The sequence below is a fragment of the Arachis ipaensis genome, chromosome B2, assembly GCF_059453495.1.
Source record: "Arachis ipaensis isolate K30076 ecotype BB chromosome B2, ASM5945349v1, whole genome shotgun sequence".
Lineage (NCBI taxonomy): Eukaryota > Viridiplantae > Streptophyta > Magnoliopsida > Fabales > Fabaceae > Arachis > Arachis ipaensis.
This window is the reverse complement of record NC_142437.1, coordinates 112,970,238-113,114,416: the sequence shown is the minus strand read 5'-3', so window position 1 is coordinate 113,114,416 and position 144,179 is coordinate 112,970,238. Positions and strand designations below refer to the sequence as shown.

General features: G+C 31.9%; 7 protein-coding genes and 1 pseudogene across 14 annotated transcripts; 5 read left to right on the top strand and 3 right to left on the bottom strand.

Annotated features, from left to right (window-relative positions):
• Positions 1 to 28,373: 28,373 nt before the first annotated feature.
• On the bottom strand, positions 28,374 to 28,986 carry LOC148575259 (protein FAR-RED IMPAIRED RESPONSE 1-like). Its single transcript, XM_088506145.1, has 2 exons — positions 28,541 to 28,986; positions 28,374 to 28,377 (listed from the first exon to the last, which is right to left on the bottom strand). The coding sequence occupies exons 1-2, from the start codon at positions 28,984 to 28,986 to the stop codon at positions 28,374 to 28,376; spliced, it is 450 nt and encodes a 149-aa protein (XP_088362271.1).
• A 3,602-nt stretch (positions 28,987 to 32,588) lies between these two features.
• Positions 32,589 to 34,982, top strand: LOC107625849 (DNA N(6)-methyladenine demethylase ALKBH1D). The gene is made up of 4 exons (XM_016328578.3): positions 32,589 to 32,756; positions 32,863 to 33,156; positions 33,745 to 34,089; positions 34,585 to 34,982. The coding sequence occupies exons 1-4, from the start codon at positions 32,736 to 32,738 to the stop codon at positions 34,858 to 34,860; spliced, it is 936 nt and encodes a 311-aa protein (XP_016184064.1). The 5' UTR covers positions 32,589 to 32,735; the 3' UTR covers positions 34,861 to 34,982.
• A 7,199-nt stretch (positions 34,983 to 42,181) lies between these two features.
• LOC110269301 (uncharacterized) lies at positions 42,182 to 44,982 on the top strand (annotated as a pseudogene).
• A 12,272-nt stretch (positions 44,983 to 57,254) lies between these two features.
• Positions 57,255 to 64,048, top strand: LOC107625848 (alanine--glyoxylate aminotransferase 2 homolog 3, mitochondrial). Its single transcript, XM_088503828.1, has 9 exons — positions 57,255 to 57,777; positions 58,089 to 58,319; positions 59,875 to 60,045; positions 60,996 to 61,139; positions 61,614 to 61,793; positions 61,901 to 62,126; positions 62,233 to 62,346; positions 62,542 to 62,628; positions 63,686 to 64,048. Exons 1-9 carry the CDS (start codon positions 57,538 to 57,540, stop codon positions 63,727 to 63,729), a joined length of 1,437 nt encoding a protein of 478 aa, XP_088359954.1. The 5' UTR covers positions 57,255 to 57,537; the 3' UTR covers positions 63,730 to 64,048.
• Positions 64,049 to 77,634: 13,586 nt separating this feature from the next.
• LOC107625846 (ferritin-1, chloroplastic-like) lies at positions 77,635 to 85,524 on the bottom strand. Of its 8 annotated transcripts, none has more exons than XM_088503832.1 (9): positions 85,385 to 85,524; positions 80,761 to 80,875; positions 80,322 to 80,492; positions 80,079 to 80,195; positions 79,909 to 79,994; positions 79,417 to 79,500; positions 79,268 to 79,334; positions 78,872 to 78,959; positions 77,635 to 77,871 (listed from the first exon to the last, which is right to left on the bottom strand). In XM_088503832.1, exons 6-9 carry the CDS (start codon positions 79,497 to 79,499, stop codon positions 77,801 to 77,803), a joined length of 309 nt encoding a protein of 102 aa, XP_088359958.1. In that variant the 5' UTR covers position 79,500; positions 79,909 to 79,994; positions 80,079 to 80,195; positions 80,322 to 80,492; positions 80,761 to 80,875; positions 85,385 to 85,524; the 3' UTR covers positions 77,635 to 77,800. The 8 variants fall into 8 exon arrangements, with proteins under 8 accessions (XP_088359958.1, XP_088359963.1, XP_088359962.1 ...); XM_088503837.1 differs by having other exon boundaries at positions 79,268 to 79,328; XM_088503836.1 differs by having other exon boundaries at positions 80,087 to 80,195.
• Positions 85,525 to 111,012: 25,488 nt separating this feature from the next.
• LOC107625845 (regulatory-associated protein of TOR 1) lies at positions 111,013 to 123,293 on the top strand. The gene is made up of 23 exons (XM_088503827.1): positions 111,013 to 111,818; positions 113,384 to 113,486; positions 114,239 to 114,321; positions 114,410 to 114,568; positions 116,197 to 116,313; positions 116,426 to 116,583; positions 116,808 to 116,962; positions 117,086 to 117,230; positions 117,332 to 117,410; positions 117,567 to 117,668; positions 117,816 to 117,899; positions 118,027 to 118,137; positions 118,565 to 118,918; positions 119,019 to 119,205; positions 119,356 to 119,946; positions 120,116 to 120,445; positions 120,545 to 120,659; positions 120,993 to 121,117; positions 121,202 to 121,347; positions 121,497 to 121,598; positions 122,038 to 122,123; positions 122,402 to 122,486; positions 122,628 to 123,293. The coding sequence occupies exons 1-23, from the start codon at positions 111,453 to 111,455 to the stop codon at positions 122,961 to 122,963; spliced, it is 4,119 nt and encodes a 1,372-aa protein (XP_088359953.1). The 5' UTR covers positions 111,013 to 111,452; the 3' UTR covers positions 122,964 to 123,293.
• Positions 123,294 to 124,491: 1,198 nt separating this feature from the next.
• LOC107625844 (protein LURP-one-related 15) lies at positions 124,492 to 126,376 on the bottom strand. Its single transcript, XM_016328574.3, has 3 exons — positions 125,986 to 126,376; positions 125,136 to 125,363; positions 124,492 to 124,891 (listed from the first exon to the last, which is right to left on the bottom strand). The coding sequence occupies exons 1-3, from the start codon at positions 126,229 to 126,231 to the stop codon at positions 124,745 to 124,747; spliced, it is 621 nt and encodes a 206-aa protein (XP_016184060.1). The 5' UTR covers positions 126,232 to 126,376; the 3' UTR covers positions 124,492 to 124,744.
• Positions 126,377 to 136,170: 9,794 nt separating this feature from the next.
• On the top strand, positions 136,171 to 139,570 carry LOC107627745 (D-glycerate 3-kinase, chloroplastic-like). The gene is made up of 10 exons (XM_088506144.1): positions 136,171 to 136,224; positions 136,332 to 136,403; positions 136,547 to 136,679; positions 136,964 to 137,349; positions 137,484 to 137,563; positions 137,681 to 137,732; positions 137,834 to 137,947; positions 138,252 to 138,326; positions 139,120 to 139,170; positions 139,433 to 139,570. Exons 1-10 carry the CDS (start codon positions 136,171 to 136,173, stop codon positions 139,568 to 139,570), a joined length of 1,155 nt encoding a protein of 384 aa, XP_088362270.1.
• The last annotated feature ends 4,609 nt before the right edge of the window (positions 139,571 to 144,179 follow it).

Genomic DNA, 144,179 nt, shown 5'->3' with positions numbered 1-144,179 from the left:
TCTGCACCCATATTGGAAAATGGAGTTACCTTATGCATCGCATCCAAATCCAATGTATAATAGTGGCTGGATACATCTGATAACTTAGGAATTGGTTGCGAAGCAGGCAAAAGGTATCGAAGTGATCCACCAACCAGAGTCTCTGGTACGAACTCATCCTCGTCATCATCCTCCAGGGAACCACTTTCGTTGTTATCGGCAACATATTCTTCATTGGACTCCTGATTGTTCACGTCCATCCGCAGAAAGCTCCATCACTTGTTCAGCCATGATTCTCCCATTGGACATCAAACATGAGGTGCATATGCTCATCATCATCAAGCCAGAATAGACGAAATCGAAATACACCATTTTCTATCGGTGCTAGCATGTTGTACCCAACTCTTTCAATCTCTTTTCTCTCATTAGCTCCGAGGTGTGTCAATGTCAGACTCTTTATCTCAGACAAAGAATCTGCTCTCTAAGTGCGAAACAGAATAAGATTCTCACACTGAAATATAATCCCAGTGTCACTGTTTTGCATGTGATAGTTGGGATACATCGTTACAGCAAAAAAAATACTATTACTAGACATTTCTACTAAATTTATTAAAGAAACGGAGGAGAAGAAGGATTGAGATATTTGTGGAGAATACAAATGGTTTATAGATCCTTTTATAGCTGATTGAAATTAGTCGTATCATAACTCGTTTACAGTGACAACGTTTTAATTTAGCATATATCTGGTTTACAGTATAAACAAGATATGCTTATCTTGTTTACACTATAAACGAAATATGTAGAGGTGGCTCTTTTCCATGGATCACGTATACAAATGTAATATATATACAAACGTATTTTATCTCGTTTATAGTATAAACAAAATATGTACATGCTTATCTCATTTACACGGTAAATGAGATAAAACATATAATACAAATCGATAAAAACATCTACATAATTTATATCGATAAATAAAACATTTATTTTATTTATTTAAAAAATCCTAAAATAAACGGACTGGCACGCAAAATAAATGGGTTGACCCATTTTGCTTGTTTAGATCTTTTTATTCTTTTTTTCTATTTTTTAAATACTTTTAACATTTTTAGCAATCCAATTTAAATATCTGAAATTTTAATCAAAATATCTCAAATTTTAACATAGTAGTCTATCAGAAAGGTAAAAAGTTTGACCCAAAATTAATATTTTAGTTTAAAATTTAATTTTTTTTATATTTTCTTTAATTAAAAATTATCTATTTAAAAAAAATCGAGTTAGTCTGTTTAGCCTGCAGATTTTTTTTTAAATGAGTCGGATTTTCATTTCAAAACCCCATATATATATATATATATATATATGGCCCACCAATTTAAGTATGTGAGCTTAAACAAATCAGGCCAACCTATTTGACATCCTTAATTAAAAGATGCAAAATATATATGAAAAAACAAACCAAAAGAAATTAATAAACATAAGTTAATATATATGTGAGATATATAAATTTTTACATATCTTCGCTAAATTATATAAATTTTATAATAAATATTTCATAATACAGTATTAGAGTTATGATAAAAAAAAATGGGATTAAGTACGATTTTAGTATTTAAAGTAGGGGTTGAAAATTTTTTTTATTTTCAATTTTTTTTTTTACAAAATTATCCTTAAGGTTTAATTTAGTTTTAAAATCATCTTTTGAACCAAAATATCCTTTCTCTTCTTTCTCAAAATCAACCAAAAATAAAAGTAAAATCAGAAACAAAAACAGATGCAGAACCAGAAGCAGAAATAGATGCAACAACAATAAAACAATATAATAAATATTAAAAAAAACAACCAAAAACAGAAGAACAACAACAACAATGGATAATAAAATAAGAAGAATAACAACAATAAAAAGACAGAAGCAGAAGCAACCAGAAGCATTAACAAATCCACAAATAAAAAAAATTCAATATAATTAACAGAAAAAATAGAAGAATTGAAACCCTAGAAAACACATCGGCAAGGAGGACGAGGAGCAGCGAGGACCGGCAAGGAGCAGCGATGACCGGCAACCGAACGAGGAGGAGGAGCAAAAACGGTGAGCGACGTGCGACGTCCACCCTCGCGGAGCTGCTGGCGTCGACATCGAGCGAGGAAGAGAAGCGGCGAGGACCGAACAACGAACAACAGCAGCAGTGGCAAGGAACAGCGACGGCGGATTCCCTTCCCCTTCTCTTCCCCACCTTTCCTTCCCTTTCTTCTTCTCTGAAAAACCTTAGCGTGATTCTCTTCTCCTTTTTCATTTAACCGTTTTTTTGTTTTTATATTTTTTTAATTAAAAGTAATTTGGTAAATAGGATGATTTTAAAATTAAGTTAAACTTTAAGGACGATTTTGTAAGTAAAAAAAGGTTGAGAACGAAAAAAATTTTCAGCCTCTACTTTAAAATCCAAAATCGTACTTAACCCTAAAAAAATGGTATCAATTTTTATCCTCTTAAAAAAGATTATTATAAAATAAATGAAAAACTTATATAAAATTTACAACTTAAATTATTTAAAAAAATAATTTCATAATAAGATAAGAAGCGATAAACGTAAAAATATGAAGCGTTTCCTTTCATTCTTGATATGGAGGGCACTGCTTTGTGATCATAATTGAGTCTAAGTGGGACTTTGAATTAGATTTGGCTTTGTTAACATGCAGCGAGGTATATATAGAGTTCTCTTCCTTTCCATGCATGAACCCATCAAAGAAATACTTGTATCCATCTCGACGTATAAACATTACAACCAAAAACACTTTTAGTAAAAAAAAAAATAGTAATAATAATAAATTGATCATTATATATTTTACTTGATTTTTTTACAATTATTATATATTTATCGTTATTATTATATGTTATAATAACAATTATATACTTTTTTGTAGATATTAAAAAAGTTTTTATTAAAAAATATATAATTATTACTAAAACTTTTTAGCGATAAAATATAAGACAATTAATATCTAATTACTAATAAATATATTAACAACTATTTTTATTGTCACTAAAACTAAAAAAAATAATAACCATTAAAAATAATTTTTCTAGCAATAAAACCACACCCCCATTAAGTATTTTTTTTCTTTAAATACATTTATTTGAATCTTGTATTCACAATAACGTGAGTTATAATTCATATATTAGAAAAATAATTAGAAATATTAATTTATTTTTTAATTATATTCTTAATTTTTAAATAAAAACTTTAAATTTTTATACATTTAAGTATTAAAAAATAATTTAGACCTTTCAATCATATTCAAGTGGATATAATTTTAGGTAAATTAATTACCAAATAATATTTTTTTATTTATATTTTTGAAATTTTTGTATTGTGACAACTGTAACCAATAGAGAAAAAGACAAATAGGTTCTTGATTTTTTGATCTACAGACATTCAAGTCTTCGATGATTTGAAAATATATTTAAGTCCCTGATCTTTTCAAAACCTAGACATATTAATCTCTCATGTTCACTTGGGTCTGTCAGACTCAACGAAAAAATCAAACATGGCTCCTGTTGTACTGACCTGATTGATACGAATGCGCACGTGAGAGAGTTTTTAAAATTGAACAAATTAGACTTAAAGATCGATATGTCCAAATTTTGAAGAAGTCATCAGGAACTTAAATGTATTTTTTTAATTCCTAGGGACTTAAATATTTGCAGGCGGAAAAATCAGGATCGATTTGTTCTTTTTTTTTTAATTTCAAAAAGGGATATAATTGATCATTTATACACGTGTAATCAGACAAAACGAACATTAACATATTAACATCAACAGTGCGAAATTTGGAACTCAATCTCGTGACCTATCTTTTATTTCCTTTTTCATTCATTCGTTATATTATTTTATTATTCCTTCCCCTAAACATCAAGTTCGCATTGTAATTTTGTACGTAATTTGAAGGCAACGCACTATTTCTGTCCCATTTCCTCAAATACAAGTTTTTGTCTTTGTCTTTTCTGTTTTTCTATTTCAGCCTTCCATTCTATTATTATATATGTAAGTTACTCTTTTTTTTTCTACATTGATTTAATTTTTAATTTATTCTATATAGAAATAATTAAAGAAATGTTTTAATAACAGGATTGGAAAGCAAAATAAATGAATTATAAATTCTAATTAGTATATTAAACTTAAGATTGAATAGACCTAACTCAATTCTAAAAATTAATACAGAGTCAGAAATGCCTTACATAATTATAAAATATCTAAAAAATTTATTCTTAAACGATATAAAATTTGTTTTACACTACCTTTACTACACGCAGAAATAATCATATGAAATATAAGCATTTATAGATAAGTAATCCAATATTATTAAATTAAACAGACTTTATTATTATATTAGAATTGAGACTAAATAAATTTAATTCAAATTCAAAAACTAGTTCATAAAATAAAAATATCTCGTAATAAGCCAAAGATGATACTTAAATCTAACATAAATCTTCTCCATCTAATAGACTAGTCTTTTAGATTAAATTCTTTTTTTAAATTTTAACACATACATCATATGATTCTTTGTTGAATGACACCCAAAAGGGATGACTTAGGGCAACGTGAAGGCATTTAGAACTTTGTCTAGGGTTCAATTCAAACAATTTGCAAACAATATTGGTCTAGAAGAAAATCAATGATTTAATAGTTAAAATCGTCCCTGAAAGATAATTCGATCTTCATTTTGGTCTTAGAAAGACATAATTAATCGAAATTGTCCCCAAAAGATACATGACTTGATCACGTTAGTCCTTCCGTCAGTTGGGATGATAACGTGTCACGTTAAGTACCACATGGCATGATGACGTGGTGGGTTAATGCCACGTATCACAAGATGATTGGTTGACATGTCAGATTAGTGAAATGTATTCCAGCAAAATGTAATAATGTAATAAGAGAAAGGATACAATGTGGAGATTGGGGGTATCTTTCAGGAACGATTTTGACGTGTAATAATGTCACTGATCTGACACGTCAATCAATTATCTTGTGACACGTGGCATTAACTCACCACGTCATCATGCCACATGGCATTTAACGTGACAGGTCATCATCCAACTAACGGAAGAACTAACGTGACCAAGTCGTGTATCTTTCGGGGACAATTTCGATTAATTTTATCTTTCGAAGACCAAAATGAAAATCAGAGTATCTTTTAGGGACGATTTTCACTATTAACTCAAAATCAATATATAAATCTTGTTTGTTTGTCTAAATTATAGGTATATGAATATTAATTGTGATCATGTTTCTAACATCCTTTCTTTGTTTTAGTTCAATAAGAATTCAAATTCTAAATCTTTTAGGTCATATAAATTCGGATCAAAATTATTTAAAAAAATAATAAAATGATAAAATAAAAGATTAATCATATAAATTAAGATAATAGAATTTATATTTAATGACGTATTTAGAAATTTTAAATTATAATGAGGACAAATATATAATATATAGAAAAGGTAAACCACTAATTTCGTACACAAATGATCAAAATGTGAATAAAAATAACCTCTACTTTTATTGACAACAAAAATATTTTTAAAATATTTTAAAATACGATAAAAATATACAACGTTAAATATATACTCTTAAAAAATGTTTTAAATATTGGATTTTAATGCAATTTTTTATAAATATCATTAGAAAAATAAAACTATTTTATCTTTATAATTTGACAATTTTACAATAAATAGATTCCTTTTATACAAAAATTAACCTTTCATATATTTATTATTAATATTGGTATATATATAGATAGGTACTAACGATATTTTAATTCACTTTTTTATTATAAATTAATTATATATAATAATATTAACAATGAGATTAACTAAGATAGTAAACAAATAATATTTTAACTAGGAGGTTTTCTATTTGAATCTTTAAAATAGCGAAATACGTATTTTTATCAATTATATATGATGAAGAATATTTTAGAAAAAAAATTATGCACCAAACTCTTCATATTCCATTATATATTTTACAAATTGCCTAATAATTATTCAATTGTTTCATAAAAGAAAAAGCAAAATTGATTTTTAATAATAATAATTCAATTTTGATGTAATTTTAACATAAAATAATTTTTTATGTATATTTAATTACATAATATTATTTCAGTAAAAATAACTATATTTTAAATAAATAAATAAATAAAAGTACTAAATGCTTTATTATTTTAACTTACTTTTAAACAATTTTTAATCTAGTTTATACTCGAGAATTAATTATCAAAATATAAATGTAGTGCAGAATTCTTCAATCCACTATTAAATATTAATGTTTAGTAAAAAAGAATTCAAGAATATAAATTTTAACTAAATAAATTTTTTAATTAAATAGTATTATAATATTCTATTTTTATTAAATTAGTTTAATATATATTGTACTTTGAGATAAGATTAATGAAACAAATTATTATTGTATGAGATTAAATTATAAGATAATTTTAAATTTTATATGGGGATAAATATAATTTTATAATGGAGACATAAATAAATATACAAGAACTAAAAGGAAAAAAAAAATATAAAAACCTTTTTAAAAATTTTACAAAACTATAGAAACGAACTAATATAATAAACCTAAAACTTAATGTTGATGGTTTTTATTTTGCTCATACTCTCCAGGAGGCAAATATTGTAGCTGACTCTTTTGCAAAGAAAGGACAAGATTTATCTCTAGAGCTGCATATCTTCAACGATCCTCCTCCTGAGATCCTTCAAGCTCTCTATTTTAATAGTTATAGGTGTTTTAAACTCAGATGCTCATGTTAATTTTTGCTGTTTGCTATGTTGGGGTCCCCGACCCCCTTTTCCTCACCCAAAAGAAAAAAAAAATCTATTGATAATGTTAGAAACAAGAGATTGAGAGAGTAATCTGAAAAATGTATTATTGAGTTTATTCTAATTGTCTATTTAAGTTGTGTGGAATGATATAATATAAAAAGATATTTATAAATATTAAGAGAATTATAATAATAAAGACGTAATCTCTTATAATAAATATTCAGATATACTAAATAATACTAATTGATCCTAATTATATTCTACAGATAAATTGAATGTCTCTCATCACTCGGTGCAATAATGACAAACTAAATCACTTTAGTCAATTTGGTGATGATTTTCACTTTAACATATAATCATCACTTTTAAGTTAAGTATTTATATATCAAAACCTTGATTGAGAACATCCAAGAAACTTTTACTTTTTCCCTACATTACTCGAAGTTGCAAACTAAAATCAAGGCTACTTATAAAATTGCATGAATGCTTATAGTGAATGAAGATTGAAGCATATGCATAATGCATAATGACCATTATGCTTGTAGGTATCTAGCTAGCACCTGAAAATCCGGTTTCTAAGATAGAGTCAGCCCTACAAAACGAAATATCTGATTATCATTACATTATTATTGTCATTATTACTAGCTAGGGTTTCAAAATCCTAATCCTAATCCTTATGGATACTTGTCAGATAAATACACCTTATTATCATTGTTACCTGTTATCATCAATATGATGACGTTTAATTATCCTGACACAATCTCAAAGTTAATTAATATAATTAAGGAGCGAAGATTTTAGCACTTCAAAAGACTATCAATTTTTTAAAATCCTTATTTTTTGAAAGGTTTAGAATTCAAAGTTGGGTTTAAACTTTGAAGTTTAAAATTTAATATTTAAGATTTAGAATTTATGTATCTATTTGAAATTTAAGATTTAACATTTAAAATTAAAAATTAATTTAAAAAATTAACTGATGTTGACCGAATAAGAATATCTTACTAATTAAATTTATAACATATTTATTTTTAATTGATGTAAAATTTTTAGTACATCCAATTATATTAAATATTTAACATAAAAACGTTAAACATATATGACTGATACTAGGGGTGGCAAACGAGCATAAATTCATCCGGTGATTCGCATAACCCGTTAAAAAAGGCGGGTTAGACTGAAAATCTGAGATCGCCATACTTAAAAAGTTCGCCTAATTCGCATTGCTTAAACCGTGGATTTTGATGGGACGGGACGGGCTTTTCCAACGGGTCTAGTGCTTTTTCTGGCCAAGAACGTTTTTGCAAAAAATTTTGTTTATAATTATATTTATTACATTTTTATAATTATAAAGAATTTAATGTTTGTGAATTTAGAAATTATAATTTTTTTATATCTTTAGAAATTATAAATTTATCAAAATGATTGTGAAATTATATACAATATTTAACATTTAATGATTAAAAAAAAAGATTTAGCGGGTCAAGCCTGCCAGTCCATTAACCCACCGTTAGGTGAGGCGGAAGAAGATTTTAGGATTGTCTTCTTAGACGGAGCGAAACGGGTCAGTTCGCCAAAAAACTGACTTTTAGCAGAACAGGACAGACTTCCCCATTTACCATCCCTAACGCAATTGATATCCTATATGGTTGACCAAACTAACAATTACAAACAAATTCTAATACCATGCCCTACAATTGATGTGACAGGTGGTGGCGGTTTTAAAGTATTGCGGCAGTTTCGTACCGCCATTAAATGAGTTAGTGGTGCTTGATAGAAAATTGTACTTTAAAGTGTTGGAAAATGGTTTTACATCAATTTCTAGCCACCGCCGGTATCAAGCACACTATTTTCTTTAATTAGATGGGTTTTTTAAAAAAGAAAAATTGCGTTTGGTTTCAAATTGTCCTAAGTTTTTATCTGAGCTTTTAATAAAAACCGTCACAATTTTCTATATGAGATCAAAATGAATTTGATAAAAAAAACTACAATGGTTTATACCCCTTTTTATTATAAACTATTTTCTTTACCTCATTGATCAAATTTAAGATATTTGCATAAAAGAAACTCGGCCATATAATGGACAATCCTAAGCCTGGATTAGTATATATATGTAAGTGAGGATCAAATGGCAGGTGTAAATATAAGTAAAACTTTATTAGAATATTTTTTTTTCATAAAATCCACCATTGGATTAGAAGCAGATTAATTATAGAATATGCCACAAAGTTTCATTTTAATCTATAAAATAATTTGAGATACTTTTATATAATAGTTTAAAATGAACATGATTATGTGGCTGTTTGATTAATGCCTTATATTATTAATATTCAATTTTTATAAAATTTAGTACAAATAATTTTCATTATAAACACATATAATTCAACAGTTAGATTGATAGAAATTAATTTTTATAAAGGGATATAAAAATGATACCGATATTATTAATTTCTAATCATATAGGTATATGTGTATAATATTTTAATATTTATAAATTGTAATTATTGGAAATTAGGTGTTGGGGGGAGGTGTATGTGGGGTCTAAATGTGGCAATGATAGCTGGTGTTGTGTGTTTATAAGTCACCAGAATCCAAAAAGGACATGATATATGAGAGTTGGGAGTGACATTAGGGTTCACGGGCTATATGTTTTCTTTCTACTTTCAAACAGAAACAAAGTGCCTGCAAACACTTATTTAGGGGGTCATTGCAAGTAACAAAATCTTGATGGCATCAAAATTCTATGAGCACCATATCATACAAATCGGATTTGTCTCTTTTCCTCACATGTTGGATCTAGCCACCAATACTCTACATATAGAAACAACCAAACTTATGCTTCACCACAGAAACAATAATATATATATAATATCATATATTTGTACACATTGTATCACATCAAAACCATTTTTTATTTTTAATAAAATTAAAAAAAAAATACTTCTTTGGCATGTTTATACGAAGGAGTATGTTTTGGCATTGTTCAACTCTGTCCCACCTTAGCTTATTTAATAAAAAATACTATTCTTAAATCAAAATTAAAATTAATTATTAAAATCAGATAGTAATATATTTGTGTATAATATATATGTGATTTAATTTATTTTTAATATATATGTATATTATAACATGTATTTTATACTGATAACTAATTTTAATGGCTAATTCTAATATACACATAACATAAATATAGACTCTAACCTATTTTGCGACATGCGAAATACCTGTCTTGCTCCTACCTTTTCCTATAATTTCCTATAATATTATGCAGAAGATTAGTATAATTTATTTATGAGTCCCGCTAGGGAATCAATAGGGTATTTGTACAATGTGTACAATGAGTTGTTTATTTAGTCTAATATGAGTTAAAAATAAAAGTTACCCACGAAATAATAAATTTAAAAACTCTTATACAGTTATTTCACATCAAATTTCAAATTTTAAATTCTCCAATTTCAAATTTCAAATTTTCAAAAAATCCAATTAGTTATTAAAAAAAAAAACTAACTATCTGAAATCCTCCAATACTCTCTTCTTTTTCAACCGGTAGCCTACCCACCTTCATCAATAATCATTCCATTTCACCGTCGCTACTTGGGTTGCCACACGCCACTCACCCTTAATAAAAATAACCATCCACTTAAGGATAAAAATAATCATCCGCATACCTAATGAATTGAACATCTAACATATTTTAATTATATATAACTAAACTCAATCCAATCAAAATAATCATCTACATAAAAATAAAATAACCATCCACATACCTACTAAAATGACCATCCTAAATTGACCATTAAAATAAAAGAAGAAGATGAATAAACAGAAGAAACTATTATTGTGGTGAAACATAATTTTGAAGGACTAGTCATGACAAAAGCAGCACTGTTGTGAAGCATAGGGCTCAAATCATGAAGAAACTAACCATGCTTGGATCCGAAGAAGAAGAAGAGCATAGTGGTATCATCGGTGAGAAGAAACTTGAAGGAATGGGAGAAAGCGAAGGCGCATCGGAGGAGGTGAGGACGGTGTCGAGAAGAAGGCATACACCGGCTGCGACGGAGGCGCTGGACGTCCGGGTTGCTGCGGTGTCATTAGTTCGACCCACACAATATACGCGTCCTCCCTTGGTGGTGGCCTGTGTGGCAACGGCGCTAGTCGGAACAGTGTTGGCGCGATTTTTGATGGTGGCTGATGACCGTGACGTTAGTGTACCGGCGAGACTCGATGAAAAAGGCATAAAACGCTGACAAACCGTATTGAGAGAGAGAGGGATGAGAGAGGGAGGTAGTTTATTTGTTTCCAAAACCGACGGTAATCCTAATATTTGATTTAAATTTCAAATTGAAAACTATTCAAAATTAATTAATTGCCTATAATTTAATTTTAATTTCAAATTAACTTCATTATACACATTGTATAAAACATACATTATCTTCTCGTACTTTTCTTTTATTTATATTATACTTAACATTATTATTAATGGTTATATGGACCACACATTACAGCATATAATGAGTGTGATAATATATATCCCCCACAAAATAGGAGCCTCATTGAGGAACGTAAAAAAAGATAGCAACCCTTGAAGGCTATTATACTCCAACATTGCTTCCAGAATGAAGGGACTTGTGTGACTTTAGTGGGTAAAATAAAACTATTGGTGAACTTCTCAAAATAAATTGAATAAATAAATAAAAAGCCTTTGATTTTGTTTGTTTTCCTAATAAAATCCAAGAAAAGGTGACTAAGCTGATTGTAATGGCTTTGTAAAATGAATGATGCGGTTCTTGACCAAAGAATCATGTAAATCGGGTTCATTTCCCCATGAAAATTGGAGATGACTCTTTAACCGAGGCTTCACATATCATTACATTTTGTGGTCCCTCTCATGCTATATGCTTGTTAGATTAGCATTATTTAAATATAATTAGAATGAAACGTTTAAGAGTTCAATTGGATAATTAATTTTATCATTAATATTATCAATTTTAAAATTATATTATATTTTAAATTTTAAATTCAAAATTTTAAACTATAAATTTTAAATCCTCTAAAAAAATAAACACAAAAGAATCCTCCAAAAAATAAAATTAAAAAATAAATTTACAACAAAAATTTGTTAATCTTGATTAATTAAAAATTAATTATCTGTGTTTATTATATATTTAAATAATTATTTATATTTGATTAAATCAAGTAGTTATTTTTTATTATTTAACACTTATAAATAGAATGTATCTTGTATTATATGATGCACATAATTAAATGTATAGACTTTTTCTTAGTTTTTTTTTTTTTAAATACTACTCTATAACAAACTCTTATGAAGGCAATATAATAAAATTATTTTAACATCTAAATAAACATAAGAGTTTAAGAGAAATTTTTAAATCAAAATCATAAAAGTTTTAGAATTCGAGTGTTAAAAAAAGATCATGTCAGATCTTAAAAGTGCTGAAGTAAATAGTATATGAACTATGAGATTTATTTGTATGTTTTTTTTTTTTTAAAATCTATTAATAGCATAACTCAAACAAAGTTTAATTTTTTTTTATAAGAAAGTAATATTATTCTCTGATTATATTATGCCAAGTTTGGCAAGAAGTACACAATGGATTATTAGTTACATGTTTTTTTTGGAATTTGTTGTGAATTGCATAATTTGGTGGATATCATTTTCAATTGTCATATGATGTTACATTAACATTTTTTTACAACCCTACCACATGTTTATATATTTCAGATTGGAATTCTTCACAACTCACAATTGTTGGAATTATATGTTTGCCCTTACGTGGGTACAAATAAATTTTGTTAATAACTCAATTTGGGTACCTATGATCAATTTTTGTCGCCTAGATTTATGTTCCTATCTATTATTATTTCCTACAATTTTTGTTAGGGCAAAAAGTTAATAGTACATATCTTGGTTTGGGTGAAACTGGATTAATTAATTTGATTCATGCCCAATCTGTTTTTACTTCAATTAATTCATGAACATCTTCTATTGTAAAGTTCGGTATAAGTAATAAAATTTAAAATATAATTTGCATGACAGTGTTTTAGTAATATGTAATTGTCTTCAAATAACATTTAATTATTCTGACATAATTTATCAATCAGGCATTTTATTCTTCTGAAATTTGTCTTTCATAATGATTCTATTAGAAATTTTACTTTTACCATCATGTCACTGCTTTTAGTTTTTAAAATATAATATCAATTTATTCTCCATTCAATCAATGAGGTTGGTTGTATATGCGAAAGCAACATTTGACTAAACTTATAGTGATCGATCTGAATCACTTATAATTTAATGTTTTGAACTTATTCCATGTTTGCATAACCAAGATAGTTTAATTAGGTGAACATTATTGAAATCATAAGGCTTAATGAAAGCATTAGTCATCATTTGGATTGCTAGCTTAAGCATTATATCTTGTGTTTGATCTTTAGAGGTGACGTATATATATAGATGATTTCATGGTTAGCCTTATATTCACCAAAAAGTAAACTTGGACTAGATTAGAATTAGGCGTTGACTATAGTAGACAGATATATATTCGAGAATTTATGTCTGATTATCCAAGAATTAGATAAACATTAAATGGTAACCACTTGACATGGATTAAATTAAATCTTTCATCTATCTCACTTCTGTATTATCAAGGAAGAAGATGATGATAATTTTAAGATAAAAAAGGTCATGTTACTCCACATGGAAAGGGATAATATTCTCATACAATTATTAATAATTAAGGATTATAGTTAGGAGTAGCAACACTATTCGAATTTGTGGGTATTCATTTCGTTCTTATCCGTTCAGGACAAGTAATTACGTGTTTTGGTGCAGAGCAGAATTTTGAGCGGGATGGGACGGGATCTGATTTAGGTAATAAAATAATTAGTAAAATAATTAATAATATTGTATTATATTTAAATTTTTATTTTAATTTTATTTGTTGGATTTTAATAATTATAAGGATGGATAGAAGTGGGACGGATTAGAATTCAACTTTTTATTACTACTCATTGATACGAGTAGGGCAGATTCTATGCGAATTATTAATTGATGGAGGTCGGGTAGGACAAACACCCGTCCCATTGCCACTCCTAATTATAGTAGGTTTGATAAAAAAATGATATTTAAATTATTCTTTATACTTTTTTATATATCTTTTTTATAATATAAAAGGATTTTTTTATTTTTTTATGTTTTGTTTTTTCACTTTTCATCAATTACTTTTAATAATATTAGAACTAGAAAATATACAAAAAATATATATACATATAAATAAATAAAGAGTATATTATTATTATTATTATTATTATTTATCTTGGTCAGAGATCTATCATTTCAACTCTTGCAAAGTCTTCATATTCAAGGATATCTTCATTGGTTTCTACGATAACTTATTAAACCTGCTGTAGTTTTTTTTTTTTTTTTTTTTTTGGTCTACACCACACTCACCACACTTACGCACACTAAAAGAATTTTATATATTCCACTCCTGGAATTTGAATCCTAATGCAGGTTGATCAAAGGCTTATGATTTTTTTTTTCTGGTCATGAAGGCTTACAAATCTTTTATCTGTATTTAGTCTCAGTTGCAACTTGCTGTAGTTTTTCTTTGTGGTATCGAACCTGCTGTAGTTGTTATTCAGTTTTTTTTCCTTTTTTTTGTCAGAGTTTTTATCTTTATGAAATAGTAGTACCTTTATTTTCCATTTGGTTTTAGGCTAGCTTCCAAATTATTCGGCCCATTTCTATGTGGCATAAATCTTTCAAGACCGGGCCTAACAATGGCCTATATAACAACCTTACCCATACCGACCCGACCAAAAAAAATAAGATACCAAGCTTATATAGTTTTATTGTCATACTTGACAAAAAATACTCAACTTTTAAAATAGGTTAAATTATACAACTAGTCTCTATATTTTCACTGGAATTACAAATTGGTCCTTCCATTTTAAAAGTTTGTAATTGAGTCCCTAAACAAAATTAAATTTTTTAATTAGTTCCTCAATAACGTTTACCGTAAAAAAAAAAATCCACATTTACCATAATATCCTCTTCTTCTTTTCCACTTTTTTTCCTTCACCTCTCTTCAGAATTTCTGTTCTTTTTTAACAATAACAATACGGCTTCAACAACCACAATTCCAGAATCGTTGAATCATGAATCATGTCTAAACTCAATTCAATTCAACCCAATTATATTTAAATTAGCAATAATCAAGGACTTCACCTCATCACAAACAAAATCTTTCTCTCTTGTATTATTATTCAAATTTGTTATTTGATAAAATATATATCATATAATTTATCATTTTCTCTTCAATAATAACCATTTCAGAGTTAACAGTGAGATCAATCGAGGATGGTAGTATCAGAGGCATTCATGAAGATCCAGGTTCCACAGCAGAAGTTTACGATGGAGTTAGGTTTCCAGCAGTGGTGGCTCCTCCTGCAACAATGATAGTGTTACTTACGGAGTCTATCAAGAATAATAGAGAGTACCTGGATTCTCTAATTTGGGAAAGAGGTCGTGGTGTTCAAGGGATTCCCGATCCAAAACCCCTCTGACTTCAACAACGTCGTAGAAGCCTTCAGTTTTGAGGAGTTTTCCTACCACGGTGGCGTCGCTCCCCGCAGTAACGTTATTTGCCGTGTGTTCACCGCCAATGAGTCTCCACTGAAGCCGTTTCCGAAGTAGCCTTCACAGGAGCAGGTTATGGCGTTGGCCTTAGAGTCTTCGGCATCGGTCCAAGGAAGGTAAGAAGGGAGAATTGGCCATGGCTTTGAAGAGTGATGGCGCGATTGTTGTTGCTGCTGCGATCTTAAGAGAGGAACTTGATTGTGAAGGTTGGCATTGGAGCGTGAAGAATTGGAAGAGTATGTGAGGAAGTAGAGAAAGAGAGAAATGGAGTTGAGGATGAAGAAGAAGAGGAGAGTGTTGAGAAGCAACGTGTTCCTTCAATTCATGATGCTATTTCCTCTTTTTCCTCTGTTTTGAAAAGTGGAGAAATGATAGTGAGAGGACTGGAGGAGGGGGTGGGAGTGGGTTAGGAATTTTTTGGTCATTTTTAAATAGTTAAATTATAGTGTTGGTCCCTATATTTTTACTAAAATTACAAATTAGTCCTTACTGTTAAACACGTGCAACTCACATGTTTAAAATAGCGAATATGCTGAGGAATATTCTGTTAAATCAAACGTTGTTTGAACGGCAGGGACTAAATTACAAAATTTAATTTTGTTTAGGGTTCCAATTACAAACTTTTAAATTGTAGAAACCAATTTGCAATTTCAGTAAAAATGTAAAGACTAACTGTGTAATTTAACCTTTAAAATATGTTTGGTGTGTATTTTTTATTTTTTATTTTATTTTTTTGTTTTTTAAATTTTATAAAAAAATAAAAACAATAAAATGATAAAATTTTATTTTTATTTTTATTTTTATTTTTTAATAAAATTCAAAAATACAAAAAATACTAAAAATAAAAATAAAAAATGAAAACGCAAGTTAAAGCACTTTATATTATCATATAAAAAGTGAATTTTTTGTAAATGTGAATAGAAAATGTAATAGATATACAGATTGTCTGGGAGTTAAACTTCAAAATAGTCTCTGAGATTAGCGTTATGCACTAAAATCGTCTCTGAGATTCCAATTGTACCAATTACTTCTCTGAGATTGAAAAAAATGCACCATATTAGTCCCTGATCTATTTTTCATTAACGACGTGATGACATGGCATGATGACGTGGACTGTAAGTGACACGTGTCACTTCATGATTTGGCCACGTGTAATGGTATGATGATGTAGTGACCAGTGACACGTGGCATGCTGACGTGGATGGTTGTACCACATGTCACAATGTTATTTGGCCACGTGTCCGTTTGTGCCACGCGTCGCAACAGTATTCGTCCACGTGTCATCCATTATGTCATCGTTCTATATGCACCAAATTAGTCCCTCACTTTGCATTAAGTGACTCATTTTAGTCCTTGAAATTAAATGTCGTGCACCAAACTAGTCCCTTCACCAGTTTTTTTTATTTTTTTTTATAAATTCAAAATTCTTAATATTTTTTAATGCATTAATTTCAATTCTATTTTTTCACATGTTCTTCAAATAAAAATATTTTTATAAAATATTTTTTCTCTTACGAATACTCTAACCGCCGACTTGGAGTTGACGTGAAGGCTTTTCAAGCACCTTCACTACCATCTCTGACCTCTTTCCAGTACTTTTATAAAATATTTTTTTTTCTTGCGGATACCCCTAATAACCGCCGTATTGGAGTTGACGTGAAGGCATTTCAAGCTTCCCTCATTACCATCTCCGACCTCTTTCGTCTAGACTGCAGAGATCAAAGATGGTAGTGAGGGTGCTTGAAGTGACTTCAATCTAGCTTATTTACACATAACGAAAACGTATATTTCATAAGAAATAAATGTTTATTTTAATTATTAGTTTCTTGTTAAAAATACATATTTTTTTATGAAAAATGTGTCTAATCAATCATATAATTATTTTTTTATCATAACATACTTATATATTACAAAATTTACCAATATTAAATTATTTAAAAAAATTATATAATTAAAACTATAATCTTAAAAATTTTTATGAAAGCACTTGTATTTAAACGATATATGAAAAAATAGAATTGAAATTAGTGTATCCAATATATTAAAATTTTAAATTTAAAAAAATGAGAAAAAATTGGTGAAGGGGCTAGTTTGGTGCACGACATTTAATTTCAGGGACTAAAGTGAGTCACTTAATGCAGAGTGAGGGACTAATTTAGTACATATAGAACGATGATATAATGGATGACACGTGGACAAATACTATTGCGACACGTGGCACAAATGGACACGTGGCCAAATAACATTGTGACATGTGGCACAACCATCCACGTCAGCATACCACGTGTCACTGGTCACCACATCATCATACCATTACATGTAGCCAAATCATGAAGTGACATGTGTCACTTACAGTCCACGTCATCATGCCATGTCATCACGTCGTTAATGGAAAATGGGTCAGGGACTAATATGGTGCATTTTTTTTAATCTCAGGGACGTAATTAGTGCAATTGGAATCTCAGGGACGATTTTAGTGCATAACGCCAATCTCAGAGACCATTTTAGGATTTAACTGTCTGGTGTATAAAAGCATTAATTTCAGTAAACATTGACCAATAAATAAAATTTTGAAAAGCAATTTGATTTAGTAAATATTTATGGACTTATTTAACCAATAAAACAATTTTGAAAACCAATTTAACCATTTACATATTTATAATTTATTTATTGTAAGGGAATAATTACTTCTTCTGCCTTTTTTTGTTTTCCTGCATATATTTTAGGCCATTACACCTTATTTTTAAAATGTGAGTGATTAAAAAATATCACATATTTTATTTACTAAAACTAATTATTTTAAAAGAATTTAACTTTTACATAACTATCTAATAATATTCCTTTTTTATGATTATTTACACAAAAACATAAAATTAATTTTTTTTGTTAACATGACATTTGTTAGACTAATTAACTCTCATCTTAAATTTTAATAAAAATTTATATAAATTAATTTTTTTATTATTTAATAAAGATATAAGAATTTTTAAATAAATCAGTCTTTTTATATAAAACCATTAATACAATGTAAAAAATTTTTTTCAGCAAAATAAAATTTAAAAATTAATCTAATGATTAAAATTTATTAAAATAGATATTTGATTAAAAAATTTAAAAAATTCATTTTCAATTTAAAACTTAAAAGAACATCAAAATAAATTAGATTCTTCTTAAAATTGACTTGGAAATTTGAAGTTTAATTTAAACGGTTGAGCTAATTATTAGTCTTGGTACTTTAAGTTAGCTTGACAAATTCCCAAAATGATAATTTAGTTTTTATGTGAAATTGAAGTGAATTTTTTGTAAATGTCAATAGAAAATGTAATAGATATACAGATTGTTTGGTGTATAAAAGCATTAATTCAGTAAACATTGACCAATAAATAAAATCTTGAAAAGCAATTTGATTTAGTAAATATTTGTGGACTTATTTGACCAATAAAACAATTTTGAAAACCAATTTAACCATTTACATATTTATAATTTATTTATTGTAAGGGAATAATTACTTCTTCTGCCTTTTTTGTTTTCCTGCATATATTTTAGGCCATTACACCATATTTTTAAAGTGTGAGTGATTAAAAAATATCACATATTTTATTTACTAAAACTAATTATTTTAAAAGAATTTAACTTTTACATAACTATTTAATAATATTCCTTTTTTATGATTATTTACACAAAACCATAAAATTAATTTTTTTTGTTAACATGACATTTGTTAGACTAATTAACTCTCAGGTTAAATTTTAATAAAAATTTATATAAATTAATTTTTTATTATTTAATAAAGATATAAGAATTTTTAAATAAACCAATCTTTTTATATAAAACGATTAATACAATGTAAAAAAATTTTTCAGCAAAATAAAAATTTAAAAATTAATCTAATGATTAAAATTTATTAAAATAGATATTTGATTAAAAAATTAAAAAAATTCATTTTCAATTTAAAACTTAAAAGTACTATCCCGAACATCAAAATTAGATTCTTCTTAAAATTGACTTGGAAATTTGAAGTTTAATTTAAACGGTTGAGCTAATTATTAGTCTTGGTACTTTAAGTTAGCTTGACAAATTCCCAAAAAGATAATTTAGTTTTTATGTTAAATTGTTAATTAAAAAGTTTTAATATTGGTTGTGCTATATGCACATCACTTTCAGCCACCAATTCGGTCATTGTATTTTTATATATATACAATAAAAAATACAAAATTCAAAACTTAAAAATAAAAACCTCACTCTGAATATTACTCTCACGCGTTTGCTGAAACAATGTTCTTTTTCTCTACTTCCCTTACTCTCACTTTCACTCTCACTCTCCGACTGTGATTCTTCTTCCCCATCCTCATTTTCAACGGTGATTCTCTCTGGCGGCACGACTCTCTTTCCTTTTCTCTCCAGTGTCACGATTCTCCTTCGCTCTATTTCAGACGTAGTTGTGATTCTCCTCCCTCTGTCTTGGGCGTGGTGCTCTCTGTCTCAAGCGCGAATTTCATCGACTGCATTTTCCTTGTTTAATTCTACAAGGTAAATTTCTATTCCTTGTTTGATTTTGCATTTTTCTTGTATTTTTATTGTTTTATTCTATCAGCTTCTTCCATGGCATTTTTCTTGTTTTTTTGAGTTTCTATGAGCTTCTTCAATTGCATTTTCCTTCTTCATTTTGAGTTTCTATAAATGAATTTGTATTGTGCATAGTATGTACTAAAAATATTTAAGTTAGGATTTTGAATTGAAGTCTCAGTTAGCTAATTTTAACAACTGATTATTAGTAGACTATTAATTGATTATAATTGAATTTTTGTGATAGGAGTTGGAATATGTTTAATTATTATACTGAATGAGTTTGATTATGCTCCGTTTGATTAGTATGCGCACAGAAGCTATTTGCTGAAATATCCGAAAGGAACACTTTTTTCTGGTCTTGTTTGATTTCAGGATATGCACAAAATTTGGATTGGTCTCACTCTAAAGTCATCAATTTACCACTATAGAGTATGAATTGATTAAAATGGATAGTGTGTTTTTTTACTTCGAGCAAGACCTTACCAACCGCTATGTCACACTTGTAGTCATGAGCTAGTTCATTATCTACCTATGAGTGTTCATATATCCATACCAAAAAGGATAACTGGAGAACTCCCCAATCTAATTATAAGTTTTGTCCTGAATTTAAACATATATCCAATCTAGTCTCAATTTTAAAATTAAAAATTAAATTTATTCTTTAATCATCAATCTAATTAACATATTCATGAATTAAATAAGAAAAAGTAAAGAAGCACCATAGTTTAATTTAATTAAGAAATAAAACAGAGAGTGTAGCAGCAACATAGACACAAGGCTTCAAAGTAAACAACAAAAAGTTTACTAAGTTTGATTATATTTTGAGTTTGATTATATTCAGATTCAATGCTACATTTAATTGCTGAGTTTGATTATATGTGTTTGCTGGGTTTGATTATGCTCAAACACAGTGCTATATTTGATTATTTGTATTAACTTTTTTTTTTACTTTTTGAATTTGATTGAATTTTGGTTGTTTAATTTGCTAGTTTTGAAATATGCGAAAGAAGACTGCACCAAAACAAGTAGAAAAAGAACCAGAAAATAGGGACACCAAAGATAAAAAAAGAAAAAATGTATCCAAAGAAACTTCGAAGGAGATGGAGTGGAGAAAGGTATTTTGTCTTTATTGTTTTTATCTTCTATGCTAGATATTTTTTCCATCTGATAAGGTCTTTACATGCTTTGATTTTATTATGCAGAGTGCATTACTAAATATTAGTTTACACAACGAAACAAATGCCACTTTAGCTAACACATGCTGTATTTTAGTGTTTGATTATTATTTCTGAATTTTAGAAATAATAACCACTGAATGCAGTGTTGAGTCCACGAAGAATCTGCAGGTTCTTTTAGTTGGAAACCAGTTCATCATCAATTAGGTTGTCACAATTCAAGAAACAGCATTCCTTCTTGTTATATATAGTCACTAATAGGAACTCTGATCTGATCCTTTTTTCCCCTGTCAATGCAGTAATGGTAATTACTAAGGAAAAAAAGGAGATTCAGTATTCTACTATTCTCATTTTATATAGCAACTACATAGTTTGATTACAATGTTATTCATATGGATGTTACATTATTGCCTTACTGAAATATTTATTATTTTAACTAATTGCAAGTTGGTAATTTGAATTGAAACTGAGCACGCTACTACTTTATATCTATGATTTGATTTGAATATGATTAGTATTTTCATTAATGTAGTGCTATGTTGACACGAGATGCGCACCAAACTTGTTAGCGACACTTTCTTCTGATTATTTGAATGATGCGCAACGCAATGAGGTCCGAGCAATGGGTTTTGGATCCCTCTTGGGTATTCCTAAGGGGAATTTAAACCATGATTTGATTTTGGCCCTTGCAAATGCATATGATCCCTCCAAATATCATCTTCACACTCCAATAGGAAAAGTAGATGTTACTTGGGAATCTGTTGCAGCTGTCTTCGGAATGCCTGCATACGGTAATAATTAAAATTTCTTTAAGATCTTTTAGTTTTATTAATTAAGATTGAGTGTATAAAATCAAACATGCTGTATAACATGTTTTAATATCACTTGATTCGTATAGAAGTATAACTATATATTGAATCTAAATCTTGCATTACTGATGACTTGCTTGATGAAATTTTTACATATTGAAGCTATTGATGTTAATAATATCGTGCTATGCTGAGTTTGATTATCATGTTGACTATTGAGTTTGATTATACCCTGAGTTTGATTATACATGTTTACTGAATTTGATTATACGTGTTTATTAAGTTCAATTTTACTTTGAGTTTGATTATACATGTGTACTAAGTTTGATTATACTATTAATTTGATTATACATGCTTACCGAGTTTGATTATAATCATGTTTCTCCCATTATTTTCTTTAAAACAGGTGACCCATTCAAGGAGGTAACTAAAGAGCATAAGTCCATGCTTTTAGAGTTCAAGAAAAAAAGTCCAAATGCTTTGAAACAAATTATGTTAGAAAATCCAAGAGGGGGTCCCACATTTAGGAGAGCTTTTTTGTTGTATGCATTGATAACATTTTTGTTACCAATAAATACAACAATGACTCGGGATAAAATTTTTCCATTTGTAATTGATGTTGATAATCCAATGAAGTACTGTTGGATTAGATGCATTGTTGATGGCCTTATTGATGGAGCTAACAAGTATAAAAAAGGATTGGTGTCAAGTTTGAATGGGTGCATATATGTGCTTCAGGTATTTTTCATTTAAACTAATTTTTTCTTTAACTGTTCTCTAAAACATGTTTGATTATAATATAACTTTAATTAATTGAATTCAGATATTATACTTCCATAAGCAAAAATATGGACCCTTTGATTTTGAGAAAGAACCACAATCGCCTTGGCTTCCCCATTGGACAAAGGAACTTCTTTCTGCCCAAATAGCATTAGAAAGAAAAAGTTCATCGGTACTTACATTATCCGTTCAATAAAATTTCATTTTCTATCCATAATGAATGAATTTTCACTAATTATGCATGTGTTATAGGGGCTGGTTAAGTCAAAAGAAGAACAACCTGTGCTTAAACGACCAGTTCGACCAAAGAAAAGGGTTGTAAAAGAGGCTACTAAAGCGGAAAAAGAGCAAAGTGAAAAGAAAAAAGTGGTCGACAGCCCTAAGAAGGGTAAAAAAGAATTGAGGGAAGAAGAAAAAACAACAGAGGAATTGAGACAAGAAGACTCCACGAAATCAAAGAAAGAAAAAAAGCAAGAAGGAGCAGCAAACACAAGTTCCAATGATTATATGGAAAGATCCACTAAGGTGAAAAATGTGAAGGAGAATGTGGTTGCTCTGGAGATGCAAATGAAGAAGCTGAAGGCAATGGTTGCTACCGTAGAAGTTGATCTTGAAATGGCAAGAAATGAATTGGTGAAAGTTGAAGAAGGTTTTGAAGAGAGAGATTTGGATGGTGAACTAGGATATGGACCATAGACTCACTTATTTTGTTGAAATTTCACTTAATCTATGCAGAGATTGTAAGGAACAAGTGAATCCTTGTGCAATAACATAATTTCTTGCACCATAAACAGTCCTAACTAGTTTTGGTTGAGTTGCACAAAGAAGGAAGATTATCAATTAACTCACACAATTGCAGAAATTTTGTGAAACGTGACACTTATTTCTATTGAAGCTAATATTAATCTCCTTTTTTAGAGAGGTTATTATATTTATGAAAAATCTAAGAGTTTGTGTACTGTATCACACAAATTATACAAACAAAAGGTAAAAAAAATAGAAACTCAAATCAAACATGTCTTATTTCTTAAGAATCTATTAGTTTTATGAATTTGATTAGGATACTTGTACTATCGTGGTTGAAGTTTGTATTGAGAATGATGGTCATCGACATCCTAATGATAATCACATAATGTCTTTGGTTACAAAATATAACAACAACAACAACTTAGTGGATTTCAAGGGTTTATGCAAAGTACGAAAAGATTTTGTTCAACTATTCGAGGAAGCGTGTTCTAAACATCCTGAAGATGTTAGAGGAGTGAAAAGGAGAAATTGGAGTGAAAATTTTACTGAAAGATTATTTATGGCTTTGGGAAGAGTTCTACATTTTTTAAAGAGTTATAAAGATGTAAAAGACATGAATGATGATACTTATGATGAAGAGTTTCAGGATTTGTGGGAGCAGCTTAAATCTTTTGGATTTGATGATCTGATTTGGATGGAAAATGATGTTAAAAAATATATGGCGAAAAAAATGGGAAAAATGTGGATATTGAAGGAGAAAAAGGAGAATTTTTGAAAGTGGAATTAAGGCTTTGCCATTTAGTATATATAAATATCCTCTTATTGCTTATTCCTACTATAATATTTTTCAATCGACTGGCTTAATTTAAATGTGATTAAATTGTGATGGTAGCGTCTTTTTCAATTCCAGTAGAGTTGGCTCATAAAAGAACATGGGTGGTTGGAAGTGCTTGAATGGTCTCGGGAATAAGTGCGCTCCTGTGTGAACTTTGGGTAATATGATTTAGTTTAGTGATGAGCTTATAATATGGAACTAATTTCATTGTGTGTGAAACAGGGAAGACTCGGCTGAAGTTTTTCCTCTAGTGACTTATTAGAATATTCCGTCAAAGCATTAAGAGCATCTCTTATTGACAAGGTGTTTGACCTAAAAATTACGACAGACTTTCTCTTAAGTTAAATTTGGGGTTCAAAGTAATTGTGATTAGAGGAATTTACTTACTTCAACCTCCTGAGGCTTGGTTGCACATATTATAATATGATTTAACTTAGGCTCTTTGTTTCTCTTTTTCTTTATTTTTTTCAGCACAAAAACAAAAAAATTAAGTGTAATTAGTGTGTTTGGCTTAATTTCTTTGAACTTCATTAATATGTTTGAATTTATTTAAATGTTATGGTTATTTTGCATTTACTTTAATATATTTAATATTACCATTTTAAAAATATTCGAAGATAATCCTATTCAATCCAAAATTATTCGAATTTTTTTAATTTTTACTTCATTTATATGGAGATAATATGAAAACTTAGTGGTTCAGGTGGTTCAGGTTACTCATCGTTTATAACTTCAACTGAGTTTCATGATCTAACAAAGGGTTTCTTGTGACCGATTCTTGTGCTATCGTGGTTGAAGTTTGTGTTGAGAATGATGACTATCAACATCATCCTAATAACAATTGCATAATGCCTTTGATTACAAGAAATAACATCAAATTAGTGGATTTCAAGAGTTTATGTAAAGTAAGAAAATATTTTGTTTAACTATTGGAGGAAGCGTGTTCTAAGCATCCTAAACTTATTGAAGGAGTGAAAAGAAGAAATCGTACTGAAAAATTTACTGAAAAGTCATTCATGGCTTTGGGAAGAGTTTTTCATTTTCTAAAGAGTCATAAAGATGTAAAGGACATGAATGATGATGCTATTAAGGAACTTCATAATTTGTGGGAGGAACTTGAATCTTTTGGATTTGATGATCGGACTTGGCTGGAAAATAATGTTAAAATCTATATGGTGAAAAAGTTGAAGAAAATCGTGGTCGGTGTATCCTGATAGGCGAAATGCTCATTACAACAAATATGAGTTTTAGTAACTCCATCGTCTTAAAACCGTTTTTTTAAATAGTTTTAGATTGATAATGATTTTTTACTGTATTCCTGTTGAAATTTAATTTTTAACTATTTACAGCAACAAAATAAAATCGTTTTTTTATTAGAGTAAAGTATCGTTTTTGTCCCCAACGTTTGGGGTAAATCCTATTTGTGTCCCTAACGTTTAAATCGTCCTATTTGTATCCCTAACGTTTGTAAAAGAGATTCAATGTTATCCTGCCGTCAATTACACATCATGAACGCTTTAGTTTGAGTTTTAAAAATCCCTTCTTGAAGTTAAAATACAAATATTTGGGATAGAATCGATGATCTACTCCGAAAAATAGCTCATCAAATGTTGAAACTAATTCCTACAACATTTACATAATTTACTTTTCTAGGGACATAATTGAATCTAAACACAAATAGTGGGTATAATATTAAAATCGAACACATCCAAGTGAGACCTAATTGAAAATGAATACATCCAAGTGAGAATAATTGAAAAATATAATCTGATTTGTTAGTATAATTGATAGTAGGATAACATTGAATCACTTTTATAAATGTTAAGGATACAAATAGGACGATTTAAACGTTAGGAATACAAATAGGACTTACCCCAAACGTTGGGGACAAAAACGATACTTTATTCTTTTTATTATTTTAAAAGATGGTTATTTAACTATTACAATGATTTATTTTCAAGCAACGATTTTTTAATGTTGTTTAAATAATTGTATAAAAGATACGCATAACTAATTGGATTCATTTTAACTAATTGCAAGTTGGTAATTTGAATTGAAACTGAGCACGCTACTATTTTATATCTATGATTTGATTTGAATATGATTAGTATTTTCATTAATGTAGTGCTATGTTGACACGAGATGCGCACCAAACTTGTTAGCAACACTTTCTTCTGATTATTTGAATGATGCGCAACGCAATGAGGTCTAGGCAATAGGTTTTGGATCCCTCTTGGGTATTCCCAAGGAGAATTTAAACTATGATTTGATTTTGGCCCTTGCAAACACCTATGATCCCTCCAAATATCATCTTCACACTCCAATAGGAAAAGTAGATGTTACTTGGGAATCTGTTGCAGCTGTCTTCGGAATGCCTGCATACGGTAATAATTAAAATTTCTTTAAAATCTTTTGGTTTTATTAATTAGAATTGAGTGTATAAAATCAAACATGTTGTATAACATGTTTTAATATCACTTGATTCGTATAGGAGTATAACTATATATTGAATCTAAATCTTGCATTACTGATGACTTGTTTGATGAAATTGTTACATATTGAAGCTATTGATGTTAAAAATATCGTGCTATGCTGAGTTTGATTATCATGTTGACTACTGAGTTTGATTATACTCTGAGTTTGATTATACATGTTTACTGAATTTGATTATACATGTTTACTAAGTTTGATTTTACTTTAAGTTTGATTTTACATGTGTGCTGAGTTAGATTATACAATGAGTTTGATTATACATATTTACCGAGTTTGATTATAATCATGTTTCTCTCATTATTTTCTTTAAAACAGGTGAAGCATTCAAAGCATTCAAGGAGGTAACTAAAGAACATGAGCCCATGCTTTTAGAGTTCAAGAATAAAAGTCCAAATGCTTTGAAACAAATCATGTTAGAAAATTCAAGAGGGGTTCCCACATTTAGGAGAGCTTTTTTGTTGTATGCATTGATAACATTTTTGTTACCAATAAATACAACAATGACTCGGGATAAAATTTTTTCATTTGTAATTGATGTTGATAATCCAATGAAGTTCTGTTGGATTAGATGCATTGTTGATGGCCTCATTGATGGAGCTAACAAGTATAAAAAAGGTTGGTGTCAAGTTTGAATGGGTGCATATATGTACTTTAGATATTTTTCATTTAAACTAATTTTTTCTTTGACTATTATCTAAAGTATGTTTGATTATAATATAACTTTAATTAATTAAATTCAGATATTATACTTCCATAACCCCTAAATCCCTAAACCCTAAATCCTAAATGCCTAAATCCTAAACCCTAAACTCCTAAACCCTAAATCCATAAACCCAAAAATCCTAAATCATAAACTATAAATACTTTTGAGTTTGATTATTATGTTTACTGAGTTTGATTATACTCAAGTTTAGTGCTATATTTGACTAATGAGTTTGATTGAATATATCTACTGAGTTTGATTATACTAAGGTTCAATGCTTGACTGCTAAGTTTGATTATAAATGACTACTGAGTTTAATTATAAAGGTTTATTGAGTTTGATTATAGTCAAATTCGGTGTTATATTTGACTATTGAGTTTGATTATAAATGTTTATTGGGTTTGATTATACTCAGGTTCTGTGCTTGACTGCTGAGTTTGATTATACATGTTTAACGAGTTTGATTATATTCAGGTTCAAAATTCTATTTTACTACTAAGTTTGATTATAATAGTTTTTATTAAAAATATAAACCCTAAACCCTAACAAATGAAGAGCGCAACCAAGTAGCAATGATTGGCCATAGTGGTTAACCCCAACAAATGTGCCAAAAGGCATATCATACCTATAATAAAAAACAGGAGTATATAATCAAACTCAGTTTCATTCTATTCTACCTATAATCAAATTCATTCTATTGTATCTATTCCTATACATCAAACATATGCAAAAACAAGAGTACATAATCAAACTTAGTATAACATGCACAATAGCAGCAAAATCATTCTATTGTACCTATCTATACATCAAACATATGTAAAAATAAGAGCACATAATCAAACTTAGTATATCATGCACAGTAGTAGCAAATTCATTCTATTCAGCCTATCCCTATACATTAAACACATGCAAAAACCAAAGTGCATATAATTAACTTGAAATATATAATTGTGGTGTCATACCTATTTGTTAGGTACGTCGTATCAAAGCTCACAACGTCGCCAAAGTACTCATAAGCAGCACGACTTCTAGCATCAGCCCAAAAAGCATGCTTTATGTGATGTTGCTCATCCAATTTAACTTCGTAAAAGAAGTTGTGGTTTTGTTCTTGCATCCTATGAAAATACTGCATTAATGATTGCGCATCCCCCTCTTTTTCTATCACTCTGACACTTCTTCCTACATGATTCCGAAGATCTTTTTGAGTAAAAGTTAATTTATCATAGCCACCAGCAGCAGTTGCTAAGCTTTGATAGGTGTTTCTTATTGTAACACCGGCTTGATCATTGATCTCAACTATCCGTTTGGCATGCAAGCTTAGTTCCCTGTTATTTCTTATAGTCTTTGCCATGCTAGGACTAATAGCATGGTTGTGCTGGATATTCACAAAGGTTAACACATATTCCATCTTCTTATCCCTTTTTACAATAATTCTAACTTTACAATTTTGTTCGGAAGTTGGATTTGTCTTCTTTAGTGGATCAATTTTTTATATTCGATAACCAGCTCTAAAACATACCAAGATTTGGTATGTAATTTGTCTATTTTGAATAACCTAAAAAGTTTCATAATCTTTCACAGAGGAGAATGTGATCCTATGTTTGGAACAACCTAAAAACATAGATAATAAAAAATTTAATAAAATCAAATCAGGTATAAAAATGCTCTCAATTTTCTATGAATGAATAAGAAAAATTAGTAGTCAAGCACTAACCTGAGTATAATCAAACTCAGTAGTCAAATATAGCAATGATGCTAAATATAATCAAACTCGGTAAACATGATAATCAAACTCAATAGTCAAATATAATACTAAACTCCAACACATTCATAGAATCAGCATCATCATCTGATCTAAGCAAATGCAGAAATTTTAAACATGCAAACTACCAATTTGACTCCAATCCAGAAGCTAAACATTTTTCTCATTACATAAATTTAAAACATAAATTTTTCAGGATATAATCACACAACGTACATGATGTAAAAGAATCTAAGTGACATAATGAAGCCACATATCAGAAGCATAACTATTAGGAATTTACCTATGGAATAAGCTTGTGTATCAAAGGCAATTACTTCTGTATATGCAAATGCTTCCATTGGCATAAGCTTGTGACACTAATAAGAAATATATTGGGGTTTCATACATTCAAAGTATTAAAATCCTAATGGAAAGGGGACAAGAAAAGAATGGCATCAAGAAGAGGAATTTATTGGCATAAAGAGACACAGCGAAAACATAAAAGATAGATAAAGGTTTTTCCTACTAGACCTCTAAGATACCTGTTCTGGTTTGATGACTCTTCTCTACCCACTGAATTGTGGCTATGTCCTTCATGTGTGCAAGTTCAATCTTTTCAACCATACTTTCACCATCTTGTCCAAAGTGTGCAATTTGTCTTCCTTTCTTTTCATCATATTAATGCCTCCATAATTGATCAGTGAATCTACAAAGTCTGGAAAAGTTGATACAAAAATACTAGAAATTTCATGGTTAGATGTATGAGAAACTAAGGAATTCAATGACACTAATGCACTCTTGTCTAATTTAGAACTTTCTAGATCTCTCTCACAAGTGTATTTATTGCTCTCAGTTTCTTTGTCACTCATTGACTCCTCTCTTTCACTATTCTCATAGTTTCTCTCAAAACTATCACTTTCAATTAAATATTGATCCTTTTCACTCAAATACTCACTTTCTTTCTCTATTTGTTTTCTCTCTAGATTTTTAAATTTCTCACATCCCAAGAACCCAGTTAAAAAATTCTGCACTTTTGAGTCTTCCAAGGACACATCACTCTCTACAGCATACTCAACAAATTCTTTCATCTTTGGCTTTGAAGAAGAATGAAAGATAGGTGTAGAAGAAATCCTCTTGTTATGGCGATCTATCATTTGTTACACCTGCTCCCAGTCAATGGCCAATTTGACCAAATCCTCCATGGTTGCGTAACGGTAACGTTGGACTTTATCTGCAAGTTCTTCACGTAATCCAAACAAAAATCATTTCATAAGAACCTCTGGACTTCTTTTAATATTAACCTTGTCCATCAAATATAGAAACTCTTTGTGGTACTCCATCACTGATTGTGAACCTTGTTGCAACTTACAAAATCTTTCAAAAAATTCATTGTGGTATGATGATGGCACAAACTAATTCCTCATAATTTTTTTCATAATTTTTTTTAGATTTTTTTTGGGTTTTTTTTATTTTTTTTTGGCAGACACTGACTTAAAGATATAGAATAATTGCAAAACCAAAATAAATAAGATTTTTTTTTTGGAACTCTAAAGTAAATTTACAGAAATTGAAAATAAAGAGACTAAACAAAAATCCTGAAACGTGCAGATAAATAAAAATTTATCTACAACCTATAACTGATACTAGATGATAAGAAATATATTGGGATTTAATATATCTAAAGTATTAAAATCCTAATGAAAGGAAGATAAAAAAAGAATGGCATCAAGAAGAGGAATTTTGAAAAGCATTAATTTAGTAAACATTGACCAATAAATAAAATTTTGAAAAGCAATTTGATTTAGTAAATATTTGTGGACTTATTTGACAAAATAAAAAAATTTTGAAAATCAATTTAACCGTTTACATATTTATAATTTATTTATTGTAAGGGAACAATTACTGCTTCTGCCTTTTTTGTTTTCCTGCATATATTTTAGGCCATTACACCATATTTTTAAAGTGTGTGTGATTAAAAATATCACATATTTTATTTACTAAAAATAATTATTTTAAAAGAATTTAACTTTTACATAACTATCTAATAATATTTCTTTTATGATTATTTATGCAAAAACATAAAATTAATTTTTTTTGTTAACTTGACATTTGTTAGACTAATTAACTTTCATGTTAAATTTTAATAAAAAGTTATATAAATTAATTTTTTATTATTATTTAATAAAGATATAAGAATTTTTAAATAAACCAGTGTTTTTATATAAAACGATTAATACAATGCTATGAAGCACGGATTCTCTCATGGTGCTGGCGTATCCGTGTCGGACGCGAATCCGATTCCGACACGCGACGGATACTTCAAACGAGCGTATCGACGGTGTGTCTTCTTGCGGTGCAGAATTTTGGTGGAGCTGTCACGAATCCAAACGAGTCCGATTCGATTAAGATGTTTACAAGACAGATATTTCTGCTGGACTACAAATCTTCAATTGATTTTGTGATTTTATGACCCGATTAACCAATTGTTTCTTTTTAATTTTAAAATATTCTAAAATTAAAACAAATCAAAATTTAAATTTAAAAATAAAATAATTAATAAATCAAAACCTAAATCTACTTACCATTTGTCTTTGATAGCTTATTTATTCACTAGCTTAAAATTTTTTATTTTTTTAATAATTGCATAATTTTAAGACTTTTTTATGCAACTATATTTACTCTTATATTTATAATATGATATTTTATTAATTTAATATATTATTTAAATTTTAATTCACAATGTATCCTAAACGTGTCGTATCCAATTTTTTATAAAAAAAGGTGTCGGCATATCCGTGTCGTGTCATATCCGTATCGCGTGTCGTATCGGTGCTTCCTAGATACAATGTTAAAAAAAATTCCAGCAAAATAAAAATTTAAAAATTAATCTAATAATTAAAATTTATTAAAATAGATATTTGATTATAAAATTTTAAAAATTCATTTTCAATTTAAAACTTAAAAGTACTATCCCGCATCAAAATTAGATTCTTATTAAAATTAACTTGGAAATTTAATTTAAACGGTTGAGCTAATTATTAGTCTTGGTACTTTAAGTTAGCTTGACAAATTCCCAAAATGATAATTTAGTTTTTACGTGAAATTGTTAATTAAAAATTTATTTAATATGTTGGATTAAATTATTCATTTAATATGTTGGATTAAATTATTATTTAATAATTTTAAATTAACAATACGTAAATTTATTTTTACTAGATGAACTGATGAAGGGATATTTTTATTTTTTTATTTTTTTATTTCAAAAAACAAGCGAACCTCTTGTTCTTCCTCTTCGTCTTCGTCTTGGTTTTTGTTCCTGGTTTTCTTCTTCTTCTTCTTTTTCTTCTTCTTCTTTTCGTCATTCCGATGTTTATGGTTTCTAGTTGACGCCTAACACCAACAACCGCACCCGCATGGCCACCAACAAACACCGAGTAATTAAAACCTCTCACTTTCTCTTCTTATTCATCATCCTTTTCATTTCCATGCATGTTAATTAACTCGTTACTTCGTTCTTAATTTCCTGTTATTTGAATTCAGGTTACCACGCCATTAGCTGGTAATAGAGTAGAATTCATTATGGTTGGAACTATTCGTGTATCGCTTAACCTCAAGAATTTTTCACTTCCTTTTTCAACTAAACGCAATTCAGATACTGCAAAACCAAAACCTGCTTCCAGCTTCCGTGTTAATCAATTTGATATCTTCTTCAATGGAAAACGATATGCGCCGCAAGAAAAGAACAAGGAAATCTGCATTGAAGGGGAAAAAGAGAGGATGATACTGCGGCCTGGCATGGTTCTATTGAAGAAGTTCTTAACACATGATGAACAGGTACTAGATATAGAGATCTTAACTTCTTTCACTATGAATTGTTGAAATTAACCAGGATTCAAGAACTCTGTTCTCTTAAGCATTGTTGAAATTTGTCTAACTGGACTTAAGCCTTTAATTTATTCATTGTATCTGTTAGAAACTTAGAATTCATGATAGTAACTTGAGTAGGGGTGGCTGAATGCACAAGGGCGAGATTCGAACTCCAACAGTTACTTAAGCAGACGAGTGAGTTGACCACTCGACCAACCCAACTTAGATACTATGTTAATATATAATATACCAAATAGAAAAAGTCTAAAGAGCCAGCAATTTTTGTATTTTGTGGCCAGCACTTAACCATCAAAAGAAAAACGAAAGATCTCTCACCGTTAGATGTAATCTCATACCATTAAAAATACTATTGGTGGCCAATTGATGGTTACAAAACACAAAAATTGCTGGCCTCCTAGCACTCCTCTACTAAATATATTTTCAAAGTATCCATTGTAGTTTGCCTCATTAATCCTGAATGTCGCATCATAGTTGGTCTGCGTTATATCGAAAAAATGGTAGTTAATTAAGGCCATATTGCTCTGATAATTGTAGGTGGAAATAGTGAAAATCTGCCGTGAGCTTGGTCTTGGTCCTGGAGGATTCTATCGGCCGAGTTATGAGAATGGAGCTAAACTTCGATTGCATATGATGTGCCTTGGTCTAGACTGGGATCCTCAAACCGGAAAGTACGGAAATAAGAGGCTAGTTGATGGTAGTAATCCACCCAGTATTCCTGAGAGATTCAGAAAGTTGGTTGTAAAAGCAATACAAGAAGCACAATATCTAATAAGAAAGGAATGCAGAGTAAGCTATGCTGAGAGGATACTCCCTTCAATGTCTCCTGATATATGCATTGTCAACTTTTATAATAACTATGGAAGGCTTGGTCTTCATAAGGTCAGCTACTTTTCATTGTATTCTACAAACTTAGATTGCATAATTTGCTTTACACTTTCTGCTTAAATGTAGGTTAAATAAGATTGCTATTTTTATGGCTTTGGTCAAAAAAATTTTAGATGTAACTGAAATTATTCTCTTATCACCATCCTACATTTAGATCAACTTGGAATTGATACTTATATTTTGAACCATAGTTGCTAAGTTGATTTATACATGAGAAAATCTATGTACTCAACTTTGTTTTATTCATCCGGCTCAATTTTGTTGTTTGCCATTATTTGGTGGTAGAAACTCAAGTATAGTCAACTTTATGTGAAATTGATAACTGAGAGCTGTAAGATAAAAATATAATCAAATTATTTAACGGTTTTCAGCTATCGAACTTCAGTAAAGTTGACTGCACTTGAGTTTTTACCTTATTTGGTAACTAAGAATGATTTGACAAACTCCTTTCTTTTTTAAAAAATGATTGGATTGGAACAAATTGCGCAGGATCGCGACGAAACGCCAGAGAGTATCCAAAAGGGGTTGCCTGTTGTGTCCTTCTCCATTGGCGATTCGGCGGAATTTATTTATGGTGATCACAGGGATGTGGATAAGGCGGAGAATGCAGTTCTAGATTCAGGAGATGTGGTGATATTTGGTGGTGTATCTAGGCTTATTTTCCATGGAGTTTCATCAATCATACCAAACTCAGCACCAAAGAAATTGCTTCAAGATATTATGCTCTCTCCAGGGCGCCTCAATCTTACATTCAGACAGTATTAACACCCTCATATTTGTTTATATAACTGTATGTGACTTGTTCATAATCTCAACCTGCACTGAAATATATCTGGTTTCGTCTAGTTTATGATATGAATTTTTTACCAACAAAAATGATTCACAATGTGCTGTTAAATGATTTAATGAGAGATATCGAAAGGGTCTAATTTCAATCGGTAATGCTGGGAAAAATAACCTAAAATTATCGTATTTAATTAACATTCATAATTACACACCTTCATTATATATAATCTTACTGAGGAACAATACTACATGAGGAACAAAATTTATTATTGTTGACGAATATTTGGTCAAGAAAAATATTTTTATACTGAATTCTAAATTCTAAATTTTTTTACCCTAATTTCTAATAATATAAAAACAAAATATTAGTTCAACATGTTAGTTTTTTTTTTTTATTATTTAATTATTTTAATAATAATTAAAAAATATAAAATAAAATAAATAATAATTAAAAATACAAAATAAAATAATTTTAAACTATTTTAATTGATTTTTTTATTGTCTCCCACGTATCTTAAATTTCAATATACCATCCTGATCGAATGGTGGTAGACATTTTTGTTTCCCTTTCTTACCAAAGTAGAATTTTGTTATAGAGAAAATGATTTTCATTTTTTATAAAATATTTCTACTTTTATGTTTTCAATAAGTGTCTTTAACATTTTGTTTTTTATTTTTTAGACCACTCACTGATTTGGATAATTTAGTAGTTTGCAAAATATTGGTGGGGATTAGGGATAGTAGAATAATTAGGGGTGGTAAAGCGGGCTGCCCCGCCCTGCCCCGCCCCGCCCTGCCCCGCCCCGCCCCACTAAACTAATATGGGTCTAACTTGCTATTCCGCCCCGCCAAAGTGCGGATTGGCGGGTTGGCGGGCCGACCCGCCTCTTTTTTTTTTTTTAATTATATATTTTCTTTTATAATTAAATTCAATTTAACGTACTAACTTGTTAAGTACTAACGATTATTTTACTTTATAATAAAATTATTTCATCGAAATAGTTTTTTAACATATAAAGTAATATCTTAAATTAATTATTAATCCTAAAAAAAATTATAATTAATCATTATAAACTTTTTCATTGAAAATAACATAACAAATAATAAGTATCAAAGTCTCAAACATAAGTGCATAACAATAATAAAACAAACATATAATCCACAGTCCACACATAAATTCTACTATAATTAAAACAAAACACACAACATAATTCATAAATCAACAAGACACCCGAAAAAAATCCTTAAATCAATCCACATAAATCATTATCAACTTCCAAATCAATAAAATTTGAATCTGATCCGGAAGTTGAAACACCGCCTCGCCTAGCACCTTGAGGATTCACATCTTCACCTTCACCTACAATTAGAAGAATACCCAAATTTAGAACAAGATATAAATACTAAATTAGTAACTAACAATCTAATTACCATCAACGAAGCCTTTATTCCAATTGCGAGTACAAATCACAGCTTCAACATTTTCTGACAACATTCTACTTCTATATTTGTTAATGACATGAGCTCCAATACTAAAGGCAGATTCCCATGCAACCGTAGTAATTGGAATACTCAATAAATCACGTGCCATGATTGATAACTTCGGATAACGACTCTCATAATTTCCACCATTCCAAAACATCTAAATCTTTAAAGCAATCCTTTGACAAAAGTGGCTCCTCCAAGTATGTATCAAGTGGATTCTTTCCACTAGAGACCTCAGCTTGATGGTTACGTTTCATCAATTTCTAGCAAAAAAGAAATAATCACATCTTGTTAGGATAGAATAATGACAATCAATAATATAAGAGAATTAAAATATGTTAAACATTACTTACGCCAACAATCGCAAGTCGCTTCTTGCTTGCACTTTCAGGGGTATGAGTCATGGATGAAGACTGAATACTAGGTCCTTGTGCTTCAACAGCTGGCGGAGAATTCTTGTCATATTTTTCAAAAGGCTTGTATAATTTCTTTTTCACATGTTCCACCTTTTCTTTTGCAGTCTCAGCATCAATCTCTTCATACATAAGCTCTAAAGTAGAAATCTTAATCCTAGGATCAAGAATAGCACCAAATGCAAGAATGACACTATACTTTTCCCAATACTTCTTAAATTTGTTCATCATCTTTTCTCCCATGCTCCTTAGAAGCTCATCTTCACTTCTCAAACTTTCCATCAAAACACATTGAATATGATAGACTTGTAGAAAATACAAATTCGAAGTAGGGTAAGATGTGCCAGAAATCAAATTAGTAGTTTCATAAAAAGGGTATAAAAATTCACATATCCTTTCAGCTCTCCCCCATTCACCAACTGAAGGACAATACTTATAAGCATGATCGTTGCCTTCAAATACTCAAAGGCCTTCCGATACTTGATAGCACTTTCGAGCATAATGTACGTAGAATTCCATCGAGTAGTAACATCTAGATGCAACCCACTTATAAAATTCAAACCATGAATCGCAGAAACACATTCTTTAAACCTTATAATTCTACTTTCCGATCCCCTTACATATTTCACACTTTTCCTAATCTTATCCAATGCATCATGAGTAATTTTTAATCCATCTTGTGCAATAAGATTCAAGATATAAGCAGAACAATGAATATGAAAGAACTCCCCATCACACAACAACCAATCATGCATATTTAATGTACTTTTGAAATGATCTTGGCATGTATCATTAGCAGATGCATTATCTAGTGTAAGAGTCATAATCTTCTTTTCAATTCCTCACTCATTTAAAAGCTCAAAAATCTTGGAAGACAATTCAAATTCCGTGTGAGGAGGAGGCATATGACAAAAACTCAAAATTTTACTTTGCAATTTCTAAGTTGAATCAACAAAGTGAGCAGTTAAGCATAAATAACCCTTTGTAGTGATGGATGTCCACAAATCAGAAGTCAAACAAATTCTATTAGGAATGCTTACTAAAGTACTTTTAAGCTTTTCTTTTTCCCTTGTGTAAATTTTCATCACATCCTCCTTAAGAGTATTTCTAGTAATCAAGCCTAGAGTTGGACTGATGTATCTTACCCAATTCTTAAATTTCTTATTATCAACAATAGAAAAGGGAACATCACAATCAATCACAAAGGCAGCAAACATCTCACGCAATACATGATTATCTATCTTGAGAGCTCCCATTTTATTTTGCATTTCTATCAAAGTTTGACCAATATCCTCAAAGTCTATTTTCATGCACCTGTCTAAATGACGCTTAAGTGACGATGTCCCATATGGTTTACCACCAGCCTTAAACTTCTGTTTGCATCCATTACATTGAGCACGATCTATACCATCATCACCAGGTCCAAGCTTTGTGAAATATCTCCACACATCAGATGTTGTTGCCTTTGTCTTTTTCTTTTTAATATCTTATGCCGTTTCAGATGTTTCCATATTTTCAGGATTTTGTGTTACATTCCCACCATCAACTTCCATAGAGAAAGAGTTATCCATAGCAAAATCAACAACTCAACCTAAATAACACAAATACATCAGAACAAGTATGAAAGAAGCAAAGCATCAGACCTGAACCATCAATGAATTTCAATAATTTTGCATTGAAACAAATACACTAAGCATCCCAAAAAGGCAAAAAACAGTAAAGCAACTATCAAAGAAAACATATCAACATAAATAAGAAATTAACAATAAACAGTCAATAGCATATTCAATCAAGCTACCAAGCCACCAAACTAGTTTCGATGTTTGACTTCATTCATAAATTAGAGGTTAGTTAGCATTTTAAAAATAGGAAAAAGAAGCTGTCCACAAAAGCATAAAGAATCTGTCCAGTAAAACAAATATCAGTTAAACAAATTCACAAAAAATTTGAAAAGCAATATATGATTATATGATAGTCATAAAGCCCTAACAAAAACAAAGAATAGGTAAATTGTAATCACAGTTCCTTATTTAAAAAAAAAAAAAGATAAAAATCTTCACTTACCTGAAAGTCTGAAACACAGCCGCCAAGAAGCAGAGGAGGAGAGAGGAGCACGTCGGGATTCCGTCGGAGACTGGACACAACCGTCGAGGCCCGAGAGGCAAAGGAGCCAAGGAGGAATGAGAAGAGGATAAAGTAGAGGGAAGACCAAACAGCGCCGCCGGGAGTGCGATTCGATGAGGACTGGCGCGAATCGTGATGAGACAGGGACCGGCGACTGAGAGGCCGACGACGATGAGCTGCAAAGGAGGAGAGATGAGCAGAGATTAGAGTAGAGGCAAGACCAAACAGCGCCGCCGGAAGTGCGATTCGGTGAGGCAGCGACTGGTGACCGGGAGACTGACGACGATGAGCTGCTGAAGGAAGTCGAAGCCTCGAGGGCGAGGCGATGGTCAGGGTCTCAGGGACAAGGACTCATCGACTCAGGGTCAGGGTCTTACTCTCAACTCTCATTCTCTCAAGGAGTCAAGGTCAAGAAAGCTGGGAAGGGAGAATGGGAAATTAGGGCCGACTGTGTTGATTGTGGGAAGGAAAAGTAAAAAATTTTTATTTATATGATATATAAAATTACAAAAATGCCCTTAAAAAAAAGATGCCAGTCCACCGGGCCAGCCCGTCCCGCCCCGCTCTGCCCTGCGAGTTTGGCGGTGCGGTTTAGGCGGTTTTTTAAAATTTGGTGGGTTCAAAATTTCGGCCCGACCCACCTTTTTTTGATGGTTTTGACGGTTTGACCCGGCGGGTTCGACCCGTTTTGCCACCGCTAAAAATAATATGATACATTTGGTGGTGACTAATATTATAATGTTAGTATATGATAATATAACTAAATATAAATGTATATATCAAGTGTTATCTTAGCTTATTAAAGAGAATCACGTACCTATCAGATAGATAAGCACAACTGTACAAGCGTTCATCCCTTTCATCTCGAACATTCCACATGTCAAAGGTATTGCCATATCTTGTCTTTAGCTTCCAATTATTTGGTTTGAGGTGTCACTCTTGGTTGTTTTTCCCTTCTCAAAAATGCTTTTATAATGGGTTATAGATTCAATAATGGAAGAAAAATATGCATTTATGTTATTATATCTTAGAGGAGTGATAGGGGCAGCAACTTTTGAGATTTGTAGTCATTAAATAGTCATTAATAATGATTTTAATGGTATAAGATTGATGTAAAATTTCATCCAATGGCTCATTTTTTTTTGTTGATTACATGCTGACCAGAATTTAAAAAAATTGCTGGCCCTAAACTTTTCCTATATCTTATACTTTATTTAAATTAATATCTACTGTTTTAAAATTTTAATATTCTTATTTTCCACTTTTAAATCATATTAATGTGTTTAATTGACACAGTTTTGAAATTTTAGATAATCTCATCAACTCTAACACATTCAAATAATCAAATGGATATGATGATGAGGATTCGGTTGTGGAATCCTACTTGGCAAACAAACTAACACGCAAAGGTTCCATTAGAATAATAAGCTTGAATGTTGAGAACCTAAGCTATTTTGTTTTCTGAACCTTTATGATTTATTTTTCTTTATTTACATCTTCCAAAACGAGTTAGGGTCGTCTATGCATCGGAGTTATCATGATGATGATACATTATAATTTAATATTCATCATTTTTATTCAATCTAACTACTAAACCATGGCCACAAACAACTAATGTCAATTGTTTATAGTGGAAATGAATCATCATCATGGGTATGACTATGACTCTAGGAGTGAACTTTTTTTTTCTTTTGCAACATAAGTGAAACACCATGCATATCTTGATTACTATATGACCCATATCCACGTAAAAAATAAAAAAAATTAGGTTGGCAACAAATAGTGTAACATCCTTGTTCATGCTAAAAGGATATATAAATATATAGTTTTAAAATTAATCTTAGAAGAGAAATTTGTTGACATTGGCATATTAATAATTGACCTATCTCCTTTGCCAATTTGCCATCATCACGCTAAAACTTTTTTACGTAATATAAATAAGAGTTTAATTTTGATTTTGATGATGTAAAGCGTTTTATATAGTCGTGTTTTTTATGATCATTCATGTAGTTAATGTAAAATATAGTTATTTTTATTGATGTGATATTATGTAATTAGATAAACGTATAAAATTACTTTATGCTAGATATCGGTGGCTAAGAGAAAGAAAAGTTGAATCTTGGCCTCTTTTTATTTCGTTTAATTAATTTTGGAGTTGAATGGATCTTTTGGATTTTGGAGTGCTGCCTCGGATGAAAGATAAGAGATTATTTTATTTTATCTCTTCTCGAGAGAGGAGCCAAAACAAAATTACGTGTTAGGTGTATTATGGAAAGTTTAGCTAGATAGAATAATTAGGAGATGATTTTGTTTGTCTCCTAAAATGCATAATCAAAAACAAAGAAGAGAAAGAGAAGTGACACAGAGATATATCCTGATTCAGCTACTCAGTGCAATGTAGCCTACATCCAGTTTCCATCACAATAATGACAGAATTTCACTATCTTTGAACAAGATTACAAACTCCAATTTTCCTATGATTCTACTCAATCCTATATGGGACAAATTCAATTTCTAACCCAAACCAGATTTGACTAAGAACTCACCCTATCTTTCAACAACAAAGTGTTCACCCAACTTGCAAGAAAATTTTCTCAGGATCATGAGTCATGACACAACCGAAAAACTTACAAAAGATTTTTGAAATAAACACTGGCTTTTATCTAAGTCTAACTCTCTTACCTTTTTCCATTCAATGACTTTTTCATATAATTCTCACAGTATTGCCTTTTTCCATTGAAAATAAAGAAAGAGTAGATTGAGAAAATAAGATATTCAATGAGAATTATGAAGGAGAAGAGTGCAATAGCTTTGTAAGCTATAGGAACCCAAACATTGTGCTCTCACTCTTTACTTCAATCCTTGGTCGTTTACCCCTTTAATAGAGGAGTGAAGTTTCCAAAGTTTGAAACTTGCTTCAGCACTTCTTTGACTTCTTCTCCCAAAAATCAGAAGTCGTAGTAGCGTCACAGAGGAGAGATAAAGTAGAAGCAGTGACTAGGGGTATAAGTTATCGAACCGAACCAAAATTTACCACAAAACCGTTTTTGGTTTGTTTTTTGGAATTAAACTGATCGGTTCGAGTCAGTTTTTGGTTGGCTCGGCAGAAACAGAACAGAACCGAGGAACGGGTGCAGTAATGCTTGTTTTAACAAATTTGCCCTTTAACCTAAACTGAGCCGTTTGTCTCCGTCGCCGAGCAGCAGTCTCTGTCACCGAACAGTTCCTCTTCGTCGTCGAGCAACAACCTTAGTCTGATCCCTCTCCTGTAACTCACGATGCCTTCGTCAGAGGTGAGTAATTTTGTGTATTCACAATTTGTTGCAAGTTATTAGATGTTGTTGTTGCTGGGCTGTTGGAAAGAAAGTATAGTCACAACTTGCTTATTTTGTTTCATAAAATATGTTGCTGTTACTGAATTAATTTGTTGGGAACAAAGTATATTTACAATTTTTTTTCCTTCATCACCATCTAGATATATATCTATTTTTGCTTCATTTATTTTCTCCATCTAGTAAGCTTTAGTTATATTATTATTAGGTGAATTATTATGATTTTGAGTTCTTGTTTGGTACTGATGATGACTAGCTAGGGGGAGCCTCTATGGCTCTGTCATGTGAGCCTGAAAGGAAATTTTCCTATTGTGGCTAAGTTTGATCTTTATATGGCTCTATTTATGACTTGTTTACCGTCATGAATTTCCTCTTCCTTATCAGGACTTGACCTCTCCTTTGTCATCGTTTGGGAGAGGGAAAAAAAAGAAAGAAAAAAAGACAAGAAAAATAGTAATCAAGAAACATTGGTGGGTGACTTATAATAGTTTCGTTTATACTGTCGTAATGGATTATTTTCATGTCATTTAGGATAGCAACAAGCACTTGAATTTTATTTAACTTCAACATAAATTTAAGACTGGTGGCTGCCAAGAGTATTATTATTAAGTGATTAGTGATTGCCTTTAGTTGCTTGCAATATATTTATTACAATACCTAGTAAGTCTATTCTGTTAGTTTCACCTAATGCTTGTTTGAGCTGACTCAATGAGATTAGTTACGAAGTGAGGAGTTACTACTTTTGGATTAATCTTTTCAATTGTGTGTAGGTCTTTACCATGACTAAAACCCCAAAGTGGTCCTTGAGATTGGGCGAGTTACCCATACTTGTCCTTGACTTTCAAAATTCCCTAACAGCATCCCTGACATTCAGCTCCGGGACCCATAGTTGCCCTGCAACCCTTTCCGGCGCCAAGTCAGCAAACGGAGGGATGATCTGGCACCTCCAATGCCACACTGGAGCCAGCAACGGCTAGCTGATGTGGCAAATCTGAATTTTGTACCAAATCTGGTCCCTGGTCCCATTAAAACCCTAAAAGCTAAGATCATCCTCTTCATTGCCTGAGCTTCAAACTGCTGCTGCTGATTCCTTCTCAGATCATCCTCTTCATCACCTCCAGCTCCAGGTAATAACACATACAGATCATATGCCTTCCATTTTGATCTGCCATTTCTCTATTTCCTGATTGCTTGCTGCTGCTACCATAATATGAATGTAACTTGGCTAAATTTCAGTTTCCTCTAAAACTGTAATCACTCAATACTCAAAACTATAAGCTGCCGCTGCTTTTGTCAGTTTGCAATTGTTTGATGTAGCATTGCATTGTGTTACTTACTGTAGACATGTGTTGCAAATGCAAATGAAAAAGGTGACAAGGCTTCCTTGATTCCTCACTCCAGACGGCCTGCACTCCCCTCTCTGCAAATACCCCCATGGTCATTAGATGCCGCATTATCTTCTTTCGCAAAGACGGATGGTCCTTCCACATCCACCTACTTCAAGGACCCTCTCTCTTAATGGTAAAGGTTCATTCTCTCCATTGTCAAAGGTTGCCCACTCATTACCGGTTACTCCAATCGTATCTTTGGGTCAAGAAAGTGTACATGGCAGACATCTGGGATGTGCTTCTGATTTAAATGTATGCCTCTTTTCTTCAATCAAGGCAACTGCGCTTGCTAAAATTTTTTACATTTTGTATGTTAAACTGGTATATGATTTTAAACTATGCTGCATTGATGAATATTTCCATTCTTATATAGACAATGGTTGTCAAGCAGCATATAACTCGATCACTTTCGGTTCCAGTTGATGCCAAAGCCAGCAAATTGAGGTGCACTCAGTCTAGGGTCTTGATTCGTATCATTTCAGCCAGGCGGCATCTTGCAACTGTTGATGGAACTTCAACTGGTGATTCTTCAGTCATGGAGATTGGTAATTGCTTGAAATATATGTAGAGCATATAATTTCTTGCAGGTTCCCATTTTACATTTCTTGATCAAGAATCACAATCTGAAATATTCAGTTATGAGTTCTGACTTTCAAGAACTATTAAATATTTGGCACTTAACCATATATAACATGATATTGGTAACGCTTTGCATCGTTTAATAGACATTATAGATGAAAGAAATTTGGTGGCTTCTAGGTGATATAATCTTTAGTGCGTCTCTCATAGACAATCTTAGAGACTATAGCCTTTTATAGCCCTTCCATGTCAATTGCTGACTAACTCTCGAAATTAAAGGCTAGCAAATTAAATAAACTTTACATTGAAGTTAACTTATTCATTTCTATTTTCAATCATCAATTTTGTCAATTTCAGATTGTCTTTAAGTTAGGATTCCTAGGTATTTCAGATTATAGCCTTTTATAGCTCTTCCATGTCAATTGCTGACTAACTCTCCCCTTTCTAGTTATTGAGGATGCTACAGTAGATATTCCAGAGGAAGAAGCAGTTTGTAGGATTTGTTTGGCAGAGCTCGGGGAAGGAGAGAATACTCTTAAGATGGAATGCAGTTGTAAAGGTGATCTTGCACTTGCTCATCAAGACTGTGCAGTAAAGTGGTTTAGTATTAAGGGCAACAGGACCTGCGATGTCTGCAAGCAGGATGTTCAAAACCTCCCGGTAACACTATTGAAAATTTATGATCGTCAACCCCCTGCCAGACAGCCACCAAATGTGCCACAACCAAGGGAAATAGCTTATTACCAAATGGTCCCTGAAGGAGAGAAGAAGAGATACTAGTTATAATAACGATTCTTAGCTTTTAGGGTTTTAATGGGACCAGAGACCAGATTGGGTACAAAATTCAGATTTGCCACATCAGCTAGCCGTTGCTGGCTCCAGCGTGGCATTGGAGGTGCCAGATCATCCCTCCGTTTGCTAACTTGGCGCCGAAAAGGGTTGCAGGGCAACTATGGGTCCCGGAGCTGAATGTCAGGGATGCTGTTAGGGAATTTTGAAAGTCAAGGACAAGTATGGGTAACTCGCCCAATCTCAGGGACTACTTTGGGGTTTTAGTCCCAAAATGCTCTAAAGTTGACTAGTTTTTCACTTTTTTACTGTCTCTTTGAGTCAAGACTTCTTCATTTTAAGATTTTATAGCTATCTTTTTTTTTCAAAGATCCTCAATTTTATTATGGTTTAATACTTTATTATTTAGTATGTTTCATAATTGGTTGCTGTTGCATAAATGTTAGAAACAATATTTTTGAACAAGTTTGAATACTGTATTTTATTGTTTATTGTTATGTTTATAATTTATAATCTATATTATGTTTATGTTTATAATTTATATTGATTTCTTTGTTTTGTTTTTGTAGAAATTGCACCAACCGGAGAAGATGATGATGAATCTGGTGTGGATTTAGATTAAGCATGGTGGCTCTTTTGGTTTTTATTTGGTTTAAAGTGGCTGTTTCAATTTTTAGTATGTTTTAAAGTGTGTTTGTTTTTGTTGTTTGCTAGACATTTTTAATTGTCTTTGTTTTTATGTTTAATTATTGGGACAAGTTGAAATTGTATTGAATTTAGATGTGATATACTCTTGTTATTCTAGTTTATTGACGGTTTTAAACTTCATTTTATGGTGATTTAAATTCTAATTATTAGGTTTAAAAAAATCAAAAAAATCGACCGAACCAAACCGCTGTTGGTTTGGTTTGATTCGGTTCGGTTATCCAAAAAGCAGCAAACCGAACAGTTGGCATCACTATAGAACCGAATAGGTCGGTTCGGTTGGTTTTCGATCCAAAACCGAACCAAACCAAACTGATTACACCCCTAGCAGTGACTGAATCATACATGCATCCATATCTTCTATCTTCTCTTTCATCCTTTTTTAAATTGCTCTTGAATCTGAACCATGCATTCTTGCTTTGGCTCCAAGTTTGATTCTTGAGCGTTGATTCACATTAGAGTTTCATCATCTTCAATGTCTTCAACTTTCTGAATCTGTGTATGCAAGGAGAAGATTTTTTCATCGAGCTTCATTGAAGCACAAATTTGAAAACTCCTTTTTGTGATTTGTCATTTGAATGTGGTCTTGTCTTTAGCCTTAACCTCTTTGACTTTCTCTTCTTGCTTGAATTTGGTAACTCCCTTTTGTTCTTTGATTTTGTCCTAACTCAGAGCTTCCCTCTTTCTTTCTTTTCTTCTGGGCTTTCACGTGGGTGATAGGAAAGAGAGAAGAGACAGAAGAGAGAGTTTAATTTCGGTGGTGAAGTGAATTGGTTCAGATGCAAAGGGAACTCATTCTCTTTAGTTAGCAACCAAGTGAATGAACCACCAATTTGGACTTGTTTATGGATATGGACTCACTTCCTCAATTTGAGGCCTGAAACATTTCTTTGTTTCAGATAGGAATGAGGCATTCTTTTATTTTTGAAGGGAAATTGTTGTTGTGACTAAAAACTATTTCCTTGATCTTGTGTGTAAGTAGGTCAGACGCAATTTGGACTTATTTTCTTGTTTTTTGGGTCAGTGTTGATTAAATTAATTTCCTGCACACTAAATAAACTAATCATATACATAATTGATTTTTTTAATCCAATAATAATGTTTAGTCATCATCTATAATATATTGTTAGTTCTTCAAACTCAATAATTTCTCCCTTAATGACAAATATTATGAAATGAATTAAAAAAGAAATAAGAAGAGTTTTAAGAATTTTCTTTTGATCTTTCTTTTGGTTTGAAAACTCTCCCTTTCTTTTAATCACTAGGCTTCCCCTGAATGTTTGCATTTTTCATCCGAGATGAACAAACTTTACATAAAAATAATCTCAAACATCCAAGAATTATCCAAACAGTTTTATATCTTAGGAAACCTGTTTGATCACTAGTCAATACTTACAAAGCTATTTATTTGTTCAAAAAATATCATCAAACAGCCTTAAAACAACCATTAATCAGAGCTACTTAGTCAAAAACTCAGGTACCAAACTGAGCCATGATCAATAAGTATAATCAATATTCACCATCAGAGTAATATGTATAATCAGAGCAGTATACATAATCAGAGCTGCAAATAGTAATTTTAAGGGTTAAGTACGATTTTGGTCCCTAAAGTAAGGGCTAAAAATTTTTTTCGTCCCCGACCTTTTTTTTGCTACAAAATGGTTCCAAAGATTTAACTTAGTTTTAAAATCATCCTTCGGACGAAAATGCCCTTCCCCTTCTTCCCCAAAATCAACTAATGTAGAACCAGAAGCTGAAGCTGAACCAGACGTTGGAGCAGAAGCAGAAGCAACACCAATAAAACAAACAACCAACAGCACAACAACAAAAACAACAACAACAACAACAACAACAACAACAACAACAACAACAACAAATGGATAATGGAATCAGCAGAAGGACAACAACAAAAGCAAGAACCCAGAAGATAATGAAATCAGAACAACAACAACAACAACAACAACAACAACAAAAACCCAGAAGCAGAGAAGAAGAAGAACCCAGAAATATCATCATCAGAAGAAACACCAGAAAATCATCATCATCGTCAAGAACCAAGAAAAACAAGAACTCAGATGCAGAACTCAGAATTTAAAAAACAAAAAAAATCATCATCGTCGTCGTCAAAACTCATAATAACAAAACTCAGAACTAAATTCTTCCTCTTTCATTAACAAAACTCAGATGCAATTACTATAATCAGAAGCAGTATCACCAATAATAAAACAACCACAATAATTGTGAAGGGTGAATCAACAATGGTGAATCAACAACAGCAACAACAAAAGCAAACATAGAAGCAGAAGTAGAAGCAGAAGGCAGAAAGCAGAAGCAGAAAAGCAGAAGCAACAACAAGGCTCGATGGCGACGGGACCTCACTCCAGCGGCGGCGACGGGACAGGGCTCGATGGCGACCGACGATGGCGATTCGCGATGAGGACAACGGCAGGGCGTGGGTGGACGCAGTCTTCATCAGCTCCTCCGTGCTTCTTTTCTCTTCCTCTCCGCTTCTCTTTCTCTCTTCCTCTACTCGCAGTGACGCGAATCCAAGCCAGCGGTGATGCCAGCGAACTGTAGTTGTACTAGTGCGACGAAGGAGAGGATCTGTAGCGGTGGTGGATGGTGGTTTCGGTGGTTTCGTTGGCATGACCTCCCCCGTTCCCTTTCCCCCTTCTTCTTCCTTGCCCCCCACCCTCTGCGTGATTCCCCCTTTCCCCATCCCCTTTGTTTTCTTTCTTTTTTTTTTTAAATTTTTTTAGTTAGGGATAATTTGGTAATAAAATTTAAATTTTTGATAAAAAATACGATTTTAAAACTAAGTTAAACTTTTGGGATTATTTTGTAGCAAGAAAAAGGCCAGGGATGAAAAAATTTTCAGCCCCTACCTTAGGGACCAAAATTATACTTAACCCTAATTTTAAAAACAGAAACTGCAGCCTGCCTCAAGTATCATGATAATTTCAATTCATTTTCACACAACACTTACTCCTCTTTTGTTATCAAGGAGGGTAAAACTGCACAAAAGATGGTTCAATATGCAAGGCATAAGTGCAAAATAAGTAATTGTGTTAGTGTCAAAGTTAAGTGCCTACGACTATTACAGTCATCTAACAGTAAACAGTATCCAAACAAAAAAATCCAAAGACCAAAAGTCAGAAAAGCAAATTTTTAAACAGCAGCAACATCAAACAGGGGGCTAGACATCAGATCTCTCACCCTCGGTTTCAAGAAGATCTTCTTTTTGCTCGGACATTGCTTAATCATCTTCCAAGGAATCTATGTATTTGAGTAGCTCTTCAACTCATCTTTTAGATTTTCTAAAGGAGTTCTCATTTTGAATTGCTAGTTTTCTAGATTGTTGGCTCGAGTTGATCATTTGCATAGTGAAATTCACAAATTCTTGTAAGACGTCCTTGACAATGCCATTAATTAAGTACTTGTGAGAGGATGATGTCCCTATAGCAAATGGAGGAGGAATACTTTCATCATCATCTTCTTCTAAAACCATGTCTTTTGTTGCCTTTGTGCCCTTTCCTTTAGATTATTTTACTGCAGCACCGCTCTTAAGATATGAAATTTTATTTTCTTGTGTTTCATTGCTCAGATCAACACCAAAATACTCAAAGATGCAAGTTAAAAATATGCCATATGAAAGAAAAATACTGTTATCACTTTTGATACAGTCATACATATGGTGCATCATCAAGTAAGCAAATGAGATTTCAGATTTGTTGAGTATTGCATAGAGGACCAAGGTATCACAGAGAGTGATTCTTTGAAATGAACCACTTTGGAGCATAAGTATGTGAGTGATGAGGCAGTGAAATTGGATTTTGGTTGGACCTAAGGCTCTATGATTGGAGGTAACACCATCCATGAGGGATATATTTTCACATATGTTAGCCAATACATATTTGTGTGAAATGTTCAGATTATTATCCTATTTTCCGAAAATGTAGATATTGACATTAGCATCATAATAATCAAGGGTTTCACCAATAGTTTCTTTGTTCAAATTTGGTAGCCTTTAACATATGAGTGAATAGATTCTTCACTATAGTACATGTTTGCATAAAATTCTCTGACCAAATCAGGATAGATAGGCTTTCTAATTTTAAAGAATTTTTTTCCAATCTAAGTAAACAAAGTTTCAATGAAATCAATTTCTTTTTTGGCTAATGCTTTTAGGTCAGCAACATAAGATGAGCACTGAGGTCTTTTGGAAACAATATCTTTATGGAACTCAAAATTCATAATTGAAAAAAGTGGAGAGGATCATAATGAGAGTGAAGGCGGTTACCGAATTGAGATTTAAAACCTACTGGATCAGTATTAGTAGGTTCTTTCACTGAGTTAAGGAAAAATTTTCTGTTACTTTTGGAGGGGCGACTGGAAGGAGCTGAACGTCCTTGCGGACGATAGGATAAACGAGGAAGAGGAGTAATTGGTGGTTCTTCATCCGTCATAGATTTTTTTTCTTTTACCATATTTGCCCTAGAAGTTTCTGCATCTTGTGGTACCGAAGAAGGTCTGCGAGAGGTGGTTTTGGTCCTTGCCATAGGTTCGGATATAGGAGAGGAATGTGAGGAAAACTGTGAATGTAGGTGTGGACCTGTCCCTTTTGTGGATGGTTTTATGGAGATCGAATAGTCCATGTTCCTCTTCCGTGGCAACTTTCTTTCACATGGTTAATGAAATAATGAATGTGATGAAGAGAATGTGGGTGTGGTGGAGAAGGTGAGAAATTTTCGAGTAATAACTGCTTTAAATACTTAGTGCCTCCCCCTTTTTGAAAATAGAAAAGATAAATGAAAGGGGTTTTGAAAATATTTGAATTTTAAAACAAATGCAAGCAGTTTGAAAAAACAAGACAGTTATAAGATTTTGAAAATCAGAAAGTGATTTGACTTGAAGAAAAATCCTTAAAAGCAAATACCTTTTTGATGTGAATGATCAAAGCAAGCAATGAGGTCTACTTCATAAAATAGAATTTTTTCTTCTTGGGCCCAATGGTGGTTTTAAGGAAACGCAATGGACTACCAAGGATTTAGTTTTGACCCATATCAATTAGAAGTATCAACACTTAGTCTGAAATTCAAGAAACCTAAAGAGAGTTATCATTTGTCTAGTTTTATCTCATGTCAACCTGAGAGACAAAAACAACCAGAAAACAGTTTAATCATATTTAGTTCAAAAACTCAGCATCAACAATTTCTAATACAGTTTTTAATTTACAAAATCTATCTTCACATAGAGGTTTTGTAAAAATATCAGCCAATTGATCCTCAAATTTCACAAATTGTATGTCAATTGTTTCCTTTTGCACATGTTTTCTAATGGAGTAAAATCTCACTTCAATGTGCCTGATTTTTTAGTGTAAAACAAGGTTTTTGAAAATGTTAATTTCACTCATATTATCACAAAGTTAAAGGATACTATTGACTTACAATTTATAATCTGTAAATTGTGTTTTCAGCCATAAAAATTGTGAACAACAAGAAGAAGTGGCTATGATTCAGCCTCAGCAGTGGATAATGCAACAGTAACTTGCTTCTTGTTTGACCACACATTCAAGGAATGTCTAAGAAAGCAACAAATTCCTAAAGTGCTTCTTCTATCAATACGGTCTCTGACAAAATCTTCAACACAATAACCAACTACACAAAACTCATCAGATTTGGGATATCAAAGACCAAAATTAGCAGTGCCATTAATGTATCTAATGATCCTTTTTACAGAAAAAAAGATGTGATTCTTTTGGATAAAATTAGAATCTAGAACAAACTCCAACACTTTGAATAATATCTGGTCTAGAGAAAGTTAGATACATGAGAGATCCTATCATTCCTCTATACTTTGTTTCATCAACATCTTTCTCCATTTCATCCTTTTCAAGTTTAGAATTTGGATGCATATGTGTACTCATTGATTTGGACTTTTCTAAACCAAATTTCTTTACTGACTCCTTGGCATATTTACCTTGATGCACAAAAATTCCATTAGTAGTTTGTTTGATTTGGAGTCCTAGAAAAAATGTGAGTTCTCCTATCATACTCATATCAAACTCACTAGTCATTAATTTTTTAAACTCAACACATAAGACTTCATTAGCCGATCCAAACATAATATCATCCACATAAACTTGAACAAGAATGAAATGTTCATTAGATTCTTTAATGAAAAGAGTTGTATCCGTAGTTTCCCTTTGAAAACTATTTTTCAATAAGAAGGAGATAAGTCTTTCATACCAAACTCTTAGAACTTGTCTCAAACCATAAGTGCTTTAGAGAATTTAAAAACATAGTTTGGGAGGTCTTTATTTTCAAAACTGGGGGTTATGTTGTGTATACTTCTCTATCAATAAATCCATTCAAAAATGCACATTTAACATTCATTTGAAAAAGTTTAAACCCTTTGTGGGTTGCATATGCAAGCAATAATCTTATTGCTTCCATTCTTGCAACCGAAACAAATGACTCATTAAAGTCAATGCCCTTCTCTTGGTAATACCCTTGAACTACTCATCTAGCTTTGTTTCTAACAACACTACTATTCTCACCCAATTTATTTCAAAAGATCCATTTAGTACCTGTTACTTTCTTACCATTTGAAATAGGTACCAAAATCCAAACTTCGTTATTTTCAAATTGGACTAATTCTTCCTCTTGTCTTGACCCATGAAGGATCATTGAGTACTTCCCTCACGTTTTGAGGTTTCACTTGTGAGATAAGAGCAAGATTATTAAGTTCAGTCCTTCTTCTACTTGAGAATCTTGTGGTAACTCCTTGAGATGGATCTCTAATAATGAATTCATGTGGATAATTCTTCAAGAACTTTCATTCTCTAGGTTTTGGTGAAGTGATCTCAGGTTGGGTATGATTAGATTCTGCACTATTGAGATTTTCAGAATTTTCTGTTTTATTAGGAGACAAAATAGAATTATCTCTTGCATTTTGGTTTGCAAAATCAAAACATTTTTCAATGATGGTTCTGATTTGTCTTCACCTTGGATCCTTTCAGAGCTTAACTCAGTTTCAATTCCTGTATCACTCTCCTCAATAACACTTGAAATTGTATTAGAATCACAAAAGGTAACATATATGGATTCTTCAATAATTCTATATTCCTTGAGTTAAACTCTGTATGTTTTGCTAGTGGTTGAATAACCAACAAAAACACCTTCATAAAATTTTGGATCAAACTTTTCAAGATTGTTTTTAGTATTTAAAACAAAGCATTTACATAAAAAAACATGAAAATATTTAAAGTTGGGCGGTATTCCTTTCCAAAGTTCATATGATGTTTTTTTTTAAACTTTTTGAATGATTGTTCGGTTTCAAATATAACAAGCAGTATTATTGCTTCAGCCCAAAAAAATTTTGGAACTTCATTTTCACAAAGTATTGTCCTAGCCATTTTTTTTAAAGCTTCTATTTCTCCTTTCAACAAATCTATTTTGTTGAGGTGTTCTACGACATAAGAAATTTTGAGAAATTCCAAATTCATCACAAAATGATTTAAAGTCTTGGTTTTCAAATTCTTTTCCATGGTCACTTCTTATGAAAATAATTTTTAAATCTTTTTCATTTTAAATCTTTTTGTATAAAATTGAAAAAGTTAAAAAGGCATCATCTTTATGAGCTAGGAAAATAACCCATCCAAATCTTGTATAATCATTAACTACCACCAAATCATAGTGTTTACCACCTAAATTTTGAGTCCTAGTGGGACCAAAAAGATCAATATGTAGCAATTCTAATAGTCCTTTGGTAGAGATGTCATCGTCCGGGTTTAAAAGAGCTTTTAGTTTGTTTACTCAATTGACAAGCATCACAAGTGATGTCTTTGTCAAATTTGATTTTTGAAAGATCTCTTACCAAATTCTTTTTCATAAGTTTAGAAATTTGAAACATGCTATTATGTCCCAATTTCTTATTCCATAACCATTTTTTAAATTCAATGGAAGTAAAACAAGCTACATTTTGTTCTTTTAGTTCTTTCAAGGTGAGTTCATATACATTATTGCATCTTTTAGCTACAAACAAAGTTTCTCCAAAATTTTCACAAACAACTAATCATTCCAACTTTTTGAAAATAACCAAATAGGCTAAATCATATAATTGGCTAACACTTAGAAGATTATGTTTCAATGCATCAACTAAGAATACATCATTAATGAAAGTAGAGAAACTCTTACCCACCTTACCTATGGTCACTATCTTTTCCTTTTCATCATCATCGAAAGTCACAAAACCTCCATCGTATTTGTCAAGCTTGATGAAGAATGTGGACTTTCCGATCATGTGCCTAGAGTATCCACTATCCAAGTACCACATGTCATTCTTCTTCTTGGATGCTAGGCAAAATTGCACAATACTTTTAAGTGACCTTAGGTACCCAAATCATTTTGGATCCTTTAACATTAAACCTTTTTAGTTGCCCAAGAGCATTGTATTTTTCAATCACTTTGTAAATTTTATCACCAATTTTTTTTCAAAGATGAAACATTGAATAGGCAAATGACCAAATCGATTGCATGTATGACAAAAATTTTTGTTTGTTGATTTTTCAAAGTGATTTGGATTTTAAAAGCTTTTGTTTTTTTATGTTGAGGCTTCATTTTCAAAGCAAAATTTTTCAAAAACAAATTCAGTTTTTTTCATGATACTCCAACCCAACTTTTTCAAAAAGAGATCTTTAACTAGTTAATAATTTGTCTAAATTTTTAGAATTTTGAACAAATTTAGTTATGTCTTGATTTAGACCCTTAATCACTTTATACAACCTTTCATTTTCTTCAATGAAATTTAAGTAGGCAACAACAGAATATATTTTATCAAGTCTTTTGATTTCAAATTTAAGCCTTTTGTTCTCTTCAATAAGATCAATATTACTTTCGACTTCTTTTAATTTTTCTGAGATAAGCATTTTCAGCCTTTAAAATGTCATTTTCAGATTCAAGTTCATAGTATTGATTCAAAAAAAATTCTAATTTTCTCATTAAGATCATCAATCATAAGATGGAATTCTTCATTAGAGGGTTCAAGAAAGATTACCTTATTATTGTGACTGTGATTGACTATTAAGCATGCTTACGAATTGTTGTCCAACTCTTCATCCTCTTCAGTGTCGTTTTTCAAATATTCTCAAGAAGTCATAAGTCCCTTCTTCTTGTCCTTTCAAGACTTGTCTTCTCTCTTGAGCTTGGAACAATTATATTTGTAATGCCCAACTTCTCTGTAGTTGTGGCAAATGACTTTGCTAATGTCCTTCTTGGTTCCTTTGAGCTACCTCCTCTGCTCCTTCTTTTTTGTCTCATCAGCCTTCTAAGTTTTCTAGCAAAATACACAATCTCATCATCTGATAAATAATCACTGGATTCATCATCCAATGATTCAGTACAAGATTTAAGAGTCACTTCTTTTTTTTGTATCATTTTTTAAGTGAGTGATTTCATAAGCTAGTAACTTTTCTCTCAACTCAGTATAGGTCATTTAGCTTATCAGAGATAACAGTAGCAATAGTTTCCTACTCTTTAGTCAGGCTTCTCAAGACTTTCCTCACTAGCACTTGTTCGGAATGAGTAATTTTCATAGCATCCAATCTATTAATGATAATAGAGAACCTCTCAAACATGTCATCAATTGATTCTTCTTCCTTTATAGAAAATATTTCATACTCTTTGCTTAGTATATCAGCCTTTTTTTACTCAATGGCTTTTTCATATAATCCTCACAGTATTGTCTTTTTCATTGAAAATAAAGAAAGACTGGATTGAGAAAATAAGATTTCCAAGGAGAACCATGAAGGAGAAGAGTGTAATAACTTTGTAAGCTATAGGAACTCAAACGGTGTGCTCTCACTCCTTACTCCAATCCTTGGCCGTTCACCTCTTTAATAGAGAAGTGAAACTTTCAAAATTTGTAACTTGTTTCAACACTTGTTTGACTTCTTCTCCCGAAAATCAAAAATAGTAGTGGCGTAGGAAAGATAGAGTAGGAGCAGTGACTGAATCATACATGCATCCATATCTTCTATCTTCTCTTTCATCATTTTTCAAATTACTTCTTGAATCTAAACCGTGCATTCTTGCTTTGACTCCAAGTTTAATTCTTGAGCGTTGATTCACAGTAGAATTTCATCATCTTCAATGCCTTCAACTTTTCGAATCTGTGTATGCAAGGAGAAGATCTCTTCATCGAGTTTTAATAATAAAGTACAAATATGAAAACTCCTTGTTGTGATTTATCCTTTGGATGTGATCTTGCCTTTAATCCTAACCTCTTTGACTTTCTCTTTTTGCTTGGATTTGGTAACTCTTTTTTGTTTTTTTATTTTGCCCTAGTTCAAAATTTTTCTTTTTTTTTTTTTTCTTCTGAATTTTCACGTGGATGATGGAAAAAAGAGAAGAAAGAGTTTAATTTCGATGGTGAGGTAAATTGGTTCAAATGCAAATAGAACTTATTCTCTTTAGTTAGCAACCAAGTGAATAGACTTGGATGTAGACTATCGATTTGGGTTTGTTTATAGATATGAGCATGAGCTCATTTTTTCAATTTGAGGCCTGAAGCATTTCTTTGTTTCAGATAGAAATGAAGCATTCTTTTATTTCTGAAGGGTAAATTGTTGTTGTGATTAACAACTATTTTCTTGATCTTGTGTGGAAGTGGACCAGATGCAATTTGTTGTTTTCTTACTCCTTGGGTCAGTATTAATTAAATTAATTTCTTGTACACTAAACAAACTAATTATACACATAATTGACTTTTAATCCAATAATAACGTTTAGTCATCATTTATAATATCTTGTTAATTAGTTTTTCAAACTTAACAAAACAAATTAAAAATTTGGTATCAGAATTAAATTAACGATTTCAAGACTATAATAACATTTTTTAATAAAGAGAATACTTTTAATTTATCACGTGTCAAAAATTTAATACATGATAATTTATTCAATGAATGAGATCAAACATATTTATTTAAAGACGTTTTAAGGGAAAAGAATTCTATTTCTATTAAAAAAAATTTAATTTTATTTTTAATTTAAATTTATAATCTAAAATGATACATAATTTTGATAGAATTAAATTCTTATTGATTTTGATTTTTACTAATTTATTTTTAACTAAAAAAATTTAAATACTTTTGTAGAGATATTTTGGTTTTTCAATTTTTAAAACTAAATAAAAAATGATCTGATTTATAAATAGAGTAAATGTGAGAATTAAAATTTTTATTAAAATTAAAATGATTAAATTTTGTTTATTACAAAATATGGAAAAGAATTTAATTCTTCAATAAATTCTGATTCTTAGTTCCAAACAAGTTCTTAATAATTAGAAAAATTAACATTTTTATACATATTATCCATTTTCGTAATTATAATATTAGCTGCAGTGAAATTTATAATATAATTTTCATGCCTAATTCTCTGTCATTCTCATTGACCACTAAACCATTTCTAATTTCTTTATCATTTTTTATTTTCCATAATTAAAAACTTCTAGAAAGTGCATCAGTTGAATTAATTAAGTTCATCCGGTGGAGACATTTTGCAATTTCAGTGATCAGTGCACTGTATTCCCAAAACCGTAATTTTATGTCATCTCCAAGGGTCTTTTTGGTGTTTCAACAACACTCCCACCAAATATGCCACGTCATCACCGTCACCATTTCCCCCCTATATAATAACTCCTCTGTAACTACCTCATTCGTCTTCTCATTCTCACTCTCTCACTCAAACAGATTCTTTCTCTCTCTTTTCACAACAAAGGGTTGGGTTGGGTCCTGCATTATCGGAGCAAATCGCCGGAAATTCTCCGTCCACGGGAACGAAAATGGCGATGATTCTTGCGAGGAAGCTGTTGCAACGGCGATCGCCGCAGCTGCTTCGTTGGCAGAGTAGCTTCCCTCAGGCAGCGGTCAAAAACGACGTTGCATCCAGAGCCGCCGCCGAATTGGAGCTTCCACCGTTTGACTACGCTCCTCCGCCGTACTCCGGTCCTTCTGGTGACGAAATACTGGCGAAGCGGAGGGAGTATCTGAGCCCTTCACTGTTTCATTTTTACAAGAATCCCGTGAGTCCGCGATACACCCTATCATTTTCTCTACGTTAATTGAAACTAAATTATTTGATATTATTGGATACTTTTACTTTTAATTTTAATAGATAGATATACGTAAAATCCAATTTTATATCTATATTAAAATCACATATAATCACCATGTATAAAATTATATATTTAATATTTTATAAAAAAATTTATTATATTACTATAAATAAATTTAAATATTCTTTCAAGTTTGACGATTTTAATTATTAATTATTTATTTAGAAAATATAAATTAATTATTTTGAGAAATAATGATTGTGTGTGGTGGGTTGCAGCTGAATGTGGTGGAAGGGAAGAAGCAATACTTGTTCGACGAGAAGGGAAAGAGGTACTTGGATGCATTCGGGGGGATTGCTACGGTGTGCTGCGGGCACTGTCACCCCGATGTGGTCGACGCCATCATCAACCAAACCAAACGGTTGCAACACTCTACTGTGCTCTACCTTAACCACGCCATTGCCGATTTCGCCCAAGCTCTCGCTTCCAAACTCCCCGGTAACCTCAAGGTCTGTTATTTCAGCACATCAATTATGATCAATTGAATCAGTATACATATTTTTTATTTTTATATTTTTTAAAATTATTCGTGACTCTGCATGAAATATTATTGGGAAGTTTTATACCGATCATCATATATAGAAATCAATTGCGATCCACTCCACGCTTTTTACGTGTCGTTTCTTTTATTTGTTAGTATAATAATAAGTGCTCTTTATGTTTGTTTTTAATTTTTGGCCTATGCATGCGTATGGTACGGTATGCGTTAAGTTTTGGTTACTAGTGCAATCAAAACCATACTATATAGACGAAAAATATATATTTGAGGTGACGTGTAATACGTGGCGTTATTATCCTATGTCTAATTTTTTATAGAAAGGGGCCAGATATGAAAGGTGGGAGTTGAGCTATTTTTCTTTTTTAAAAAATAAATAAAAAGAGAAAATGTTAGTTATATAATTATTTATATATTTTTAATTAAAATAAAAAGATAATTTTATGATATAATATTAAAATTTTTATAAAGAAAATTAAAGTTTGATTTTTATTAAAAGATTAACCTAACAAAAAAATTAATATTTTTTTATGTAGACAACGTAATAGATTTTGTTGATTTAACCATATTAGATGTATATTAAAATTAGTTATTAATATATAATATATATTAAAATATAAATTAGATAATATATTTATTTATATAAAAATATATAATAATTAATTTTAATATATAAATAATATTTTTATGGTTGGTTATATTTGATAACAAGATAGAAAATTGCTTTCTTTAACCATTAATGAATTATATGTAAGTTGATGGTTCATGGGATGCCATTCGTCTAATCGATCACTTGGGTGGTATCCATGCTAGCACATGGTTTCAAACCAAAGATAAAATGTGCATGTCATTTTCAAGCGTAACATGTTTCACTTGTATTATTATCTCCTATATTATATTAGGAGAAATGCTAAAATTTATTATTTTTGGTTATTAGTTAATTATTAATGTTTAAAAATATAAAATAAAATATATTGTTAAATTATTAAATTAAAAGAATTAATTTAATGGTTAAATGATGACCAATAATATAAATTTTGATAATCCGGCCTCTATTATTTCTCTTATATATTATAATAATGATAAAATTGAAGTTTAAGTATATTCTGCACCATAACTATGTTTATGTCTTATGTCTATGTTAGTACAATCGTACCAAAAAAAAAAAACTATGTAGTACAACCGCCGAATTTTCATTTTTATTTTTGTTTATGTTAAAGTTAGTGAATTGTTATATGCTCTAAGTTGCAGTTTTATATGCATAATTTTAAAAGAGGAATGCTAGGAGCCAGCAACTTTTGTGATTTGTAGTCATCAAATAGCCATCAATAATAATTTTAATGGTGTGAGATTGGTTTGGGATTTGATCAAATGGCTCACTTTTCTTTACTGGTTACATGCTGGGCAGAATTTAACAAAGTTGCTGGCCCTAGACTTTTCCATTTTAAAATACCGGCATGCACGAATTTGATTTGTCTTAAAAACTTGACATATACGGATATACGTAGGTGGTGTTTTTCACAAATTCTGGAACTGAAGCAAACGAATTAGCGATAATGATAGCAAGGTTGTACACTGGGTGCCATGACATAATATCTTTAAGGAATGCCTATCATGGGAATGCAGCTGGGACCATGGGCGCCACTGCACAAAGCATCTGGAAATTTAATGTAGTTCAGGTATTATAATTTTATGTTAATTTAATTTAATTTTGGATTAAATATTTTTTTGTTGTTTTAGATATATCCATAATTCCATATATGGTTTTGGTAGTCCTCCCAAAAAAATTCTCTTGATTTCAGTTTAGCATTTAAAAAAATTGTCATTTTAACCTAAAGAATAATAACTTGTAGTTTATTACACGTCTCCTTAGTGATTTGTGTATGCAATAACAATAATATTATAGATTAATTTATTTATTTCTTCAATATTTTTTACCAAAAAAATTATGTGGGTCTAAACAAAGAGAAAAAAAATACTACTTTAATAGAGACAAAAAAATTTATCATATTGATGATAAATAAAAATTGTTTATAATTTAATTTTAATATATGATAATCTCTTTTATAACATCAAATTAAATCCAAAATAATCAAGTCATGGCCTTAAGTTCACTTGGTTGGTGAATTGACTAGCTTTCCATGTGCGTGATGGCAACATCAACGGATATTGGCTTCAGTGGGACAAATCACATGTAGCTATGAACCAGTTAAAGGAACTAAACAAATTTTAATTTCTTTTAAAAAAAAAGAGTTCTACTATGGCAAGTTGGAAACTATAACACGTTCCATTAACAGTGCTAGTTAAGTGCCGTGTGCTTCTAGAATTGAAATTGTGGAGCCCCTTTAGCAGATAATATCACACATCACAAGTTCAGAACTCCATGATGGCATGATGTGTGATTTTGTCTGTCTCAATTTGGATTAAACAACATAGTTGACATCATGGCCATAATGGGCATAAATTTTGTATCTTTCCATTTAGTACCTTAGTAAGTTTACAATTTATTTCTTGTTAACCAGAAAGCATTGCATTCCTTGTCGATTGCATTTTTAATTCTAACTAGTCAAATGTGAAAATACTAAAATAGCATGAGCCTAATATATTCTTGTGCTGGTGCTTCCAACAGAGTGGTGTTCATCATGTAGTGAATCCAGATCCATACAGAGGTATCTTTGGTTCCGACGGAGAAAAATATGCAAGAGATGTCCAAGATGTCATTAACTTTGGAACTTCTGGAAATGTTGCAGCGTTCATATCTGAAGCAATACAGGTATATTACGTATGTTAAAATTAATACTCATTAAAAGAAGACAAAATTAATTGGGTAAAAGAAACTGCAATGACATGATTTCTTCTTGTTTATAGCATGTAAATTGAACAACTTAAGATATAAATTAACTTACAAGTAAAATGCTGCATCTATATTAGCTTATTTTAAAGGATTTAATTCGCCAGCTTGAATCTTCAATTCACTTTATAAACTTTTTATTGAATATTTATGAGAATTCATTTGATACATAATGGAAAGGAAAAAGACCTTCTAAAGTGAAAAAAATTGTAATTTGATAAAGGGGTTAATCATCATTGAATTCGTAATTGTAATTTCTATCATTTGTGAGTTTCACTATCTTGTTTCAAGGACGATTAAGCTTTCACTTTCTCGCTCTACCAACTTCTTCACTTGAGAGAAACTTGATCCGTATGTAAAAGTGACTCATCTTCAATCTTGTCCTGTTTCTGATAGGGAGTTGGGGGTATTGTGGAATTGGCTCCTGGTTACTTGCCTGCTGCTTACAGTATGGTTAAGAAAGCTGGAGGGCTTTGTATTGCCGATGAAGTTCAGGCCGGCTTTGCTCGCATCGGCAGCCATTTCTGGGGATTTGAGTCTCATGGTGTTGTTCCTGACATAGTCACAATGGCCAAGGTACCTCTTGTATTGATGAATTGAGAATGAAAATATACTTTATCATTATAAATGATTTGATATGAACATCTCTAATTTGTTGGTGACAATGTTGGCTCCTTTGGCAGGGCATTGGAAATGGCATTCCCCTTGGTGCTGTTGTAACTACTCCAGAGATTGCCGAGGTCTTGACGCGCCGATGTTACTTCAACACCTTTGGTGGGAACCCTGTATGTACTGCTGCAGGGTTGGCAGTTCTGAAAGTAATAGAGAAAGAGAAGCTTCAACAAAATGCTCTTCTTGTTGGATCTTACTTGAAGGAGAGGCTAACTGCACTCAAAGATAAATATGAATGTAATCTTTTTCCCTATTTTCCTTTCCCATTATTGTTATTGCAATTTATTCAGGAATTGTCTTTTCCTTTTCCCTAAACATAATTGGTTTCATCTTTCATGTGTAGTGATTGGTGATGTGAGAGGAAGAGGTCTCATGCTAGGAGTTGAACTTGTCGCCGATCGAGAACTTAAAACTCCTGCAAAAGCCGAAACACTACATGTAATGGACCAAATGAAAGGTAAATTCATGGAAGAATCCTCTAAAGGTCTCATATCTAAACAATTATAGCCTTTTGAGCATTTAAATTTCTAAATATGAAAAAAGTGAATGCTTGAGCTGTTAGCAGGACCTCTTTTGTTGAGTTTGAGTAGCGTCCAATGTTCATATCCCTCTTAGTATGCTAACCTGCGCTTGTCTGCTGTTATTACTGCAGAATTAGGAGTGCTAATTGGAAAGGGTGGTTACTATGGAAATGTCTTCAGAATCACACCACCTCTCTGTTTCACCAAAGAAGATGCAGGTTAGCTTCAGCCTCTAATTCATTTTTTTTTACTAAAGATAGGGGGACTCGAACCCGCAACCTCTAAGTGAATATGGAGAGACTATGTCATTTGAGCTATAGCTCATTGGCTCAGCCTCTAATTCATTAATTATATACATTACTAAGTTTTAATGATAATTTTCCATTACATGGAAGTCTCACATATAAGAGAAAGGTTTAATTACTTTGTCGACTCTTATAATTTTATTGAATTTTCAATTAGATTTCTGTACATTTTTTCTTTTTAATTAGGTCTCTATATTATATTAGATTTTGTAACTAAATTTTTACTGTGACAAAAAACGTTGGAATTAACAGAATATTTTATTAAACAAAATGGACTATTTTGTTTAATAGAATATTCCGTTAATTCTAACATTTTTTTTATGGTAGAAATTTAGTTACAAAATTTGATATAGTATATAGATCTAATTAAAAAAATATAAGAATTTAATTGAAAATTCGACGAAATTATAGAAACCGATAGAATTATTACGCCTTAAGAAAATTAGATAGCAAGTGATGCTTGCGAGTTATATATGTCATTTTATATAATTCACTATTTAGGTTTTCTCTATCGTAACTCGTAAGACTTCTAAATGTATACAATTTTTAAGTTAAAAATCTTATTAACTTTGCTTTGATATATATTTGGTAAAATATGTTTTTTATTTTTAACATTTATAATTTTTTTAAAATATTTTTAATATTTAATTTAATTTAATTTTATTCTTAACATTTTCGATTTATTTAATTTTGTTTTTAAGATTTTTTATTTATGTCAAAATTAATTCTGGATATTTTTTATTTTGTAACTAACAGTATAAATAAAATTAATGTTCGGAGATAATTTTGACACAAATCGAAAATACTAAGAGCAAAATAAAAAAAAATTAAATATTAGAGATATTTAAAAAAAATCATAAATCATAAAAACAAAAAACATATTTTATCCATATATTTATAAGTCTCAACGAAAAAAAAAAAAAAAAAAAAAGTGGATGCAATATTAAATTGTTACATTGACTGGTCGCAGACTTCCTCGCGGACGCAATGGACTTGACCCTGTCTAGAATGTAAAGCATAGCTACGTGGATTATGATAGTGTCAATAATAAGTTGCTATTTCATCAAGTGGAAATGTATTATATCATCTTCATAGAGATGAAATCACAGATAGCAACTTCAGACCTGCAATATGAAGACTATGATCTTAGAAATATGAAATATGTGTAGATATATAATCACTTATGTTGTCTCCTCCTATTAAGTTAAATTTTTAGGTAAAATAGTTTTATGACATGGAATCAAAGTATTATCTCATTCTATAATTTTAAATTTTTGAGAAAAGTGATTTTATAACAACAAGAGTCAATATCTCGTTGTCTCTAGTTTAACAATAATGTTTTCGTCCTATGTTATTTTATTTCATTGATTGTTATTTTAATTTCAGGCTTCGCTTTCGTTCTATGCTTTTTTAATTTTTTGCAAGTTCTATGCTATTTTTCAGTTTGAGATTTGAAAATATTCTAGTATATTGAAAATAAGGAGATGTTGCTTTTGGTATAGAATTTAGTGTTTCTCGGTTATTTACAATAAGGCAATATAACAAATAAAATCACTTAAATATTTGTGTGATATCTGTTTAACCATTATTATGTTTAGGATATGTCCATAATAGGTTTGATAATCAAGTTTATTAGCAATTAATAGTCCCAAATCAAGTTGTTTTGTGTGGTAACCTTGTTCGATGTATATCTCAATTCTCGAAGAGATTATGCTCTATTATTTTTGTCTGAGAACGAAATATACTTTAACTTTTTGGATGAGTATCTACAAAAGTATTCTGTCGCTCAAACCAATGTAAGAAATATATTAGAGCAGTAAAATAATTTAAAATTTAGAACTTTGAGAGGTAGAAAACATTATATAGACATTAGGTGAATGACATTAATGTCATAATCGTTTGGTCATTAAATTAGCAATGATAGTTATTAATATGGTCGATTACAAACTCAAAATTAAAGTAAATTAAAATTGAGTTATGATTCATTATGTACAATAATGACGAGGTAGCTGGGCTTTAAAATAACGAATCACAAGTAATAATAATTCCGTTATTAATTATTGGAGTCAATAAGATTCTTAGGCTATGAAGCATAGATACTTTGTTGAGTTATCGTGTTGGCATGACGGACACATTTTAGACACGACACACATAGACACTCGTTCGACACGCATATCTCTCGTGTCAACACGTGTCCTATCCAAAAAAACAAAAAAAAAAGTTGTCGGACACTGCCCACTCAACCTCTCTTCATCATTGCCGGTCTGCCGCCACCTCTGGTCTCGCCACCGTACGGGTAATCGTCACCCTCGTCAAACTCTCTCCACATCCACTCACTCTCAATCTCAGCATCTGCTCTTTGCTACCGTGGGTGTTCGTCGCTGCTCCTAGCTTACCCGTGCTCGTTGCCGTGGGTATTCGTTGCCACTCCCTGCTCACCCGTGCTTGTTGCTGTGGGTGTTCGTCACTGCTCCCTGCTCACCCGTGCTCGTCGTCGTGTTCATCGCCTCTACGATTGCCGTCTGCCTCCTCCGTTTCAAGTAAGAGAGAATTTTTCTTTTTCCATCATTCAAATTTTGGTTCTGTCCTTCTGATCTTCTCTTTGATTATGTTTTTGTTCTGTGATTCTCTTTGATTCTGTTTTGTTCTTTGATTCTGTTTTGCTCTGTGCTTCCTTTATCTCCTTATTGATTTATCATTTTTGTATCAATTGTTGAATTAGATCTCTACTATTGTGTGATCATCAATTTCAATATTTCACATTTGATTAGTGATTACATTGTTTAGTGGTTGTTGTTTTGTACAAGAGAAATTAGATGGTGCAAAAGTAACTTTTATTCTTAAACTGTTATAGGATTGTGAGAGATGAGTTCAGAAAATGTTTAAAACGATTCTGAAAAAAGTGTATATAAGCCCTTATAGAAATTTATGATAAAAAAAAAAAGATAAGATTGAAGGTGATGAAAATCTTGAGTTTCAATGTAAATTTTGCAAGGTCTTGTTTAGTGGTTCTTACACTAGAGTAAGAGCACACTTATTGAAAATTTTAGGAAAAAGAATTAGATTTTGTGCAAAAGTTACATCAACAAAGTTTGAATGTCTTAAGAAATTGATGGTGAAAGTTACATCAACAGATACGGATACACCTACTCTTCATTTGGTTCATGAGATGTGGGATTCAATGATCAAGAAGGTAAAAAGTGCTTTGTATCTCAATGAAAGAAAAGATGAATAAGAGTCATCATCCTTCTACAATGTTGTGCACTCAATATTAGTTTAAAGATGGACAAAAAGTAGTACACCCCTTCATTGTTTAGCACATTCATTGAATCCAAGATAACCTAACTCTTTATATTCATAATTTATAACTTTTATTTATAAGTAAAGATAATTGAATTATTACTAATTTTTTCTTAACCACTAATTATATAGGTATTATAGACATCAATGGTTGAGAGAAGACCCTACACGAGTTTCTCTTGATCAAGATATTGAGATCACTAATGAGAGAGTTAAATGCTTAAAGAGGTATTTTCTTGATGAAGAAGAGATGAGAAAAGTAAACACTGAATTTGCAAACTTTTCTGATGGTAGAGGTGTCTTTGATGATTATGACTCCTTGAATGATAGATGCATAGTCGATACAAATCTTTGTGGCTAATTCATGGTGGTAAAGCAAAACTTTTTCAACAAATTGCTCTTAGGCTACTAGGATAACTATCTTCATCTTGTTTTTGTGAAAGGAATTGAAGCACTTATTTCTTTATCCATTCCATAAAAAGAAACAAGTTGAAGTCTAAATGTGTAGAAAAATGAGTATCTGTCCATATTAATCTTTATATTCTTTCAAGAAAAACTCCACAATACAATAAAGGAGAAAGTATGATGTGGGATATTGCCGGAGATGATTTTTCACCAATTGATGAAGAAAATGGTGTCTTTGAAGTTGCCTACATTTCTCTTAATGAATCGGAGTTGGAAAGAGTAACTTTTTTCTAATGATGAAGATATCAACCATATATGATAGAGAAATAGAATGACTTTAGATAATTTTTTTTTGCATACATGTGATGTACAAAACTCTTACTAATTCTATTAAGACGTAAGAGTTAGGATTTTATCATTTGAATACCTATACATTGTAGGAAGAAATACATGTCATATGATTATTTTTAAAAATAGTTATTGATTTGATATTAATGAATATATTATTTATATATGCATGTTCCCGTGTCCAACAATTTTTTAAAATTGGTGTGTCACTATATTCCGTATCGTATTGTGTTCCATATCCATGTCTGTATCCGTATTTGTGCTTTATAGCCCTTAGATGTCTTGTGTTTTAGACTGATGAGTATGAGCGGCCTTACCCTATTTTTTCCTTCTTTTTATTTTTTCTTCTGGTTTGATTCATTGATTAGTCGATCCAGCAAGTGTTTATTAGTTGTGACAAGAATTGTCATTTGGAGTGGAAAATTGTGAGTTCTCAGGAGATGAAGAGAGATCCAGAAGCAGAGGAAGAGGAAGAGGAAGAGAGATTGTAAAAAAGAATGATAAGGTTTCAATGTACAAGCAGGTATTACATTGTTCTTACAAGTTTATATACTAGCTAACTAATTACTAATATTCACTGCCAGCTGTCAGTAACAGCCCTCCTCAAGCTGGGAGTGTATAAATCTAACATTCCCAGCTTGGAATGACACATAGCAAACGGATTAAGAGCTAAAGATTTTGTGAGAAGATCGGCTATCTGATTCTTGGTGGAAATAGTAAAAGTTTGGTCATACTTTCTTGCCATTTGTCTCGAACCACATGGCAATCAACTTCAATGTATTGTTCTCTCATGAAAAACTGTGTTGGACCCAATGTGAAGTGTAAATTGGGTATCACAATAAATCGTCACTGGCTTGGTTTGTGCAACTCTCAGCTCCTTCAACATGAAAGTAATCCACTGAGCTTCACATGTGGCCATTGCTAACGTTCTATATTCTGCTTCACTGGAGGATCAAGCCATAGTATGCTATTTTTTTACTTTTTCAAGTCACCAAAGAAGTGCCTAAGAAGAAGCAATAGTAGGAGGTGGACCTTTTAGAGTTAGGGCATGCTGCCCAGTCACAATTTGTTGTAGCTAAGAAAAATAATCCCAAGCCTGGTGCAGTTTTTAAGTACCTAAGCACTCTCAGTCCTGCTTCAAAGTGCTTATCCGTCGCACAATCAAGAAACTGAATTAGTTTTCCAACAACGAAACTAATTTTTGGCCTTGTGTTTGTCAAATAAAGAAGCTTTCCTATCAGCTTACTATAATCTAAACTTGATTAAAAAGTTGTCTCTATAGTTTTTGACAATTTGATTGTGTATCCATAGGTGTTGAGGCTAGTTTGGCTCCGAACATTCCAAATTCTTCAAGTAAATCTAGACAATACTTTTTTTGGCAAACTGCAATGCCCTTCTTGCTGCGAGCAACTTCCAAACCCAAAAAATACTTCAATTTTCCTATGTCCTTAATCGTGAACAAGTTGTGCAAATGCTGTTTGATAAACAAAATTTCCTTCAAGTCTGTCCTAGCTAAGATGAGGTCATCAACATACACTAGAATGCATGTAAAAACTAAATTAGAGAACTTGGTAAGCAAACTATAGTCATGTTTGGATTGAGTGTAGCCATAAGCAATTAAAACGAAACTCAGTTTTGTATTCTACTGGCGACTTGCTTGCTTCAACCCATAGAGTGATCTATCTAACTTAAAAACCAGCTTCGAATCAAGAACATTAAGACCAGGTGGCACTCTCATATACACTGCTTTAGAGAGTTCCCCATGTAGAATGGCAGTGTTGACATCTAGATGGTGGACGTGCCAATTCTTCACAGCTGCAACTGCCAATACAATCCTCAACGTAGACATTTTTACCGTAGGACTAAATGTCTTAAGATGGTCAAGGCCAACTGTATGTTTGTGTAAAATCTTGAGCAACAAGCCTCACTTTATAGCGATCAATAGAGCCATCAAGGTGAATTTTCAGCTTAAACACCCACTTGCAGCCCACCAATTTCTTCCCATGAGGTAAGGTAGTAAGAGATCAAGTGTTGTTTGTCTTTAAAGTCAAAAGTCCATCATTAATTGCACTTTGCCAACAAGGGTTCTTGATAGCTTCACCATAGGTTTTGGATTCAATCTGAGTTGACATATTTAAGACAAAAGATTTGTGTGTTGGTGACAAAGGTTCATATGACACAACATGTGAAAGAGGATATTTTGATTTAAAATCAGAATTGAAAGTAGACAAAGCATTTGAAGCAAGTAGCATGCAATGGAAATTCTCAAGGTAATTTGGTTGTTTTCTTGTTCTAGATAATCTTCTAAGGTCTAATGTGAATGCTTAAGTGTGTGATTGAGTGATGCCATGTGCTTGTGAAGAATGGTCTATGGATGCAGGTGTAGGATCTGTGCTTGAAATTGGTTCAATTTCAATTGTGAACTCATCAATATCATGATTGTCACTTGATGTGTGTGGTATATTCATGTGTAGTTAAGGAATGACATCATAACTATCCTCAAATGCAGTGTATGGTTGGGTGGCGTGATTTAACGACGAAGGATGAGATGTAATAGGAATGCTAGGCATGGAATCAGTATGATGTGATGTGGAGGTGAGTGCTTGATCTACAATGAGTTTTTCACAATTAGAATCCTTTGCAAAAGGCATAATATGCTCAAAGAAAGTTATATTTCTAGATAAAAAAGTTTATTTGATTTGAAAATCGTACAACAAAAAACCTTTTACTTCATGTGACCAATATATGCACATTTCTTAGCCCTTTTATCTAACTTCTTTTTATGTGCGGTGAAGGTAGAAGCATATGTGAGACAACAAAAAATTCTTAAGTAACTTATATCAGTAAGTTTATCTTTTAAAACTTGATATGGTGAGGAATTATGCAGCAACATGCTAGGCACTTTATTAATTAAGTGAATTGCTTGTGCTGCTGCATAATTCACAATGGTTTAGGCAGCTGTGAGTGAAACATTAATGCTTTTGTGACATTCAAGATGTGCTGATGTTTCCTCTCAACTATATCATTTTGTTGAGGTGTCTCAACACATGTGGTTTGGTGCTCTATCCTTGTACTATCATAGAAAGATTTGAGATTAAACTCAGGGCCATTATCACTTCTAATTTTCTTAATTGAAATTCAAAATGTGTTTTGACATAGTTATAGAAATTTTTTATTAGGTCACCCACTTCACTCTTTGCTTTCATAAAATGTAACCATGTAAATCTATTTTTGTCATCAATTATTATCAAAAAATACTTGTGTCCTTTAATAGATGAAACTCTAAATGGTCTCTAAATGTTCATATGAACTATATCAAAAAGGTTTTTAGATTTTGATATGCTCAATTCAAAAGGTAATCTTTTATTTTTAGCATAAAATCAAGAATCACATGGCTCAACTCCTATGGTATTTCTCAAGAAATCATAGTTTTTTTGCATTCCATGGATTCTTTCAGTAGGTATGTTGCCTAGTCTTAAAACTTGGTGGCCCGGTATATTATCGGTGAATGTATCCAATAGAAAGGTTAGCTTGCTAATAAACCCCTTTAATACATTCAATTCATTCATTGCGTATATATTGAGCGCTATGTCATATTTATATAAAAGGTATCTAGATCGATTGAAGCAATAAATGCGTAATAAGGCACAAGCAAAAGGCTCAATTGCGGAAGACTATTTATCTGAGGAAATTTTGACTTTCTGTTCTAGATATTTGGATAATATTGAGAGTAAAATCAACCGACCAAGACGAATTCATGATCAACCTGTTGATGTTACACATAATTTAGGGGAAACTATGTTCCCAGAAATTGGAAAGGCTTTAGGGGTTGTTTCACATTTTGGACTCACTCCAATGGGAAAACATCAGGCACATCGTTATGTGCTAGTCAATTGCGAGGCTGTCGTTCCATTTCTTGAGTAACTATGCACATGTATTTTTAAAATATGAGTATAACTCTTTTCACCCGTTGACTAGTTTGACTAATTTTCTGTTGTATCATAAAGTACATTTAGGGCAAAAACAAAGCGAAGATTACGAGCTTAAACAAGGTCGCAATCTAAGATAGACAGTGTTGTGCATGCAGAATTTTCTCGGTGGTTCAAGGATGAGGTTCAAAGAAATTTAAACTGACCAATGTCTTTTTAGCCTAGAATCTGTACTTTATGAAATCCAATTTTTATATAAACGATGGATGTTATATGGTGCTAGGTTCTAATGGACAATATGCTTCATTCGAAAGAAATAAAGTTGTTGGCATGCGGTCCCATGCTTCAGGCAAGACGTTTTAGGGCGTACATTATCAATGGATACAAGTTTAGAACTATCACAAAGAAAGACGGGTTGAAAATCCAAAATAGTGGAGTTTATGTCTCATCTAATACAACTTATGCAAGCATGCGTGACAATAGAGTGGCTGTTGGTAGTGTTCCATATTATGAAAAAATTGTGGACATAATCGAATTGAATTACAGCTGCCATTTCACAGTGGTTTTGTTCAAATATATTTGGGCTGATACAATTACTAGCAGAGGCATCAAACAAGATCATTTGGGCCTTACCAGTGTTAATTTCACTCGTCCAATACACACCGGTGATCAAGAAGACATGAAATATACATATTGGCATCAGAAGCTCATCTCATATACTATGTGCATGATGAAGTAGATAAAGAATGGAGTGTAATGGTTCATGTAAAACCACGAGACTTGTATGACATGGGAGGAGAGAATGAAGAAGTTGAAGCTGCTTTTTCTCCACAGCCAAGGTTGAACATGTCAGCAGCAGGTGACATCGGTGATTTACAGTTGACAAGAGATGATGATATAGAAAACCCAACAGACGATGTTTCTGAGAATTTCGATAGTGTGGTATAATGAAAATATGGAAAACGTGAACTTCATTTATAGAGGATCTATGTGTGTGTAATAAGTTCAATAGTGTTAATGATGCACATAGTTTGCTGGTTACATTACTATCTGTATTTTTTGTATTTTGATTAAGTCTTTACTGAATTGTTGGTTTTCATGAATAAAAGTAGTTTTCCATTTCTTTCAACGTTTGTTGCTAGCAAAATTTAGTTTACAATTAAGTATTAATGCCGTCATTATTGTTCTTCTTAATTTCCAGTGAAAATAATCATATCGAGTAAATCATTATCAATTTCAACATTGTTACGACTAATCAATATAGTCAACATAAAATGGTGGTGTAACAGGACAAATAAAAACGAAAGACTTTTCATCATACTGTGCAAGCACAAGATTAGCTAACGAAATGGCTATGACCTCTCCATTCTCTTCATTGGAACATGCAATTACAGTTGCTAGAGACATGATTCTGTAAGGTGAATGTTAGTTGTTGGTTGGAGGCAATATCAGGACGATCTTGTTCTAGCCAATACTTGGAAATGGAAAACGAAGTTACTATGCAGGTTTGTTCGTTAGGCATAACCTTAAAAACTTGTGTTAAATTATATTTGAATAATATATATTATAAGTTCATATATGGTAATAAATTCGCTACAATACTATTGTTACATTAACATTCAAATTTGTAGGAACTTCATGAATGGGGATCAATGCACGAAGAGAAATTTGGATATGTTTTTGTGGCATGTGCATCTGGTAGGACCTCTGAAGACATACTTGCTGAATTAAAGGTTAAAAATAAATATCAAACATAGAAAGTGTATCATAGAGAAATAGTATGCTTTACAAAAAAGACCATGAACTATACATTTTTTATGATGTAGACGCGCTTTAGAAACACGCATGTTGTTGAGTTAGATATTGCTTTAAAAAAGGAAATGAAGTATATAGAATTGCACATTATAGAGTTTCTTTCCAAGAAATCTACCCAAACTATCGACAAAGAAGATAGTAATTTTTTTTTTTTTAGTTTAAAGTTCCCTTACCATGTTAACACACATTTTTTTCTTAATTACTAGCTAATAACTTGGGAGTTATCATTTTCTTTTGAGTAGACTTAGATTGTTGTATGCATGTTGATGTTTTCAGTGTCAGCTGAAAATTCAGGCGAAATAGTTAATGACACTCTAAATGGGACAGAAACTGATTCAGAAGACAACTTAGATGATATCTCCTCCGATGAAATTGACATCTCCAGGCAGTTTAAGCTCAATAAGGTTCTGGAAGAAGACAATGAAACTTTATACACCCAACAAAGACAAGATGATGTACATGTTGCAAAAAAAGGCTTCAATCTGAACAAAAAGCCATGGTTTGGAGATGACTTATCAAATCCTTTATCACGTGAAGGCTGTAGATTTGTGATAGAGTATTTTTGGCCAAGTCAATACGATGTTGAAGAGAAATTTTAACTCGTTACATGTTTGTCTACTTTAAGAATTTTGATCTTTATGCTCTATTGAACCTTGTTTTGATTTTATAAATTCAGACATTGACTAATTTTTTTTCTTTAACATTTATGCTTGAATGCAAACTTAAAAGGAGCTAATAGTAGACGAGGAAATCTAGTTCGTAAATTTGTGCACATTATTAATCAAAATATATTATTTTAAATTCATTAACTATTTTTTACGTAATACAAATCCGAAAATGTATGTAACGCAATAAGTTACAATGTTTGAAACATATTTAAAAAAATAGTGAGAACTTAAGTAAATTTTACACGGCAATGTTTAAACATAAAAAATTCGAGTTAAAAATATATTACAGCGGTTGGAAGAAAACCGCTGCTAACAGAGTATCTTGTATTGACCGCCGCAGTAACCGCCGCAAAATTGACATTTTGCTGCAGTTACAGTAAAACCACTGCAAAATAACAAGCTTTTGGAAGCTCTTCCCTAATCCACCGCAACAACCGCTGCCATTTTTCATCTAGCAGCAGTTTTTGGGAACCGCCGCTAAAAACCTGCCACTATCTGCCGCTTTTTTTGTAGTGATATTTGAAATGTTACATGCTAATGCTAATATAGATGCATTTTTATTTATGGGTGTCAGGCTTTCAAAAGCATACAAGCCCCTCCTTTGCCCAACTACACCAATCGTCTTCTTGGAATACTTGTCCTGAAACTCACATGTTAAGTCATCAAGAATGAAAAAACAATTGAGGTCAGTGGTCAATTTTAAAACTGAAATCAAATTAAACTTAAAATTTAGAATGAATAAGACTCTAATCAATTTAAACTATTCTGAAAACACTATTATACCAGCAATATCAGTGATAATGTGTGTACCATCAGGAAGCTTGATAACTGCAGGTTTGATATGATAATATTTACTAAAAAGTTGAATTGAATATGAGTATGGTTAGTTGTTCCTGAGTCTATGCCTAGAAACTCGAATTAAACATAGATAGAAACATGATGTGAGCAATACTTTGGTTTGAGGGAAGAGCAGTAACTTGGTTGACACTATGGATTTGTGTCTTAGGTCCTTGTTGGTTAAGAAGTGCAAGTAGTGCTTATTTTTTGTCTAAAGTAAAATAACTCTCAACTTTGCTACCATCATTATTCAGCTCAGCAAGGGTAAGATTATTAATTGCATTCTTTGTTCTTTGAGGACTTGGGAGGTATCCGTGTTTCTTGTAACAAATATCAACTATGGCTAGATTTTTCGCAAAAACTGCATTGCTTGACACCTCTTCCTCTTCCATATATGCTTCTTTTACATTGAGTGCCATGAATTAGCCAAAAATGGACATTTTTTTTAGCACTACCACAAATATGGGCTTTAGCAACGCCAAAATTTGCAATGCCTTAAAACTGTTCTCTTAGATGGTTTTAGACAACGGTTTTTAAAGTGTTGCTGTTGAAGTTCAATTTTTCACTACGTTATAGCAACAAAATAAAACCATTCTCTTTGACTATTTTAAAGAACGATTTTATGACCGTTACACTGATTTGTTTTTAGGCAACAGTTTTTTATTGTTGTTTAAATATTTGTACAAAGGATACGCATAAAAACCTTTGCCAAAATTGTAACACTTTAAAACCGTTCTATTAGATGGTCTTAGAGAATGGTTTTTACAATGTTGCTGTTGAAGTTTAATTTTTCACTACGTTATAGAAACAAAATAAGACTGTTTTCTTTGACTATTTTAAAGAACGGTTTTATAACCATTATATCAATTTTTTTATTAAGAAATAATTTTCTAATGTATCTTGGTTGTAAAAACTTTTTCACATTATCATTTGTTACCCGAATGTATGTGTTAAAGACTCTTAATGGTTGGAGCAACGCATCCTTTACTGCCTCTACAAGAAAATGGATCATTTGTAACAAAAATTGGTGATTATTATAGAATAATAATTTTTTGTAACAATACAATTTGTTACAAAAGCTTCTAATATTTTGTAACAACCTAATTTTTTTTGTTACAAATTATGTTGGATTTTGCAATAAATCGTTGTTTTGTTACAAAACTTTATAATATTTTATAACAAATGTTGAAATTGTTGCAAAAATTAAAATATTTTGTAACAAAATATCCTTTTATTTCAAAAACTCCAATGTTTTGTAACAACAAATTAATTTATCACAAAATTTAATATTATTTATTACAAATTATTTGTTTGTCACAAAATACAAGTATTTTTTATACCAAAAAAAATATTTTAAAATATTCAAATTTTTAAGGATAAAAAAAGATTTGTTTATATAATTTTTTTTGCAGGATAATTTTATTTTATTTCATAAATTTCAATTTTTTAAATATTTTTTATATTTATTAATTATTTTTATAAAAAATTAAAAATTAAATAATTAATTTTTAAAAATTATAGATATTTTTTATATTTTTCAAAAAATTAATATATAATTCTTACTAATAATCAAATTTTAAATGTTAACTAAAAATTAATTTTTGAAACTTACAAAAATTTAATTACATTATTAAACATAAATAAAAATTGTTAAATGTAAAAGAAGGTAAAAGTAAAAACTCTAAGTCTCACATTCACTCCTTCTTCACTCTCTTTGCCCCTCCACTCCTTCTTTACCCTTTCTGCACCTCCACAACCACTGTAGCTGAATGATGGAGCTCCTGGAAGAAGAAGCACCCACACAGTCTCCTGTTTTGCCTCGCATGTGTCTCTTTTGCTATTGACTTCTGCATCGTCGTCTTCTCCTTTGCCTCGTTCGTCGTCTTCTGTGCATGGTCGTCTTCATCTCCTTTGCATCGTTATCAGTTTATACGTCGTCGCCGTTGGTGCTCGTCTTCATCTCCTCCTCTGCATCGCCATTCCTGCTCGTGCTGCCCCTCTGGTCCCTGGTCCTTTGCCTCTGCTGCTCTGGTTAATCTCGGTCGTTCTTCCTCCACGGTGGTCCTCTACATCTATTGTTCCTCTGGTCCCTGCTCGTACGCATCGCTTGGTTTCTGGTTTCTGCTCTGCTGAAGGTAAATATATGTTATTTGAATATTGTTACCTATATTGTTCTTCAATATTTTTGTTGTCTATGAATTTTTAAGTTTTCTTAATTTTTGGTGTCCTAATTGTTACTTCCTAAGGGTTTTCTTTCTGAATTTGTTCTTGGTTATGATTTTGGTTCTAATTATTTGGATCACTCTGTACGATTAACACTTAGGAAATTGACGTTGATTAATCACTCAATTTTGATTCTAATTATTTGGTTCTGAATTTGTTGCTTAGGTTTTACAATTGAATCAATGTTGGATCACATGAAACAATTACTTGAGACACCAGGTTCAAAGCTGCTCTTTGGGGGCAAGCCTTTAGAGGGTCATTCTATTCCACCTATTTACGGTGCTATTAAGCCCATTGCTATTTATGTTCTCCTTGAGAAAATTGTGAAGGACAAGAATTATGAGCTTGTGACAAAAGAAATTTTTTGACCTTTCCAGATACAAAAATAAGGGCTATAAACATGAAAATTTTCAAGTGTTTTCCCCTCTTTAAATTATAATATCAATATACACTTTGTATGAGATAAATGAGTTCTATTCCTTTATCCAGATAATTACTAACTACAAAAGCAGTCAAATATCAACCGTGTTGGATACGTTGGAAAAATGCATGCACATTTAACTATTGTTGTAGTTTCAAACGATCCTCTCTTTTTACAGGCAAGCTTTTCTAACTCATATTGGAGTTACACATTTACCTTGATACTTTTATTCGCACAACAAAAATATAGATGTTTAGCTTCGGATTAAGGTTTATACTACATGCCAATCTTGGAAATTTACTGTAATTTTGCTATACTTATGTGTTGGATTTTCAATCTAAAGTAGTTAACATTTTCAGGAAGTCATTGGTAGATCAGTGAATGGTACAACTTATACTGGACCTCCACAAAATCATTGGTAAGTGCATGATCTTTTGGATCCTTTTTAATTCTCATTTAATTCACTACAAGAAATTACTGGAATGGAGACCAATTTAGCGACCGATTTAGCGATCGATTCTGGTGTTCGCTAAAACCTTGGTCGCTAACCGTTAGCGATCGATATTAGCAGCCGATTTTAAACCAATGCTACCAAACTAGTATCAAACGATATTGGTCGCTAATAAAATCGGTCACTAAATGGCGACCACTTTTTTTGTCGCTAAAGTGGTCGCTGAGAAAATTGGTCGCTAAATAGCGACCAACTTCTCGGTCGTAAAATCGGTTGCTAATAAAATCGGTCGCTGATGTCTGACCTGAAATCTAAAATTGGTCGCTAAATCAGTCATTGTTATTAATTTTTAATTATAGATTTTTACTAATTATTCACAATATCTGTATCGAAATATAGAAATTAAAAGAGACAAAATTCATAAATATTCACAATATCTATATCGAAATATAGAAATTAAAAGAGACAAAATTCATAAATACATCAAATTTATTATCTACAATTCAAATGTACATTGAGGGCTTACAATCCACAATCCAAATTCATGGTACATGGTACATTTACTACTTATATCTTACAACACTAAGCCTGTAAATCTACATTGATATTCTGATTTACAAAAAAGTAGCACATAATATTGTATGCAGTTAAGAAAATGAGATTCTGAAAGTAACATGGTCAGGAGTGCTTATGGAATCAGAAAGCTTTTCACACTGCTCTGACTAGTTAAAAAAGAAAAACTAATGCAACTTGATACACCTGGAAAGGGAAACATTAAAGAAGCAATCAGATATATGACATAATAGAAAACTCTCATCTTCTAAGGAAACTTTTCGAGACACCCACAATCAGTAAACAGAGTGCCCTATTATATAAAATTTTGTATACTATAGATACATCAAAATAAAATTCTTTAAAATATTGTGAATGCAATTATATATTATCATTTAAATATTCATTTACTATAGTCAAAAGTGTGATCTGAGTAACCATGTAGCACAGTAATTAGCATAAAAGGGTAGAAATCGATACATTGTATGTAAGTAGCAAATTAAAAGTGTTGATTTCTCAGTGGTGCATGCTGCCAAACACAGTCATCATTCGCTAAACTCTTAACACTTAAAAGTAATGATGGCAACGGATAGTTCAATTAGTATTAAACTAATTTCTTTTTAGGTGCACCAACAATTAAAATCAAAGTGTTAGATCATGATAATATATGTGCAACAAAACAGCATCAGTTAAACATCAAATTATTTATTTTCGTTCTTAATTGAGATTTTTAATTAAATCATGAAAAATCAATTAGCAGCACTTTTTTTATTATTTTATCATTTCTAAGTAGTAGTGATCACAAACATGATTGCATAAATATATATGTAACATCTACAAAAGTTAAGATTGACAGAAGACACAGGAAATATATTATAACCAATTTCAGATATATAGATTAAGAAGGAACTAGCAAAAGCAATCCTAATTAAATATGTTAGTAAATTAAAGTTCCATGCATGTTTTGTAAGAAAGAAAAAAGAGAATACAATACATTTACCTAAAAGATATGGTAATGAACGAACTTGCAGAAGAAGAATATGATTAATTACCAGCATTGTACTTTTTTCTTGATGATCATAGTTACCAGAGAAAGTTCTCTAAAGTGTTTAGTGCTAACATAGGTGAGTGAGCAAGTAGCATATATAAAAAAACTCTCATCTTGAAAATAGAGAAAAATCAAGGTAAATGACTATTGAGAACTTACCATAGAGTGCATCACCCTTTTTAGCCTGTGCAAATTCTGAGGGAGCACCGGTGATGGAATACAGTGTTACTCGACCAACACGAATATTCTAAACCAATCAAAATCACATATCTCATTATACATATATCATAAGAGCCAAGTAGTAACCAACAACACTAGCAAACTCAAACAATTCATTCAAGGCACTAAGTATGTGATCTTAATTAATTAATTGAGCATTAGGAAAATGATTTGGATATATGGCTATACAACGTCAATTACTTTTTGTTAGATAATAATCATTTCTCTCCCTTTTCCTAAAGATCTTTCAATAAAATTTTGACCACTAAGGTATTTAAAACATAACACACATAACATAACATAATCATCCTTAAAGCCAAGAGTTCCAACACCAACCTGATACTTCATAAGCTTCTCAGCATGCTCTCTTTTTTCTTCACTTGATTCCTTAAAGAACCTGCAACTTTCAACAAAATATAATACACTCAAATTTAAATCCCATTTGAGAAACAGAAGAAGTGAATTCACAGATGTATGTTACTTACTTTGCAAATCCCTTGAGAGCAATGTCATCTCTGTCAAAGTATGCAAACAAAGAGTGGCACACATAGGAAGCATTGTACTCCATACTGCATTCATGCACCAAATAAATCAGACTAAGCGCATGAGAAGAGTATCATTCAAGCCTTGTGTGACCAATGGAATTATTGTCTTTGTGGAAATTTGTTGCATTACAAAGTTTAAACATTTTTTCTTAGAAGTTGTTCCTAATAAATGTTCATTTTTTATAAAATGATGATATGATGAACATTTTAATGTGTCATGTTGTTGTGCAGTAAAACATTTGTAGCAAAGATTCGTAATGATTTCTTGTACTTGTGATAAAGCATTCACTCATTCGATGCATTTAATAGTAATGGCTTCTTAATGAATTGACTGATAATATTGAATCTCCACTTAAACAAGAATAGATTTGATTATCAGATCATTCACTTGATTTGGCTGATACACTAATAGGAATATAAAGAGACACTCACATAAGAAAATGATCAGAACCTGCTTTGATAAATACACAATGATGTGTTCAACATTGTTGCCATTCTTTTTAGCTTTGAAAATAGAACTGAAAGGGATAAACTCAACTTGAGCAAAGTTTGATATCAAAATAACAATACCACAATGAAAAAATTTTTAAAAAAATACTTACATGCTCACCAAGTTGTAACTGCCACAGAAGCTGTCCTAATGCACATTCTAATGGTTGAGTCCATAATGAAATTAGATCCTTATCTTGACCATAGTAGTTATCTATCTCTTCAGGCCCCTAGAATAAAACGCAAACATGCCCCATATTCAATCATTTATTAACCAAATCCTTAGTATGATCTATACATAAAATTTAATTTTATGGACTTATTATAATATTTGAATGATTAATTGATTAATCCACCTCATCAACAGCAGCTTCATCATTCTTAATAATCACAGTGACTTATTCCCGATCATCAAGGTTTGGGGCTTCATATCCAACAAAATTAGGACCATTGTTCCATATAATCAAAGGGTTCTCCTTCCTTGCATTTGATCCATTCACATTCTCCTTATTATTGAACCTTGTTTTCTGAGATAAACACAATGGCAACAAACAAATCCATACTATTACAACAAAAGAATACTAAAATAAGTATAATTAACAACCAAAATTAGGTGATTATGTAGACAATAACTAAGGAAATTTGTAACTACACATTAACAACATTCTTTCTCAACAAACCATAATACTCCTCAATCCTCATATTCAACTAAAGAAATATCCAATTAATTAATTAGTTAATTAATAATCAGTATTAAGTGACAAGTGGTGAATTTCTAATCTCTTAACTTCTTACCAACTGAGGCCATGCATCAATGACACATGCTTCCACGGTGTTCAGCAAGCACTCATATTCTCCATGATGCACCAAGTCCTTCCTCAGATTGTATACAACAACAAGAAGCAAAGTTCTGCAACAACAATTGTATGCTTATTTTCTGATTCGAAGTTCAATTTCAAAATCAGTAAAAATAGAACAATTAATTACACACAGAAAACAAATCAAACATAGCAAAACTTAAATCGACAGGGAGAGAAGGAGAATACCTTCTTGCGACAGAGCAATAAGGAAAGGCGATATGAGATAGAGGCGACAGCGGAGAGTGAGATCGAGATCAAGGTGAGAGAGATCGTTAGAGTTAGATCGAGATCGAGGTGAGAGAAATCATAAGAGCTTGACAGCAAGAAAAAGGTGAGAGACGGTGAGCTAGTGACAAAGAAGATTGTAGGCTTCAGGTAGTAGACGACAGCGGCAACGGCGATGACGGCAGTGACGGCGCAAAATGGAGAGGGTGTTGTGCTTTCGGAGGTGATCACATTAGGGTTAGTGAGAAGTGTGAGGGATCTGAGGATGGTGTGGCTAGGTTAAGGTTAAATTAACTCAGTAACTTCCTTTTATTTAAACTAGAGACCAATTTAGTGACCGATTAATTTATAACACTATTTTTGTATTTCTGTTGCTAAATTCAGAAATAGCGACCGATTTAGCGACCAACATCTTTAAAAAAACATTTTATAATTGGTTGCTATAATCGATCACTAACTTAGCATAGCGACTGAACTAGCGACCAACTAGTTTTAGCCTATTTTTTTGTTGGTTGTTAAATCGATCGCTAAATTAAAAATAGCGACCGATTTTGTGCCCAAAAGAACCAAAGACGAAATTTTCTGTTTTGGTTGCTAAATAGGTCACTAAACTAAAAAAGAATGACCGATTTTAGTGACCAACTTCATTTTAGTCGAAGAAAAATATTATCGGTCGCCAAATCGATTGCTATCAGTGATCATTTTTGTTGGTCGCTAAAATCGGTCGCTGAATGAAACTTAGCGACCGATTTAGCGATCAAAATTTGTTTACTCCTATAAATCTTATATTGGTCGCTAAATCAGTATTTTTTTTATCGCTATTCTAGTAGTTTCTTGTAGTGATTTTGGAATGGATTATTGAGCCTTCAATTTTGCCAAAAATAAAATGGTGCTCTACTTGAATTATTGAAATAAGTAATTCCTCATTTGAATATTCCTTATCTTTCAATAAAATCAAGGCCATGGTAAAAGATTTAGGATTTTGTTATAATAAAATTCATGCCTATCCCAATGATTGCATTTTGTTCTGGGATATATATGAAGATGATGAATTTTGTCCAGTTTATGAAGCTTCCAGGTACATAAAAAATGTTGAGGTAGATACGAAAGTTAATAAGTTGAAGAAAAAATCTGTGCCTGCAAAGGTTTTTTGAGGCACTTTCTCTTGATTCCAAGGCCTAAAAAGCTGTTCATGTGTTTAAAAACAGCTGAGAATAAAAAGTCTAAAGAAGCGGCAATTAGAGCTTTTTAATCCATATTTAGGAAAGAGAATGTGGGGCGAGTGCGATGTCACGGAAGAGTTACCACATCAACTTTGTTGAAGAAAAATGAAAAAATTACCACCCTTAAGCAACAACATGTAGCTAAGAAAGCAACATTAGAGGGTAAGGTCGATGTGATGCAAAAAGAAGTAGATGAACTAAAATCTCTTATTAAGATAATGCTGTAATAAAAAAGTTCATGAGTAGACCTTGAGATGTTAGCTGTTCAATTAGAAAGAACTTCTGGTAATCCAAATAATGATACTAATGAAGAGGTATTATTTGTTGTTAAAGTTGCTATAAGTTATCATATGTTAAATAATAGTTAATTTATGTTAGGATTAATTTAATTATTTTGTGTATCCAAATAGAAGAATGTTTTATATACTTTTCTCTTCTCTTTCTCAAACATTTTTTTAGTAAATATTATTAGTATTAAAAATATATAATTTATATTTAATTTTTTATTTTTTATTTTGTTTATAGAAAAATCATGTTAAAAGAGAAAACAAACTTAATTAAGACACAAATTTTAAAGAGCAATTAACCGTCATCATAAACCTCTTTTACATAGCATACATTATATGATCTATCATTTAACATGAAAAATTAACACAATGTGCGTGTCAATTTAATTATATCATAACAGTAGGTATATTTATTTGTTGTTTCCTAGTTTAGATAATTATCTTTAAAAAATAATTAAGAGTTCCAATTTAACCTCCTAATTTATAAATAAAAAAGTTAAATTTTTTATGTTTTTAAAATATAACATATATATTTAAATTTATTTAAATTTTTATTCATTTAAGTATTAAAAAGATAAATAAAAACTCTTAGGTAGTATTTATTTTTAAATACTGAAAATTGAGATTAGGAAATTGAAATTCAGTATTATATTAACTAAAATTTCAATTCTGTGACATAAAATTTCTACTTCTAAAAATAGAGATAGAGGGAATTGAAATTTCTAGGACTAGAGACTGAAATTTTAATAATTTTTATTTTAAAAAATATTTTTATTTAATTTTTCAAATTTTAAATCTACCCCTCAATCTTTATATATATATACCTTAAATCAAACATAACACTTAAACATAACTCAATCCTATATTTTTTATACTAAATACAGTACAGAGATTTAGGTCCAGTTTGGATAAATAGCTTAATTAAACTCCTTTTGAAAAAATAGTTTAAACAATAATAAATGACTATATCAAAAGTAACTTATAAATAAGTTATTTTGTGTTTAAATTTTTAGTTCTAAAAGTGCTTATTTTAAAAGAAATGTGATAAAAAGTAGTAATAGTATGAGAGAAGTCATTTTTTTTAACTTCTCTATAAGCTCCTAAGAGCTTATTTGGGTGAGCTTCTAAGAAAAGATTTTTTTTTAGTTATCTTTTTAAAAGATCTTATGGAAAAGTAAAAGTAATTTTATGTTTGGGTATCTCATGCAAAAAGATCTTTTTATCTATCAATTATGTTTGGGTATAACGATATAAAAGTACTTTTTTGTTTATTTATTATATAAAAAACATCTTTTTTTAAGAGAAAAAGATCTTTTAAAAAAAGATGTAAATTACAGCTTCTCAAAAAAAAGATATTTTTTTTATTTTTCTAGTACTTTTACTTTTACTACTAGAAATTTGCCAAACACGTTTAAAAAATTAAAAAAAAAAGATATTTTTTCACTAAAAAAAGATTTTTTTTTGTCAAAATAATAGCGCCCAAACAAACACTAAATAGCTTCTTAGAAAGCTGTAATTTAGCTTTGAAAATTACACCAGACATTAATACTATGACTTTTTATACGTCAAAAGCTCAAAAAAATTACTTTTAAAACTTTTCAAATAGACCCTTAATTTAGTCTCAATCATGGTATCTTAATCTTTATCTCTCTCTCTCTTCCAAATACAACATTAGTCATTACTTATTTTATTTTCTTTTTATTGATGACTCCTTTAATTTGTATAACAACACTCATGTCTTTTAAATTTTTTTCCTTAGAAATTAAACATGGGTTTGTTTATATTGGGATTAATCTCCGTAGATGTATATCCGCATTTTTCCAAAAACATATAGTGTTATAAGTTCTTCTTTCATTCTGTATGCCTTAGTCCCCGGGCTTCATATTCATTTAAATAAAGACCGTATTCAGTTATAGTTAATTATTATTGCATGCAAGATTTTTCAACAACTATATATTCTTGGATGGGGAATTCTATTTTTATAAATGGATAAAAGTATATACAAAGAAATAATACATAGAAGACAAAAAAAAAATTCTAAAGATTTAAAAATAGTCCAATATATTTCAAAAACTGTTTTCTCAAGTTAAAGTTGTCCTTCCTACTGTATATTGAGTGATAATTTAGACGAATTGCAAATGATTTCTTGAGTTATTGCACCGAAATTTAGGAGATATAACAAAGTGTATAGTTATAATTTTATTTCAGAGCAGCATAAGAAAATAAGATAAAAAAAATAACAGTTTTGATTTGCTGCCTAAACAATCTTTGAATTATATTTAACTATATTAAATTTTTTTGGGTGTACTTTAATTTGTAGTTTCTATACTCTTTCGAATATATTTTTATTTATTTACTCTTAAAAATATTAGAAATAAAGAAGACACATAATTAATAAAAAATCTATCTAAGCACAATAATACTGAAATCCATTAATCAATAAGAACCTGCAGCTTGCTTTAATTTCTCCAACTAGTTTCCTGGATGCAGAAGAATAATAATAACCCAAAAATGGCATCGAGAAGGTTTATTACACACTAAAAAAAAATGATAAAAATGGGGGGAAAAAAAGATTAAGTACATAGATAGCTAGATTTGCACCGAGATATTATTAAAACACGAGTATAATAATAACAAAAGAAAGTTGAATTCTAATAATTGAAATTTTAACTAAGATTATTGATACATGATACAAAATCAACAATTCAGCATGAATTTTACTACTTTAAATTAAATGGGACAATTAAATATAATAAAAAGGTATTAATAAATAAATTAAACATGGTGAATTTTACTAGATATATTGCTAGAGATCAGGCCTAACCATCATTGATGTCATGGGAGAAGCTCTGCCGCCGGAAACAGCCACACTTCCCCGGAAACCGATACCGGAAAATCGCAACGACGAGATGAGAAGAAAGGCTGTGTCTGTAAGGAGACATCCATATTGATGATAGATATGAATGCACTTCCTTAAAATCACAACACTTAGCATAGATATGAACTCCATTAGTCTTGCCATTATTGTTCTTATAGATTTTTGCACTTTCTTCTTTTTGATGTTGGTGTTCTAAGACTTGGTCCCAACAAAACAAAAAGAACTTAGGGTTTAGATTTATATTATTATTATATATTCTTCTCTTGCTAGCTAGCTACCATAATGTGTTGCTTTTACTAAGGTGCCCTTGTTCCTAATTTTTTCCCCCTATTTAATTTCCTTTTGGGTAGCAATATTAGATGTTTATACACTAATTTATATGAGACTAATTTTGACACAATGATAATATAAAATATTTTATACAGCCGCTTAATTATATCTGTTATTTTAGATTATTATTTATATTATTAATGTAAAATATAATTAATTTTGTTAATATGACATCATATAATTAAATATATGTATAAAATTATTTTATTCAGATAATATGTCAAAATTAAATTTTTATTTTATAATACAAATATTGATTTTTTTTGTGTTTTAAGTAGAAGATGATATTAATTTAGTACTTTCAAGAGCAAGGATTTGAATATTCATATAGGTAACATTAATTATTAGGAGAGGAGAAGCAAAATGTTGGTTTTATTTAATATACAATTATACATTATCATAATATAATCTATACATACACTAGTAATAATGAGTACAACTCTTTGTTGAATTATCATATTATTATTTCTTTAAATTGCATGGCATTACTCTATAATGCCTTGTATATTTTCTTGTTAATTAATTGGGCAAGTTGGTAATTTTGCTGATAGCATCTTTAAATTGTCAGAGGTGGCGTCGTTAATTATAATCATAGAGCTAAAATAGTATTCCAATGTCAGAAGCAAAAAATGAAGACATCATGGAGACATTCATAAAATACAAGAAAGGTGATGCATGTAAAAGTATATCTATCGGTATGGCATTTTATGAAGCTATGTGGCAAAAATGTCGACACTAATTCAGAATGCCAAAACAAAACAAAATAAAATGGTTTATTTATTTATTTTTGGTTCTTTAAGGGAAAAATTGGTAAAAAGCAGGTTTGTAATCATGTTCTAAAGAAAAAAAAAAAAAAAAAAGACATTGTTATAAGCTTTTAAGGCTTTATTTGGATAGAAAAAGTTACAAAATGTACAAGAGCATAAAGAAAATAGATCCACCATTACAATGCAGGCACATGTCTTGGATTTAAATTCAGTATTTAGATTTGATGTAAATTTGAAAGTCACTAATAGATCAATTAGGCTTTATATGATTACAAGGAAACAAATAAAGGGAAAAAAAAAGGAGAAAAAAAAGTTTAATGAATTTTTATTTTCTTTAGATAGCTTCGGATGAAAAAATTAAAAGAGCAAAAAAATAATATATAATATTTTGAAAAGATAATTTTATTCTCATATATTTTAAAATGTGATAAAAAAATAAAAGGATAATTTAATGAGTCTCACCTCTATTTTTATACCTTTTATTTTTTTTACTTTTTTTTCTAATCAAATAATAAAAAATAATTATTTTTTTCTCAATTTCTTTCTTTTTCTTCTCCATCTATATTTTCCTTAAATAAATATACTCTTAATGTAAAATTACCATAGTAAAATGTTCTCTGTCCTACCGTCATATCCAAGCATAAACCGAAGAATGTATGGCAAAACCGTTGACCCAAGGAAATCTAAATTACACCTAAACCCAAAAAAAAAAAAAAAAAAAAAAACTACGGGTCTTCCTACTTCCTTTTTCTTTATCTTTAACTTCTAAATTATCTCCCAGATCAAGATCCAAAGAAAATAAATATTTTTTGGTTTAATTATTATATTACTCTTTATAATTTTATTAAGTTTATAATTAAATTTTTATATTTTTTATTTTTAATTAAGACTCTATACTATTTTTAATTTTATAATTAAATCTTTTTTAATATAAAAAATATTAAAATTAACAGTATATGTTTTTACAAATTAAAAATATTCACAAATAAAAATCTAATTAGATTTTTTACTATATATTTTTTTAAAAAAATATTCTATAAATTTTACTATTTTTCACATGAAAATGATCTAATTACAAAACTAAAAGTAGTATAGAGACTCAATTAAAAAAAATTATAAAAACTTAATTATAAATTTGGTAAGATTATAGGACCAACATATTAATTAAGCCTTATTTTTCGAAAGAATTCAACAGAGATATTATTTGAGTAAATGATTAAATTTGTCTCTGAAAGAGTATTTATTCTCTAAATTGGTTCCCAAAAGATTGTTTTTGATCAAATTTGTCATTCAAAGATTTTAAGTTAATCATATTGGTCCTTCCGTTATTTTCTTTATTGATGGTGTCGAAATTTACTAATATAACATACTAAGTGACACCACAATACATACCTAAGAATCCTAATTGATTATTAATATGATAAGTTTATGAAATATCAAAACTTAATTGAGGAGAGACCTTAAGGCATTGAAATTTCTCAATTTGGAATTAATTAGTTTGATCTATTTTTATAAATTTATTATGTTAGTTGCCAATTGAAATTACTAGATGTGTGTTGTGATGTCATTTAACGTGTCATGTCAACAAATTCAGACATTATTAAAAACGAAAGTAATAAAAAGACTAACATAACTAACTTAAAATATTTAAAAAATAAATTTAATTAAAAAAATTTTCAAAAATTAATTTAGAGAACGAGAATAATATTTTAAGACTAATTTCATCATTTACTCAATATTATTTTTATGCAACAAAATATTATATTCTCCGAACATATGGCAAGCAATTGACAAAGAATTGTAAGAAAGAAGTGATACAGCTGATCTTTGAGTTGAAGTTGAGAAGGAATTGGGATGTTCGTTTTGAGTTTATCCAAATAAAACTAATGTCGTAGCAGATCGATTGGCAAAAATAAAATTTGGAGGTAATAGTGCTGATGAGATTCACCTTTGGTATCAGCCGCCAGAAGTTGTTTCTCCTCTTTTGCTGTTCGGCACCTGATTTTTTTTTTCTTTTTTTTCTTTTTTTTTCTTTTCTGCTCTTTTGTTTCGGTTTTTTTTCCTTTTCTTGGTTGCTCACAAAAAAATTTGCTACGGACACTAGACAATGTTTCTAATTATTTCCATTTTTGGTCCATGAAGTGGAAGGCTCATAAAAAAAAAAATTCGTTTTTATGATAAAATTATCCATTTGCCCATCACGGTAAATATTTAAATTTACCACTATTAGCATTGAAGTAATCATTTGTTACCGTTTCAGGGAGATACTTCTCACCATAATCAGTAATAACTTGTGTCACCCACCCATTAGATTGTTCGGTTTCTCTTGAACTATTTTTTTTATTCTCTAATTTTTTCCCCACCACCTTCTTCCTCCCCCTTCTATTGGTGTATGTCTTTCTATATGCAATATTTTATTTTGATTCAAGATGACTGAACTAAAGATATCTATGTAGGAGTCTTTTCAGTTGTAAATTTTTTTTTAGGTCCAGCAAATACACTTGCGACATAGATCATGTTGGCAACAACATTATAGTTAGCATGTTGGAATGGTTCTGAGGGAGTTAAACTCTAAAATAATTCGTAAAATTAGTTGCCTATATTAAAATAGTATCTAAGACCCTAATTATGCCAACGGTGTTCCTAAAATTAACAAAAATAAACGATATTTTTCTGTCTTTTTATAAATTTTAAGATATAATTAATGTAATTAGAATCTTACAAAATATTTTAATATTTGCAACTAATCTTAAAGACTATTTTATGGCTTAACTCAGTTTTGAGGTAATATATTGTTGGTGGGTTTCCAACATCAAGTGAAACCCACGCAACCTTTAAAACAAAAAAAATTAATAAAAAAAAGAAAGAAAAGTAGATAATAAGCCACGGTAAAGAAAGAGTGTGTGTTAAGCTTCTCTCAATTGTTTTTGAAAGGAAGAAAAGAAAAACGAAGCCCTGCTTCGGCGTCGAGGGAGAAGAAGAAAATTTGGGGAAAAAGGGCAAGTCATTTTTTATCCGATTGAACCAGTAAACTTGCTCTATTTCTTATAAAATTTTAGTATGTTATTTCTAGTGTAGAGATGAACATTAGGATATAATTTGCCAGTTGTATTGCCTTCTCTTTTATTTAATTTGAGATATCCACTTTGTAGAGGATTTATGTTGATTCCATCAGTTTTGATGATATATTTTGTTGATTGTTAAGATGCCCTAGTGTTACTAGAAAGACTGCTTGTATACCCATTATTTTGATAGTGGAAGATTTTACTGGACTAGATCCCGTGAGTTTTTTGTCCCTCTTTTTGGGGATTTTTCCACGTTAAAATTTTGGTGTCTAATTATTTAATTTCTGCCATTATATTTGCTGCTTGGAGTATCTTTGGTATTGCCTATTTAATCGCACAGATTGTGAAAAAAAAAATTTAGTGCTTCCGCTATTAGACAGGTTCTTGTTTGAACCTTTGTTGAGTTTTCTCAACAAAGTGGTATCAGAGTTTTGGTTGTTTATCTCTGTACTGATTAAATGGAGAAAAATACTCATGGGCCAAATATGGTCAAATTGAATTCCCAAAATTATTCAATTTGAAAAACTCTCATGGAAGATATGTTATATAGCAAGGACTTGTATGATCCTATGGAAGGGGATAAATCCAAAGGTACCAAATCCGATACTGAATGGAAGAAGCTGAATCGGAAGGCAGTTGCTTTAATTAGGCAATGGCTTGATCTTAGCGTGTATCCACATGTTGACACCGAAACGAATACCGAGAAGATGTGGAATGAATTGAAGGAGTTATATGAGAGGAAGAACGTGCAAAATATAGCATTCTTGATTAGGATGCTTGTTAATATGAAGTATATTGAAGGTAAATCAATGCCGGAGCACTTGAGCACCTTTCAAGAGACGGTGAACCAACTAACAAATAATGAAATCACTTTGAATAATGAGTTACAAGTCTTGTTGTTATTGAGCTCTTTGCTTGATAGTTGGAAAGTTCTGGTTGTGACACTGACTAACTCAGCTCCAAAAAGAAAGTTGACATTAGCAATGGTTAAAGAGAGCATGTTGAATGAAGAAGTCAGAAGAAGAGAGCGAGGTTTGATTAATGCCTCCTCCCAGTCAGAAGCACTTGTTTGAGAGTTACGGGGGAGAAGTCAAAGTAGAAAACTTCACAGCTCTGACAAGTCAGAAAGTTGAAGCAAGTCAAGAGAAAAGTACAAGCCAAGAAAGGAGTTCATTTATCACCATTGTGGGGCATATCAGGAGGTATTGTAGGTTTTTGAAAAGAGAACAATCAAGGGAAAGAAACAAAGACAAAGGTAAAGTAGTGATAAAGAAATTGCTGCTATTGTTTATGAAGATGTTCTTATTACATATGATGAAAATTATGTGAATTTTGTCTGTGATGATTCTATTTGGATTATGGACTCTGGTGCCTCATGTCATGTTACTTCGAGGCGTGAATTTTTCACTTCTTATACTGCTGAAAATTTTGACAAGATCAAATTGGGAGATAAAGAAGTGTGTGATATCATTGGTATGGGTGATATGTGGCTTGAAACCAACATGGGATGCAAGTTGCAGTTGAAGAATGTTAGGCTTGCACCAAATATGCGGTTTAATCTTATTTCAGTGAAGGCATTGGATCAAGAGGGGTATTGCACTTCCTTTGGTAGCGGAAAATGCAAGATTACCAAAGGGGCTCTCGTTGTTGCTCGAGAAGACAATAGTCTCACTACTCTCTACAGGTTGCAAGCAAAATTGTGCAAAGAAGATGTGAATGTAGCTGATGATTCTTCTTCTGATTTGTGGCATATATGTCTTGGTCACTTGAGTGAGAAAGGACTAAGCGTCTTAGCCAAGAAGCACTCACTTCCAGTGAAAGGTACAACTTTAAATACTTGTACTCATTATTTTGTTAGAAAGCATGCTAGAGTATCATTTCATAGTTCTGGATCTCATAGGAGATCACATGTTCTAGATTTATTTCACACTGATATTTGCACTATGGATGCTAAGACACTAGGTGGCGTATCATATTTTATTACTTTTATTGATGATTATTCTCAAAAAGTGTGGGCTTTTATTTTGAAATCTAAAGACCAGGTGCTTAGTATCTTCCAATTTCCAACACTTTCATGCAAGTGTTGAAAGAGAAATAGGAAGAAAATTGAAATGTGTTTGAGTAGATAATAGTGGTAAATACAGGGGTCCGTTTGAAGAGTATTGTAAAGGACATGGGATCAAGCTTGAGAAGACGGTTCCTAAGACTCCTCAACATAATGGAGTTGCAGAGAGAATGAATCGCACTATCAATGATAGAGTCAGGTGTATGCTCTCTCATACAAAGTTGCCTAAATCCTTTTGGGGTGAAGCAATGAGGACTGCAGTAGATTTGATCAACCTTTCTCCTACAGTTTCACTAAATGGTGATGTTCCAGAGAAAGTTTGGAGAGAGAAAAATATCTCCTATAGTCACTTGTGAGTGTTCGGCCGTAGGGCTTTTGTTCACATTCCAAGAGATGAAAAGTCCAAACTTGATAGAAAGTCAAAGCAGTGTATCTTCATGGGTTATGGTCATGAAGACTTTGGTTACTAATTATGGGATCCAGTAAGAAAGAAGATAATTAGAAGGCGAGATGTGATTTTTCTTGAAGACCAAACTATTGAAGACCTTGAGAAGACAGATAAGCCAACAGTAACTGTTAGATGTTCTGCTGATGATAAACCTGATCCTTCCACTAAACCTCCTGTTGATGGAGGAGATGTACAAGTTGATAATGATGGTGACGATTTGCATGATGAACCTACACCTCAACCTGAGGTGCCAGATGCAGAAGTTCCACCAGATGTTGAAGTTTCACCTGAACCAGCAGTTGAGCCTAAATTGAGAAGATCTATTAGAGAGCGTCATCCTTCTCAAAAATACTCTCCTCATCAGTATGTGATGAACACTGAGACTGGAGAGTTAGAGAGCTACCAGGAAGCTATGTCTGGTGAGCACATTGAAGTCCATGCAAGAAGAAATGAAATCCTTGCATGAGAATCATACTTTTGAATTGGTGATACTACCGAAGGGTAAGAGAGCATCCAAGAATAGATGGGTGTTCAAATTGAAAGCGGATGAAAATGTCTCACGGCCAAGGTATAAAGCTCGATTGGTTGTGAAAAGTTTTGAGCAAAAGAAAGGTATTGATTTTGAAGAGATTTTCTCCTTAGTTGTGAAGATGTCCTCTATTCGAGTTGTGCTTGGATTGGCAGCTAGCTTGAATTTAGAGGTTGAGCAGCTTGATGTGAAGACTGCATTATTTCATGGTGACATAGATAAAAAATTTATATGGAGCAACCAAAGGGTTTCGAGGTTAAAGGAAAGGAGCATCTTGTATGCAATTTGAAGAAGAGCTTATATGGGTTGAAGCAAGCGTCAAGGCAATGGTACACGAAGTTTTATTCCTCCATGGAAGGTCATGGGTATAGTAAGACTTCTTCTGATCATTGTGTGTATGTTAAGAAATTCTCTTATAGTGATTTTATAATTCTCTTGCTTTATGTTGATGACATGTTAATTGTTGGTCATGACACTAAGAAGATTGAAAGTCTTAAGAAAGACTTGAACAGATCCTTTGCTATGAAGGATTTGGGTCCTGCAAAGAAAATCATTAGCATGAGTATCACTCGTGACAGGAAGAATGAAAAACTGTGGTTGTCGCAGTAGAAGTATATTGAGAAGGTTTTAGAGAGGTTTAGCATGAGTAATTCCAAACCTGTTAGTACTCCACTTGCTAGTCATTTCAAGCTGAGTTCGCAGCAATGTCCTACAAGTGAGAAAGAGAAAGCAGAAATGAAGAAGATTCCATATGCATCTGCAATTGGTAGTTTGATGTATGCTATGGTTTGCATCAGGCCGGATATTGCTTATGCCGTTGGAGTTGTTAGTCAGTTTCTCTCTAATCCTGGCAAGGAACACTGGCAAGCAGTGAAGTGGATTCTCAGATACCTTAATGGTACTTCCAGAGTTTGTTTATGCTTTGGAAGTGGCCAACTTGTGTTAGATGGTTACACAGATGCGGATATGGCTGGGGATCTTAATTCAAGAAAGTCTACTTCTGGTTATATGATGACTTTTGCAAAGGGAGCTATGTCATGGCAATCTCGACTTTAGAAATGTGTTGCTTTGTCTACTATAAAGGCAGAATACATTGCTGTTGTTGAAACTTCTAAGGAACTCTTGTGGATGAAGAAATTTCTACAAGAGTTAGGCATCAATCAAGAGAAGTTTGTGTTATTTTGTGACAGTCAGAGTGCTATCCATCTCAGCAAGAATTTGACGTTTCATTCCAGATCGAAGCACATAGAGGTGAGGTATCATTGGATATATCAAGCGTTTGAGATGAAGTTATATGCACTTGAGAAGATCCATACTAATGATAATGGTTCAGATATAATGAGTAAGAGTTTACCTGCAGTGAAGTTTGATTCCTGCAAAGAGAATGTGAGCTTGGTGGAGCAGCCTATCCCCACTTGAGTTGGTGAGGACATCAAGTGGGCCCACACAACCTTTAAAACAAAAAATAAATAAATAAATAAATAAATAAATAAAAGAAAAGTGGCTAATAAGCCACGGTAAAGAGAGAGTGTGTGTTAAGCTTTTCTCAATTGTTTTTGAAAGAAAGAAAAGAAAAACGAAGCCCTGCTTTGGCGTCAAGGGAGAAGAAGAAAATTTGGGAGAAAAAGGGCAAACAATTTTTTATCCGATTGAATTGGTAAACTTGCTCCATTTCTTATGAAATTTTAGTATGTTATTTCTGGTGTAGAGATGAATATTAGGATATAACTTGCTAGTTGTATTGCCTTCTCTTTTGTCTGATTTGAGATATCTACTTTGTGGAGGATTTATATTGATTCCATCAGTTTTTATGATATATTTTGTTGATTGTTGAGCCCTAGTGTCACTAGGAAGACTACTTGTGTACCAATTGTTTTGATAGTAGAAGATTTTACTGGACTAGGTCCCGTGAGTTTTTTGTCCCTCTTTTTAGAGATTTTCCCACATTAAAATTCTGGTGTCTGATTATTTAATTTCTGCCATTATATTTGTTGTTTGGAGTATCTTTGATATTGTCTATTTAATTGCATAGGTTGTAGAAAAATTATTTTTAATACTTCTACTATTAGACAAGTTCTTGTTTGAACCATTGTTGAGTTTTCCAACATATATCTCTTTGTACAACTTTAAGTTGTTTTTCATAGCTATATATATAGCGGGAAAAAACAAAATTACGTATTTATTCCTATTTACATTCAAATTTTTTTTTTACCATTCGTTTGATTTTGGTCGCAAACACTCCCTTCTTTTTTTCGGTCAAGAATAGTCAACCCTAATAGCAATAATCCAATATGAAACTGTGGGCTTGGCCCAATATTGGTGAACGCAATTGGGTTTGAGTTGGACCCAATGCAATCAAGGGTTAGAAGATGTTTCCCTCCATAACCAAAAAAGTAAAAAGCGTGTTTCTCTACCCACTAATATATAGTCATGGAATAACAACAATCATGAATAGTTACCAAAACAAAAAACAACAATCATCAATGTCCAAATCATCATCATCATTTCATTTTTATCATTGTTTAATAAGTTCTTTAGACAAAAAATAAAAAATAAAAAAGAAAAAAATAAAATCATTACCACTCAGGCACGGACCCATGCATAGTAGTGAGGGGGCAGTTGCCCCCACTCTCATTTCATATTTTTCAACAATATATATATATATATATATATATATATATATATATATATATATATATATATATATATATATATATAATATGCCCCCATTTTAAATTTTAAATGACCCCATTACAAATAAATAAAGTCCAATTGTTAAAATCTCTAAATCTATTTTATCTTTCTATCATTTTAACTATCAGTTACCCTAATCAAATTTAGTCTTCTTCTATTCTCAAATCCCAGCCACCACTCATATATTCTTTTAAACCCTCTTTTTAATTTTATAATTTCAACCTTCTTTTCTAATCCTTATCTAGTGGACATTTTCTCTTCATCAGAAGATAAATTTTAAATTCTCTATTTTGTTTTATATAGCTCTCTATGACTTTATTTATTTTTCAATTTCATTATTTCTCTTTTTGATATTTTCAATTGCAAATTTTAACTCAAACAATTATAATTTAGGTATTAATCTATTTTTTTATTCTCTTCATAAATTTATATATTTTATTTTATTCTCAATTTAGTGATCCTTATTATTTATTTGTTTATCTTTCGTTCTATTCTATTATATATAATTATGTTGCATATAAATTTTTAAAGTGAATTGATCAATTTACTAATTTAAAATATATATTTTTTTATTTTTAGAAATAATAATGAAAAAATATTTCAAAAGAACCACTAGAATTTGAAGTCACTCTATTAGTCTCTTCTAATAAAAATAAATTCTTAGAATTGAAGCAAAAAAAGTTAGTGGTTAATGTAATTTTTGGTTTTTTTTGTATTCAAATAATTAATGTGCATTTTTATATTTTTAAATTTAAATTAATATATCTTTTGATAGTAATGTGCATTATTTTTGCCCCCTCAACATAAATTTTCTGGGTCCGTCACTGTTACCACTAGAGAGTTCTCAGATGAGATCATTCTTATAATTAATTACTACTTGTTTCTATTAAATAAATTTTTATTCAAAACAATTTATGCGCGTATAGTGAAAACATTTTAAAGCGACATTTTGACAAAATAAATAAATAACCTACTTCTTAAAATAAACACAATCAAACATATACCTTATCACGATTGCAACAAAAATTTATGCTAGCTATTGTCATAAAATCAAATTATTCTGTTTTAATTTAGTTATTATTAGTAGGAAAGTCACTAGTTGATGTAATAATACATTATTTGGATAATACTTTTATGTACGGACACTTTGTTAAAGTTAAATTATAATAACGATTCCTAAATAAATTCTTCAAATTAAAGTTAGTGTTCTGATTGGTACTAAATAAATTATTTCAAAAGTTAAAATCATAGAGGGCTCTTGCCATTCCTCATATATGGTACTAAATATTTTTAAATTCATAAACTAGTTAATTGTACAATTATTATGAAAGAAAATTAAAGAGGTGGGCCAAGTCCCATTTACTAACTTTAGGAAGATTAATATTCTTTAATTTAATAAAGCATAATCTCTCAAACATTTATATTGTGGGGAAGTATATTCTCACTTGAAGCTTTGGATATTTGATCCTCCATTAGCACTTAGCTTTTGTAACTAACCAATAAAAAAAACCAAGTAATTTCAACATGTCAAATGTCTTACTCGGAACCATTTCATAGAATCCAAGGTGGTACATAGTATATTATTACTATGATCTCTTTCAAATTTATTATAAAATGCTTAATAATTGATCATGTCTTTTTGCTTTTAGATTCTATAGTAAACAAAAGTTGATCGGATTAAGACCCTTGATGATGTCATGGGACATATGTCATTTACATGTATAAGCTCATGGATTGGTTCCTTTAGCTTTAGATGTGTTTTGTCTCTTGTCTTACATGTTAGTGTTGGAAATTTGAGACTAATTACACATCAAATTTCTGACAAATGTACCAATAAGATTAACTTGCATTTCATTTTCAATCTCTAAACCAAATGCTATTATCATATTCCAATTTCCAACCGTTAGGGTGAGATCTTTCAAGATACATTGGCCAAGTGTGTCCTTTTTTTAACACCAAAAAATTAAAATAAAGTTGATTAATCTTTATTCTTGTGCCAAATCAATGAGAGAGTATATACTGAAGGGTAGTGTCAGGTATCAATTTACCTATTTTAGTCATGTTCGGATTAGATTTATAATATAATAATCAATTTTCCTATTGTATATTTTTAATAATATTAAATAAAGTTCTAATCAAAGCTAAAAATACTTAAACATTGATGTAGATTTAGAAATTTATATATGCTCTACGAATAGAGATGATCATGAGATAAATTTAAGCGAATTTTCGTATTATTTGATTTTGTTCTGTGTTATTCAAGAGCCCATCTTATATCAGATTGGCTAATTATTTATTTTTGATCGTATAAAAATGAGACGTATACTCGGAGTTATAAATTATATTGTCATTTTTATTTTCAAATAAATCAAATAATTTTTTATATTTTATTTGTTGTTTTACATTTTAGCTATGTAAATTTATTGTTTCTATTATGAGTTAAATTTTGACAACTACAACTAAAAAAACTGCTCATGATCTAAAATATTCAAAAGAAAAATAATAAAATCATCGTTAATATATGAAATAAGTATTGTTTTGGTTCCTAAAATTTAGAGTCAAAATTAATTTTATCTTCAACGTTATTTTGAATTTAAAATCGTCCCAACGTTATTTTTAGTATTAAAATTAAATTTTATTATTAAATTACCCCTAATAAAAAAAATATAAAATTAAAAAAAAAGACACAGGAGGAGAAAGGAAGAGGAAGAAGGGGGAAAGGTCGTCGCCATCGCAACTCACCGTCGCCCTCGTAGTGCCGCGATTCACTGTCGCCCTTGCAGCGCCGCGACTCCCCCTCACAGCAACGCGCCTAGCCCTTGCCCTCCTCGTGTTCCTTGTCATCGTCGGGGAGGTGATGGTGGTGGTGGTGATGGTGTTGCTACTACTGACCTCGCCATCACTTCACGTCTTCGTCGCTGCTCCTCGCTGATTCTACTTCTGCTTCGGCTGATTTCTGTTTTCGGTTCAGTTTTTGCTTTCGATTTGGCTTCTGCTTTTGATTTGGCTGCGGCTTCTTCGTCTGTTTTGGCTTCTGCTTCTGATTCAACTTTTGCTTATGCGTCTGCTTCTGTTTTTGTTATTTTCTGATTTCATTGTTGTGTGTTGATTTTGTTGTTGAATTTGATGTTGTTTCTGAATTTGAATAATGTATTATTATTGGTGTTGAATATTGTGTTCTTGAATCTGATTATTGGTATTTGATGGGAGGATAGTGGTGATGGTAAAAGTGGTAATAGTGGAGGATATTTTTGTCTATAAACAGTCAAAAGGACGGTTTTAATACAAAAAATACCGTTGGAGGCAATTTTAAATCTAAAATAACATTGAGGATGGATTTAATTTTTGAAACATATAAAAATTTTTAGTAAAACAATTATTTGACGACTATTATTATGATAGGTATGTTGGTTATTAAATTTTGACAAAATTTAAAAGTGTAGTTTAAACTTATATTTTTTTATTATTTGATAACATTTTTTAATTTGCTAATACTTTTATCTTTATCTTTTTTTATTTTTAAAATAAGAAGTATTTTAAAATATAAAAAATGTAACTTTGATTTTGATTACAATCTTTAAGTATTATCAAAATCTTATAATTATTATATATATATTACACGCACTTAAATTTTAAGGTTCAACTATTAATTAGTTGAATTTAAATCCACTTATAACTCACAGCTAAGTAAACAGAGTTTTAACCTTAAGGTATTATTTAGAAAAAAAAAATAAAGATTAGATTAAATTTTTGTATTATATTTGGTATAAAGTGTAAATGACTGAGTTATATCTCAGTATGTTGTTTAATTTAAGATAAAAATAAAGATTTAAATAACTAAAATTATTAAAATATTCTTACTAATTAAAAAAATTAAAATAAAACTATACCCATAACCATCCTCTCTCTCTGTATGTCCTTCTCTCTTTCTCCAGCAAACCAGCAGCGGCGATTTCTCTCAACAGCAACGGCCGCAACAATGAGTAATGTCGTGTGTTCTGTTGCATCGCAAGCATTTATTGGTTGCGTCGTTGCTGGTCCACCATACCGTCTCTGTTCTTTGTGCTCGTTGCGCTACCTTTATTCCAGTTTTGGAGAAGAAAATTCGAGTTCTTGATCTGTGCTCCTTTTATTCCTTGTTCGATAGCGACTTTTTTCTTTGTCGTCGTTGTCTCCTCCTCCTCTTCTTCCTTTTTTCTTCTTCTCTTCAACCTCCTTCTTTTTTATCTTCTATTCTAATTTCTTCTCTTTTCTATTCTAATTTTAAAATCTTCTTATTTTTGAGATTGTTGTATTTGATTTTCACATATGTTTATGAGATTATTGTTGTTTTTTGTATTATTGTTGTTGGTAGTGGTAGAATTCAGTGATAACAGAAGTGTAATAGTGGGAATGAGAGGTGAGGTGGGATTGGGGTGAGAGGTGATATAAGGGTTGTAAAAGTGTTGGTTATGAGGAGTAGACTTGGAATATGAAATTTTGAATGAAAGTATTTTAGGAAAGAAAACTAATAAAGTTTTAGTCTTCATCCCAAAAAATTTTAGTTTCCTGTGTTTTTACTTTTTAGAGATAATGAAGAGGTTAAAATTTTGTATTCTGAGACTAAAATTTTAATTTTAGCTTATGACTATCAAATATGACGTTGAGTCTTAATCTTTTCGTTTTAATCCTAATACCTCATAATAAATGCAGGCTAATGAATGAAAAGATAAATAGCATGTATCATTATTTTAAATAGGACTTAGTGTTTCTATAAATGTTGTTGTGTTTTTAGAAAAGTCATTTTAGAAAAAAAATTATAGCTTATTTTGTGTTTTATTACTCTTCTAACTCAAAGCTATTTATTCATTTGACAAATAATATTTGTACTTTTTTATATTTTTCGTATTTTTTATGGTATAAAAAATAATTTTTTCTTATTTTTCATCAATTATTTCTAATACAAACAAAAAGTATACACAAAAATAATACATATAATATTTTTATTTTTTTCATTTCTATGATAACATTCACTTAAAATTAAGTTTAATAGCATAAGCATATAGTGGATACTACAATAATAAAAATTTTATAATTATTTTTATATAAAATTATTTTTTTTATCTTTAGATAATAAATTATATAGTTAAATTTTGATATTTATAAAAATGTTGTCTTTATTTAAAATATGACTAAATAAATAAATCACACTTTTAAATAAAATACCTTTATAAAAAAATATTTTTACTATCTTCATTTAAAGAATTACCTAAACATATTTGTAAGACAATCGGCCCTACCACAAAATGGATGAATTGATTTGGACAATGAAAGTGGGTAGGGGGAAAATTACATGTGAAAGACACGCTGGCGCACTTATTTATCACCATATTCAAAAGATGCTTTTACCTTACAACCAAAAATTTAAATTTTAAATTTAATTGGAAAGTGTTTTAATGGAAGAAATGTGTGGTCTAAATAAGATTCAAAGTGGAAAAGAGAGGGTGTGGATTGCTTTTGGTTTAAAGGAAAAAGATGAATAGGAGTTTGTGATGAGGAAAATGGAGCAATAGTTTTGTCACAAACCATTTATGGATATATGGATTGGAATTGGACCAAGTATTTTATTTATGATTAATCCAACTATCAAAGACCTTAATTCTTTGACTTCATAATGTGTTTCTACACCTTAGACACACTCGTGTATATATTAATAAGAAAAAAAAAAGGGGGACACAATCAATTTATGTAAAACTGTGACGCACGGTTTATTTTAGATCATGAAAAGAATTCGGTATGAATACTAAAAATTAACTATATAAGTATGTTTATTATATATTATATATTTTAGCATCTCAAACACATTTTAAACACGATAATTATTATTAATATTCGTTCGACATGTGTATCCTTCGTATCTAATCGTATTTTAATAAAAAAAAATATTTTTTAAATACGTTTAAATACATTTAAATACTATCACGTGTCATGGCCAGCATATTTAATTTTATTTTTAATATATATTTTTGAAATGAATTTAAAAATAGTATATATTATTATTTATTAAAACAAAAAATTATTTTAAATATTTTATATAATTAAAAAATATATTAAAAGCAATTAAAAAAATAATTTATACTTTAATATTAATAAAATATCATAATATATCATTATAATTTATCTAAAAAATACTTTATATTTTATATATATATATATTTTATATATATATATATGTTCATGTGTAATGTGTATCTTATATCACATTGGGTCCTATATCTGTGTCATACATCATAGTTATTAACCAAATTGAATAGATGAATAAATGTTTTGAATTTATCGATTTTAAAATTAAAAGAGGAAGAGTTTTATAAAAAGAGATACGACTAAGAAGAAAACGTAAGACAAATTCACATATGTTTTATTTATTAATTTATTTTGTTCATATGATAAATTTAGGTTAATTTATAAATCTCTATGAAAATAAAATTTGGAATTTGGCTACCAAAAAATCATTTTTTTGGTGTCTTACCAAAAAAATATTTGAGAATTAGTTTTCAGCCTTCCTTTCGGTTAAAAGTTGCAAAAAAAAAAATCTTGAAAAGGAAAATTTTAGAGAAACGGAAAAAAAAAGTAAAGAAAGAGCTTAATTTTATTTGAATATCTTCTTATTCACAAGTTTAAATATAGATAAATGAAAGATCAATAAAGCATAATCTCTTTATAAAATAAAATTTTAAAAATATTATATACACATAAAAATATCAATTTTTAAATAACTATTATATATTTATATGTATGTTTTTGTACATGTTTTCTTCTTTACTCAAATTTGTACCCTCACCTTAAATCACTAATTTCATGTCCCCAAAATTACCTGAAAGATCATGTAATTTTTATTCCTCAGATTTTCTAATTTTATCACATATATGAATAACACAATTCATTTAAATAATTTACCATGAATTTAACTAACATTCACAGATTCACTCACTACAATTTAGTTATTTGTTCCATTTTCCATATACTAACTAGTAATTACATTTGTCATGGGGTTGGTTGGCAAATTGATAAAAGAATATATATAATATTCATTTTGTAATAAAAAGAAATAAGGATAAAAATAGCTAAGACACTTTGTTGGTAAGCTTTTTTTATATAAATAAAATAAATTATTTATTTATTTAAATAAATCGATTTTTAGATTTATCGTTTTAAACATTTAGTTATAATTTTATTGGCACAAAAAACGAAAATATATATTATAATATTTGTACAAATACTAATAGCAAAAACGTTGTTGAAAGATTTTTTTCAGTTTCACTCTTTTTAACAGCGAAAACCAAGAAAAAAAATGCATGAATTTGCACTTCTATTACTAACAAAAAATAAGATAGTAGCGATTATAAATAACGCACCGTTTGCTGGTGCTTTTTGAAACTACATTACTTGCCAAAATTTTATTTGTGTGAGAGGGAGAGGTGTTGTAATGCCGAGAAGAATAGAGAAATAGAGGAGAAGAGAAAAAAAGAAAAAAAGAAGAGTGGGAGAAAATGTCGCGCAATAACGATATTAATCGACTAAATAACTTAATAATATAGAACAAGTTGGAGATCGTGCATCATACCGACCAAACAATGCTTTATCATGTTCAACAACATCGAAAGTTAGTTGTATGACTCTTCCCATATCACTTAGAAGTACCCTAACTAGAACAGATGGATTACGTTCTATCATGGGAAATATTACCTTGTAGATCAGATTGCTATCCAGTGATGCGTGATCTTGGGATATAATTGTTGCCAAACATGTATATTGTGTCTCATACTTACGAATTTTCTAGTATCTAAGATTCTGCTGATAAATAACCCGAATGTTCCATCTACAACCAGTTGCATAATGCTTGCAACGACAGTAGTACTTCATTCGATCATATTCAATTACCCAATACTCAGCGCTTCTTCGAATATTGTAGTCTTTTATGGCTAGGTTTACAAACTTTTTGTTATAGAATATGTGTCCGAGTCACAACTCCACACTCCCACCTAGTTGTAGACATCGGGGCTTCCGGGACTAAAAGACAACGGATCAATCTTCATGGCATCAAGGTCCAATGTAGAATAATATATAGTTCGGAACTGTTAGTGTTGCAAGTGTGAGGAGTGTTGAAGTTAGTCCCACATCAAAGAAAGCATGGAAGAGTGAGGAGTTTATAAGATGAGAGACCCATTAACTTGACACCTTAAGGTTTTGAGTTAGATGTGGTGTCATCTCATCTTATGTTCTCTCGCTTGATTCTTCCCCGAAGTCTCCCCGATTGTCGAGAGCTCCTCACGATTGGCCCAACAAGTGGTATCAGAGCCGATGGTTTAATCGGTTTGGTTTTAAAGGAGTATTCAAGGTGAAGCATCGAAAGTCTTCCCGGCAAAGGTGGTCCGGGCGGCGTGTCCCGCGGTGTTTTGCGGCGGTGTGATGAACGAATACTCGTGGTGGTGGAGGAGCTAGAAAGAAGAGAGCGAGGTTTGACTAATGCCTCCTCCCAGTCAGAAGCACTTGTTTCAGAGTCACGGGGGAGAAGTCAAAGTAGAAAATCTCACAGTTCTGACAGGTCAGAGAGTCGAAGCAAGTCAAGAGGAAAGTACAAGCCAAGAAAAGAGTTCATTTGTCACCATTGTGGCAAGCCGGGGCATATCAAGAGGTATTGTAGATTCTTGAAAAGAGAACAATCAAGGGGAATAAACGAAGACAAAGGTAAAGATAGTGATAAAGAGATTGCTGCTATTGTTTATGAAGATGTTCTTATCACATATGATGAAAATTATGTGAATCTTGTCTGTGATGATTCCACTTGGATTATGGACTCTGGTGCCTCATGTCATGTCACTCCGAGGCGTGAATTTTTCACTTCCTATACTGCTGAAAATTTTGGCAAGATCAAATTGGGAGATAAAGGAGTGTGTGATATCATTGGTATGGGTGATATGTGGCTTGAAACTAACATGGGATGCAAGTTGCAGTTGAAGAATGTTAGGCATGCGCCAGATATGCGGTTCAATCTCATTTCAGTGAAGGCATTGGATCAAGAAGGGTATTGCACTTCCTTTGGTAGTGGAAAATGCAAGATTACCAAAGGAGCTCTCATTGTTGCTAGAGAAGACAATAGTCTCACTACTCTCTACCGGTTGCAAGCAAAGTTGTGCAAAGAAGAGATGAATGTAGCTGATGATTCCTCTTCTGATTTGTGGCATATACGTCTTGGTCACTTGAGCGAGAAAGGACTAAGCGTCTTGGCCAAGAAGCACTCACTTCCAGTGAAAGGTACAACTTTAAATACTTGCACTCATTGTTTTGTTGGAAAGCATGCTAGAGTATCATTTCATAATTCTGGACCTCATAGGAGATCACATGTTCTAGATTTAGTTCACACTAATGTTTGCACTATGGATGCTAAGACACTAGGTGGTGCATCATATTTTGTTACTTTTATTGATGATTACTCTCGAAAAGTGTGGGCTTTTGTTTTGAAATCTAAAGACTAGGTGCTCGGAATCTTCAAACACTTTCATGCAAGTGTTGAAAGAGAAACAGGAAGGAAATTGAAATATGTTCGAGCAGATAATGGTGGTGAATACAGGGGTCCATTTGAGGAGTATTGTAAAGGACATGGGATCAAGCTTGAGAAGACGGTTCCTAAGACTCCTCAACATAATGGAGTTGCAGAGAGAATGAATCGCACTATCAATGATAGAGTCAGGTGTATGCTCTCTCATGCAAAGTTGCCTAAATCCTTTTGGGGTGAAGCGATGAGGACTGCAGTAGATTTGATCAACCTTTCTCCTTCTGTTCCACTTAATGGTGATGTTCCAGAGAAAGTTTGGAGAGGAAAAGATGTCCCCTATAGTCACTTGAGAGTGTTCGGCTGCAGGGCTTTTGTTCACATTCCAAGAGATGAAAGGTCTAAACTTGATGGAAAGTCAAAGCAGTGTATCTTCATGGGTTATGGTCACGAAGACTTTGGTTATAGATTATGGGATCCGGTGAGCAAGAAGATAAGTAGAAGCCGAGATGTGATTTTTCTTGAAGACCAAACTATTGAAGATCTTGAGAAGACAGATAAGCCAACAGTAACTGTTAGACGCTCTGTTGATGATGAACCTGGTCCTTCCACTAGACCTCCTGTTGATGGAGGAGATGTACAAGTTGATAATGATGGTGATGATTTGCATGATGAACCTACACCTCAACCTGAAGTGCCAGATGTTGAAGTTCCACCTGAACCACCAGTTGAGCCTGAATTGAGAAGATCTACTAGAGAGCGTCATCTTTCTCAGAAATACTCTCCTCATGAGTATGTGATGAATACTGAGACTGGGGAGCCAGAGAGCTACCAGGAAGCTATGTCTGATGAGCATAAGGAAGATTGGTTGAGGGCCATGCAAGAAAAAATGAAATCCTTGCATGAGAATCATACTTTTGAATTGGTGAAGTTGCCGAAGGGTAAGAGAGCATTCAAGAATAAATGGGTGTTCAAGTTGAAAGCGGATGAAAATGTCTCACGGCCAAGATACAAAGCTCGATTGGTTGTGAAAGGCTTTGAGCAAAAGAGAGGTATTGATTTTGAGGAGATTTTCTCTCCAGTTGTGAAGATGTCCTCTATTCGAGTTGTGCTTGGATTGGCGGCTAACTTGAATTTAGAGGTTGAGCAGCTTGATGTGAAGACTGCATTCCTTCACGGTGACATAGATAAAGAAATCTATATGGAACAACCAGAGGGTTTCGAGGTTAAAGGAAAGGAGCACCTTGTATGCAAGTTGAAGAAGAGCTTATATGGGTTGAAGCAAGCACCAAGGCAGTGGTACACGAAGTTTGATTCCTTCATGGAACGTCATGGGTATAGTAAGACTTCTTCTGATCATTGTGTCTATGTTAAGAAATTCTCTGATGGTGATTTTATAATTCTCTTGCTTTATGTTGATGACATGTTGATTGTTGGTCATGATACTAAAAAGATTGAAAGTCTTAAGAAAGACTTGAATAGATCCTTTGCTATGAAGGATTTGGGTCCTGCAAAGAAAATCCTTGGCATGAGTATCACTCGTGACAGGAAGAATGGAAAACTGTGGTTGTCACAGCAGAAGTACATTGAGAAGGTTTTAGAGAGGTTTAGCATGAGTAATTCCAAACCTGTTAGTACTCCACTTGCTAGTCATTTCAAGCTGAGTTCACAGCAATGTCCTACAAGTGAGAAAGAGAAAGCAGAAATGAAGAAGATTCCATATGCATCTGCAGTTGGCAGTTTGATGTATGCTATGGTTTGCACCAGGCCGGATATTGCTCATGCCGTTGGAGTTGTTAGTCGGTTTCTCTCTAATCCTGGCAAGGAACACTGGCAAGCAGTGAAGTGGATTCTCAGATACCTTAATGGTACTTCCAGAGTTTGTTTATGCTTTGGGAGTGGCCAACCTGTGTTGGATGGTTACACAGATGCGGATATGGCTGGGGATCTTGATTCAAGGAAGTCTACTTCTGGTTATATGATGACTTTTGCAGGGGGAGCTGTGTCATGGCAATCTCGACTTCAGAAATGTGTTGCTTTGTCTACTACAGAGGCAGAATACATTGCTGTTGTTGAAGCTTCTAAGGAACTCTTGTGGATGAAGAAATTCCTACAAGAGTTAGGCATCAATCAAGAGAAGTTTGTGTTATTTTGTGACAGTCAGAGTGCTATCCATCTCAGCAAGAATCCGACGTTTCATTCTAGATCGAAGCACATAGAGGTGAGGTATCATTGGATACGTCAAGCGCTTGAGATGAAGTCATATGCACTTGAGAAGATCCATACTGATGATAATGGTTCAGATATGATGACTAAGAGTTTACCTGCAGTGAAGTTTGATTCCTGCAAAGAGAAGGCGGGTTTGGTGGAGCAGCCTATCCCCACTTGAGTTGGTGAGGGAGAGATTTGTTGGTGGGTCCCCAACCAAGTGGGGCCCACAAGCTTTATAAAAAAAAAGGAAATAAAGAAACAAAATGTGGCTTGAGCCACGAGAGAAGAGAGAGAGAGTTGGATCCTTTCAATTTGAAAGAAAGGAAGCAAAGCACAGTGCTGCGGCGTCGAAGGAGAAGAGAAATTTGGGAGAAAAGGGCAAGCCAATCTTGATCACATTGACTTGGTAAACTTGCTCCATTTCTTATGAAATTTTAGTATGTTATTCCTGGTGTAGAGATGAACATTAGGATATAACTTATTTGTTGTATTGCCTTCTCTTTTGCCTGATTTGAGATACCCACTTTTGTGGAGGGTTTATGTTGATTCCACCAGTTTTGGTGATGTATTTTGTTGATTGTTGAGATGCCCTAGTGCTACTAGGAAGACTGTTTGTGTACCCATTATTCTGATAGTGGAAGATTTTTCTGGACTAGGTCCCGTGGATTTTCTAGCTCCTCCACCACCACGAGTATTCGTTCATCACACCGCCGCAAAACACCGCGGGACACGCCGCCCGGACCACCTTTGCCGGGAAGACTTTCGATGCTTCACCTTGAATACTCCTTTAAAACCAGACCGATTAAACCATCGGCTCTGATACCACTTGTTGGGCCAATCGTGAGGAGCTCTCTCTTCTCTCGTGGCTCAAGCCACATTTTGTTTCTTTATTTCCTTTTTTTTTTTTAATAAAGTTTGTGGGCCCCACTTGGTTGGGGACCCACCAACAGGAACTTGAAAATGAGAGGAAAGAGAAGGTGATAGTGGTAGGATAAATCGTGATTGTGCAAATTCGGAATCTTGTGTTTTTGGAATGGACTCCATCTCATTGTCACTATCGTTCTCAGAATCAGTTCAACCCAATCCTCGTTTATCTCGGAATCTTTTGAAAAATCGGCATTCGATGGTACAAATAATGCTTCTTTTGGCACCCAATGCCGGATCCTCGACTGTGGCACGCTCTCGGCGTAAAACTCGACATGTTTGAATATGAAGATGAAAAACTTTCACCTATGTACACGATCTCAATGTAAAATTTCATTGCTTGTTGAGTCACAATCTTTCCATGCACTTCGAACATAGCACAAATATGCTTGTAAGCTAAAACACTTTATAATGCATTCTTTGACTTTCATCGACAAATAGAAATCGATATCCTATTTTCTTTATATGTTTCCTTCCCAGTAAATCCAAGTTCACTAGAGTTAAACTTTTCAATTCAATCAATGACTATAACTGCCATGTTTACATTGTAACTTGATCATTGCATTAAAAAACACACCATCATTACATCTAATTGTTACATTAGGATAAACAACAATATTAAAACATTCAATTGCCATTTTATAATAACTTTAAGATAAAAAAATTGAATGAGAGATCGAGATAAGAAGAATGATACATAAAGGTGTGGTGTGTGATTGTGCTAAGCTGCTTTAGTATTTATAGAGAAGTTTTTGAATGTTAATACTTCTATTTTTATTGTTATAATATACAAATTTAGGAGAAAATTTTACCACAATTTTACTTTTTATAGGGACGAAAATACCTTCTTATTTTTAGCGAAATTGTATACCACTTATGCTAAAAAAACAACAAAAATAGATAAAATTTTTCAATGCTATTTTTCATACTAATATCAATGTAAATTTCGTATATCACGTTTTTGCTTTTGTTGCCAATGAATTTGCAATTGAATATTTGAAAAAATAAATTTTATAAATTAATTTAATTAAATAAATAAATAATTTATTTTATTTAAATAAAAAAACTTTTGTTAGTATGTCAATCTAAGAATTTTTTTATATTAGATTGGATTATTAGAGGTGAATTTTCTAATAACTTAAATGATGTATTATACGTTATTGTGAACTTTTGCAAAACGTCAAAATATCAATAATGTTTTATTTTTTCATAATTAAAATATATTTTTTAATTTTGTATAATTAAAAAATGTTTTTTTTTTTATAAAATATCAATAATATTTTATTTTTTATAATTAAATTTTTTTTATTGTAAAATAACATTTTATAATATCATTATAATAATATAAAATACTAAAATAGTGAAATATTTTTGTGTTTCATACTAAAATCATCTATATATACAAAGTTTAACCTCAATCTAACACATTATGAAAGCGGCAAAAAATGTACATCAATACACATTACCACACAATGAGAGTATCAAATATCAATTAATGTGAAATATGAACGATTATTTTATACCGATTTAATAATTTTAATATATTAAGTTTAAATATAATCCAAATGAAATAATAGATCATATTAATTTAAATCTCTTGATATACCAATTATACGAAAGATTAATGATATAAATACGAGATTCTTAAAATAAATATAAGGGTAAAGTATTAAATTGGTCCTTTACGTTTAAGTGTAATCCTGTTTTGGTCTTTAAAATTTAAAATGTTCTATTTGAATTTAAAAAACAAATTTATTTAAATTCAATGTAGTTTTACTGTGAGGTTAAAATTAAATAATTAACGAAATGTCGTACATGACAGCAGTACAAGGTCGATAATTTAGAGAATACGTACAAGTTACAGAGGTACAAAATCAACATAGATGCATCAATACATTTATTTATTATCTTCCTTGGTTTTATAGAAAATATTTCATTTAAATTATAAGAAAAATGATATATAAATGTATTGATGCATCTACGGTTGATTTTATGCCTCAGAATCTTATACTTATTCTCCAGATTATCGACCTTGTTATTGTACTGCAGTCATTTAGGACATTTCGTTAATTATTTAACTTTAACCTCATGATGGGATTACGTTGAAAGTTGAAACTAAATAAAATTTTTTTGGATATTCAAATATGATACTTACCAAAACAGGATTATACCCAAACTTAGGAGACAAATTTAATACTTTATTCTAAATATAATTTTTCATTTTATATTTTAAATTAACTTTTGTGTCCAACATTCAGCTTTCAGCATAACGAGGTAATCTATCATCATCTTCATCAACTTGAGGTATTCTTCGGTGTAAAATTTAAACAACCTTCTTATTATATGAAGAAATTGTTCATATGATTAATTCTTATTCAACTCTTCATAGGATTGGTCCTTATTTCATCCTTCATGGATTAATTATTTGCATCTAGAAAGTTTGAAATTTAATTCGATGTACATAAAAAAAAATAGATTCATCTACAAAATAAACCATAAAAATTATTTATATTTATATATCACATAAATTATTTTCTCGTACGATTTATTTTTTATCTTTAAATATTTTTTCTACTTAATTTATACAGTTTTTTTCTCTTGCATCTAAAAAAAAAAAACATTAAGTATGACTCACTAATTACTATTCTCTATAGAAAAAATTCAAATTTTACACAAAATAAAAAATAAAATATCTAAAATATAAAGTCAATTTAATATAAATTTTATAAAATTGATTTTCATTTAAAATCATAATATCAAAAAATTTTAAAAAATTAAATCCGGATTTAAGCTACTATGCTACTAAGTACTAACTCATCCCCTTTGTATGAACTATGATGTAAACTAGCTTCAATTTTCATCTCGAAACAAGAAGAAATAAAATAAAGAAAACAAACAAAAACAGTTATAGACTACTGAAAGAGAGTAACTGTAGCCAGCAAGGAGCACGCGCATCCAATTTCAGAAACAATTTAAAAAAAAAAAATTGTCTCACATTGTCACATACTCACATATATAAATAAATATTTTATTTTATTTTATTTTTCCCCCTTACACAAAATCTCATTCCCCTCCCACTTCAGAACAGAGAGTATCGTTAGTTCTCGTTTTATGCGCCGCCACCTCCACCACGGAAACAACAACCACCATGAAAACCACCGTCACCGCCACCACTACTTAGGGTTTCACCTCTATTCGTTTTCTAGGGTTTCGAAATCAGTCTTAACTCTCTATTTTGCTCTCTCTCGCTCGCTCTCACTCTCACTCCTTCCCTTTCGAGCTGGATTCTCTCTCCCTCCTCTCCCGAAGAATCTTCATGCGCCGCTGGTTCAGCGGCTTCGTTGATTAGCTTCTCTCTCTATTTCTCCTCTGTTTCTCTCTCATCGAGTTTCTCTTTGTATCTTCGGTTATATGATCGTTTCCGTTACCATCTCTTCGCTCCGATTTGCATGGCATTGGGGGATTTGATGGCATCGTCGCGGTTCTCTCAATCTCCTCTCATCGTCGTCTCTAATAGCCACAGCCAGAGTCATAGCCATAACCACTTCGATGATTGCGCTTCGTCTTCTTCCTCGTTGTACGCGCTAGACGACGTTGATTTTGGTTCTAGGAGGCGCGATTCGGAAGCTTCCACCGCCGCAGCAGCGGCGGCGAGTGTAGGTTATGGTAATGGTGATGTAACAGCTGCCACCAGCATGGCGTACCTGCCGCAGACCGTCGTGCTGTGCGAGCTGCGGCATGAGGCGTTCGAGGCCTCCACGCCAGCCGGACCTGCTGTCAACGGGTTGGTCTCGAAATGGCGCCCGAAGGAAAGAGTAAGAGATTTTGATATTAGTATCGTTAGTTTGTTATGGTGTGTTTGGATTTGAGTACTTTTAGGGTTTAAAAATAAGTTTTTGTGCTCTACAGTAAACTATTTTGAGTAGAAAAGAAGATAATCGAAGCACAAAGTTAGCCGTTGTAGTGCATTATTCTGTGTCTCAATGAGAGACTCGTTAGATTTGAGTGGGAATGTTATAGTTCATAATGTTTGGATATGAACTTTTTTTAGTTACCAAATTGGTTCTTATGGTTGCTGTTTTTTGTTTTTTATTTTAATTTTATATGATATTTTTTAATACAGAAGAAGTGGATATGGAAACACTATCTGATATAGTTACTATGTTCTGGTTGAATGAATAAAAATGGCTGGACTATAGTGAAAATATTAGTTTATTCTGTTTGGATTAGAGTACTTTTAGGGAAAAAATTCAAAATGTAGGCTTCTGGTTATAAGCAGAAGCTAATACACAAACTTATCTGTTATAATTCATTGTCTTGTAGGTCTTGTGGCTGAGGGAGCAAACGTGTTAGGGTTTAAGTAAAAATGTTATAGTTCACTCTGTTTGGATTTGAATGTTTAGAGGAATGAATTCACATTTTTGGCTTTTTTTCATGCCTTTAAATATTAAAAAGGTTAATAGGAACACACTCTTTATCTATTATAGTTCATTGTGCTATGCGGGAATGAGCAAAAGTAATTTTTTTCTCTTAAGAGCTTGTGCAAAGGTGAAAGAACTTTATTGTTGTTGTTATTGTTTAATAATGATGCTTGTAGTTGTTTGTTTTTGATATTGGCTGTTAAGGTCGTAGGATGGTTGAAATTGGTCTTGATTGTGCAAATTGCAAGCTCATCTGTTGAATTTCATTGTCCTCAACGTTGTGACATTATGATTACTTGATGGTTCACTGATCATTTGAATGAGAATAGGTAGGATTGTTCTGGTCATTCCAGTGGTCCATTCTATTTCCTTATTTTATGTAAGGCATGACAGCATGAAAACTATGGCAGTGTAACTGTCAATCTAATAAAGACAATGTTTGTGTACAAGTAATGATCTTGATAAAATTAATCTTTGCACCAAGAATGGGACTATTTTATCAAGGCTGAAGAATTTATGCAGTTTTCGTTTGCCTGAAGACGTGTCATAAAATGGAGAATGATAAATCGAAGTGATAATATAGGTCCTACCCTGTTAAGGGTATTATTATCTTTTAGCCATGTAGCCCATTGAGAGGCATCCTATGTTTCATTCTTTATTCTTATTTAGAATGAGAACAATTTTCCATCCTCTGTGTTTTCTGCTTGTTTGTTGACAGTCCTTTGCTTATAATTAAAGTTGTTTCCTTCTAACTGGGTAATGACAAGTTTTGACATGTTTACCATGTCTCTCCACTCATGAGGATAACAACTTTAGAATAGTGGTGTGCAGTGCACTTGGCTGGCCATTAGTTTTTTTTGTTTCTTTTCTAGTTGTGATGATGAATGCTCCAGGAAGATACCTATATTTTATGTTTGCTAAGAAGTCTGCTTTAATTTATTGCCAATTTTGTGGTGCAGATGAAGACGGGATGTGTAGCTCTTGTATTATGTTTAAACATTAGTGTTGATCCACCAGATGTAATAAAGATATCTCCCTGTGCTAGAATGGAGTGCTGGATAGGTCTCTTTTTCACTCTTCTGATCTCAGTTGTTTTCAAATTTTTTTTCTCTGGTGTTCTAATAAAATGTTTTCATGTTTTTTGTCTTCTGGCAATTTTATGTTGATTTGATAGTATTTGGAACCAACATTGTGTATAATTTCATCTTTTTTGTATCGTTTTGTCCATAAATGTGTACTTGTTATGTTCCAGTTGCTTGTCAGTCAAAACCTGATATTGGCATTGCATTTTTTGGCATTTAACCCAAATATGTGCGGGTTGCACCATTACACTTATTCAATATGGTTGGAGCCTCTTTACACTTGCTCTTCTGTGTTCTTTCATTGAGTTTTGTTTGCGAATCCAATTATATTGTGTTAGTTATGAATTGGTTAATGAGAATGTTAAAAAAGTGCAAAAATTAAATCTTTGCAATCTACTGTATGCTTTTATTTATCTGGTTTCATGTAATATTCTCTCTCTCTCTCTCTTTCACACACACACACACACACACACTCTTTCTCTCTCTTTCTGTTTTCTTCTGTTATAATGAGTTATTTGGTTGCCAAGGAAAAATGATATGCAATATCTAACCTCTGGATGCTTACAACTATAAAACTGGAATATGCTCACTCTGATTAAATAATATGCATCACTTTCTGCTTTTTGTTTGAAAACTTAACAGCCCAAACTTTTAGATTTACTGTCCATACAGATTTTCTTCCTGAAGAGATCTAACTCTCGCTTTACACTTTCATCTTGGCAAATGCTGCAGATCCATTTAACATGGCACCTCAGAAAGCATTGGAGTTAATTGGAAAAAGTTTGAGCAATCAGTATGAAAGGTGGCAACCAAAGGTGGAAATGTTTAGCTTGTTAAATCCATTATCATATTCCTCTTTGATGTTGATGTTTAGTTAATCCTGTGGGCATGAATTGTCAATAGGCTCGGATCAAGTGTCAACTTGATCCAACAATTGATGAGGTGAAAAAGCTTTGTATTACATGCCGTAGATATGCAAAGTCTGAAAGAGTATTATTTCATTACAATGGCCATGGTGTTCCAAAGCCAACTCCCAATGGTGAAATTTGGGTCTTCAATAAGGTATTTTTTCTGTCCTTGATAATACTTGATGTGAGATATTTATTTGGTAGGTCATATATTACGTTATTTCAACTGGCGATTATCATGTCTGGCCAATGCACAGGGACGGCAGATATATGAACTGAGCACATATATTTTAATATTTATATGTCAAGTTATGTTATGTCTCTCTGTGAGGTGAATGAACTAAACCGTGTAACAAATATATTTGAATTGGAAGTTGGATTAGTACTAATAAAATAACTTGGCTAGAGAAATAGAGAATATAGGTATGTAAAGTCCCTAAATGATCACAAATAATAATGCAAGTTCTCATAAATTAATACTAACCTGTTCTACATCAGAAAATTGGATAAATAATACTAAACAGGGAAAATGGAGGGTCCAAATGTGAGGGGGAAAAATAGTCAAAGTATTAGAAGTTAGTCTTATGTTGCTTGGATTTTGTTCACATTTGCCCTTGGAGGGTGCAAGCTAAGGAACAAATTTTGGTCATGTTCCTCATCCAAATTATTTATAGAAGAAAGTATCGAATACTTCATCAAATCTTAAGGCAATAAATATTTGTACTTTCATTACTTTACATTTTGTAGTTTCTGTTTTTTCATATTTTAACTGTTGTCCTAAGGCGTATATTAATGGAAACCTTTCTTATAATGGGAATTGTTACTCCCGTATATGCGTCAAGATCCTAGATATGTGGGTCTTATACTATGTATCAAGGATGTGCTTTTATATAAAAACGTGTTTTTCCTCTTTTCATTTCATTTGTTGACCTTTTTATTTTTCCTTTTCTGTTCTTTTGCGTTTTGTTTCTTTTCGTTTTGTGGTTAATACTCAAGTTAATAATTGTGTTAGCCAGTTTTTCATTAGAGTAATAAATTAAGTCGAGGAATGGTCTATTTGAATCAAGGACCAAAGTGACTGTGGGTAGTCTTTAGGTTTTGTAATCTGCTTTTTCCACTACATTCTTTGTTTGATATTTTCTTTCTTATATAGCATTGCAACTATTCTCATAGGAAATATGAACTTAGAATCTTTTCAGCAGCATTTTGTTTATTTGGCAACTTATAGAAGAAAGTAAAATGGAGGTGAGGGAGAGATTATAGAATCTGAAAAAGGTGTGCACAGGTTTTTATAATTTAGTTCTTCCAAAAGCTTTAGTTTTGAGAGACACATGAATACTCTGATATCTCACACCCACATTCACATGAGCTCATTGGTCGCAGGCACAATTTATCTTGTGCTAAAATCTAACTCCTACTTATAGATAAGGACCGCATTTTAGACAAGTTGGTCATAGAGCTTCTAAACCATGTCGGAAATAATCTCTCCAAGATGTTCAAGTTGAAGAGATAGAGGCCCATAAATTGTTTATAAATTAAAACACTTGTGATGGCAGAGAAAATATAGGCACATTTGTTCATTGATGGTTCTAAATTAGACAATATAGTAAAATAAAATGGACCTGATTCTAGTATGATAATGAATCTAAACTTGATTGAAGTGACGAAATCTTATCAGAAAACTTCGTTATTATCTCAGTCCATATATTATAATTAGTAACGAATCAACAATTTATTGTTATTCTTATTCTCATTTTCATCATTTCACATGCACTCGAGCAGAGTTATACACAGTATATCCCCTTACGAGTTGCTGACCTCGATTCGTGGCTGAAGACCCCCTCAATATATGTTTTTGACTGCTCTGCTGCTGGGGGTATTGTTAGTGCTTTCATTGAGGTATTCAGAGTCAATTATTTTAACATAACATATTGCATGGAATAGAACTGTTAGGATATGGGAACTAATTTTTTGGTTTATATTTTTGGCTCTTGGACTTGGTATTGATTAGCTTAATGAATGGAATGCTTCTAACTCCCCTGGAACCACGAGAGATTGCATTTTGCTTGCAGCATGTGAGGCACATGAGCAATTGCCTCAGAGTGCAGAATTCCCTGCTGATGTATTTACATCATGCCTTACGACACCTATTAAGATGGCATTGCGATGGTGAAGCTTCTCTTCTTATTTTAAACTTATTTCTTGCTGTATTTAATTCCTCCCATAGTCCCATTATTTAATATATTCAGGTGGTGAAAACCATGTACATCTGACGAAATGGAGGAGACAAATTACATCACACACAAAAAAAAAACTAATAGCCAATTTTATTTTTCTGCATATTTATTTGTTTAGTGAAATTGTTTACTTCTAACAAAAAATATTGCTCCTAGGTTTTGTACCCGTTCATTACTTCGCGGGTCTCTTGACTATTCACTTATAGACAAGATCCCTGGTCGTCCAAATGATAGAAAAACACTTCTGGGAGAACTAAATTGGATTTTTACTGCAGTAACCGACACAATTGCCTGGAATGTTCTTCCTCATGGTATGTTTCATCCCTGCCCATGGTTGCTGCTACACTACTGAATTGCCTCTTCTTTAATCCAATTTTCTAAGTAATTTTCATTTGTATCTTGCATATAATATTACTAATGTTTTTGACATGCAGATCTCTTTCAGAGACTGTTCAGACAGGACTTGTTAGTTGCAAGTTTATTCAGAAACTTTCTGCTGGCTGAGCGAATCATGCGATCTGCAAATTGTACTCCTGTTTCTTTTCCAATATTGCCGCCAAGCCATCAGCATCATATGTGGTATCTTAGATGATAATTTTTGTGATAATATCATATGGGCTGAAAATTTAGTTATTTGTTTATTTTGGTTAAATCTTTATGTATTTTTGTTTTCTCTATAGGGATGCATGGGACATGGCTGCTGAGCTATGCTTGTCGCAACTCCCTTCATTAGTTGAGAATCCTAATGCAGAGTTTCAGGTATCTTGGGAATCTTAAATACTTTTGAAATAGAGATTCTATCTGAACCTTGAAAATTAACGATAGGAAATTAATTGTATATTTTAAGATTTTATTTATTGGTTTTGAGCTTACTTGTTGAAGCCCACCCCCCCCCCCCCCCCCTTTCTTTTCCAGCCTAGTTCATTTTTCAGTGAGCAGTTAACAGCATTTGAGGTATGGCTTGACCATGGTTCTGAACATAAGAAGCCACCAGAGCAGTTGCCTATTGTTCTCCAGGTGTGGCACACGTTTGGCTCTCCAGTTCCTAATCCTTAAGTTATACTTCATTTCCTTTTCACAATCATATTTATTCTTGTGGGAAGATTGTAGGTATCTGCTTATATCATTTCATTCATTTGAAGGTTATCACTGTTCTTATTTCAGGTTTTGCTTAGTCAGTGCCATCGATTTAGGGCTTTAGTTCTCCTTGGAAGGTTTCTTGACATGGGACCATGGGCTGTAGATTTGGTAATCCCCCCCCCCCCCCCCCTCCCCCAACAAAAAAAAACACCATGTCAAAGTTTATGGTAATCTTGTTCTATATCTGTAAAAAGGTTTGTAATGTTATATGTTGATAGTGGTTTCCTATGAACAGGCACTGTCTGTTGGAATATTTCCTTATGTTCTGAAGCTTTTACAAACAACAACACCAGAACTTCGTCAGATTCTTGTCTTCATATGGACAAAAATTCTCGCACTAGACAAGGTACCTCTGTAGGAACTTAATCATTTTCTGTAGTTATAGATTTAAATAGTAAAGTGGGTCTTGTGCTTGCTGGATGACTTTCCACATTGATAACCTTAACAAGTGTCCTTAGGGCACAACTAAAGCCTAATTCTTTTTGTCTTTATAACACTTTCTACTTTTTAATTCTTCGCAGTTATATGCTGTTGAAGCCACAATAATTGCCCTTAATTTGTCGATACTGCAATGCCTTCATTAATATAGCACTATGTATAACACCATATTAACAAGAGCGTTAATACACCAATTTTTTTCCTATGAATATATTACTAGCCTTACAAGGTTTCATATTAAATACGAGCCTGTTGCAGATTAAATGGGGTTAATCTAACAGCTTATTTAGTTTATGAAGCTCTTATGCACCCTTGGTGTTTATGTTATGTTACAGTCATGTCAGGTTGATCTAGTGAAGGATGGAGGTCATATATATTTTATTAAGTTTCTTGATAGAATGGAAGCATATCCGGAGCAACGTGCAATGGCTGCTTTTGTTTTAGCGGTAATTGTTGATGGCTACAGACGAGGTCAAGAAGCCTGTATTGAAGCTGGTTTAATCCATGTTTGCTTAAAGCATCTTCAGTCTTCATCTCCCAATGATTCGCAAACTGAACCCCTTTTCCTTCAGTGGCTTTGCCTGTGTCTGGGGAAACTGTGGGATGATTTCACAGAGGCCCAAATAATAGGTTTGCAGGAAGATGCTGTTTCTATATATGTTTCTCTACTGTCTGAACCCCAACCAGAGGTTCGCCTCCTTACTAATTAAATTTGCTGATGCATTGAGTTTCTCTTCAATGAAACAAAACGTTAATCATAGACATGATAATTTTTTTCATCTCTCCCAGGTTAGGGCTTCCGCTGTATTTGCGCTAGGTACTCTTCTCAATGTGGGAGTTGATTATTGCAGAGGTGCTGGTGGGGATGAAGATTGTGATGATGATGAAAAGTGTAGGGCTGATTTTAGTATAGTGAAAAACCTTTTGAGTGTTTCTTCAGATGGGAGTCCACTGGTGAGGGCAGAGGTAGCAGTGGGTAGGTGATTAAACATCTGAATTGAATTGTGCTTATGTCTACAAACTGTTTTGTGTCATTAAATCATTATTAGACGGAAGGTAAATAGTCTTTCAACTATTTTTGTATCTTATAAAATAATCATTACATTTGTTTTCTTCTGACTGTCAGCTTTGGGACGCTTTGCCTTTGGTCATAACAAGCACTTAAAGTCCATTGCTGCTGCTTACTGGAAACCTCAGAGTAATAGTTTGCCGAAATCCTTACCTTCACTGGCAAATGTGAATGGATCTGGTGGTGGGCATACTACCCCGAACCAGCATATGCCTCATGGAAGTATTATTTCATCTCAAATTGGACGCCTTTCGAGGATTGGAAGCGACAATTCTTCAGTAGTCCATGATGGGCGGGTCTCTTCTAGCAGTCCTCTTGCTGGTTCTGGAATTATGCATGGGTCACCTTTGTCTGATAATTCATCTCATCATTCTGATTCAGCAATACAGAATGATAGTTTTAGCAACGGAGTTGCTAACCAAACTGGACCAAAGTCCTTAGACAATGCATTGTATTCAGAATGTGTAGCTGTTATGTGTGATTTAGCAAAAGATCCATCTCCTCGCATTGCAAACCTCGGTCGCCGGATACTGTCAATAATAGGTATTGAACAAGTGGTAGCAAAACCGTCCAAGTCTGCTGGTGTTCGGATAGGTGAACCTGTGGCAAGTCTAGTTCGGTCATCTTCATGGTTTGATATGAACGGAGGTGGATCTCGTCATTTTTCCTTTTCTCATCATTTTTCCTTTCTTCTATTTTTCCCAGTAGTCATTGTAGATTGTTTCCAACAAAGTTCTGCATTAAATTTGATTTTCGTACTTATTTCTCTACAATATGCTATTGGCCTCCCTGCTTATTATGTTTGCTGTGGTGGCAGGTCACTTGCCTCTAACCTTCAGAACTCCTCCAGTCAGCCCACCTCGTGCAAATGTTTTAACTGGAATGAGAAGAGTATGCTCTTTGGATTTTAGGCCCCATATAATAACTTCTCCAGATTCTGGATTAGCTGATCCCCTTCTAGGCTCCGGAGGAGTGTCTGGGACTTCAGATCACAGTTTTCTTCCACAATCAACTATATATAATTGGAGTTGTGGGCACTTTTCCAGGCCACTACTAACTCCTTCTGATGATAGTGAAGAAGTATTGGCCAGAAGAGAGGAGAGGGAAAAAATTGCATTGGAGCAGATATCAAAGTGCCAGCACTCTGGTATATTTTTTATGCTTTGTTTGTAGTGAATAAGTTATTTGTTTTTATTTTTAAAACCACATTTGTGATTGAATTATATATGGTGTTGTATTCTGTCAGCTGTTAGCAGGCTAACCAATCCAATTGCTAAATGGGACACAAAAGGCACACAAACAATACTGTTACAGCCTTTCTCGCCTATTGTGATAGCTGCCGATGAGAATGAGCGGATCAGGTATGAAGAATTGATTAATATTACATAGCTGAATGGGGGCCGTTACTTTTTTTAACTATCAAAGATTCAAATGCTATAGATATTATATATAGGCTTATTTTGTTGTGAAGTTGGTACAACTCAGTTTCAGTCAGTTTGACAGTCAGCTGAATTCGAGTATTGCTAAGGCTGGAAAAAGGCCAAAAGGGTGATCATATTTGTTTTAAATACTACGGAAATTTGGTATTCTGCATAGGCTACAAAAACGTTGTGGTTCTAGATGTTTACTTGGTTTTGCTTGCTCTATTATATTATTTTGTCATACTTATGTTGGCTGATTGGAGTTTACCACAGGGTATGGGACCATGAACAAGCTGCACCCCTTAACAGTTTTGACAATCATGATTTTCCAGACAAAAGGATTTGTAAGCTCTGCCTGGTGAATGAGCTTGATGATAGCTTGCTTCTTGCTGCTTCATGTAATTTCCTCCTGTTTCTTAATGTTATTTCTATTTCAAACTACTGTTGGCATATAGAGTTATTTTGAAATCTTTGTCATGAAGCCGATGGAGACATTCGGATTTGGAAAGATTATACTCTGAAGGGTGAACAAAAGCTTGTCACTGCATTCTCTTCCATTCATGGTCATAAATCTGGTAGGAGTAGTCTGAATGTGAATGTTGATTGGCAACAACAATGCGGTTATCTGGTATGCTGTTCTTTTATCTTCATGGGAGTGTGTGGAATCTATCTTGCCTTGATCTCCCTCCACTTCTGCTCAAAGAGATCCATTTCTTCACACGTTTGTTTTAGTGACGTGTTTAATTTAATTGTCTTGTTGCTTGTCACATTTACCAGTATGCTTCGAGTGAGTCGTCACCTATTATGCTTTGGGATCTGGACAAGGAACAGCTTGTTAATCGTATACCTTCATCATCAGATTGCAGTATCACAGCATTGGTTAGCCTCATCTTTGCATCATGTTCTGAATGGATTGCCTAGTGAAGATTTCATATGACTTGGTTATTTGTTGATTGTTGTCATGGATCCACTCCCTTGTCTCCTTATATGATGTTTGGAATAATTTATACATCTGCAAATACATATACATGTACATATACATATCAATTTTGTGTGTTAGGATCATTCAGTTTTTTGGTAGTTGAACCAGGGGAATGTGAGCTGATAGGCCAGTAACTGAAGCCCAGCCGTACTTGAGCATTGTGAATTTATTGTTTGGCTTGTAGTTGTAAGACTTCAAGTTTCTTTTGGATGAACTGCCGTCAGTTCTGCACCTAAACTTTTTTTCTAGGGCATTTTTGTGTGTTTATGTACCTGGTTGTCATTCTTGGCAATCAATTCTCCCCTTTCCATTAAATACTCTATTCTTATGTTTCAGGCTGCATCTCAAGTACATGGAGGACAATTTGCAGCGGGTTTCGTGGATGGTTCTGTTAGACTTTATGATGTCAGGAAACCTGAAATGTGAGCACCCCATAGATGAACTTTTCTACCATGATGAAAATAAGTGTGATAATAAGTTCTCCTATGTCCTATCCTGGTGGATTGAACTGAACAGCATTGTTGTATTAGTGTTTGCGCAATGTTAATATATATCCAGATAGGCACTAATATATGTGTTACTTTTTGAAAACATCAGAGATATTAAAAATTTGAAACTTTCTTTATTTAGAAATTAGGAGGATGAGTTAGGGCTCCTAATCTTTTTCTTTCTTTTAATATCTCTGTAACGAAAACCGCAGGGTTGTCTGTGAATTACGGCCACACAGGCAGAGAGTAGAAAGAGTTGTGGGAATTGGCTTCCAACCTGGACTAGATCCCGGAAAGGTAAAATCAAGATCTTTAGAGTATCGTTTTTCCCCAGTGAAATATTCCTGTAATGCTTATATATCTTGGTATTGTTTTAATATTTATATACCCTATGAATTTGATCTTAGTATCATATCCTATTGCTTTTTTCCCCTTCAGATGGTTAGTGCTTCTCAGGCTGGGGATATCCAATTCCTGGATATCAGGAATCATAAGGGTGCTTATCTCACTATCGATGCTCACAGAGGTTCACTAACCGCTTTAGCTGTACATAGACATGCTCCCATTCTTGCCAGTGGCTCAGCAAAGCAACTTATTAAAGTCTTTAGCCTTGAGGGTGACCAACTTGGCAGCATTCGATACTACCCTACCTTAATGGCCCAGAAAATTGGTTCTGTTAGCTGCCTTGGTTTCCACCCGTACCAAGCATTGCTTGCTGCTGGTGCTGCAGACGCATGTGTCATCTATGCCGATGAGCACACTCAGGCAAGATGAATCAGCATTCTTTCTTTCCACTATGATTTTTGCTGTTTAACTTTGAACAGTTGCATCAAAGGTCTCTGGAGTGCCACAATACGTTTGTTGCAGTTTGGATAATCCTGTGATGCTGCATCAATCCCTTTCCGCTGTGAATACATCTTAAATATTGGTAGGGTGCATTTCTACTGATAGAATATGCAAAAAAATTATATTATATTCATTAGCCTCCATGGTAGATGGTTGCACTCGACAGGATGATAATCCTGCATAATTATTGGAGGCTCTGGCAAATAATGTCATCTTCGTAAATATGTGTAAATATATCATTTTCGTTCATAATTTTCATTCTTGCCTTGCGTGTTGTGTTCCATCCTTTTTCAACTTGTAAATTTTAGCCCTGAAAGTGGGGCTCATTCATACTTGCAGTTTCTCTTGAACTAGGGGCCCTTCTTTTAAGTAACATGTAATTAAATTTTATTTTATTCTACTTCCCTCATCTCTTTTCGTGTTCAAAATAGTTTCTTACTATCTATCTACTGTCAGATTGACAAATTTGATGTGTAAAAAATTTAGGGCTGGTTTGGATTGGCTTATTTAAATGACAAAAAAAAAAAAAATACTTTTATTTAAGTTTTAGACATGTTTCATACATTTTTTAGAAAGAGTACTTTTATTAAAAATAAAAGTAAATTATTTGTTTTTTCTAAAAGCCAATAATATTTTGTTTTAAAAGGAAAAAAATAGAAGTGAAAGACGTTTTTAATATTTGAAAATATTTTTCAAAAAATTTATTCAAATGTAAAATGACTTTTGTCTATTGAAAATTTTTTTTCAAAAAATAGAAAAAATAAGCATTTTTTTAAAAGTCAATTTGAACTGACCTTTAATTTATTTTGAAATAATTTAATATTAGGATGATAGGTTTTGAATGTGCCAATGTTATTATCATTCTAACAATGGAGGGATTAATATCTTTGGGTCTTACCTGATCAGTCTCGATCGTGGAAACAACAGTGTGAAGACTTTCAAGGTTTTGATACTTTAGTGCATTGAAGGTTTTAGCGGTACATCTTTTCAATGAAAGCTTTACGAACTCTTAAAAAAAAAGTGAATTGGTCTTCATTCAAAGTACCTTGATGATATTTAGTCTGAAGAGAGAACTAGAAGTGTTCCTTCTTACAAATAACTTGGGTCTTGTTCATGTTTAGTGATCCATGAGGTCTCATTCACTAAGAAACTGGTAGTGTAGAACTTCAACTACAATATGTTTTGAGAACGAGTTTCATGTACCAACGAAATAAAAGCATTTCAGTTTCTTAAGAGTTGCTAACATGGTTTATATTTACCATTTAACTTGACATCTCAATTATATTTCTTTATTAAAAGATATTGAAAAAAAAATTCTCGTGTTGCTTGTCTAGTACATGGAGATTTTTTTCGGAAATTAAGTCATGATAATAGCAAATTATACTTAGGAATATTTTCAGTCATTCATTTTTAGATTATAGGAAGCTAGTCCATTTTTTTAACTAACAACGCGCCCTTAAATCCTAAAGTACAATGTCTTAAAATGTGTTATTAAATGGAGTTATTGGTGGTTGTAATATATATACCTCGTAAGTCGTAAGTAATAAAAAATTAAAAAAAGTATTCAAATAAATTTACAAACAAATATATATATATGACCGGCCACAAAATCTGTTCACTCTACTTTTTGTAATATGTGAACGTCTAGAAGAAATTGAAAGAACCAAAACAAAGAAAACTACATAAACATAATAAACAAAGTTGAATCATTATGAATCACTGTTCTTGTCTTGGTTGATTTCGTCAAGGATCACAATTAGGGCAACTATGAAGGCATAGTCAACGTTGGGATACACTGTGACCATGAAATTGTCTTTCCCAAACATAATGCTTTGAGCAGTGTGCTTCTTGTGCATCTGCAGCCAAATGATATTGCATTGTAAATATTATAATTTGATTGTAGGAAAAGAAAAAAAAAAGAAAAAAAAGGAATTACATTATTAACATGGGCTTAACTTTCATATACTTAAAATCACTAAAACTAAAATTTTATTATATTACATTAACAAGTAGTAAAAATTAAACCCGTTAAAATTTAGCCATTTAATCTAATTCAAATTTAACTACATAATATAATTATAGAAGTGAAGGCTTAATTACCTGTGCCACAATGTTGAGAGATTCACCAGCATAAATAACACAAGATCTCTCGAACCAACTTCCTTTAACCTTAAAATCACAAACTTTTTCTTCTGTATTATGGGCTAAGAACACGTCTAATTTGGTCTTCAGCTGGAAGAGAGATGATCTCTTTAAACTGAAGATCAAATCTTTCATATCTGAGCTATCACCCCTGAACACTTGCCACCGATCATGTGCCGTCATAAGCTACACAAATTCAAATTAAATTTGGATCAATATCATAAGTTTTCATTTAAATAATAATGATGACAAGTCATGCATTAGATAGAGAAGTTTAATGGAAATCAATTAATACCCAAATTCAAGATGAAGCACCATAACTAATTGCACTAATAAGTAATAACTTTCTCAAATTCAACTCCTCCATATTTAATTTAAGAATTAATTAAGATCAATTTTGTTACAACACTATCATCGGTACGTTATATAGACTAATTAAAACTTATCTTGTTTATGACTTCTAATATAATTATAGAATGAATCAAATTCATCCACCAAAAAAAAAAAAAAATAGAATGAATAAAGTTTTTTAAATATTATAATAAATAAATTAACTCATTATCTAAAATTTTCGGAAAAAATACCCAACGAACTATTTAATTTAGATAATCTTTTAACAAATTTTTTTGCTATCCAGATTTGATTTTTTTTTTTTTTATAGATATCGAGTTAGATTATATTTATAATTCATTAATAGAATTCTCGATGGTTCAAATCTTTTATGATGAACAAAATGAAATTATATTATTCATGAAAAAATATGAAATCAAAATATCCTAAACTTAAATATCTATGGTGGAAGACAAACCTTCCGGCGAAGAGTAACAACGGGTGTTCCGGCGGCGTCGAGCAAGACACGGTGGTCCCGGAGGGTCAAAAGGGACCCCTTAAGGGTGAAGAGGGTTTGTCCATTAATATCAGTAACACTAAAACCATCAGCCAAAGTCAACACCTTCCTCACAATTGCTAGGTCAACATTATATGGAGCACAATACTGCGGCCCAATGATTCCGCCGCCGAATCCCTGCTTCTGCTGCTGGTGATTTTGCATCATGCTTCAAAGGTTGAAGCTCAAAATAATTAAACAAAACTAGATGAACCGAAAAATCTCTAGATAGATATATAGATGTTATGTGTATTTTTCTCTTGGTTTATGTGTATTTATATACGCCTTGCCTTAAAGGCTTAAACTTAGACGTGTGAGTGTGACATTTAATTTCTTATAATATATTATATATAATGTATATGAATGAAAGAGTCAAAGTTCGCGACGGTAACGCGATAAGGATCTATAGAGGGAAGGTGCTTATAGGAAGAATTGAAGGAGGAAATTTCAAATGTTTTATATAGGGATGGACGGTTTCAAAATAGTACCATCTTGTGTATATATGTTACCAGATTAATTAATTAATTTAATCATAATTGTTATATCTTCATCATATTCGACCGATTCTATTATCATCAATAATAATAATAATAATAATAATAATAATAATAATAATAATAATAATAATAATAATAATAATTCCGAGAATTACCTGAATTTAGACCCGTGAGGTTCAAATTTTTTTTGGATAGTGTTCGACGTCTTCTGGTATCAAGAGTTGATATGGAGACTCGAACCCGCAATCTCTTAATTAAGTATGGAGAGATTATGCCATTTGAGCTATTGCTTCTTGACTTTTTAGAATTTATCTTTAGAATAAATGACCATTTGTATTTATAAAAGATGAAAACGCTAACATATGTACCCACACTAAATCGAAATTAAACTTGTACCCACGCAAGATGCCCTCCGTGTGACAAAAGTACCCTGTCTTTGGAGGGTTGGAGCGCTACGTAGGATACTTTTGTCACACGAAGAGCATCTTGTATGGGTACAAGTTTAGTTTCGATCTAGTGTGGGTACATATGTCAGTGTTTTCATCTTTTATGGATACAAATAATCATTTATTCTTTATTTTTAATAGTAGATAATTATTTCTTTTTATTAGGAAGATTATTAAAATTTTTCTTTTAAATTAATAAAAAATATTAAAAAAATTAGTTATTTATTTAAATAAATAAGATTAAGCTTATATCGCTTTACCTGACTTCTTTTAATGTCGGGTATAATAATAAAAATATGAATACTAATATTTAGAGAGTGTCAATTAGATTTTATTCATTTTGAACTAATAAGTTATGAACAAAAATAACAATAAAGAAAAGGAAAAATTCATATTCAACACGACAACGGAAGGCGGACGTTGGATTCTTTCTTTCATTGGAGATAAGATAAACCTTTAAAGACGGCAATTTAAGATTTTCTCTTTAATTGCATTAAATCTTAACGCCTGGATTCCTTTTTATTGTGCATAGCTGTTTTTTTTTGTTTTTAATTCTAAAATTTAGTTAAAATATATTATGTATTACTATTATCCAAAATCTTGAAAAATAAAATAAAATATTTGATATATTTTTCAAGTGGTTAAATTTAAATCTTAATTGCTGAACATAAATATAAACAAAGTAAAAGTTTTATTAATCTAGTTTAATTTTAAAGGTAAGTATTATTGCTTAAATAATTTAATTTATAATGAATTCATATCACTTTAATGATAAGTTAGCTAAAAAATAACAATTATAAATTAAATAAAATATTAATTATTTTTTATATCTTTATAGTTTTATAAAATTTTTAATTAAATTCTTATAATTTAAAAGAATACAATTGGATGTTCATATTATATATAAAAAATAAAATATTCTTAGATATTTAACCCTAAACCTCAACACAAAGATAAAAATAGTCTATTTTTCTTTTAATGTAACTATTAGTAGGAACTATAATTAAACCCAAGATAAATTAAAACTATACTCTTTCGTACTCTATTTTGTATGGTATTTGGTTGGAGAGAAACATGTTTGGCAGAAAAAACGAATATTGGTATCCACAGTCCATCCCAAACAGGATGTGATCTATTCTCTCATGATTTTTGGTTCAAGAAGAAACTATAGTTGGCAAAATGCCAAAATAAAGTATCCACGTAAAGCAAACACCTGGGTGATCTATTGGTACTTAATTATATATATTTTAAATCTTAAAAATACTTAATTATATAGGTTTTATCTCCAATATTTTAAAAATATAATTATTTGTTTTTTTTATAGTTTAAATTTTTTTAAAAAAAATAATGTTATTATAACATGATATCAGAATATCTATAATCGAAAAATTTTAAGTTCGATATTTGTTATCCCGACTCCTAAAAAGAGTATAAGATAAATAAAAGAGAAAGAAGACTTATATAAAGATTTTGAAAGGAGTGATCCTCTTCTAACTGAATTAGTTGAGAAGAAAAACGGTTAGCTAGCTTGAGAGTTAGTTAAGAGACTTCTAGAGACTATGATATATGAAAGGGTTCACCCTTCAATGTAATGGCAGAAAAATAAAATACAGCAATCAGCTTCTTTTAGTCTAAGAAAATAGTGAATTCACACTTCTTCTCTAATTCTCACATTTACAATTCTGCATAATTCTATCCATCATAAACAAAAATTCAACATGGTATCCAAAGCTTGATCAGATCCATGGCTAAAATCATTCTACTAAACACCAGAGCTTCTACCAACAAATCCTTCCATTCCACACATGTTCTTGACAAACTTGATAAGAACTCTTACAAAACATGGCAGCAGTTGACTCTTCATGCAATTGGAGAAAATTCACTCGAAGATCATCTAATTCTAAAAAATATTTCTCAGAAATTTTCAACAGAAGCTGAGAGACAAACAAACACTAAATCTGCAGCATATAAAGAATGGAAAATCAACGATCATTACTTGATGACTTGGTTACTCTCATCCATGAAAACTTTAATCAAGAATAAGATGCTGAACTAGGCTTTTGCTTATCAAGTATGGCAGAGGATTTAAGATTATTTTTCTCAAACCTCCAATATTCAAGTAAAACAACTAAAATCAAAACTCAAACCATCAAGAAAGCAGGCTTATCAGCCATAGAATATCTCAAACAGATTCAGATTGTGGTAGTGTTGGGTATATGAATATGAGAAGATGACGAAATTTTATATTTATGTAGTGGTTTCAAGGCACGATTAGATCGCTTTCTTTAGAGAGATATTTGTCCCCACACTTAGTTGCTATAGGGTTGATGACAATACTCTCCCAGGATACAATGAAACCTAAGAATTTCTTAATTAGCAATAATAAGAAATTCTCAACTCTCTTGAACAAAGAAAATCTCTTAATGGTTGAGTAATTTGTACACTTAGTACGTCCTATCTGAAATAGTGAACAAGGACTTATTTATACATATTGCACATAGCAATTATGATTGGTTACGTATACAAATGGTTGTGTCTTTTCTATTGCCAATAGATACAATGTTTTGAATATACACAACTCTTAAAGAGTTGTGTCCCTTTAGCCAATAGACACAATGTTTTGAACATACACAATCCTTAAAAGGTTGTGTCCCTTCAACCAAATGGTACTAAACGGTTAGTAACCGTTTATTAATATTAATAATAATATCAATAATATTAATAATATTAATAATATTAATTAATCAAATTTGTAAATACCCTTCAATCCCCCACTATTTACAAAATTTAAATATCATACAAGTATATGCATAAAGAATGTGTCACTAAGATTAAACATTCTTTTAGTGTAAATTTTAAAGTTCTAACGAAGTAATAGGTGTCTAATCGATTAAACCTATACTCCATATGCTAGTACCAAAAATCACACACATTACTTATACCCTCCAAGTTCAAGAGTTTACAATTTTAAGCACTTATATGGCTTTGTGCTCATCCTGGTTTCATGAATATTTACGAGAATAAAACCTCTAAAATTCTCGATTAGAGCGGCACCACTCTTATATTCATATAGGTGGAATCTTTTGATAGATAATATTATAATTCCATTAAGAGTTTAAACTCACCCTCCTAATTTATTATAAATAGCACTAAATCCTATACCTTAGTACTCCAATTGCTAAATAACTTGTTATTACCCATTAAACCTTGAAACTAGTGGTCTACTAGAATAAGGTTGGGTTCCCATCATTTAGCAATAATAGGTTTTAATCCCATTTTAGCAGTAGTTTCTTTGATTTTATCCCTTGACAAACCTTTAGTCAAAGGGTCTGCTAAATTTCCTTGAGATCTTATATAAGTGATGGTAATTACACCATCATCTATTAGTTGCCTCACAAACTCATGTCTCAAACTTATATGTCTAGACTTTCCATTATAAACCTTGTTATATGCTCGAGACATGGTTGATTCACTATCACAGAAGATTGAAATGGCTGTCGTCTGCTGTGGCCACAGCTTTATATCATATAACAAATTTCTTAACCATTCCGTTTCTTTACCTGCGGCTAATAAAGCTACAAACTCAGCCTCCATAGTAGAATGTGTAATACATGTTTGTTTCTTTGAGGCCCAACTTATTGCTCCACCACCTATGTGAAAATCCATCCTGAAGTGGATTTGTTATCACTAAGATTTGTAATCTAACTTGCGTCGGAATAATCTTCTAAAACTGCGGGATAATCACTATAATGTAATCCCAAGTTTATGGTTTTCTTGAGATAACCAAGAACTCTTGTTATAGCTTTCCAATGTTGATTGCTAGGCTTTCCTGTAAACCTTGATAATTTGCACACAGCAAATGCTATATCAGGTCTAGTACAATGCATTGCATACATTAAACTTCCTATAGCACTAGCATATTCTAATTGTGCTATAGGTCTTCCCATGTTTCCTTCTAATTTAAGATTAGGATCATACGGCGTATTGAATTCTTTAATTGTGAGATGATCAAACTTTTCCAATACCTTTTTAATATAATGAGATTGACTTAAAGTAAAGCCAACTTCATTCTTATGCACCTTTATGCCTAATATTGTATCAACTTTATTCAAATCCTTCATCTTGAATTTAGAAGTTAGATACTCCTTCGTTATACGAATTCCTTCTAAATTTGTTCCGATGATCAACATATCATCAACATATAAACAAATAATTACTCCATAATCTTTAGTAAATTTTGAGTAAATACATTTATCCGCACTATTATGTGAGAAGCCATTTGATAACACCACTGAATCAAACTTCTCATGCCATTGTTTAGGCGCTTGTTTTAGCCCATACAAAGACTTAATTAATTTGTAAACTTTCTTTTCATTTCCGGGTAGCACATAGCCTTCCGGTTGCTCCATATAAATTTCTTCATTAAGATCTCCATTTAAAAAGGCCGTTTTAACATCCATTTGATGTATATGAAGCTTATGTATGGATGCTAATGCTATAAGAGCCCTAATAGAAGTCATTCTTGCCACAGGTGCGTAGGTATCAAAATAGTCTAGACCTTCTTGTTGTCTAAATCCCTTGGCCACTAACCTTGCTTTAAAGGTTTGTAATGAACCATCAGTGTTATACTTTCTTCTAAATACCCACTTACATCCTATATGCTTTGATCCTGGAGGCAAATCAACCAAGATCCAAGTATTGTTAGATAATATTGAGTCCATTTCATCGTTTATTGCTTCTTTCCAAAAAGCAGAATCCCTTGAAGCCATAGCCTCTTTGAACGTTTGAGGATCACCCTCTATGTTAATCACAATAGGAATCTTGTTTGTTACAGAATTCCTAGTTCCTTCTACCAAAAAGGTGATAGCCTGAGAAGAAATAAAATCTGGACCCAAGTCCTTTTCTTTTCTTACTCTCAAGCTCTTCCTTGGTTCAATCAACTCTTTGTCGTTTAGACGTTTATTATTTTGATTATTTATTTCTTGTAAAATATTAATATCATTTTGGAGATACTCTGAATTAGAAGTTGAATCATTGATAAATTTATTTTCAATAAATTCTACTTCTCTTGATTCAACAACTACATTAGACACTAAGTCTAATATTCTATATGCTTTAGAATTTTGAGCATATCCTATAAAAGCGCCTTTTATGGCTCTTGGCCCCAATTTGGTTCTCTTTTGATCAGGAACTCGATAAGGCTAAACACCCCCACACTTTAAGATAATTTAAATTAGGTTTCCTTCCTTTCCAAATTTCATAAGGAGAAACCTTTCTATGTCTTGATGGTATCCTATTATGGATATGACATGATGTCAATAATGCTTCACCCCACAAATTGTAAGGCAATTTTGCATTTAGTAACATTGAATTAACCATATCCACTAAGGTACTATTTTTCCTTTCCGCCAAACCATTTTGTTGCAGAGTATATAGAGCGGACGATTGATGCACAATACTATGTAATTCACAAAAGTTATCAAATTCATTAAAAATTTATTATTCACCTTGTAGTGATTCAGGGATCACCACTCGTAGATCACGAAGTCTACTTACAAGGATTTGTAATTCATGAATTTGATCCATAATATTATTCATAATAAATTCAAAATATTTATCATAATAAACTTATCTGTTCCTTGTCGTTTAGTATTGTACTTTTCTTCCAAAGATTTCCAAATCTCCAATGGTGATTGAATTAACATATGACCTCGATATGCAATAGTATCTTCATCACGTTTCTTCTTCAATTGAAAAATCTTTTCTTCCTCTTCCAGTGTGGAATTTCCAGCAGCATTGGCAATTGGTGTAGTCTTTGAGTTAATCACATGTGCAAGATTGAGAAATAAAAGAAGAAACATTATTTTGTCCTTCCAACTATTGAAGTTTGTTCCATCAAAGCGATCTAATTTGACAAACTCTTGATTCATGACCTTGAACGTAGTGTTTTGATCTTGTGCCATTTTCAAGTAATATCTCTCTAAAATTGTTGGGTATATGAATACGAGAAGATGACGAAATCTTATATTTATGTAGTGGTTTCAAGGCACGATTAGATCGCTTTCTTTAGAGAGATATTTGTCCCCACACTTAGTTGCTATAGGGTTGATGACAATACTCTCCCAGGATACAATGAAACCTAAGAATTTCTTAATTAGCAATAATAAGAAATTCTCAACTCTCTTGAACAAAGAAAATCTCTTAATGGTTGAGTAATTTGTACACTTAGTACGTCCTATCTAAAATAGTGAACAAGGACTTATTTATACATATTGCACATAGCAATTATGATTGGTTACGTATACAAATGGTTATGTCTTTTCTATTACCAATAGATACAATGTTTTGAATATACACAACTCTTAAAGAGTTGTGTCCCTTTAGCCAATAGACACAATGTTTTGAACATACACAATCCTTAAAAGGTTGTGTCCCTTCAACCAAATGGTACTAAACGGTTAGTAACCGTTTATTAATATTAATAATATTAATAATAATATCAATAATATTAATAATATTAATTAATCAAATTTGTAAATACCCTTCAGATAGACTCTTTAGCTGCAATTGGCCGTGAACTCACTCTAAATGAGCACATTGATGCTCTAATGGGTTAACAGAAGAATATTTTCTACTCCTTTTATTGGTTATGTCAAAATCTAAAATCATCACACTTTTGGAAGTAGAATCTTTACTTTTTGGGCATGAAGATATGCTTGAGAGATTTCGAAAAACTGATCTGGGACAAATACAATCCAATTTTACTCAAACATCATTTAGTAGAGGTTTTAGAAGAGGTTTTCAGGCAAGAGGAGGAAGAGGAGCTACTAGAGGTTATGGTAGAGGATCAAGATTTCTGAATTCATTCTCATCAAGGCCCACAATGTCAACTTTGTGGTAAGTTTAGTCACACTGTCATTTCATATTTTCACAGATATGATCAGCAATTTCTTCCTCAATCTTGTTCTGGTCAAAATTCAACAAATTCATCATTTTCTCCTTCTTCACTCCATCAAGTTTTCACAATCCAAGATCTTTTATGGCCACTACTTCAAACTTCTCTAAAAATGATACGGGAGCCTCACATCATATAACACCTGATCAATCACACTTACTTTCTGCCTCAGAATTTACAGATCCAGATCAGGTGTTGTTAGGAAATGAAATAGGTACACGTATCTCATACATTGTTCATGGTTATTTGATATCTCTTAATACAAATCGAAAGTTCTTATTGAGAAATTTAATTCATGCTTTTGATATGTCTGAACATTTAATAAATGTGCAAAAATATGCTCAAGATAACAATTATTTCTTTAAATTTCATGCTAATCATTGTGTAGTTAAATTTCAGAGAACTCATCAGATTCTGCTTCAAGGAGTGCCTAAAAACAGTGTATATCAATTTCATCGACTTTTTATTTCTAGATCTCCATCATCTGTTTCTAATTTATGACTTGTGCTACTGTTTCTTGTCCTTCAAGCAATGTTGTTCGAGTTCTTCCCACTGTTATGCCTAATTTTTATTGTAATCCTTTAGATTCTACATCTGTTTCTTCTTATCCTCGTGTGTTTGGTGCTAAATGTTTATCTATTTCTGTTTGCCATGATAGGTTAGGTCATGTCTGTTAGGATTTGGTTGAATTAGTCCCACATTGCTTAGGATAGCAAATTGAGTGGGTGGCCTAGGCTATAAATATGAGGCTAAGTTCTCTATATTTTTTGCACCAGTCGGAAATATTTAAAGCTTGTATCTGACTTTTCTTTTTCTCTATATTCTTTGATTAGAGAGTGTTGTGAGGTGTAGTTAAATATTTGCTTTGAGAGTGTGGGTGTACTGGGGTGCCGGTGTTAGAGAGAAAGAAGTTTATGTGTTGTAACAATTTTCACATAGTGATATTCTTTGGTTGTCATTTGACAACGGCCGTGGTTTTTTTTTCTCCAGTAATTGGGGTTTTCCTCGTTAAATTCTTGTCACTACAACATTTTTGAGCTATTGCAACATATGCGATAAATAACCCTTAAAAAATGTTGTCTAAAGTGGTTAAAAGCATCACTTAAAATTTATTGCAAAAAAATAAAGCTAATACAACACCTTGTTAATAACTGTTATTTTTTATCAATTTAAAAAACATATAAAAAACGTTGCTTTAATAAATTAAACAAACAACATTTATAATATTTATATATTACACTTATTAAATGTTGCTATATTAAATATACAAAAACAACTATTATAAAAATAATATATTACTTTTTTTAAAAGTTGCCTTTAGATTTATTTTAGTCTTCACGTTTCAAGTGTTGCTTAAAATTTTTTAATATTTTTTAAAAAACAAAAATAAACTATATTGTGTAGAGAAAGAGGAAAAAGGGAGAAGAAAACTCCAATCCATTCCATCCAAAATGTTTCGTTCCTAAAACCACAACCCTAACAAAATTCCTAAAATATTTCAATTAATAAAATCACAAAATCCTCAATTCATTCCAAATGTTTCGTTCGTCTGTTGTTCTTCAATCCATTCGATGATGACGCGCGTTTCTTTATTGAGCTTCGATATCAATCTCTGCTCGCTAATGAGCTTCGATTTTTTCTTCTCGTGAATGTGCTTCGATCCTCTTTGCTCGTCAATGTGCTTCGATCCTCTGCTCCTCTCCTCGTTGAGCTTCGATTCTCTACTTGTTGAGATTCGATCATCTGCTTGTTGAGCTTCGATCCTCTACTTCTCTTTTCGTCGAGCTTCGATCCTCTCTGCTCACGTTCATCACCGCCAGTCATTGTTCGATTATCACTGCTCATGTTTTTGGTGAGATTCTCATTTTTGGCATTCTTCTGCAGGTATTGATGATTCTACCGTTCTTTTTTCTGCTCTATTTTAGCACCTGTTTACATATCCTTCCCATTGACAAGTTTAGGTCACGCAAATAGCATTCCTGTTGTTACTTTGAATTTGAATTGTTTGAGAATTATTTCACTTTATATTTGTTCCTTATGCCTTATGTTTGTTATATTTATCACTAAGCTTGTTATTCAGCTTTGCGCTCTTTCTGTTTGTTATATTGTCTCAGTCATTGGTTACTCTTTCTTCTATCTTTTGTTTTTCTCCAAGTACAAATAAGTAGTTTCTTATATTAAACAGGGGAAGTATTGTATGGTGGTTGTGATGACGTTGGTGTTGGAGCAGCAGCACTATAGGGAGGGTGAGAAAGTGGTGATGGTGTTTTTGGAGGGTTTGGGTGATGGTTGTTGTGGGTAGCAGGCGAAGGAGCTTGAGAAATTGGTGATGGAACATATGGAGGATTAGGTGATGGTTGTTATGAGCAGGGGAAGGAGCCTGTGGTGGAGTTGGAGTATGATAAGGTGGTTGAGAAATTGGTGTTGGTAGATATGGAGAAGGTGATGATCTTGGTGTTCCTGGTGGACTATTGGAGTATATGGAGGGTTATGGCCAGGGGAGGGAGCTTGTGAAGGAGGGGGATGATGATTAACTTAAATAACATTTACTACTTTTATGCCAGTATTGAATTTCCTATTTGCAGGCTGCTTTTCTGTCAGCTTTGGTTGGATCAGAGGTTGCATATTCTGCTGCACAAGCTACAGTGGCAACTCTCTCGGAGGCTTACGAAACAACTAAAAATCATCGATCATTCCCAAGAAACACATCACTACAAGGTGAGAATGGCGAATATCTTTGGCTTAAGATTACGAGCTTCTGAATCAATTAAGATAATGGTCATAATGGAGGTTATCTTGAAATGGATGGATCAATCTTCATCATGTACTTATTGGACTAGTTTTTGAAACGTGTTTTTCTAAATTATGTGAATCTATACACTGTGCTGCAATTTTTTCCGTTTGTTTTTCTTCCTCCCCTCTTCTTCTGGAGCTGATATAGTATGTTCATGTGATTCTGCAAAAAATTAGCTACCATTTATGATTCCAATTCCTTCATGTAGGCAGTGGAAATTCATGGCTGCAACACGGTTTTAATTCAACAAATACTTTTGGCATCAATGAATACAGGCAAGGTCCTTTATATTCCGTATTCCCTACGAAACCGGCTCAAGTTTCCTCTGTGCAGGACCTTTTTGAGTTTATATGCTCAGGGCCTTTGCTAGAAAAAATAGGTGTGACTGCAGAGATGGTTGCAGAGTACATAGATAAGTGGTTGTTATACGGTCGGCTGCTATCTCAATTGTTTCAGTTGAACGAGTTGTACTTAACGGTGCCTCAAAAAGCTAGGATCTATCAATATTATATACCGGTCTTCCTCTGGTGTGAAGATCAGATTAAGCAACATTGGTCGACATTCAAAAATGAAGAAGATGTACCTCCTTTAGTAGTGTGTATTGCACACTTCTCTCTTCCCTTATAATGTTTCATTTTCTTTTATGCAGCTTACTATTAATTTCCTTCATCTATACCGAATATTAGTGATGATCAATTAATCATAAATATTTCTGCACTATTGCTCAGATTGGATTTAGTGCTCCCCAAGGTTGTGGAAAGACGACCCTTGTCTTTGCTCTTGATTATCTTTTTCAGAAGACTGGCAGGTTTGCTTTAAACTTCGAAGCAATCGTGTATATTTATTATCCTTTGTTGTACTAATTACTGTCTGAAAGTGAAGTGTGCTAACATATGACTGATACATCATATGGTGAAATTCTCAGGAAGTCGGCAACAATATCTATAGATGACTTTTATTTGACGGCTGAAGGTCAGGTATAAGAAAGCCGTAATCACCTCGTGCCTTTTCCATTAGTGCCACCATCTTGATCTTTTTTTGTTTTGTTTTGTTGACAAATTATGTATTTTGGTTGCAGGGTAAACTAAGAGAAGCTAATCCGGGAAATTCCCTTCTTGAGGTAGTTATCCACATGATTTGTCGAAGAGTAGCTGATCCTTCAACTTGGCCAGAGGTCGAAGGACCCCTTACGGTAACATATTATCTATTGTAATTCTTAATCCCTTTTCTTTTTCTTTTTTCGTGACAAATTAATGTCACGTTGTAACCGATGAAGTAAAGGCAAACAGACCAAATCTTATTGATGTCGATTAACATGAATTCTTTATAAGGCTATTAGGTTGGTGATATCCAGCTTTGGAAAAAAAAGAAAAATGGTTTTCTGGCTGAACTAAACTTAAGAGTATAATGAAATTTTTGGGGTTAGCCCTGCCATGAAACAAATACAGATGTCGAGTTTTTAATACTTCAATTATTGTGCACGAATGACTGTCTAGGTTGTGTTATTTGAGGGTTGGATGCTCGGCTTCAAGCCTCTTCCTACGGAAGTTGTGAAGGCTGTTGATCTTCAGGTCAGAACTAGAAATTCATATTTAGTTTTCCATGGGGAGGGAAGCTCACAAGTGAATCTATAAAGTTCTTTTCACCAATTGTCATTTGGACAAAGTTCAATTCAAGCCCAGAAAATTATGAAATTCTATATTCTGCATTCAAGGATTATTACAAGGTAATCCCAGCAACATGGTACATTAATAAATCATGCTTTGCTAAGGGTAATCTCAGTAGGCTTTCTAATTCTTGACCTTTGAATATTATTCTTGTAGGTATGATTGGAGTTGGTAAGCAAATCCGTTAAAGAGACTGATGAATCCCAGATTTCCCGGAATCTCGAAGCTCAACATAGATATCTGGTGTGGAGAGCAGAAAAGGTAGTTTGCCTATTTTGTTTCTGACTTTTTAAATGACTGGTGATTTTCCATAAGAATATAAATGGATGTCATAGTTATGATGGTTTATGATTTCAATAAAGGTAGTTTGCCTATTTTGTTTCTAACTTTTTAAATGACTGGTGATTTTCCATAAGAATATAAATGGATGTCATAGTTATGATGGTTTATGATTTCAATAATTCAGAGAGAAGTCACTTTCCAGTTTCCCACCTATGAAATAGAATTACACAATTTTGATAAACATTATGGTCTTGCTTGTATATGATGGGAACATCCACTGTCTTTCAAACAATAAAATGGATGCTTTTCAGTTCAAGTTTTGAACTATTACACACTGAGCAACCAACCTAACAAGAACTTGCGTTTTAGTATTGTCCATGTCTAATTCTTATTAACTAGAAAATTTGGTGAGTAGGATCCTGGACAGAGTGTTTTGAAGAAACTGATTGGGGAAACACTTGCAAAGGTAGACCAAATTTGAGGTTAGTCTTATTCTGTTACATCCTAGTGCTACGGATCCTTAATTCCTGTTTTATCCCATAGGATTTGCTAAGATGTAATAAAACTAGGTATGCATGGTTTTCTGTGCAGTAGTTACATTTTCCATGCTTCGGGTAGAATAAATGTTTGTATCCTCCATTTGTTGTTAGTTAATTATACTGCTCTCTATTATCTTTTACCTCTTTTATGCCAAAACCTGCATTTACTGGATTGTGATTTGATTCAAGGTTTTAAATTGTGGACTGCATCATGCAGGTGCCACATTGCACAATAACCACAACTGCAATTTGAAGCATTGGTGTGGTCAGTTTCAGCTTGTTCCTTTGTCTGCTTTGATCCTTCCTGATGTTACTATGCTGTATTAACAGAAGCCACCTGCAGATACCTCTGTTACCATTCTTCCACTAATGTCTCTTATATTGATGGAAATCACCTTGCCATTGAAGTTTAACGATCAACCCGAAATCGCAAAATATTAATTAGTTTCAGCTTGTATTTGGTCAATCTATGACATCTTTTTGATAAATATTAATTACTATTTTGTTATGACAATTATTGTTAGACAAGAATTTTATTATTTTGTTGAGAATTATTGATGAACATGTATTTGAAATACTAATTGAACTTTTTAATAACTATTTTAATTAGAATTTTATTATTAGTTATTTTGTCTCTTTTATAATTTTTTTTCTATTGTGCAAAATTTATTTATTAATTAAAATAATTACACATGTATAAACAAAAAAATTTATTGTAAATTTTAATTTTTTGTATTTTTATTACAAAAATAATTTTTATTTTTATCAAAAAGGCAACCCTTTTATTAGTTGCATATTTTGAATATTAGACAACACTTGTATGGTTGCATATCCAAAAGAAAAAGTAATACTTGTATAGGTTGCATATCCAAAAGAAAAGACAACACTTGTATAGGTTGCATATCCTAAAGAAAAGACAATACTTTAAAGGGTTGCATATTCAAAACTAATAGGCAACACTTTAAAGTATTGCAAATTCAAACTTATAAGCAACACATAAAAGGGTTGAATTTTATTGCAAATAGGCAATATTTTTTAGTAGTGGTCAAAATATGAGAAAAGACAACATTGCAAAAGTGTTGTCTCAAAGACACCTTTGAAGTGTTGTTGTTTTTTAACCAAAGGCAACACTTACCAAATGTTGCTTTTGTTGCTCTCAAAAGCAACGCTTTTGAAACCAAAAAGTGTTGCCTTGATCTAAGGCAACGGCTGCATATGCAACGCCGCCCAAAAACGTTGCCTTAGGTCCAAAAGTGTTGCCATAGATCAAAAGCAACCTTTTGTCAGCCTTTAGGCAACACTTTTTAAATGTTGCCTCAACCTGAAAATGTTGTAGTGTGTGTTGTGATTGTGTCTATTTTATTTCTCTGTGAAAGGTATTTTCTCAAGGGTGAATGGTGTATTATTCCCAACAATGCCTCATAAAAAATTGTTAAGTCATCAACTCTTGTAATATACCTATTTCAGTTTCAATAAAGAAAGATAGTTTATGCAGATTTTGCTAAAGATGATTTTCAATTTCATATGCTTCTTGAAATGATATACACTGATATCTGCGGTCCTTCCCCAAATCTGTCCCATAATGGTTTTAGTTACTATACTCATTTATAGATGCATTTACTCGATACACTTCTATTTTCCTATTACATTCAAAAGCACATGCTCTTCAAGCTTTCATTTAATTCAAATCTCAAATTGAAAATCACACTAGACTCAAGATTAAAGCATTATAGTCAGATCATGCAAGGGAATATCTCTCTCACTCTTTTACAGAATTTCTCACAACTCATGGCATAGAACACATATTTTCTCGCCCCTTACACCCATCAATAAAATGGGAGGGCTAAAAGAAAACATAGACATATGGACAGTGTAAATCAACACAAACTACGCATTGTACATGTCTCAGATGTGGAACAAGTTGCTGACATATGCACCAAGCCTCTGTCTTTTACTTGCTTTTGAAAAATTTAAGACCAAACTCAAGGTAGCTCCTATACCTCCCTTGAGTTTAAGGGGGCTGATAGGAGTAATCCTCCTCTAACTGAATTAGTTGAGAAGGAAAACGGTTAGCTAGACTTGAGAGTTAGTTAGAAGACTTCTAGAGACTATAATATATAAAAAAAGGTTCACCTTTCAAAATAACGTCAGAGAAATAAAATACAACAATCAGTTTCTTCTAATATAAGAAAATAGTGAATTCACACTTCTTTAATTCTCACTTCTGCAATTCTGCATAATTCTCCTCTATTATAAACATAAATTCAACAGATTCAAATAAATCTTAAAAATATATTTATAACTATTTATATGCCTCTTTTTATAACTTAAATTTTAGGAAAAAATAATATGTTAAAGAATAACTCAATTTTGTACCTTAATTTTTTTATATTTTAAACACTTTTTTTTTTATTTTTAACTTTATTAGTTGATGAAAGCATCATATGATACACGTGTTAGAAAGCAAGGACGAAATTAGTCAAGCGAAAAATATTGGAAATTGCTAAAACAAGAGGATGGAGTTGAGGAAGACAATCAAATACGTTATCATGCAGAGCGGAATTTGTTACGTACTTTAATTAATTTAATTTAACAGTTTTCCAGTTTGTAAGGTTTGACCGAGTGAAGACTGAACAGCGATTAGGTGATGACGACTGCGTCAGTTGTGAAGGTTTCAACGGTCTTTAATTTGTTACAAAAATAAAAATAAGAGAAAAGGACAAATAGGTCCCTGACCTTTTGTCTCGCGGACATTTTCGTCCCTGACCATTGAAAAATACTTTTAAATCCCTGACCTTCACAAAACTTGGACGGATTAGTCCCTGACAGAGGCATTTAGACGGATCAGTCCCTGACGGAGTCATTTGGACGGAGGGACTGATCCGTCTAAATTTTGTGAAGGTCAGGGACTTAAAAGTATTTTTCAATGGTCAGGGACAAAAATGTCCGCAGAACAAAAGGTCAGGGACCTATTTGTCCTTTTCTCTAAAAATAATAACAAAGAAGACCAAGAGATCAGAATAGCAGACCCCGGTTATCATATTTCTTTTTTAAAGATATAAACATTTATCAACCATATTAAATAGGTAAATTCTATTCTACCCTTTCTATAATAACATATACATTACCCTCTATGACATGTCACTCTCTAATTGGTGGTTATGTTAACTATGGTTAAACTATTGGTAATTAAATTATAGCCCAAAGTGGGTAATTGTATAATTTAGGAGTAAGTATGATTTTGGTCCCTAAAGTTTAGTGCTAGAATCGAAATCGTCTTTCTTGTAATTTTCGTATTAAAATCGTCCTTAACGTTTTTATTCGTATTAAAATGGTCCTTTTTATTTTTTTTGGACAAAAATACCTTCACCACTACCAACATAATTACTTCCTCCACCACCACCACCACCACCACCAACACCAACACCACCACCACAACCTCCACCAACACCACCACCAACACCAACATACACCACCACCACCACCAGCACCACCAACACCACCACCAACGCCGCCGTCTGTAAGACCCAAGACTTTTGAAAAGTCCTATTTTGAATCAATTTCAATTTATATATTTATTTATGGTTTTAATTTCAGAAATTATTTTTATTGAAAATAATTAAAGGCAATTAATTGGATTTGAAATAAATTAAGGTTTTTATCCAAACTCTACACCTATGGATTATTTTTCTACTTATGATTTAAAGTTCTGAAAATTTGAAAATTAATGAGGTTTGGCTATTTAAATTAGAATTTTGTGTAATTTTATAATTATTGAATTATTTTTTATATTTAAATTATAAAATTGGTAGTTAGGAAATGATAAGAATTTTATATGATTTGATTTTAGATAATTTAATTTATATCATTTAATACATTAGTTAAAGATAAGGAAAAAAATTAATTATATTACCATAAATTTTCAATTAGAGTAATTTATTGAGAATCAATTAGTGTTTTTATACCACAAATAATATTTTAAAGTAACTTTAGAGATTAAATTAGTTTTTCAAATATTAATACTTTATGCTTTAATTTTATTAAAATTATTTTACTCAAATCAAACCCAAAATCCCCAATTCCATATACAAATCCTAACCCTAATTAACACACATGTTTTCTCTATTCCAAATGAACCCTAGCCGACACTTGTTTTCTTTCATTCAGTAAACATATCAGAAAAGAAAAAAAAAGAAAGAAAGAAAGAAAGAAAGAAAGAAGCAGAAGAATGAAGAAAAGAAAGAAGGGAAGAGGGGAAGGGGACCGCCGAGGAGAAGGAGAGGAAGAGGAAGGGAAGCTGCTCGCGCCCTGCCCCCGCGCCAGTTCCCTGCCGCGCCGCCGTCGAGCCCACCGAGCAGAAGCCCATCGTCGCGCACCACCGCCACGTCGCCGACGAAGAGGAGAGAGCGAGCAGCGCCGAGGAGGCTTCGAAGATCCGCTGCTGTCCAGCCGTGCCGTCCTCACCGTCGCCGTCGCGGGTCAGATCTGAGGCGAGAGAGCAGGCCGCGAAGGAGGAGGGAACCGCGCCGTCTGTTGAAAGTATTCGTGTCGCCGCCAGAACCCTTGTCGTCGCCGTTGCCGTTGGACGAAGGACTGAGGAAAAGATGCGATGTACATAGCAGCTCACTGCAGTGCTTCGTCTCCGCCGCTGCCATGGACGCCGGTGAGTTGCACGGTGTTATCGGGGTATGACGAGGAAGATTCGTAGATTGGGGTTTTCCAAAATCAAGGTTTGGAGTTTGGTGAAGATTGGTTCAGTAGTTGGATTTTTGGCGTTACTGTTTTGCCACCGCCATTGTTGTAGCCGTGCCTCTATTGCCGGAAAACGGCGCCGTTGTTGCCGGAGAACCACCGTTGAAGCCGTTACTGTTCTGGTGAGCCTTACCCTTGTTTCTGATCTCCTTTTGTACGCTTAAGTTGTTCTGTTGCTGCTGTG

What these genes read in the sequence shown, in the direction of transcription:
- LOC148575259 (XM_088506145.1), bottom strand. Translation starts at nt 28,986, where the DNA reads ATGGAATATGTGTTAACCTTTGTGAATATCCAGCACAACCATGCTATT.
- LOC107625849 (XM_016328578.3), top strand. Translation starts at nt 32,736, where the DNA reads ATGGCCACCAACAAACACCGA. An exon ending in TGGCCACCAACAAACACCGA is followed by an intron (nt 32,757 to 32,862) that starts GTAATTAAAACC and finishes ATTTGAATTCAG; the next exon opens with GTTACCACGCCATTAGCTGG. An exon ending in TCTTAACACATGATGAACAG is followed by an intron (nt 33,157 to 33,744) that starts GTACTAGATATA and finishes TGATAATTGTAG; the next exon opens with GTGGAAATAGTGAAAATCTG.
- LOC107625848 (XM_088503828.1), top strand. Translation starts at nt 57,538, where the DNA reads ATGGCGATGATTCTTGCGAGGAAGCTGTTGCAACGGCGATCGCCGCAG. An exon ending in TTCATTTTTACAAGAATCCC is followed by an intron (nt 57,778 to 58,088) that starts GTGAGTCCGCGA and finishes GGTGGGTTGCAG; the next exon opens with CTGAATGTGGTGGAAGGGAA. An exon ending in ACTCAAAGATAAATATGAAT is followed by an intron (nt 62,127 to 62,232) that starts GTAATCTTTTTC and finishes TTTCATGTGTAG; the next exon opens with TGATTGGTGATGTGAGAGGA.
- LOC107625846 (XM_088503833.1), bottom strand. Translation starts at nt 79,499, where the DNA reads ATGGAGTACAATGCTTCCTATGTGTGCCACTCTTTGTTTGCATACTTT. An exon ending in GCTCTCAAGGGATTTGCAAA is followed by an intron (nt 79,335 to 79,416) that starts GTAAGTAACATA and finishes TTTTGTTGAAAG; the next exon opens with TTGCAGGTTCTTTAAGGAAT. An exon ending in AGAAGCTTATGAAGTATCAG is followed by an intron (nt 78,960 to 79,267) that starts GTTGGTGTTGGA and finishes TGATTGGTTTAG; the next exon opens with AATATTCGTGTTGGTCGAGT.
- LOC107625845 (XM_088503827.1), top strand. Translation starts at nt 111,453, where the DNA reads ATGGCATTGGGGGATTTGATGGCATCGTCGCGGTTCTCTCAATCTCCT. An exon ending in ATGGTTTGATATGAACGGAG is followed by an intron (nt 119,947 to 120,115) that starts GTGGATCTCGTC and finishes CTGTGGTGGCAG; the next exon opens with GTCACTTGCCTCTAACCTTC. An exon ending in AACAACAATGCGGTTATCTG is followed by an intron (nt 121,348 to 121,496) that starts GTATGCTGTTCT and finishes CACATTTACCAG; the next exon opens with TATGCTTCGAGTGAGTCGTC.
- LOC107625844 (XM_016328574.3), bottom strand. Translation starts at nt 126,231, where the DNA reads ATGATGCAAAATCACCAGCAGCAGAAGCAGGGATTCGGCGGCGGAATC. An exon ending in TTGTTACTCTTCGCCGGAAG is followed by an intron (nt 125,364 to 125,985) that starts GTTTGTCTTCCA and finishes GAATTTGTGTAG; the next exon opens with CTTATGACGGCACATGATCG. An exon ending in CTCTCAACATTGTGGCACAG is followed by an intron (nt 124,892 to 125,135) that starts GTAATTAAGCCT and finishes ATTTGGCTGCAG; the next exon opens with ATGCACAAGAAGCACACTGC.
- LOC107627745 (XM_088506144.1), top strand. Translation starts at nt 136,171, where the DNA reads ATGACGTTGGTGTTGGAGCAGCAGCACTATAGGGAGGGTGAGAAAGTG. An exon ending in AAGATGTACCTCCTTTAGTA is followed by an intron (nt 137,350 to 137,483) that starts GTGTGTATTGCA and finishes ACTATTGCTCAG; the next exon opens with ATTGGATTTAGTGCTCCCCA. An exon ending in ATTTGACGGCTGAAGGTCAG is followed by an intron (nt 137,733 to 137,833) that starts GTATAAGAAAGC and finishes TTTTGGTTGCAG; the next exon opens with GGTAAACTAAGAGAAGCTAA.